This window comes from Struthio camelus, chromosome 1 (genome assembly GCF_040807025.1).
Source record: "Struthio camelus isolate bStrCam1 chromosome 1, bStrCam1.hap1, whole genome shotgun sequence".
In the NCBI taxonomy this organism is placed as follows: Eukaryota; Metazoa; Chordata; class Aves; order Struthioniformes; family Struthionidae; genus Struthio; species Struthio camelus.
Window position 1 is genome coordinate 118,746,680 of NC_090942.1, and position 131,169 is coordinate 118,877,848.

Here is a 131,169-nt window from a genome sequence, read left to right on the forward strand (position 1 = left end):
TGGAGAAAGTGGGTTCAAATCCTATGAGGCAGAAGGGGAGGTCAAACCTGCACGCGCCCTAAGTTATCTAGACTGGATAGATTGGAGATGCTACTACCACAGTCAACTCCATCCCCATTAGTGCAAGCCTGCTCCTTTTTTTCCTTAGTTCCCGTTAGAAATGATCCAGATGGGAACATTTTGCTCCTATTCAGCTGATTTCTCCACAAAAATCTTTCAGGGATTGAAAAGTTCGGAAAATAAATCAAAGAACTAAATATTCAGTGCAACCCAAACTAGGCCTGTTTCTGACTTTTTAGTTTGGATAGCCGAACTGTACATTAAGGTATAATTCTTTTAATGTGGTAAGAAACACGCTTACAACAAGGCTAGTACTCTTTGTTGTGTAGCCATCCGTAGAGGTGAGTTCACACTCCAGCAGAAAGTAAATAGCATTAGCTCTTCTTCACTACTTGGTTCTTTAACTTTGCCTTCTGTCTTATCTGCGCATCTATACTGAGAAGAATGTGGGTTAGCCTTTATCAATGTCTGATGAGAACCTTTTCTTTTAGCAGAAACACAAATCAGCTGTATTTAGAAATATGTGGGATTAATCACTCTAAGGGCTGTATAAACAAAAACATTCTTCCTGCTGATTTGAGGCAGGACAACTCAGTGACATATTTTGGTAGGAATTTAAATCTTTAGCTATTTCGGGAATTCTTACAGTTCTGCCAGTTAAGTCTGCAATTCAATAAATAGTGAATTGCATCTATTAATTAAAGGCTACAGGTCACTCACTTTGTAACCACAATCTAAAGAGCTGCACAAAAAGCATTTGCTTTGGATATCTTTCTGATGCTTGTTTTCCAAGATAAGCCGTCAGCTGTTAATAAATCTGAACTACATGTTTAAACAGAATCTAACGTACAAAATAAACTGTTTTTTAAAAAATAATAGAGGGCCTGAACATAAAGAGTAACGTCCCTACTTGAAGTAAATACAGTAATTACAATAACTAGCATAAATCCTGGCTACGGAGCACTTAGAAAAAGAAGAGGAAAAGCATTATTTCACCACGTCCTTTGGAGCCGGCTGGGTGACAAAATGCTGTATCTATTTTGCAGATGAGGACTGTAATGCACAAGGCAGTTCTGTGCCTTTCCAAAAACCACTTGGAGCTGTCAGAGCTAAGGTGAACATCCAGAGTTGCCTCGCTCCTCATCTCAGGCTGAGCTTGATTGACTTTAAGATTCATGATACTGAGAGAGACCCTTGGGGAAAGAGGCCCTTCCTGCAACCACAAGTAGAGCATTAGCAATTGTGCCGCTGCCCATCAGCAGCCCACTCTTGAGCACATCCTGGCACAGCACTCACTGCACATTCTGCCAGTATGGAGTTTTCCAAAACTGCCACGCGGGATCATAAGCATGAAGGAAAGGTGCTGATGTGAATACATCTTCTAAGAACTAGAGTAACACTGTCAAATTCTTCCCCATAAAACATCTAACAGGTACCAGTAGTAGCTGCTGCGAAATATGCACTAATCTGAGACACAGAAATAAGTTCTCCTAAGTATCAAACCTATCTATACATCAACAACGCATTTCATGTGATTTCAAGACTAGGTGGATGACATTTCTGTCTCTCCCACAAAAGTTATTGTTAGTTTATAGCATTACATGTTGATGGTTATTGAGTAGAAGTCCCAGGATCTGTGCTGACTTTGTTTCAAAGAAAGGTCAAAATATGGCCCCTAGGACCATGAAGTAGACACCTGAGGACTACAAAATATATTTCCAAAACATTCCCCAAAGAGCAGGTACACTTCTGAGTGCCTGCATTCATAAGAATATAGAACATAGAATAACAGTGCTGGGTTCATCTCTTCCAGTACCTGTCTCCCACCATGGCCAAAGCCAGATGTTTAGCAAAGAGCACTAGAACATAGGAACCACAGTGGTGTTCTTCTGCCACACACCCTTCCGACCTGCTGCAATTTCTATCTCAAAAATGTCCTGAGATAGAAACTGTCTTTATTGTCATGAAGCCTCCCAATGGTGTTCTCATCCATGAACTTGTCCAGTATCTCCTTCAGCCTGTGTAAACTTATAGCATATGCTTCGACTAAGCTAAGAAAATTGACGTCAATGAAAGATCTAAGTCAAATATGGTGTTCGCATTATGTACTTGAGGCACGCATATATGGGTAGGTGCAACCCCTGTGACAGATCGTAAGTCAGAAGAACAATTCTGGGCATGTTTCCTTCTCTCTTCTTGCTTCCATTCATTACCACGCTTTAATCCTTAGCACAGCACTGCTGTTCTTCCCACCTCTTTAAATCTCCTGTGACACTCAAGATTCAGGGGAAAAATGGAGAGGGGCTCTGAAAATACAAATGGTGCTAATATCTGCAACGTAGTGGGAAACAGCAGTTTATGGGAGCGGTCAAATATTAATGACCTCTGGATGACCTGTCCTTGTAATGTTGGTACCCTTAAAAAGGTCCTTGCAGGTGTGTATGTTTATCCTTAATCTTTTTCTTTGGTCTTTTGAACTGCATTTAAATAAGATGTCTAAAACACATGGCATGCACAGATGTCAAAATGTCAGAAAAATAATAAAACAACTCAAGCAGGAAGGTAGGTCAGGTGGACTTCACAAATGGTTGGGTTTTGGTGGGGGCGAGGAGCCCAAGGTCAACAAAGGGAAAAATGGTCAAGGTCGTGGCTGCTTGCGTCCTTCTTTGGGTGGGTTCTAATATCGCAAACATGCTGGCCAGGAGAAAGCTGAAAAAAGTGTTAGTTCCAGTTTCACTTCACGGTCTCATAGCTGTAGCTAGAGAGGTTCATTGCACTGAATGAAAGTAGGAGCCAGTGAGGCTTACGTTCATGGTGCTTTGCGGGCCACAGAGACACAAGGCACTAGTTTAAGTGAAAAAGCCCTTAGCTATGGTTGGCTCCTCCAAGGAAAAAGTTTATAGGAGGACCAGCAGGTAGTAGCTTCACTCTCTCGTTGCTCCTCTATTGCTGTCAGGATGTGACAGACTGCAGCACAGCCTCTGCTACCATGAGGTGTTTTCCCCTCCATTTCTACCAGAGAACTTTTATAGTCAAAGTCCATACTAATGCTGCCACTCCTGGGCTCAAGCTCTACCAGGGCCCTCACCTTTGCAGTCTCAGGAAAGCACCAAACCAGAGACCGCTTCCACCCCACAGCAGCTCAGACAAGTCCAAGGGCAAGCTTATATTTCATGCTTAAAATCAAAAGTATGACAGGAACTGTGGCGACACATCCAGTTAGCCTCCTCCTGGAAGGAGGAGGTCCTGAGAGTGGTCTGGCTGTAGCACAAGACATAGGCAACTTCCGGACAGGAGTTTGTAGCCCATACTGAGTCCTACAGAGCCACAGCCAGACTCTTTTAAAGCTAGCTGGAGTTCACAGTGACATAGAAGTCCCCTTAACATAGTCATTAGTAGGAGAAGAAGGGAATCATCTTCAGTCAGGTCTGTCTTTTCATATGGAAACTTTAACAGGGAAGCAGTCCCCATGAGATAGTTCTAGCCTATCTTCCCTTTATAGCATGAAGAGCTGACTTGTAACAAAGAGTTGGAAAGGTTTTTGACAACACATCATTAATTCTTTTCTGACTGTCCTGGTCTACATGTATTCACCACAGAGATATTTTGAAGGCTTTATCATAGTTTGTTAAATGCATGAGTGCGTTATAGATTTTAACTTATGATAACTGCAATTCCGGTTTCAAAAAATTAAAACATAATTTACTAAAAAAGTGAAAATTTTTAAGTTATCCTTTCTGTTTCAACAATACTTTTTTAAGACAAAGAAAAGGAATCAATTAGTTTTAAATGTAGATGATTACTTTAGCTTCTTTATAAGTTCCTGGGTTTTTCTTCTGAGTTTACTGAGCTCAACAGCGCTTTTACAGAGCAAGAGTTTAACATGTGTGGACCATACAACCAGCAGGATGAGTTCCACTGAAGGAACTCCTACTTAAGGAGTTCCTATTTAAGGTTCCATAAATCAGAAGAGAATTTACAGTGTTCTTCCTTAATTTCTGGGAATAGTTTGAATGCAATAGGAGAAGGAAAAATACATTAAAACAAAAGCATATTTTAATATATTACAATCAAAAATCTACTGTATTATTGTGGTGAGGACAATTCACTAAGTCACTGACTATCCAACATCATGGAAATCAGGCATTAAATGTGGTAGATACATGATGTTTGATGTTTTCTGCAAGCTGATTGAGCTGACCGTTTGGGTGAAAAGGGACAGGGAAAAGAGAAAGAGTATCTCACAAAATACCTGAACAGCCCTTAATGCCCAGGTTAGAAATAAAATTACTGGACTTCTTAGAGACTGCTAGACACTTTCCTATAGCAGGGGGAGAAAAATGTACGTCAAACAGGCATATAGAAGGGTCATGAAGAATGTTTCTTGTACTGCCAAGATAAACTGAGACATAAATGCACACATTAAAACTAAAAACCTGCTGAAGCAGCACAGCATAACTGGAGTAGGTGCAACCACTCAGCTTATAATAATTGTTGTTGTTACATTAGCACCTGAAAGCATAATCAGAAGTTAAACTCCAAACTCCAGATAAGCATGTTTACAATATGGGCAGAATATATCTGTGGCTTCAGGCTAGGAGCATGGTGGAGAAATAAATCTCCCTGTGTCTGCAGCTGTTCAGAATCAAACTAACATCCAATTTCCAATACTTTTGTTTGGAAATCTGTCATGAGCTGAGGTTTCACATTTTTACAGGTTAATTTACTATTCATTTTGCAATCACTTGCTGCAAGCTACATGCAGTGTTCTGTGAAGTAAACTAACTAATTACAAAGTCCTGAACTAGATTCATACCCATGTTGAGCATAAAATAAACTTCCTCCTGTTCTGTTCGCTTTAAAGTGAAGTTTGGAAAGGAGAGCTGGGATACAGCGAAACTGGGTTCTTGCAAGACATCAGAGGACTTTCATGCACACATCTAGCACTTCCAGATGTGAAGGTTTACAGCTTGCCCAGTTTTTTAGATAAAGTAATCTTAATGATGTCATCCATGTCCTCAGAGGTCATATTGCACATTACAAAAGCACTGTCCAGTGCAATATGACTGGCAGCTTGTATCAAATCTAGTTGAATGAAATGAAATGAAAAATGAATCAAATGAAATGAAAATGTAATGAAAAGTTGAGTCAAAGCAAATGAAAGTTGAATTCATAGAGGTCTAAGGGGTGCTGGAGATCAGGATCCGACTGTGACATAAACGTGTGTGGGGCTTACACAATGCCTGTATTACTCCTGGCTCTTGTCTGCCTCTGACCAGCGCTATTACTTATGTCTGTTCGTACAAAACTTTGTGCTTAGTTTACAAAGTCTAATGAATCTTCCTTAAAACTCTCTGTCTGGGCCTCCCTCCCCTCTCTGCTGCTGGTGCTAGAACAGGCTGTAGACTCAAAGTGCCAGAACTACACTGGTCGCCCAGATACCAGGATGATGAAAAATCATTTTCCAAAATAGGAGAAGGATGCTGGAAACACAGACAAAAACTAACAGCTACAATATGGCAAAGATGACAGTGTAAGTGGCATGTCTCTTGAGAACAGAGATCATGAGATAACTGCACAAAAACCTCTGTATCAGATGGGTGTGAGAGGAGCAGGATGACCAAGAAAAGAGAAATGCCTTGTGACTTGGCTATTGCACTCCATAACATTTATGTTCTAAACTGTCTGCTCATTTGCCAAAAATCCATCTAAGAACAAAGACCACACTGGCTATTTTCCGTTCATGATGATCTGTCCTCTGACGGATATCTGTTGTGGGAAATGAGATGGCTCATGGAATGTGAGATCCATTTAAGGAGCGAATTGTGCAAAGAATATGCATGGCAAAGAACGAATAGAAGCTGCTGTGAGCTTGGGGGTGCGCTGGTCCCTTTCAGTCCTGTGTCAAAAGCAGGAGAGGCCGATGCACCGTTCATATTGATGTGTATTATCTGCATAAACACAAGTTAATTTAGGCATGGGCATAGTTTCAACCGCTGTAAGATGTTAATGCAAGGACTATACTTGTCACGATTTGGTTGGTCTGTTAGGAGACAGGAATGATTTTTCCAGTGAATTCATCATTTTGCCTGTCATATTTTCTCTGTTCATATGTTCTGCCAAGCAAGCAACCTGAGGATGTCTGATGCTACACAGTGCCATACTCATCGCTACTATGCCATCTTAAAGACTAAAGATACTAATGTTTCTATACTATCCAGCAGTATGTGGTAGTTCACTTAAGAAAATACCCATTAAATCTAGAATTCTGTGCCTTGCAATCTAGCAACCTTTGCTTCAGTTAAGGAACAACTGACTAGACATGTGATTATCTCATTTTAAATTTCCTTTTTTTTAAAAAAAAGTATTCTATGAGGCACATCTTTTCCATCTGTAATACATACCATCGCTAATGAGCACAACTGCAGTAGGCTATAAATAAAGGATCATATTTAGAATATCAATGCAAACGAACGCGCTCTTCCTTCCTCCATCAAAACCATGAAGCTTGACTAGACCCCAAAAGTGCTGTTGTTTCCATTGCTTCATCTGTAAGTGCCTTTGAGGGGTAGGCAATAAATATGGAAGCACTGGATGGGAAAAAAGCATGCAAATTAAAAGAAATGGCCACTCTCAACTCCCCGCAAATAGGAGAGTGGGTACGCTGTTTGGCTCTGGCAATTCTTCTCCCAAGGTATGTTAAAGTCTCTCAGGTTTTTGGAAACCCATATTCAACTGCCATGCTGCTCACCTTCCCCTTAGCTGTGTCTTTTCTGATGCTACAGGGTTCTTTTCTGATCCCAAACAGACATTATGCTAAATTGGCAAAGGGGCTGGTGTTTTGCTCTCCTTTCTTGCAGCTTACAGCAGACAGAACTAGGTTACAGCAAAAGGGTTTTCATAGTGACGTTACGAACATGTTTGCTTGTTACAGCTTGCAAGCAGTGTCCAAAAGGAAAAACATCCAGAGTATCGACACTGTAATAACCTACTATCAGCAAAGGGAATAGATGTCATGGATTCTTGTATAAACTGGCTATAAGAGACAAAAAAAACAAATAAAAGAATAGAGAATAGACTTTAGATTGAGGATTCTTGGATAGAAAATGAGGTGGATCAGCAGAGATGAGCTAAAACGTTGAATGCTGTTTTTATAGATTGTTCTGAGCATCCAAGGTAGAGCCCTGTTTAAAGTAGATGAGGTGAATTTTCTGTTTAAAATAAAGCACTATTGCAAACATAGGGCTTACAGCACTGACTGAGATCAGGCTCTGCTAATATTCTTCCCTGTTAATTCAAAGAGGAATAGTCTTAGGTGTGGCTATCAGGATCCTACTTTTCTCCCTAGAAGGAACAATGGTTTCACTCTATTTCTGTGCTTAATTACATAGTTTTTAGCACGGCACTATTCAGTGCTTCGACAATACAGGTGGTAGTATTTCCTAAAAATATATAATTGAAGAAAATCTGTTTGATGGAAATGGCTGGTTTAGATGTAAGTTATTTAGGAAATGTTTACTTTTATCTTGTACTTATAATGGAAAATCAGTATAGATTACTTCTTTTTAAATATAATTGATGCTATGTTAGTCATTGACAATGACCTCTACATTTTCCATCAGAACCTTCTAAGGTATTCACTTTATGGACTGAGGTTTTTAATATCTATTCCCAGATATTTTTTCCTTATTCCTAAGTCTGAAGATAAATCAATTGTCATACAACTGTACAAAGGTAATTAAAATTTTCTTCTTTGTTAAAACGTTCTTTCACATAAGAGTAACTTCATTAAAAGCTAGCATAATTTCTGTGCTTGGTTTTTGATGCGTGTTTTCTCTGTGCAAAAGATATAGAGCAGGAGTGCACAGGAAGTCTAAAACAGGAGAGAAAACCAGTGAATTTAGAGAGTAAGCATGTTTCCCTGATTATACATTGATCTCTGATTTGAAGTGAGTTTCATTCCTTGCTTTGTCACATTCTTCAGCAAGGCAAACGAAGGCCATTCATCTCTTTGGACCTGAATTTCCCCATCACTATAATTGGGAAATAGTCCTTTCCTGCTTTATGAGTACATTGGGCAATCGTATGCAGTTACAACTGGGAGAGGTCAAGTACTTTGTAAATGAAGACTGTGTAAAGACTTAACAAAATGAAAGTACTTTGTATTCTTAGAATTACCCTCCCCACTCCCCCCACAAAACGAGAAGTATGCCTTGCATATTTTACTCTTTAGTGCAGATAGACAGTACCCCTCAGGATATTTTTTTGATTCCAATAAAAATGTGTTCTATAAGACCTCATTTTTAAATAAAACAGTGACGATACAAAAAGTCAAGTTAATGTTTTCCATTTCATTGTAGATGGTTACACTTATCATTTAACTTTAAATCCCTCAGAAAAATCAAAAAGAAAAGAGATACGTATTCATGCTCTTTCTTTCATTATATACAGAGATGACAGGTGCCATTTATTTTGAGTGGACAAACTGTGACACTTTCAGAAGCGTTTATTAGACAGAACCTGAATACATTGTACATTTAGATTGTCTTGTTGATTATATGCAGAAACTGCAGCTCCAAAGCCACTGATTATTTTTGGAAACTTTGACTTCAAAACATACATTTCTCTTGTGTTTCTAACATGTTATTAACAAGTTCTTATATTTTAATTAATATTTACAATGTTTGGGGGGGTTAGAGTTTTTTAAAGCATGTATCCTTTCAATTTCTCTTGCCGTCAATTGGTGCTTAATTATTCCGGATTTGATCAAAATATTCAAGGTATTTTGATCCCAGCTGTAAGGGACAGCTTTAAGTGCAAAATTATTCCTCAAGACACTTGATCAAGTCACATTGATCAAGTCACATTGATAGATTCTGTGATGGTGCCACTGAAACAGGAAAGAGTATCAATTTTTAAAGTGTAATTGAGTGCAAACTATAATTATTTTACATGGTTCAAAATACATAGTTTTTTAAACTCTGGGAAATAATAGCCCAAGATTTGCTCCTTCAATGATTCTTCTGTCGTTTTTGCCAAGTTTGTAAGACTGCTCTGAAGTCATAAGGAAAGGAAGCTATGTCACTTCGTATTTACTAAGAGACGAAAAGGAAAGAAAGTAAGGTAAGCAAGTGAAATATATTGAGTAACGGTCACATGCAGCCTAGGTGAGAAATAAAGGTCTGCCATAGATTTCTGGGCCAGATTCAGCACCGCAGTTACGTGATGCAAGTCCCTAGTACAATACTATTCCAATTGGCGGTGGCCACTCATTCGGATAAAGTCTGGGATTTCAATACACCAGAAAAAATTTACCTGTTGCTGATCTCCTCATTCAAGTTTTTTCTAACCTTCTTTGACCGATCTGCACTGCTAACTGTGTGATTCTCTTTGGTGGCCCATTTTCAAGTCTACGGCATTCAAGTGCCTTAACTTAGAACTAAGCAAGATAATAAGCCAAAAGAGGATCATGTTGTTAGCACAAGCTTACTTTTACTTACTAATATTACAAGATATTCAGTAGACTTTTTCAATATAAGTGTGTTAAAACGTAATAAGTAGATTATCTTCTTTTTAAAATGGATTTTCTCAGAAAGAAAATTCAGAGGGAGATATTGGTATTATTTAAAACTTCATGCAAATAATTTTCTAACTAAGCTATGTTTCTAATTAATTGCACTAAGAAACTCACCTCAGGCCAGAAATGAAATGTAGCTGCCAAAGTTTTCAGAGGCATCTGCACTCTCCATGAAATGGTCAGGTTTTCAGGCGTACTGACCCCCTGCTGCTTCACATCATTGTAGGTGCTTAACAGCCCTGAAAATGAGGCTGCTTTTATTTAGGTGCTTGAATTCAGATGTAGTTATCCAAACTGGAACATCTTAGTCCTAATACCCTGAGTCCTTTCACTACTTACAAAGCCCACAAATTGCATTTTCCAGTATTTTCTTACTTTTGTTACATAACTGGAAGGATGAATATTCATTTTATCTTGAACTTAATGTGTATCAAACTGACAAACTAAAACCTTCTGACAGACTGAAGCTTCGTAAAATTTCACTGCACTTTCTTCACGCAGGGAAGCATCACGAACTATAAAAATCCATAAAAGGGCCTTATTTACTACAGAGGAATAAGAGAATTAAGCTAATGAAAATGTTTGGTATAATGATACTAAGATGGGACTGAAAGTATAAAAGCATTTCCAGTGCATAGTCAGAATTAAAATAGCAGAGGCATCTTCCTCTGGAAAGTAACAGCTGTAAGTTGTTTTAGATCTTGAAGGGATGAATTGAAATTCATCCATTAATGTCTGAGGAAAATGTTAACATTTTTAAAATGTTCTGGCTAACTTATCATGTGCTACTTATCTCCTTTTCTTCCATAAACCTCATTCGCTGAGGGCCAAGAATCGTGTCCTAACCCCTGGAACCAGAAAGTCTCAACAACTGTTCAGTCACAAGCCCTTTTCACAATTGCACCCTTCATTTTACCTAGAGACATAAAAGGGGATGGAAAGCTCCAGTTTTTTTGTATAACTGAAGCAATGCTCTGATATTTATATGCTCTCAGCTATCAGATACGGTGTTAAACAACAGAAAAATGGTTTTGGTTTCCTCCAACGTTGTTAACTACAAAAAGCGCAGCTCCTATTCCTGAAGTTAGCAGACTTAAATTTCAGAATAGTTTTATCTGGTAATTGTGAGAGAAAAAAATTATTTCACATTCATCTATTCTGATCTCATAGGAAAACAGAGCATAGAAGAAATTAGCTTTTTCACTCTATTTAAAAGAGAAATATTCTGCACCAGTAGAGCTGTTAGAGCTCTCTCCAGCATGTGGGACAAGTCGGTTACTGAAGATACAGGACTTGTGAAAGTGAGCAAGAGCAAACATGAAGCTCTTCTGATGAAGAGTTTATGGGAGGCTTGAATTTGCAAGGGAGTCAAGGTAAGGTGGAAAAGCCAAAAGTGTTCTGGAGCCAGACCTTATGAGGATATTGGACAGTGCTAAAGGGGAAGGGCTTAGCAAGTGATTAAGTCCTATGGAAAGATCTGTGTGAGGTTAAGACCAGGAATAAGCTTATGGAAAACTATTATCCGACAACTTGTTCTCCCAAGCAATATTGAGGAAATATAAAACTTGTCTCTCATATGTACATAGACTGTAGGGGCTATGACAACACTAGTATTGCATGCAACTATGTATATGATATTGACATTTATTTCCTTGTTCCCAGCTAAGCCCCTCGCACCATTTCTTATTTGTAAAAATACATGCAATCCTGACAACAATAGGATATATTTATACAATTTAGAAATGTTTCACTGAAGACTCCCAAGAGATCAACTAAAACTGTTTGACAAGTATAGCTATATATATAATTGGAATGTAATTAAAATTGGCCTTACTTGCTTAAAAGCAATAAGGTTGCACAATCATTTGGCTCCATTGATTCTGAAACACAAGATGCTGGGCTAGATGAGGGGTAGAATGATTTTCTGAGTTCCAACTGGTCAAATGAAGGAACATCTTTTGCTGTTACAAGAGCACCTTCTACTGCCTGGGGAATGACATTGTGTTAGGAGTGCTAAACATTACAAAATGAAGTCCATCAGAACAATAAGTCCTATTAGAGCTTTCTCAATAAATTATAAAGGATGATCTCATTTATATGGCAAAGGAAATTACACATAGATTTCAGACTAAAACTTGCATTTTCAGAAATAAAGATTCTTGGAGCTTCAATTCAAAATGCCATGTATCTCCATGCTTATACTCTCAAGGTGGGGAAAAGCGTCTACATGGATCAGAATGTTTCATGGAGTCTCTCTCTTATGCTAAAATGTTGGTACTGTTTTAGTTCATGAAATATGGCTGTCCTGTTGTACTAGTTGTACTTTTTGCTGAGGGGGAAAAAATCACATAGCTCACAAATCACCTATTAATAAAGCAGTACTTTTGATTACAATATGTTTCCAATATTTACACATATGAATTTTATCTTCTTAAGGGATAACTATGTGCTGCAAATCTGTGCACTAAAGGAACTCTAAATACTGTTTAGCAGTATGCTACTACAACTATTAGATATGTTTTGTCACTACAAACTGATATACCAGTGAATATTGAAGCTCTTTTCCATTTTTTTATTTCCCATTGCAGTAGTAATACAACGTAGTAAGTGATAATGTCCTGTCCTTTTGCAAAACCTGCCCAAGTTAGTGCTAAGGATCCTCACCTGCATGTCTTTTTGAGGGAAAAGTATCCATTCATGAGCTGTACATTAACGTTTAAATGCAATTCAAGTGCAATCTGACACCAGAAAAAAATTCTGACCCTAATAAACCTTAGGGACACCAAAAGGGATGACTCAGCAATTGAAGGCAAAGCAATAGGCTAAAGTAATCATCCATTAAACCATTCGTTGGTGGCAGATCTTTCGTGTCTTGCAAAAGACTTGGGTACACCATGCTATTTCCAGCCTCTCCATGAGTTAGTTACCTGTTTCTGTTAAAATCAGGGATCACTGTCCCAAAAAAACCTACTTTATTGTAAGCACTTGTGCAAGTGCTTAACTCACCCTCACCACTCCTTCAATCACCAAATGAAGGCCACTAGAGAAAGGAGAAGCTATATCGTCTTCAAAATCCGTTTAGGCTTTCTAACGCACCTCTTAATTCCCCTCAATCTCACCCTGACGAGTGTCCTGTTCTGCTCTCGGCACTTCTGCCGCGACAGCACTCACTCACAGAGAGCATCTCCCCAGTTATGCTCCCATTATCCACGTTCATCTGCTCCTTCAGTGTCTCCTTACCAAGTAACGCAGTGTCATATCTTCCCAGGGAAGGCTAGCTCACCCCAAGGGCCCTGAAAGGGAGGCTTCTCCATCTGCACAGCCTGAGCTCCTTTATGAGCAGGTCTGGAGAGAACTGCCAGCACTCAATACTGAGCATGAACTGTAGAAAGAATAAGAAAGAGGATGTAGGCATTTTTAAAAAGGGCCTGACCTCCTGGGTTAGTAGGAGACTTTATGGACCCTCCTGAAGTTAAACACCCAGTTACAGGAAGGAATAGTTTTAAAGACACTGGATGCTAAATATTTCTTCACCAAACACTCATAATTTCCGATTCTCCCCTCTGTCAGTTTGTATGTAGATAACCAATGTTTTTTTTTCAAGGATAAACATAAGGAATCTTGAAAAATCTAGTCCTGAACACCATTCCAGATGCTTCCTATTTCAGATACACTATGCAAAAAATAGCTTACACAAAAAAAAAGGGTCTAAAAACTAATACTGTCTTTCACAGTGTGCATGGCCACCTGCAATCCAATGAAGAAAATAAGAGATTTGTGTTCTTTTAGAATATCGGATTAGGATTAGCACTGCAATAGGACTGCTGGTTTCTGGTTTAATTCTGTCATTTTTGGAGTTCAGGTTCCAGGAGCTGTGCCATGAGTATCCTCTCTAATCATGCGCATAAGCTTTTGGAGCTTGTTGCACTGTTCGGTTAGGATGCAGTAATATGGCCTTGTGTACATGTTAGTGTCATCCCTTTGCACAACAGCCCACCAGTGCACCTGAGCACAAATTGGGAAGATGAATGAAATAGTTTTCAGAGATGAAAATTCAGCAGAACTCTTAGCACTTCGCTTTTGCATGATACTTTCCTTAATCAAAATTCAGTCCAGTTTAGCTTTTTCACCTTTTCTAAGAGCGTCTGGATAATATCAAATGCTTGCAGTTAAGCTAATTCTGCTCTTGTGTGAGTGTATTCATTTTGACATCATGCTAGACTTGGAATCATTTGGGGGTACATACCACTGGGGACAGGTGGAATTTCAACAATAACTCATGTTTCCTTGGTTGCGTTATAAATCTAACCTGTGGAATCCAAGTACAAGAGGCAAAAGTGTGCTGAGGTAAGCTGTCTTTTATAGAGATCAAACTTGTTATTGAACTTTTTTGCTGAGTATATCTTAAATCCTATAGACAACATTATTTTTGCCACACTTTACATAGTGAATTATATGGAACAGCGATTGTTTTAATAACATTTATTTCCTTGGCCAACTTTTAAAATTATTTTGTAAGAGCCCAGATACAACAAGAATTTTATAGAACATTTGTGGAATTAAAAATTTGAGGAATTACTGCAGTTTATTTATTTCTTTAAATAAAGCTGCACTTAAAGAATATTTCCCCGTATGCTCTTAAGAAGTAGTGCTGCTGCACTACACTGGTATGAAATGGATGAGGACGACCATCTGCAGCCACTTCTCACAAAGAGAGAAACGGCCGAATAATTTAATTATTTAACATGACTGCTGTAATTAGCCAAGATGTAGCATGGTCATATAATTAGCCCAAATATAGACTTTTTGAGACTTCAAACAGCTTGGCTGGATGCTTATAGAAATAGTTTTATCCCCCCTCCCACAAGCAGTTCAGCAATAAGGGCTGAGGTCCGTTCCATTCCGTCTATTTTTGCCTCTGCGTGTTTGTGCATTGTGCGTTGGCAACTGTAGCATGTTTGTACTACAAACAGTGCTTTGAATGAGGGCTTAAATCTGGTCGCGTTTTCTAACGTCAAAGGAATGTTGGCAATGCTAGAGAGAAAAAGAAACCCTTTTAAAAATCTTCCTGCATGCAGAAAGAAACTTTTTTTCTCCGCAGTGAATGTGATTTGAATAGAACAGAAAGACTAACTGTTTTTCTCTTGTTCTGGCACATATGTTGTGAATAGGGTGTGACCGTATTTAACTGCAGCATCTATTCAAATTGGTAGCAAATCATTAGGTACTAAAAAATAGTTTACTTGGGCAGGAACTTTTGAGCAGCCCTTGCTGTAGATCTTAACACGTAGTCCTCGAGTGGAACACTATTCAGTGATTCTATCTTAATAGATATTCAATCCTGAGCAGATAATTCAAAGGTAGGCAACCTGAGTGACAGATATGATAACAATCTTTCAGTACAGATTACTACAAGGAGAAATCTTTTTTCTCTATGTTGTTGGTGGAGACAACCACGAGGCACAGGCTTAAACAGAAATGAAAGCTATTTAGGGTAGGCATTTTGAAAAGCACCTTGTAATTTTAAGGAAAATGTAGAAGTGTAACAGATTGCCTAGAAAATTATGGAGTCTACTTCAGAGGTCTTTAAGAGCAGACCACATATATATCTGTCAGGAATGACCAAGCTGTAGCTGATCCTACTGTAGACGTGGGAATGGACTACCTAATTGCCTCACGTTTCAGTTTTCAAAGATGTCTGAGTGGCTTAGAAAATGAAGGCCTTGGAGTGCCGTGGATTGCAGCTCCCAGTTTGGCCGGGCTGAATGAATACTTTCTCCCAGTTCTGTACTTTTTTCACCTAACTTCTGTATTTGCCCTCATATGAGAGGAAGAAATGCTCAACTGCACTCTATATTTGCCTTTACTGACTAACCGCGTTATTTTATGGTGTAAATTTAGAGGTCGCAGCACAAACCTATTAGCTAGAGGGGAGCGGGAGCAATGGTGGATTTAAGCAGTATTTCTATTTCCTCATCAGAGAAAGGACCAGAGAAGACCCTTGGACAGGTGCTAACATTAGAGGCCTCTCCAAGACTAGAAGAGTCTCTAGGCTGTGTCAGGGCCTTCACAGAGCTTTGAACTTCCTCAGCGGGCTGTGTAACCTTCTCTTCATTACACTTCTTCCTCTCTCCTCCACGTCTCCCGTGCGCTAGAATTTGCAGGCAGCCATCCAGAGAGCCCAAAAGCTGTCTTCCCCTGCGACAGGGCAAGGAAGGGTCTTCTCTCACCAAGAGAAGGGGAAGGCTGGTTTCTGCGTTCTGGATGGATGCCGCTCAGAACTGCAGCAGGGCGCGACAGGAGTCAATCAAAAATAGTTATTCCTTTCATCTGTTATATGTACTGAAGAAGACAAGAAGGTATACTAGGAATATTCCAACATATTTGTCTTGTTCTTATACATTTGTCTAGGTGCCTGCTCTTGTCCACAGCTGGAGACAGGAGTTCAACCCAGTGAGCTGACAGTGGATGAAGTGTTTAAGTAAAGCAGGAGCATCTTGTGGTGTTTGCAATGCCATGCTGCTGAGGAATGGGCTGGGCTTATGTGGTCTAGAAGTTGCACTGAGCCCTATGGGCTGCTTCCCCTCACCTCCCAGGCAGATGGCATCCGGGAGCACGGCTACACATGAGCAGCAATGCACCAAAGGCTGGAGGCCACGTAACTCATCATGCTTGTGGGAAGGAGGGCAGCAGAGTGTTATCATGTCTTACTGCTGCCTCCTCAGCCGATAACCGCTTAATATTCGGAAACCCTTCAACCCAGCAACCTGTCCTTGCCATCCATGAGACTGAGGGCAGGGACAGGGTCTGCACTGCATTGCTGCTGGGCATGGCACCATTATCTTCTCCCTAATCCACAGGGTTCAGGGCAAGCAGGAGACCCCAAAGCAAGGTCTGTGCAGAGAGGTCTAACAGAGCTGCATTGGCTCAGTCTTCCAGAATTGAGCCAGGAACCCATGCTGGGTGTCAAATAGATGGGCTGGCTTTGATCTAGCCCTTGGATGCACAGAAAAGCTCTCCTGCAGCTCACATCTCCAGGGAAACTACTTCTAAAGGCAAGGCTGCTTGCTGCCAGACTAGCAATATATATCACTTCTCTGCAGCTATCAGCCGAATGTCCTAATTCCTGCATAACCCTCAAGCACTCCTCTCTCTGCATGTCACCGTGGTAGGTGAAGCATGCAAGATGTACGAAAGCAGCACGCTTACCAGGAGCACTGGCCCAGGACAGTAGAAGGTGCAAGAAGCTGTGGCAGGGAGTGGGCAAAGGAGAGGTCCCTTCCAGTTCCCCCACAAGGATCGCCCTCACAGAGCGATGCAGCCTACACGTTGACTCAAAAGCTAATATCCCCATCCAGTACCAAACCGCAGTTGATGAGGAGCTTCCAGTTTGGTTTCCTCTAAAGGGACTTTAGTTCACACATACCAGAACCACTCCATAAACTGAATCAATGCACAGTAATTGGAGACAAGCAGATCGCTTTAAAGCCACACTGCAGCTCTAAAATGAATTGCTAAAGTTGGCAGCCTTGCTGCACAGAGGTCAGGTAGGATTCTCCTTTATTGCTCTGAATCTTTGAATGCTTCCTATCCTACCGCCACTTTTTCCTCCTGATAGCATAGTGTATTATAATATAACATAATAGCGGGTAATTTACAGAAATGTATCTATGCTGTTTGGAGTAGGCTTTCAGAGGCCTCAAAACATTACCATTAACAATGAAGAGCTAGACAAATTACTGTTAGGGATATGGTGAGTTTTTGGTGATTTTTAAAATATATTGATTTAGTACTCCTTCTCGTTCTTTTACATTTCTTCTTTTACATATAATCTTAATCATATATTTTAACTACATCATTAGCATAAAGTTAAGATTGTAAAGCATTCAAAAGTTAAGGAATATCAAATGTAAATTCACCTAGGCAATTTTATATGTATTATATTTTCATTGTCTGTTTGCATGATCATTTAATAATTTTCTCACAGGAAAATGTGTTTTGTTAACCTATTCAAAGCACAGTTATTCTGTTTTCTGTATCTTCTCCCTTCAGTGTGTTTTTTTTAAATGAAAAAAGTCAATTTCCTGCCATTAATACAAAATTATACACAGTAATCATTTAAACAGGATTTGTACTGACTTTTGAAAATCTCAGCTGGCACTAAATTGCTCTGTAAGTACTAAATGTATGTACATGTATATGTATCTATTAATTTGGGCTCTTCACTAACATATTCCTTATTTGCACTGAAGGAAAGAAAGAAAAGAAAACTGGGGTGAGATACCAAAGCTGTATATCAGATTATCTCTTTCTCTAATTAGCTCTCCATTTCTGGGAGTCTTTTCAAGCTAGCTGGCATTAATCAATGGCTAAATAGTCGAGGGTGTTTGCTTCAGGCATTAGATATTAAGATATAGCTGAAAAAAGGTTGCTAGGGTGAGAAGCCACATACAGTTCTTGTCTTTTCGCTAAATCATTAATGTTTATGTATCTATATCGCTGACACTTCTAAAAATATCAGTCATATATCAATGTCAGTGTGACATTAAAAAGGATTTTTAGAAAAACTTCATATTACTGAAATGCCGTAAGTTCAGAAAATGTATGGAGAATAAACATTTCAGATCATGTTATGGAATGGCAGGAATAACGAAGTACTGTTATTTGAACATTTTCTTATCAACTTCTTTCTTTCTCCCTTAAAAAAAAAGTAAAAATCTGCATTGCGGCTAGTAATCTAATATGGGTATCAAGCTGTCTGGCATATTAAGAGAGTGTTGCAGTCTGTTTAAGATGGAAAATGCATATTCCATCCTTCATTTATTCGTCTACTCACCCCACTCCTCTTTTTTCCACTAACGGGGTTGACTGACCCCTGGAAATCTTCAGCCTCTTGTCCCTCGTTATGTCAACCAGCTGCCACCTAGTTGGCCCTCCATCATCCACCACTATGCATAGCAGAATTCAGCTATTTTCCGCACCTCCTGCCTCTCATTGCAGGTTTTTATCCCTATCTAAATCCAGCCACAGGCTTGAAGGGATAAACTCCCTGCCAGTTCCTGACCTTTTTCCTTCCTTCCTCCTCTCCACCACAGGAAATTACACTTGCACTAAAACTTGACCAATTCCTGGATTTCTTCTCATTTAATCTCAGCAAAATCTACTCAGATCTAGAGAAAAGTCAGATTTTTGCTTTCACTTCTGTATTATAAAAACGGAGTAGCAAAACTTTCATTAAAATGTTAACTTTTAAAAAAGACACTCACGGATTCTTGAATGTAGCTTATGTTGCATGCAAATAACTCAAAGGGAGGGTTTCCAAAGTTATATATAGTGTGTGAAGAAAGATGACTCTTCTCCTTCTCATTAAAAAGTGCTTCTGCCATAACAAAAAGCCTTATAAAGTAACTGCATTTTGATGCTTTTGCTTCTCTTGGGAAAACCACTCCTTTGCTTGCTCAGTCCACATCTGCACAGAGCCAGAAATTACAGATGGAATTAAAACATTTAGTGGCTGTTTTATTTCTATCCCCACTTTTTGCTTCTCAGACTAGCAGACCTGGGAGTGCTAGGAAAACACTGAGATCAATTTTTTGTGGATTAAAAAAAAGAAAGACTTAGATCTTTCATTGGTTATCTTTTTAGTTAGTTAACATACGGCATCTCCAGAGCTTCTCATCCAATTTTCTTTAGCCAGAACACTGCTGGTAGGCAATGCAAGGCCTAACTAGACAGAAAACTGAAACAAGAAAATCGTGAAGAATGGAAGATGGAAGAAGATGTACAGTTCCACATTAAATAAGATCCTATCTCCTTAGAGAAAACTGAAACAAGAAAATTATAAAGAACGGAAGATGGAAGATGTGCAATTCCACATTAAATAAGATCCTGTCTCCTTAGCAAAATTACTTATAAGTATGCCAGCAATGACTGAGGGTTATGAAAACAGTTTTTTTTTTTTTCTTATTCTGAAGGGAATCTCCCTCATTGCCTCTGAGTGAAGAGTAGCCAGCTTCAGACGACCTCCATGAAGTCCATCACTATCCCAAGTGAAATGGGGTGCTCCACAGTGGAGTGACCCTCACCACAGCTGACTTGTGACCGCTACCACCAGTGATGCAGGGCTTGGACATTATTCAGCCAGATGATAATAGGGGAATTAGTCAGATCTTTTCCTACTCCTCCTGCTATGGAGTGCTGGTGATGTTTGCAGCTGAATGGAGAGCAAGCACCACTGCCCAGGTATGACTTCTTGCTGTAACATTATTAGCAGGACAAATTTCCAACTTGTCTTTACACAGTGATCTCTGCTGCACTATGTTGCACATAGTTACCCATCGGTGAGTAGTTTTCGGTAGAGGAACACAGGCCCAGGCCAGCTACCATTATTATTATTGTTGTTATTATTATTGTTGTTATTGTTGTTATTATTATTAATAACAATTCTTACTCTTCTTTTTTAATCCATTTATTTCACTGTGCCTGCAGTAATTCGCATGGCTGGGTAAAGGTCCTGCAAGCACATGGTATGCTTGAGTGTTTAGCCTCTTCAAACGTGGGGCATGGGTTTTACCATTAGATGGCACTGCTGCATACGCTCATCCTTTGCATGACTGCTTTTCAGGGTTAGGTTTGTCACCTTCATCAAGACAGCACAGATGGGTGGCCCTCAGGAGAGAAGTGCTGTGACCTGCATCCAGTGTGCATTAGTAGAATAATAAACCCATGCAGTGAAAAAACACAGCAGACTCCCTCCAAGACAATGGTTTGGCCTTTTTCAAAGAAAAACGCAAAGCTTATGAACATGATCTAGTTATCTGCTCACAGTTTTTCATTATAAAACTTACACTTTGTACCTCGTCACTCTTGAGTTTCACTTGACAGAAGACCCGTTTTCACCCCTTTATGGGGAACTATTATATGTGGTGTTTCTTTGTCGGTACAAAATGCCATGCAGACGACAGTGTAAATCAAGCCTCTTCTCTTTATAAAAGATATTCTATATCCCCTGTTTGAGGTTATAGAGCTTGTTTTCTATAGGAAGTTAGTCTGTATTATAATAATTGGCTTGCTTGGACTTAAAAGCTACGAATTTGCAAAGAAAAATGCCTTTGATTAAATGAATTTTACAGTCATTAACTTATATTGCTAAAGTATTCTAGGATGTCTTTCTACTCACGCTTCCAGTTAGTTGTTTGTTCATTTTTGGAGGGAAAAGGAGGTTTCCCTAGATCCAAGCTTAACTGCAAGACCTTTGACGTCTTTGACCTTTGACCAACATCGTTGTGTCTTTGGTTTCAGTCATAATTTGGGGTTTTGGTTTTGGAGGTTTTTTGCTTGTTTTTTCCAAAATTGTCTGTTCAAACAGATCTAGAAAGAAATATCATATTACTTCTATTTCTCTCTATTTGTTCCTGAGTGTGTAACTCTGGTGATGCTGTTAGTGCTAGAAATGGCAAGTTTTTTGCGTTGTCATAAGCAGCAGGCTCCTTAGCAGAGAGCAAGAAGGGAAAATGGTCTTCAGGAATGAACACTAACATCAGCATTAGCTAGAAAAATCTCATCTTCTAATTCTAACTCTGTCTGTGGCTATTTCTAGAGTCTTAGACAAATCCGTCTCAAAATCTCCATCAATAAACTATAGCTAAGTGCAAGAGCTAACTGTGTGGCAGGTGGATACAGAGAATTAATTGATGAGCAAAATCCTGAATTCCTCCCCACGAATTTTATATCTTTATAAACGCATTGTTCTGATTTGCACCATTTCCAGTGACAGGAGAATGAATGGCGCTTTGAAGAATTACATCAAGACAAAATATTATAGTTGGCATTTAAATTCAGACGTGATAGTTTGTTTATAAATGTCCGAACTAAATAGGCGATGCCAAACACCACGTTTTTCAAATTCTGCAATATTCTTCAATAATTGCTCCAAGATTTACACAGAGAAAACAGTACACAGTGAAAGCGAGGTTGTTGTTACTAATTTTGGACTGCAGTCGTATGATTTGCCTAATTTCTTGAACTTTGCAAACTGTTTTTGCTTTGTTTTCTATTGTAAGAGTTCTCTATGTGAAGTAACCACTTCAATACCTCCCACAATTCCTGCGGTTTATACATGGGCTATGTAAATAACAATAATCAAGGTACAATACATTTCCTGAGGATTAATGACTGGCTGTGAGGAGACGAAGGTCAGCAGCACGGCCAAGGTTCATTAACCCTAGCTGGTCATTAATCTCAAGAACTTACTTTGTGCCAAGGTCAGTATTCTTATTTTAAGCTGCACATAAAAAAAAGACATGGCCATATGGATTTTTATTTGATACATAGTTTTAAATGCAACATCTAGCATATTCTGGAAAAATTAATTAAATTCAGGAGAATTACATTAGCTAATCAAACTTCCAGCCCATTTTTCAGTAGTCTATTCATCTTATTTTCTTTAACTTATGTACTGACTATGACAGGCAGAAAGGACTTACAACATTTTTCTTCCATGTGTAATTGTTATGGACCCATTAATTAATGATCTTGTTTACGTATCTATTTACAAGTTTTGATTTCCATCCCAAATTTTATCTCCTAGTGTTTATTAGCATCTCATAAATTATTTGTTTGACTGAACATCTGTTTAAATTTACTAGGGTTTTTAAAGTGATGTTTCAAAAGCCTGTTGCTTGTAAAGTTAGATATTATTTGTAACTAGAGTTTATACAATGTTAGGGAGCTTTCACCCCAACATGATGTGCAGTACTACCTTTGAAAGAAAATTATAGTAGAGATTTTGAGATCTAACTAATATTCACATTTGCATTTTTGAGTAGTCTAGGGTTTAAATTAACACTGCTAATCAAGCTCCTTTTTGTAGACATTCATTCGATTTCTATGTCTGTACACACCTGCTGGGCTTGAAAGACTTTCAGTTCCAGCTGGTGATGAGGAAGGATCCAGCCAACAGCTCTGATGTTAGTCTCAGTGGCATGCTTAGTGAGTGCAGACTCTCTGCAGTTTCTGGAAATGAGTTTTCAAAAAAACAGGTGCTGTCAGTCCTTGTGCCTAGCTACCAATGGTACCCTAGGAGATCAAACACCCCCAAACATCACTCCTCTGGAACATTGGCTTGTAATTTGTGTGATAGTTGAAGAAAACAGGTAAAGACTCAGTAAGAGGAAAACAAATAGTGTTTATCTTATACAATGCAAGAAATATACAAATCTCTCTACAGCAGGTAAAAGGTGAAGCTTGTTTTGCCTTAGAGGTGGGATTTGGGTCAGTTCTTTCAGGGCTTCAAAATCTCTCCACTGGGCCACAGTCCTCCAGCTCAGGCTTGTCCTCAGGGTCAAGGAACCCCTCTCCCTCTCCCTTCCTTCTCCCTTTCCTTCTCTCTCTCTCTCATCTTTCTGACCTGTTACAGTCACTGTTTCCCATATTTGTCTTGCAGTTATTTCTATATTAATTTTAAAATGTTTCCTCTTGCTCAGGAGATTTGTCCCTGAGAGCTCCTCCTGAACTTTGCAGCCTTTGTGGTTCTAAATCCCTGCTCTTGTATTTCCATCCTTGCACCCAGCTGAGGTTTTGGTGCTGAAAGGGACTAAATCGATCTTTGAGGTCAGTCCTCCAAGTTTAACAAGCAACTGTGCCATAGATATTCAGACCCAAGGATGCGTGGAGCTTTGACTCCATGTGCCCCAATTCACCACAGAGCACAACGTATTTTCCAATATTTCTTACAAACTTCAGTTCTACAATAAAAGACCAAAGCCCCAGTGCAACACAAAGAGAGCAGGACAGGAAAGGATCAATTGCAGCAGTTCTACATGCTTGGCTATATCCTGTTTCCAGCTGAGATCAACGTGCAGTATTTGGAGCATGGCTCACCAACCAGACAACTTTGAAGATTTTCATACAATTCTAAATCACCTCATTTATTCTTACTGGCATATATTATGCCTTTACTTGTAACACATTTTTAGTATTTCCTTTAAAATATATTAACAGGTGTGCATGTGAAAAGATGGAGAGCTTTAAGAGATTGTTGTTGCTGGACAAAGACTCAATCTGAGTGCAGTCCAATGAAAATGTTACATTATACAGCCTTACAGGCCCAAAAAAGTTCCTTCAAATTCAACATTCTGATTCTATGGCAGGCTAACTGATCCAGAAAGAAGCTAATTTTCAGTCCCCTTCCCAAAACATATTTAGTTTCTTCTTCCTGTCATTCTGTTCTGCATCTTCTCTTTTTACTCTTCCTTAAAAAAATAGGAAGCGTGTATTCAAAGAGAAGTCTTGATGCAAGGTTATTTGAAAATCTGTGAAACCCACAAAATACAGGGTTGTTTCATTATTTATTAAGTGGAAGCAGATGCCTGTTGCTATGGAAAGCTATAGCAAATGTGGACTCTCATCTATAGTGGTTAGCCTAGGTTAGAGTATATTGATGACAATCTTGACTTGTACTGTGATAAAGTCTTTCATTATGGGCCTAATTCTGCCACTCTTTATTAGATTGAATAATATATGATTTCACAAATGATTCTACTAAAATGGACTTACATGAATATCTATGACCTGAATTTTTACAATGTATATTAATTAATCATGTTAGGTACAGCTACAGAGACAACACGTATTTTGCATAGCATTAGTGTCCTTTTCCTATCGTCTGTCAAGATGCTTTATTTATACAATCCTCAAGAAAAACTTTCCTCTAATGCTCCTGATAAAATGTTCCATCTAGTACCTACTAAGCTTGCTACATCAGCATCCAATATTGTGGTAGACAGATGCCTAACGTCTCCACTTCTGAAGCATCAGCATATTGGAATATCAGATGTCATTACAAAAGACATCTCAAGGTTGTTTTGAAATGAAAATCCTTTTTAATATCTCTTTATTAGGTTTTCATGCTAAAATACACACAGGGAAAACTGCCGCCCAAAACATAATTATATGCAGGTTTTGCTTCGTTTCCTCATACTCACACTTTCCTTTATTGACTATCTGAACACAAACAATTGTCCAGAAAATACAATGGATAAAAATGTGCTGGCAAAATGTTCATTGTATATCCAAACAAGCAAAAAGCGAAAAAGAGGCATGCCATTAACAAATGCAAGAACCATAGCCTGTCTAATCCAGTATGGCAGTGCCAGCCAGAAGAACGTGCAAGACACCTCGTATGGGTAGGTACTTTCCCTGACATTTTTACAAGTACTTTATATAATAAAGTAGTCTCAGACAGGTTTGCAGAGGACACCAAACTGGGAGAACCAGTCCTGGGGTGGAAAGACGAGAGACAGCGGACACAGGTCGAAATAAGAGAGGTTCAGGCTGGATATAAGGAAAAGTGTTCTCACCCTGAGGACAGGCAGGCAGTAGAGCAGGTTGCCCAGAGGGGCTGTGCAGTCTTCATCCTTGGGAGTTTTCAAGACCCACCAGCACACAGCCCTGAGCAGCCCGGTCTGGTCCCAGAGCTGGCCCTGCTTTGGGCAGGAGGTTGGGCTGGAGCCCTCCCGGGGGCCTTTCCTGCCTGAGGGATTCTGTGGTTCTGTGATTAGAGGGTTTTCAGTAGAAACAAAATAACAGAAAAAATCAGCTCAAACTTTCTCATAATGTTTGGTTGTTCTCAGGCTTCTTCCCTAAAGATGACTCGATGCAAACACTGAGTTACTTTCCTTAGTGAGTTTCTCTCAATATTGCTGGTGTAACCTGCTTCACAGAGTCAACAGAAAACCACTTTTTTTTTTTCTAGCAGCAACTCAATAGTCATTCTTAAAGTAGAGCAACCCCATCAGAATAAAAACCTACTGCATAATGTTGCATTAACCTGACTGTTCAATAAATCTTTCTCTAAATGCCCATTTGAGGGTGGTTGCTTTTTTCTTGACGCATGAGGCTTATCGTCTTTTATTGTCTGTTCCTTAAATTGCACCAGGCTGTTGGCCTCATTTTGAATAGGAATTCTATTACTCAGTTATATACTGTGAAATAAATGCATTTTTTGCTTAGAAGTTTTATGAGTTCCTGAGAGCTCACTTTGGCTCACTTAAAGTTTCAATAAGCTTCTATCATATTTTATTCCTACTCTTCCTTTCTCTAGAGTTCTAATTTACTGTCCAGAAAGCCAGAGTCTCTCTCTGGCTCTAATAATTTTCCGTCACCCATTTATGAGTTTCTCTATGAAAACAGACAATGACCAAAATGATGCTCTTGCTCTATGTATACACGAAGTAATGTAGATTATATATATAAAATAACATTTATGCACACATATATATCAACAGATGCACATATATATAAAATATAAATATATTTATATAATATATAATAATATATTATGAGATGTAATTGTATATATTATGTATATATTATATTTATATTTATATTTATATAATAGGATTATAATATTTCTGATTTTATTTTCTTTCCCATTCTTTATACTGGGTGACCTCTAATTTAAATAACTGACTGTCTATAGTTCTGCCATTTCTCTGTATAATCCTGTACAATGTCAGAACTGTTTCAGATAATTTGGGTAACTGTCAACACGCTTTCATGCTGGAAATTGAGCACATATTCTTTCATTCCTTTCTCTTAAACCTTCTCAGAGCTAAAAAGGAAGGTTTTCTCTCTGGCTAACTCATAAACTTTAATATCCTATGTTTTTCAAATGAGGAGAAAAAGATTTAGTCATCAAAGAGCTTTCTTAAAGAACTGCAGGTAAAATACCGTCCTCCTTTGGTATAACTTCTAAATTTATTCGGTTGCTTCTGCTTAGTTGTTTGGTAAGTTTTGTTTCATTCCAGTCCCAGTAGACTGGCACCTACAGAAATCATCCATTACTCATGTGATGAAAGTATCTGTTCAGTTTGAGCTCTGAAATAGAAGAATTTTTTGATCTTTTTTAGAACGTGTTGGCTGAACATGCAGTCTAAAAGATTTTCTGTCATGTAAAGCCGTGAAAGAAATGCCCTTCTAGCCAGTATGTTTGTCTCCTGTGTCACATTGCTCCCTACAGATGTATACATTTCATTAATCAGGTAATTAAATACAAATATGTTCTCTGTATTATGTGTGTGTACAGTCAAACTAGCTATTTTTTTGGTAAATTCCTTGCCATGATCCTAGGAAGCCTGACTGCATTACAGTTTTGCTATTTGTAAGAGATTCCAGATGAATCTCTTGCATTTTCTGATTAAAAGGTACAAAGAATACAACTACTTTTTAACTATCGTGACTGCTGCTGACAGATCAAGTTTTACGCTTAACCCCTCTCAAATGTAATCCCTGCTATTCCTAACCTTTTTAAAAAGGACTTCTCTTTTATAAATGTCAGGAAGGAATATGAGCATTTTGCCATGTGACTGTACATTATTTTCCTGTTTTATCTCTTTCTCTGTGATCTCTCCCTTCAAAGTTGTTTGACTTTGAGACAGAATAAGAAAGCGGTCTCAGAACTACAAATCAGTACAGAGCGCTCCACTATGCAGCAGGCAGGCTGGGAAGGGAATTTCTTATGCTGCTAGTTTGTTTGTCAGAAACCAATGCTATAAAACTTTTTTTTTTAGTCTCATATACCTTTCAAAATTAGCAGTTGAAAGTGGCAAGGAAAAGGAGACATGCCCCTGGAAATAGTTTAAGGAGCCATTCTGCCTGCAGGCACGTTACTGTAATTTCTTGTGGAAATCAGGCATTATTCAATGTTCGCAATTCAGTTGTAAAATAAAACTCCACCGTGACTCTGCTGCTTGAGGTGTTGTTATTTAAGATGTAATGCAAATCCAAGGACTTGGTCATTTGTGACTTAAAAATCCCAAGTCAATTTTTTTGCATTAGCAGTAGGTTTTTCCTAGGTTTCTGGCCTAAATCCAGTTCCAGCAATTGTATATGACTACTTACCTAACATTCTCTTTCTGTTCAGAAAATTACGGTATTATTCATTTTCTCTCCTGAAGTGTTGAAATACTTCTGTACACTATTAAAAAGTTCCTTGCCTTCTCCCCAAGGTAGCCGCATTTCAATGATGAGCGATGTGGTTTCTTGAATATAATAGTTTGTAACTGGTCTGTAAAGTTTAGCAAGTACTCTGGGATCTTTGGAGGAAGGGCTATAAGGACGTATCAATCATTTTTATTCTCTAATACATCATCTCTGGACCTTTTCTTAGCAGGTTTGGAAATACCACAGCCATGATTAAACATTACCATGCCATGGTGTACTGAAGGAATGTCATGATGAGAGGACAAGTATTTTCATCAGCCAGCAGGGAATCAAGGAAATAAAAAACTATTAATCTATTCACCTTACAGTGAACTAAATATGCTCATTGTCTTACACATACAATAGAGAGCAAAAAAGTAAGAACAGCATGTAAAAACCAGCATATTGTCATGTGACAATTTCTGCAGAGAATGAGGAGGGAAAAATTTCACTGAAGTATAAACGCCACGGTTTGGCTCTCGGTATGGTTACAGAACTCTGTAATATTATTAGATAGACAAATGTAATTGTGAAATGTGACATTTGGAAACAAAATTAATTATCCAAAGACTGGAAATGCTTCTAATGACGCTAAAGCCTAAACATCACTGACATGAACAATAGCAAAATTCTTCACCTAATAGTCAGGGAAAGCAGCAAAAGAGCATACTGCTTTTGAATTTTCTAAGCAATGAAAACGTTATTTCAGGGACATAAACGAAAATAACCTTGGACGAGAGACCATGAAATAATTAAATATAATTAAACAAAAAGATAAACAAAAGTAGGTCTTTAACTAATATACACTATTCTAAAAAGAAAAACTTTGGTAATTAAGAGAGTAAGTGAAAGAAATCAATCAGATAACATATGGGATTTCAGGACATGAAGAGAGGTTTTCAACTGTTTGAAGTCAAAGGTGTTGAAAATATTTAAGAGTGGTCAAAGGGAGAAGAATGGGAGGGAATGTGCAGGGAAAGGCTTCAGACCTGACTGGTGCACTGTTTCAAGCAATATACTAAGAGTAGACAGAATGTCAACAAGTGATAGAAAAAAGGCTGCTCTGTAAAAACTCTATGTCTTAGAAGTCAGAAAACTATAATGTAAAACGACAATTGTTAAAATCAGTTTGAATTAGTCTTTATGAAGATATTAAAACACAAAGCAAAAACTTTTGCACACTTGTCCGAAAAGACAACAAGGAAAGGAGTAGAACCTCTACACGCTTACGCTGAGAAAGCGATTAAAAATAACAGAGGGATGATGATATTGGCCATGATGGCAAAGGCAGTACATCTTGCTAGATTACTACAGTGTTTTTCTCCAATTAGATGCTGATATTTGAACAGAGAAATGAAGCACAGTGAATCTAATTAGACTGTCATTCAGCTTTTGATGTGGTGTTATGTGGAAAACTGCAAACTAAGCTGGAGATGACGAATTGGTGTAGGAAGCATAAGGTGATCAAGGAATTGAATAAAGGCGAGATAGTAATAGATCATATTGAAAAGGAGCAGTATCTAGTTAAAAATAATTCACGAGTGGTGTTCCTAAAAGATTAGTCCCATGACTCTCTTTTTATCAATAACCTTTACACACGTCAGCCTTGGCATCACGGTGATGATAACATGAAGTCACAAGACCTCATGCTAAGGAACAAAATGACCAGAACTTAAGCAATAGAAATGCAAAGTGAACTACTGAAAAAAAAAATACTATAAAATTCTCATTTTATATCAGTTATACGGAAACCACTGAGGAGAAACCGAGTATAAGATTTGATCGCAGAAACCACTCCTATGATGACAATGCAAACACGATCCTGGGATGTACCAGGAAAGTGCCAGAAGGGACAAAGAAGCTAGTGCATTTTGTAAAGCTCCAGTAAGATGTCACCTGGAATATTTTGTACAAGTCATATTCAGGGTGAAGTCAGACTTGATACATACACGGAAGATCTAAAAGAGTGGTAAGAGAAATGAAGAAAATACCTTATGACATTTTTAAAAAGAGCTTGTCTTATTTAGTCAAGCAGAACAAAGGCTGACGAGAGCCTTTCTTTTTCCACAAACGCATCAAGCAAACGCTATAGAAACAATTGCTGAAGTTCAATTACAATGCTGCCAGAAAAGTAAATGAGTATAAAACCTACCAACACATCTAGGCTGGGAAACAGAAGGTTTCTAATTATTAGAGCACTGAGGTTTTATAATAGCCTTTCAGTAGAAATACTGAGGGCAAGAAAGATTACTTTTATGAAGGCATTTGCTCAGTTTAAGAAAGAGATTGTAGTAACGCGGTTGCCTGCCGGCGTCCATAGCTAAGGAGAGTTCTTCGAGATCTCACATACCTTAGCAGCTCTGTCCTTGCAGAGATCCTGGGGGCTCTGCTTCCTCACATGCTCACTTTTCCACTACAGGCCTAGAGCTCCTCTGGGAAGTGGGGGTGCCAAATACACGCAGTGTTTGAGAAGTTTACGATGAAGACCTTTGCGGGCTGAAAGGCAGCTAGGAAGTTACGGGTTAAGTATCTCCGAGATGAACGGCACTGAATTCCAAATGGGATAGGGCCACACAGCTTATTTATTGTAAACAAATGGTTATGATTCCTGTTAAGATCAACTTTTCATTTCTATAAAGCCTATTTTAATAACATGGCCAAGGCATCATTAAAATGGGAATATTAACTTTCCAATATTTTCTAAAATTGAAATAGAATCTGTTTTGGCAAAAACAGTGAGGTTGTCTACCAAGAAAAACATTTTAGGTAGTTATATAAGCAATAAAAATAAACGTTTTAAAAAATTCACCCAGAAGGACTTGTAAGTATTTAAAAAAACAATAATAATTAACCAGATTTCATAAGGTGTAAAATAGCCAAAAATAACAACTAGTACAGCTGAAGATGGTGAAGTCATTTCTTCTACTGCACTCCAAAGCCTGACCACCTGTAGAGATTAAAAAAATATAGCCAAAGAAATAATTCTCCTAATATGGACAGAGTGCAAAATTCTGTCTCTTACATGACTTCATGTTGCCAAAGTAACTGGAATTTTATACAGACTTAATAGGTTTTGCAAGTACTTGTTCCTCTGGCACAGAAGGAAACCACTGGGAAGACAGATGAAATAAAAGAATATCTATCGTATTTTACTTTGCATTAATAAACTGATACTGTTTATTTCCGGGCTCGTGCTCTGTATTGTCCCCTAAGGCAGCCTATCTTTCTCCACTGACCATCAAGAGAATCTGGGAAGAACAGATAAAGTCAACAATTTTTAGTACCTTTCGCTATGACATAGATGTAATAAATTTACTCTGTATTGGGCAAGGTATTTTCAGTAAAGAAAGCAATAGTAAATAGGATAAGATCTCACAGAATATTATATACAGTTTAGGATAGCTAAGTTGAAAGAAAGATTTACTCATATTAGAACAAGTTCATAAAAGAGCATGATTTGGGGATAAATTAGGAGGTGTTAGGAATTTATTTTGTCAGCAAAATGAAGGTTGAGATGGGTTATGATAGTATTTTATAAATACATTTGGGGGAACAAATTAAGAGAAAAGAGCACTTTAAATCAAAAGATAACTTGTACAATCAAAAGCTAGCTAGTATAAGATCAGGTCCACTCAAATCAGTCATGAATAAATTTAGCCTGAAATTTGAAGTTTTCTGAACTCCTGAGGTGCTAGAACTGCTCCGAGCTAGATATTGGAGCAAGGAATCTAAACTGTTTTAAGATAAAACTTGATCTTATTTCCAGGCTTCTATGAGAGGACAAAAATGATCCTTGAGTTAAAATCTAATTTTGGATCTCCCATTACTAATCTTTAGATAACCGATTGCTTTGATATTCCCCCGCAAAGAGTGGATTTGAAGGAGACTCATTTGCTGCTTGTTGATCATATTAGTTTGCATGTATTCCTGATATATTAATCGTGATTCTCCAAAACAGCTGTTGGCTACCTGAAAAAGCATTTGCTTTTACATAAAGGATTAGAGTGTTGATTTTACTTGGAAGCGTTGAAGGTGGGCCACAGCTAAAGGCAGATGTGAGGCAGGGTACACTAATACCGACATCTTAGCTAAGTCTTCCAGATGTCTGGTTGGTGAACTTTGTGTTATACACTTGGATTAGATAACATCAATCTCCCCATCTGTATTAAGAAAGGAATTTTCCTTTGTGCAAAACTCTCAGAGGTTATTCAGATTTTTGCTTGTTTTTTGCCTATAGTATGGTAGTACAGTCCTTTCTCGGCAATTACCTGAGAATTTCTCCTAACAAATTTCCTGTTACTGTAAGGACTGAGTATTCTGATGACACCTTTTTTTTCTCCTGTCGGTATGTGGAATAGGTGTGTTCTCTGAACTTCCAGGACGAAATGCCTATATTGCTATGCAAAGGTGGTTTATAATGTAAATAAGTAAATAAGTAAAACAGACAGCTTCTAAATGAGCTGAATTTATGAACTATGAGTTGCTTAAAAATCACAAGTTATTTTTCTGTAGGAAAGGATGACATCCTCTGTCTTACAGAGGATATTGTGTATCTATTAGAAATACTTACAGGAAATCAAAACTGGGTTCTTAACTTTCACATAGAGGTAGACAGAGTTGCCTTTTTAACAATGAGATTGATTTGTTATCTTCCCCCAGTTCCAGAGCCAAAAAAGGAGGCCAACAAACAAGATACACTTCAGTGTCCTTGAATCAATGCCTTAAGTCAACACATATTAATCTAATGGATTAATAATGTACTTTTTCGCAAAAGCTGATGGGCTTTGAAATGATTATTAAAATAACCTTTTAAGACTGGGCCTATTCACTAGCTTCACGTTTTTCTTTCTTCAGTCTACACACTTACTCCACGCTCAGATTTTGGGTGCCCAGTGCCTTAATAACTAAACACACACGTCCTGGGAACTAGAATTCCTCCCCCTCTTTCTCCTTGTTCTTTGGATCACAATTTGTTTGTTCACTTGTGTTCTGCTACGTAGAGCAAAATATTAATCTTCTGTTCTTCACCTTGGAATTTCCGTTCAGTTCTGTTTTGTCAAGTCTTCATTTTCTTTCAAATGTTGGAGTTCCCTACAGTTGGACCTAAGGTCCTTGTCAAGTGGCCCTGGCAAAGACTGATAGCAAAGAAACACTCTCTTTCATAACTGGAAAAAGTAGTTTATTTACAGATTAAGAAAAAATTGCATTGATGTAAATCATTCCTCTGTGTGCTTCACTGTACAATTTCTGCCTAGAAACTTCGTCAGCCCCTCTTTGGTTTGGCTTCCTGCTAAACTTTCATGAAAAAGTACTTCTCAGTGACGGACAAGGAATAATGTTGGGAGCCGATGCTAAAACAACATAGAAGAGTAAGAAGCTAAGTTAATACTCCTTTCACGTGATTTTTAAGGGATGACTAGGTCAACTGTCGCGTGCACAGCTATGCATTTAAATCGACTTCTCCTCACTAGCTACACGTTTTAACGTGGATTAATTAAACCGGTATGACCAAACCCGAGTATGAAAATTTCACACAAGTATTTACTGAAAGCAGCTATTTGGGTGCCACCCCTCCACACACGCACGCACACACTCTCACTCTCTCTCTCTCACTCTCTCAATCTCTCTCTCTCCGGCAGGCTTCCCATAGCGTGTGCACCCCCAGCTCCCCCGCCTGTTCTCTGCGGCGCCGAAGCTAGGAGACGCGACCCGGCGACGCCGCGGCCATCAACTGTGACCAACAGCCGCCGCGGCCGAGGGAAGTAAAGGGGCGGGGCGCCGCGGAGGCAGCTCCCGTCCGTTGGCGGCGCCGGCGGCGCGCGTCCACCCGCGCGCTCTCCTCCCCGCCTCGGCGGCAGCACCACTGACCCCCGCGCGCGCCAACGCAGGCGCGCACCCGGCACAGAGCCAGCCCCGCCCCCGCCCCGACGCTCTCGCGGCACGAACGCCTGCGCGCAGGCGCGCCACGCCACGCCGTTGGCCCCGCCCGCTTCCTCATCCTCGGGCGGGAGAGGGCCGGGTGGGGGAGGCCTGCGCATGCGCGCGCCGCGCGGGCGCGATGGCGGTACCCGGGTTGCCCACCCCGCGGTACGACCACGTGGGGCCGCACGGGCGGTTCCGGGAGGTGTACGAGCCGGCCGAGGACACCTTCCTGCTGCTGGATGCGCTGGAGCAGGACGCGGCCCAGCTCAAAGAGGCTCGGTGCGCGCAGGGAGGGGGGGAGGAGCCCTTGGGGCAACCAATAGGAGGGGGGGCGGGGCTTCGAGGCGGCCTGAGCACGTGCCGCCAGGGGCGTTGGCTCTAACGGTGGGGGGGTTGGGCGCTAACGGCTGCTCGCGCGGGGGCGGGGGGAGAAAGGAGCTGTCCCGTTCATCGGGTTCAGGGCGTTTTATATGCTGGGGGAGGCGGTGGTAAGGAACCGCTGGGTTTTCTCCACCTAGCGTAGGTTTGCTGAGTGCAAGGTGGCAGGTCGGTCCCTCTGCTGCCAGGAGGGCCGATTTTTACTTTCGTGGCAGCAGCAGCCATCTGAATGTGGTAAAAAACGTTGTTAGTTGTCTGTGTCTTAGCCTCAAAGAAGTGCCAGAGGTAAGGTAGCTGCCCAGTCCTGAGAAACATTACCTGTGTCTTCCTGCTAGAAGCGTATTTTAAAGAACTGGTAGAAATGTTTTAATTTGAGCCCAAATGGTGTGTGATAATTTGGTTGTGTGGTTTTCATCTCTGCTGCTAAAATACTTCTACATAACTGTAATAAATACTATAGGAATCAGGCAAGGAATTAATCTTAGAGGTGCTTACTTTGAAGTAACCTGTTGCTACTCTTCGTCTGGAGTTGGCCTCCTGCACTTGAGTTCCACTTCCAGTGCGTGGTTTCATACTGGTCTTCTATGGCTTCTGTTGGAGTTCAATCTTGCTGCAGTACAAGCAGTTTGCACTGTTGAGATTGTGTAGTTCATGGATGTTTTGATGTTAGGCACAGGGGAGACGTACCAGTTTTCTGAACAGGCTTCTGATAGCCTGGAGTTGTCTTTATTCTATGGGCACAAGTGGAGAGCAGGCAATCATGAACCAGATCACACAATGCAGGCTTTGAGGGGAGTACGATCAGTAAGTATTTCAGCATGTTTAGGTGAAGGTCACTTTAGCAGCAAGTTATGTAGTACTGCCTTGATTAATGCTATGTCTGTTTGTTAGAGATGCTCCTCTGTGTTACCAAAAAAGTATCCACAGCTTCCTCTCTTTAAATTTAGAGTTGAGATCTGCCTTGAAATAGGATCCGGATCTGGTGTGGTTTCAACATTTCTGGCTTCCATTATTGGATCCAGTGCACTCTACCTGTAAGTATAATAGCACTTAAACTGTTGCATGCGATAATAAAGAATATTTAGCACTCGCAATATTTTTTTTTCATTTTCACGTTCTTAAAACTACCTTTTCAACAAAGAAATATTAGCTTGATTTTCCAGGATGTTGAAATCAAAGCGGAAAGACTCTTAACTACTTAATTAAGATTGTGCAATGGTTAAGTAGTGGTGTGACCAGAGTTCAGTTTTCCTGCTTCTTAGACAAATTGCCCAGCTCAGATTATTTGCTGGGTTGAATCCTGAATTTTAGTCAGTGACTAGTCTTACAGAGTTTTGATGGCATGACATTAATTGGTTACTTGGCTGTTGGCAGGAAGTGAGTTTAATGTTATTAGAGACCGTTATGCGGCGCTAGTATTGAGAAGGAAAGCTGATAAATGCTTCACATTTTCACATATTTCAACTTTCAGATAGTCATGTTTAAGCAGAGTTTCTAGTGTGTGGTCTGTTTTGTTTGAAGGCAGAAAAAACCTGTTTTGACCTCATATTCAGGATAAAACACAAATAATTTTGATACAACATTGGATATGTAAAACAAACAACGTATCATTGATTAGATACTTCTGTTATTCGTCTACAGATACAAATACATGCAGAGCTGTATGTGAAACTTAACCATATCAAGCTTAGTGTTCTCTTTTATAATGTTTATATGAGGCTGGTAATATGAATGTGCAGACAACCAGAGGGATGTGTTCTTTTCAGATTTTGGATTTAATATTTAATAAAATTTACTAGTAGGTATTCTAAATTTACAGCTATTATTTTAGAAGGTAGAACTCACTTGTCTGATAACTTGATGTTAGAGTCCATGAGACAGCAGTTTAAACTTCTTTCTTTCAGATTTCACAAAATATTCTCATCTCCGTTTTGAATTGTAGAATTCAGGGAATATTGTTGTGGAAAACATACACATAAACAGGTTATAATAATTTATTCAGGGTTAATGACTGCTCTCTTTCTTACCCTCAGAAATGGATTTAAAGTTTTGTTCAATTTCTGTTGTGTTTGAATTATTTGAATCAAAAGGGGTTCATTAAAAATAAACTTGAGTCCTTGTCTGGTAAATTAGCATTTCCCCTTATTCATACTAAACTTCCCAAAATAGCCACTGCAGGTGGAGTAGGAGTTCATGTAAGTTGTTAGATTTATTATGTTGGGAGTAGAACAGGAAGAGAGAACTTCTTTCATTAAGTACTTTCTATGTATTGTTGAGTGGTTTAGCTGCTGATATACTGTGTTTTTTACAGGATTTTTTTGGTGTTTACTTGCAAATGTTGGAAAACTTGGAAAATGTTAATTGCATTGAGAGTACTCATTAGTTAGCATAAAGTTTGCAGTGTTAACCTTCCAGATACAGCAGTCAAATAATTTTGCTTTCAGATGTACAGATGTCAACCCTATGGCAGCTTACTGCACACTAGAGACAGCTCTGCTGAACAATGTTCACCTTCAGCCAATAATTACTGACTTGGTAAGACAGATGTTTCTGTAATACTATTTTCTCTTGTAATTTTTCTCATACTTACTACAGATTTGCTTGTAATCATTTCAGCTATTTACAGGAGTATGTTAATGAGGCCCAGTAATATTTTGTGTATAATGCAGGTATTTATAAAACATGGCATTCTTCCAGAGGCGGTACTTTAAGTAATCATAAGCATACATACATCAACATCAAAAGTAACCATGAAGCCTAGAAGAACAACAGTTCCTTCAATAAGTGTCAAAGATTCAAATTCAGTCTAAAGCCAGTGTTACTGGACACATGTATCACAGAAAACTGGTTGCTTTCTAGAATGGTAATATAGTTGTATTATAGAAGACTGGTGAATTTATCAAACTCAGTAGTTTATTTTTTTCATACAAGACAATTTAATTATTAATGAATAATTTAAAGTTTATATTTACTTTCTAGTTATCCTTTGTAGGTCTGAATTTTTCATTATTATCTGATTAATCTTTAACAGTTGGTAACTTAATGCCACAGACTGGTTTTTTGGGGAGGGTTGTTTGTTTTTGGTTTTAAGTTGATCTTTGTGGCTGTTTAAGCTCATAAGCAAATATCTAGCACTATATCATTACACTATCATTACAAAATGTTTGTCTTCTGTATGTATCAAATAAAATAACCAAGGAATCATCAATTTCATCTGTAGGTCAAAGGATTGTCACCAAGATTAAATGGGAAGGTTGATCTCCTGCTGTTTAATCCACCGTATGTGGTAACACCTTCTGAAGAGGTAGGAAAAAACTGACTTCAAATACGCAGTAAAATGGGGTTTCTGCTGTTGGAGGATACAGCAAATAAAATAAGCTCTGGTATGAAAACTGAGCTTGCAGTTGTTCAGTTACTTCTCCTTGACTCACAGTGAAGGAGAGTCAAGTCAGTTATTTTCTGAAAGAGAGTAAAGGGTGTTGTGGAGCGAGCAGTTCTAACAGAACTGTTTTCAGTGCAAATGATTTCAGTTGCTTATTAAGACTAAATAGAAACAAGGATCACTAGCTGCTGCTTCTCAAAACATAATTTCTCCATCAAGTGTAAACAGCATAAAACTCTTATCGATAAGACTTGGTAAGGTACTCATATAGAAGACTTTCAATGGAAAATGCAGTTTTTCTGTAAAATAAATAACCTCTGCTTCCACAGATTTCTGATGCCTTTGGAACTTGACCCACAAAACACACAAAGGGTTTACTGGATACCTTCCATTTAGCAAGAGTTCACAACACGTTACAAGAAAATGTATATAAAGCATACGACACTGCAGCTCTTTCAGTTAGAACTCAGAGTAGAAGTAGCATGTTCATCTTGCAGAAAGAAGTTTGGAAGTAATTTTGCTGTATAAACTAATCTTCTGAATCAAAATTGTCAGATTTCTCATATAATCTCCCAAGGATAGAGATGATGGTGATGTTTCTCTTATAATTGCCATTGCCATTGCTATCAATCTGTATTAAGTAAGACAATCTTTGCTTTAACTCTTCCTAGGTGGAAAGCCATGGAATAGAGGCATCCTGGGCTGGTGGCAAAAATGGTAGAGAAGTGATGGACAGGGTTTTGCCATTAGTAGCAGACCTACTTTCAACAGGAGGATTATTCTACTTGGTCACAATTAAAGAAAATAATCCAGGTGATCGTTTTTCTAGAATCCTTAAATATGCCAAATTAGATTTCATCTAGTCTATACATTATCAGACTTTGACTGGTGAACAAAGAAGTATGTAACATCACTTTAATCTAATATGTGGGAATAGCAATGATTTAAGACTGATAGCTAGTGTTTATTGGCATGTTTCATATAAACTAAGCCTCGTGCTTCTCTTTCACGTTAGTATAGGCGACTAATCTACAGGGGGACTTTTGCATAACCTGATGCCTCTTGGAATCCTCTTTCTGAATGTAGAGCCTGTGCATTCAGTGTATGGTGAACTAGATGAAAGAATAAATTTCACTGGCATTAAGAGCTCTCTAATCTGGTTTGGAGAAAACAGTAATAGGTAGGTCCTGAGCCCAAGAGCTCTGCAAGACTAAAGTCTGAAACCTGGCTGTATCTCTTCTGAGCTAGGTAGCTCAGTGAGGGCAGTCGTTCCTCACTAAAGAGGAGTGTTGGGGACGGGGAAAAAGATGTTGTATACTTGAAGGCAAATGCCTTTATTTGGAAATGGATTTCATTTCCTTTTTGACCTGTGTAGAGAAAAAGATTCAGTAAGTGGGTTGCAGACTCACTCCTCCTGATCTAATGCTCGATGGATACACATTGTGAAATAATTTCAAGATTACTCATTCACAGCTGACTAGGCAGCTTTTGGGAGAAGATGTGATGAATTTCAGTTTCTCCTACAAATTAGCTTCATAATTGAACTATTTGCTGCTAGATACTATGTTGAAACACCACCAACGCACAAGTACCAAAATACAGTACTTTAGCAGAAAGTAAAGTTTTTTTTCTTCTTGGTATAAGACTACTTTGCACAAAAATACTGTCTGAAAGAGGGAGCTGACATCATTTGTAATCTTTGCCTTGCAGCTTATGTTTGGCAAATATTTGACCCTGCCTTTTATAGGTGACTCAAATGCAAACTTGGTTGTAACACTGCACTTTCAATTACAGATGAAATTCTGGAAACAATGAAGAAACATGGTTTAGAAGGCACAAGAGTACTTTCCAGGCAAGCGGGAAGAGAGATGCTTACTATTCTCAAATTCAGGAAATCTTGATAACTGTTCTTAATCTTTGACAGAAAGGGTACACAGAAAGCTGAACATAGCATATTAGTTGTCAAACCAACTTTTGAAGCCAGGATTTTCACACTTAAAGTATACCTTCACTTCCCAGCTACTGATCAATCAAACTGATTGGGCTTGGTATTGTATTTTTTTCTGGATATCAGCCAGCTTTTATCTGCTATCAATCAGAGGTACAACTGTCCTCTACCCATCCGTAGGATAGTTGTAGGTCAAACTGAGAAGTACCCTCTCAAGGGGCACTTTGGCATTTGCACTTCATTTCTAAAGTTTTTGGGTTTTTTTTTTGTTTATAAATAAAGTATTTGTATATTTGTCTTTTCAGTAGTTAGTCTCTACCTATGCTGTGTTTAAATAAATATCTGGAAGAAGAGATACTCGTTTTACTCATTAGACACTTCTCTTTCACAAGTCTAAGGCACAGCTACTGAGTTTGTTTTTATAGAGGGGAAACTACATACTTCTGAATGAAAAGGCCCAGTAACTGTGTATCAAGAGTTCTCACACAAATACAAGCTGGTATTCTCCTGAAGGCTTCTGGGTATTATGCATGAGATCACACTACAGATTGTAGAAAGGAGTTGCAGGGACACATACCACAGAAGGGAGAACAATCTGTGAAGCGATGGTTACCTCAAACTCATTATCTGGAAGGGAAAGCTACTTCCTGATAACCAGATCCCTATGAAGAAGCCTTCCTCTGCAGCAGCTTCCTCCCTTTGTAGTGCCCGTAACTGGTTCTAACACAGTGTTACCCCAGTGGCCTTATGGGGCATGCCCTGGGGAGTGGTCATAGTCCTCTCTCAGAAGGCACTCTGCCCTACAGTATGCAGCACAAACCCATCAGCCCAGAGCCAGTTTACATACTCAGCACCAGTAGCACTGTCTTTGAAAGCATTCTCAAAGACCTTTAAAGTCTGCTGTGAACAGCAGCCTGAAATGATGTTCTAATAAACTGGTACCTAGGTCTTTTCATGGTACTAAGGTCACAGAAGTGTTTTTTTTTTTTTTTGGAGGATTGTAAAGACTATTCCATGTAAGACTTCAGAAATAAACATACAACTCTTGTTGTATGACCAGCCTGCAAATGGTAAAAATTCTTCTACAAGCCTACCACAAGCTCATGTAGCAGATCAGGAAAAAAAAGAGGTTCTGGGCACAGAAGAAATTTAACAGGGTAGGTCCTATTAACAGAGACAGGTGACTGCAAACCCTGAGGATTCCAGGAATTTTACTGCAAAGGAATATGAGAAGCTACTTTTGACTTTTATGTCACATACTGCCCTTAAGAAAATAGTAGAAATAGTGGATAGCAGGAAGCCTGGATTGGTGATGGGTTTACATCCTAAGGTCATCATTCCCCGGTCTGGAAGACTACTGAGGAGGAACATAGCTGTGCTTATTTTTTCTTAAATGAGGCTGCAAATACCTTCGTTTCAGTAATTTCCCTGTCAGTTTGTGTTTATACATATATGTCTGTATTTGTGTTCATATTTGTATGTTTATATGCATATATATCACACACACACACACACACACACAGGATGAGAGTCTAGAGGGAAGACGGAAGACTGAGTCATGGCGTATGTTGACCTTAATGTTATATGCAGGAAGAAGTTCTAGTACTTGGATCTAGCAAGTCTGAAAAAACACTTTTGATGGAGGTGAGGCTAGAACTGGGGGCCTCATTGCTTCTTTCCTTAGACAAGCTGTTCAGAAGGTATGTCCAAGACGAGAAACTGAAAGGAAACTGGTCACTTGTGAAATAACTTGTGTTTCTACAGTCTTCACTAGCGAAGAACATGAGGAAATTTCTGTTCTCACAACTTAGCAACGGGTCAGTACTGAGAAATCATATTTAAGTTTGAAAACCTCTGAAGTCTAGAACCTTTTCGACTTGATGGCAGAACCTTTGTTAAAGTCATTCTTCTTTTATTGTTCAGAGGACTGTCTTATGGAGAGTTCTTATGCTCAGTGATTTGCTTTTATGCAGAATTGCTTTTTTGACTGTAGTTGTAATGCTGTCTGAATGAACCACTCTAGAAGTTTTATGCTGTTAACAGCTTTGCCCAACAGAAGGTTAGGTTGCTTTGCAGAAAAGAGTCACAACATCAAAAGACGATTTTTTAAGACGCAGTCAAAGCACATAATAGATTGAAACTGCAAGTTTAACAAAAAGGAGTTTCAGTTAATCTATCTAGTTCTTAGTTATAACTAAAGAACTAGTTTTAAAAGAAGTAATGAAACGAAAAATCAGGCAGTCATCCCACACGATAGATCACAACACTTCAACAGCATGTGTGGTTTTAAAATAAACCATAAAGGGCAGAATAATTAAAATCAGAAGAGAAAATGAAATAAAGTGGAACATGCTAAAAAAACCCCACACCTCACTGTGCTGGACTATCTAGCAACTGGATTTCTGGACAAGGAAATACACCTGTATATACCTTAATAAAACACAAGTCAGTAAGTGTCATGCTGTCAGCTGCAACTTCAGTAGAAGCACTATTCAAAGTGCTATCCAAGTAAGAACACAGATGAGTTCTGTAAGAATTGATTCTGATTATGCTGTCATCATCCAGGTGAAGACTTGGAACTAGTTACAGGCCAAATTGCTTGCTTTAATCCTTGAAATTTTGCTACGTCTACAGGCAGAGGTTTGCATGAACGCTCACCGTTTGCCAGGGCACACCTATTCCTTTCTCCTAGAACATGAGCAAAGAATGCAACACTTACTTACTTACTTCTGCAACTCTGCAGAAGTAACTTCTGCATTCCATACACATGAGAATAAATTGTATGGCAGATACGGACTGTCTGTGTAGGCTTTTTTTCCCCCGAAATACAGCAGCAGCAAGTACCAGTGTCAAAAGACTTAACTGCTGCTTTGCAAGCACCTGGACTTGCATCAACCAGAACCAAGACAAAAATCTCTCTAAAAGGCTGTTTCTCGTAGGCAATTTACAAGTTAAGGTCTGCTAGATGAGTTAAGATAGTTAGCTCTTTTCAAGCAATACCTAGTCAAAACCAATTCTTCATCCTTATATAACTTGCAAAAAAGTCATTTGGAATAACGAGTCTTTTTTGGAACAACTGGTGCAAGAAAAAACGATCTCAAGAGTTTTAGTAACAGCAGTTATGAAAACAATACAGCTTGCTCCTTAGTGTGCGTTTTCAGTTAGACTTTATCACCAGTTTTAATGTTTCCCTCTTTCTTAAAAAACGTAACAGAAATTTCTCTTCTGAAAACCAAGCATTATATGTTAAAAATACAAACTTAAACTACTGACAGCTAAAAATTATTTTTTAAGCTGTCCCTTTAAAAGAGACTAAATTTGAGAAAACATTGAGCATCTAAAGAGCAGCTGTTGAGGTAAAGCTAGTTGCATATGCAAAAAACTCATCTGAAAATTTAAACTATTAATTTCTGAAAGTCTATCACACAGAGAAAGAGACACTAAACCAAAGATTATAAAAACTGAAAAAATTCATTTATTCCTCCCCTTTTATTGACTTTTCCAAGAAGTCTAGCAAAGTGCAATATCATCCAAATTAGAATCTATTCGTATGCTACTGCTGTTAAAAAGGGAGGGCATGGAAAAAAAAAAAAAAAGAATAGTGAAATGCAGACAATATTACATTCCGATACATCTGTCATGTTCAGTTAGCAAACAAGTCCTTATTGGACAGTGGAAGGACAGTGGAAATTCACTGACAGCTTATTTGACAGATGGTGAAGACATTAACTGAAATAATGAAAACAGATGAATTGATCAGTGTGTGTATCTTCTCTCTAAAAACCTATCTATAATAAGTAGGTGGTGTTTTTCCACTGTCAGGCAGGAAGGACTGTGCTCTCTCTGTACTTCCTTGGGCTTCAGAGTTTTCGTGTTTTCAGGTTGCTCGATGGATGAGGTTTTTTGCAAAAACCAGACTGTTAGAGGTGAAAGCTCAATTTATAAACATCTTAATTTAGATCATGCTATGTTTAGGTTTTATTCTTTTAACACAAAGTAAATCACCTTAATTCCATGCCTTAACTTTAATGTATAACAGCAATATCAATTTTTTCCATAGGAGGAACTATTATAAATGTACATTTACTATAATCAAAAATTCAAGTCTTCATATTACCTATGGTAAATTCACGTGTATGTATATTAAGAGGCATGATCTGACTTAAGCGCATAACCTCATGTTAGAATATAGCTAAAGTAAGAGGACTGAATCAACTATGCTGTGGCTTAAACACCACTTTTCAGAGGTAACTACATCGCTTCTGGATTTTTAACATATCTTAACACCTTACAAATATACAAATTAAAATAAATTATTCTTATATATTTCTTTATATCAAAGAAGAATCTTTATACCTTTACAAAAAACAGTCCAGAGGTAAATATGGATCATATCCCACTAGTCAAGAATTCAAAGTAACTTATTTCCAATAAGTAATTAGCTTTTTTCAACATACAGTTTAATGCCTCCTCCTCTTCATTTACGAGTTTGCTCACAGAAAGACCACCGACATTTTTATTTCAAAAAAAGGTCTCTCGACAAAGTGGGCATGTGGATTTGTTGCTAGATGTGAACCATTTGTACTGAAAGAGAAATATGACCATTTAATATATGAACACAATCTAAATATCAAGAACACTTATCACAAATAATAAGGTATTATTTGCCAATGAAAATAATTACGGTCACATTTACTATTCTTAAAAAGGGAACAAAAAAGACCCAAACCCAAAAAGGAGTACTTTTCCATGTGGGAATGTGTGGATGTATACACCATACTAAAGTTTTACTCTTTAAAAAAAAAAAAAAAAAAAAAAACCACACACATGAAGGAATTGCCATCCAGTCTCATTTTAGGAGAATAGAAAAATAATGTCTTTAAACACAACAACAATTTTCCATTGCATGGCAATACAGCCACCAACCCATTCCAGATATACTCAGTAACCATACTGAGTCAATGTTTATGACTACTTGGATATAGTCAACTGTTAAATATCAGGACCAGCTGGGTTTACAGAAGAGCATGCTGCCTAAAATAAACAGAGCCTTTCTCTTTCCCTATCTGAGCAGGTACATCGAGATATTGTTGCTACACCCTACATACATGTAATGGTTTATATCTTGCACAATAACCATCCCTTTTCTGTTCTCTGTGAAGTGTAGAAATACCTCTGTCGCTATATGCTGTTACAGTCTGGTACAAAATCCATGCCAATCATTTACGAGTTCAGTTCATCCCAGAGAACTTCATCAGTATAATGAAGAATTGATGGTATTACAGTAAAGTACCTGTTTTAAATTATAAATAGATATTTTGCCTACTGAGACTAGTAGTCTAGGTACTTACCAAACAGGCTGAATGAAACTTTTTCTTGCATGTTCTGCAAGCTTTTTTGGGAAGAGAATAGTTGGAACCATGAATGACTGAGAAACAGATCATGCAATCTTCAACACCCTCAAAACGTTTATCCACATTATTTTTCCACAAAGACAAGCCTTCCATAATACTTCCATTCTAGCAGAGGGGAAAAAAAGCTGTTAGTATCAAAGAGTCCCTTCAGAATATCCTGTTATTCATAAGCACGTGAAGGGAACAGGGCCCAGTGACATTACATCCCATATACATATTGCCTGAAGACTTTATGATCTGAAATTACCTGCAGTTTCTGCACCGAGTAATTCCCAAAGACAACACATGGAACTACAGACAGGAGTCAGTAGTTTAATCTTTAGCACTAGAACTATGAACAGAAATATGAAACATCCTTCACAATGAAAAGAATACCTTTAAGAACATTTAAAAGGTGATTTTTAAAGTGTCATTTATCATTTTCTTCATTTTTTTCCTAACTACAGAGGATGAAACATCAACACCTACCAATCTTTTAGAGAATTTCACATACTGATTTGTGTTTTTTTCAAATTACAGTTGAGATAGCATTGCCACACATGGCAAACACTGGGCTACGTCTTAGATCTACATTTTCAGCTTTGGCCATGGATTTATCAGGACTTACTAGGCAGCTAATTTTACCTCTGTGCTTCACCATCTGGAGAAAAGCAGATAAGAATGACCAATTCCACAGTGTGTTGAGTTCTACTGATGAGATCTGCTATACAGATCTAAATGATATTACTAGGGTTATTTTCCATCATCAGGACTCATTTAAGTTTTCAAAACTAAGGGCTTTCTCTAAACTCACTTGATGTGTAAGATACGTGCTCAACTGTAGCATCCAATTGCGCCATTGCTGAACAGCAACACCGACCCTCTTTCCGCTCTCAACTGTTATGGATCCCAGTGGGTAATTTGGTGGAAGCTGTATGATTAGTTCAATAAATATATCATCAACTGAATAAGTAGCAATGACTTCCCGTGCAGCAGATCGAGCTTTTACCTGTGAAAAAAATGGAAATATTAAAGTAATAACTCTTAAAATCAATTAAAGAGAGATACAGACCATCTCTAGTCTTTTAATAAGCATGAACCATTTATACTTCACCATACACATAATCTTCTTATTCCAGGAAAACTTTCCTCAAAGCAAATGAAAGCCCACTCATATCTCACCAATCTAACAAGAAATTGATATCCATCTTTCAATCTAGTGGTTGATTATATTTTTCAAATCTCCCGAAAAGGGAGCAGCATACTGATGATACTGGCATCTTCCACTTACCTCCTCAATTTCTCCAACACTCAAGAAAACTACCACTCTTTTCTAGTTTATTCAGAACACAGAATATTAGTAAGTGCCAACATCAACTTAATACACTGATACCAAGCTAAACCATGTTCTCCTCAGTCATTTAGAGTAAGGAAACTACAATCATACAATGCTCTGTATTACAGTCCGGTTCTGAGAAGCAACATTTCTTAAGGGTTTGCAAAATTCTCAAGTGAAACCAAAAAAGGACACAAAGTCTTACTAACCGTCATGCCATTAAATAATTGGGTGCTAGTCTGTACAGAAGCTATTTCCTGTGAAGAAAGCACACTGCTGACGTATTTGCTTGTAAACTTATCTACAACACTGAAGACGCGTTTCTCACAGCTATTCCACCACAGCCTAACCATGGCTGGCAAGTCTTTCAATGTTATATGATATACAGAGCAAGCCAAGTGTGGTATCTGAGATGACAGCAGTCCTGTTCCTGTAGGGGGGGGGGGAAAAAAAAAAAAAAAAAAAAAAGGACATTGAGATACTACACGATTAGTAACAAATGTTGGTTCTTCCACACCACGTACAAAAATGTTGATATCAACCTAACTGTGGTAACTGGAACTTCATTTATATTCTATAACTTCTATATTTGATATCATAACTCCGTATTTGGCTTTGCCTTTCTCCATGGTCTTGCTATTATTCTTCATTTTTCAGACTAACACTTCCAAACTGGAAACTCATCTTGTAATTTAGAGGTGCACTCTAGATGGAGTACCAGAAATCAGTAATTTTTGAGAAATGACAAAAAGCTCACTCTGGAGGGAACAAGCAAGGAGATGTTGGTAGCATATTTGAGGTCTGCAATATTCTATAAGGGTGCACAGATTGGTAAGAGAAATCTTTCTTTTGGGACGTTGCGTCAGTAATTCCCCAAACTACCCCATTTCTCCCTTTCTTCCTGTTACCCAAATAAACTGTTCTGCAACACAGTGCTATTCAAACACAACATTAAGAAATGAAATCTCAGTATCTTTGCTTACATCTCTATAGGTACATAAAATAATTTCAGTGAAGGAACTTTCAGATTTAATTCTTCATGTTTCTCAGCTAGAAAAAACAGGTAGTTAATTTTCTGTCATAATGGTTGATTAACTCAGTTTCTTCTGAGCAGTGTGATGAAAACAGACAATTTAACACATTCTAAATATTTTGAAAAATCTTAATATATTAAAATATATGTATTTTTGTTTTTATTTATATATGAATTTTTTTAAAAAAAATCCACTTTGCATCAAAAAAATCTAGAAGCAAGTGAGAAGTCCCAGGCTAGACCACATATTTTTAGTATTTCAGAATTTTTGCATATGTTCAGGACTCAGGTAACGCAGAAATAATACATTGTCACTAACAGTGATAATATGGGGATTAAGCATTTCCTTCTTTTTCTTTTCCCGATTTTACTGTTAAATAGGTCTACTATGGCTGAGCTTCACTAAGGGGAATGATTGCCAAAGGTTTTCATATGTACAAACATGCTTGTGTGTGTTTTTTTTTTTTTGTATAGAAAAGATCTTTTAAATATGTATTTTTTTAAGCAGAAAAGCATATTTAAGCCCTAGCAATTTCAAAACTCTCTCAAGTGCACAAACATCAAATACATTTTTACTAACCTTTAACATCTAAATGAAGTTCTTCAGTAAAGAAAGTTTTTGTATCCTTATTTGAAGCTTCAGAAGTTGGCCCAGAAAAGATAGGGTTTTCAGGCATTAGCCTGAACAAGTGATAAAGCAATCTATTCAAGCTTTTAGTTCTTCTAAGGTATTGTGAGTAGAGAACTCGCAGCTGATGGGGTAAAAACAAAAAATAGATGAGACTTAATAAAATTAGTTTGTCCTGTAAATGATACAAATATGTTTGTGTAGGGAGGAAAAGCAATCCTGTGATTTGAAATGAGTGTTTGGGAGAGTAAGTTAGTTCTCTGCAGCCTTTTAGTGATTATATGATTAGAAAAATGCAGCAAGGTTGCTTGAAAAAGTAATTAAGAATCATCTATTAACAAATCTTGAATCATTATTACTGTGATATTACCATCTCGAACTACTGCAGTGCAAACATCTAGTTCTGTTGATGCTTTTAGAATACCACTAATTCCACAAGACAAATAATTCATTAAAAAGAAAAAACTCTGAGCATATACCTGAGAGGAAGCGGCTTTGAAAAAAGTTAATGTTAACTTCCAAGTGAGAAGATATCCCAGAACAAGGCAGAACTCATCACTCAGTGGCTGGACAACTGCAAATTCTCCAACTGGAATGCATTCTAGGATGTTTTCTAGCAAGAGTTCTTGAGTGGCCAGGACAGACATAAGAGCCGCAGGAGGTGATCTATGGAAAAATGTTATCTGGCACAGTAAGCACAAAACTTCAGCAGGTGATTAACTGAATTTACATTCACAGTGTACCCAGCATCCTACTAGTACAAACATATATGTACATCTTCAAAGGGGTCTTTTGCTACAGGAAAACTTACTTCCAGATTTGCACAGTGGTGCTGGATTTAGTCTTTTTTCCTCAAGTGGGCAGTTGGTCTCTTTACCCCTGGCAGGAAGAATATCAACTGAACGCTCATCATTTAATCTGAATGGATGAATTCGGTCTATGTCTGAGCTGCTTTAACCTATTTTATGGAGCGCTAGACTGCTTTCTTCTGCATTTGTCAAGTCACACCAGCAAAGCAGCTAGTGAACAATCAATCGCCTAATCACTGGATGCGTCTGGTTTGCGTTTTGCATTGGATTAAAAAGCCTTTTCAACTCCATAGTAAAACATACTTTTAGTCTCTGAGCTAAGATTAAAAACAAAACAAAACAATTAGAGTATTCCCCTCTTCAAACTGTAGACTTTATCTGATTCAAGCTGTATAAAACACCCAGGTCTATTTCAATTCATGGGATAGATTCATCTAAGAGGAATAATCCATGAAACAAAAGCTATCTGTACAGCTGGGCACATTCGAAATACAGCAGTCCAGTAAAAGTCTCTCAAGATTTTACAATATAGAGGACATATGCTGCAGTTACTCTAGTAACTCTAACCTAGAAAACCATTGCAAACATTGCTCCTAGTGTTAGCACAAAAGGAGATATAGGCAATTATGTTGTATAATTTCAGTGTTTATGTCCCTTTTGTCATTACCAGGTCATTTTTATTCTTAACATCTCCTGACATTTACACCTACTACTCCTCTGCAAATCTCAACTCATATAACAGATATTCAAAACAGGGAAAAGAGAATGAAAAACAGGACAGAAAAATTCATACAATGCTGACTCTTCTTCTTCATCACCGTAAGATTTGAGATCTTCATCATCAAATTTAGGCAATTCAGGCATTAATCTATAGAGATATGGAAAAAAATAGATTTAATTTTTACTGACCCCGTATTTTGACACAAGTAATGCATAGGTCATTGCTTATCAGTGTCTACGTTACTGGTAAGAAGTAACTGCCATTATTTTATTGCTTAACGAGAACACAGACCCCCTTAAGAGACATGTTACCATTGCAGAGCTGTTTCTTAAATGAGAGTGGCCAAAGAGCACATAACGTTATTGGTTCTCTCAACGTTTTAAACTTTCTGAATCATGCTAAAATAAACTTCTTTATCTCAGTACAAGGCTATTACCAATTACATCTTTATACTTCAGTACAAGTAAAAGATAATGCTAGCTTTGAAATCTTACCCTCAAGTCAGTTGCCTTACAATCTGCATTTTCAGCAGTCAATTGTACACACTATTTTTTCAAATTCTGTATTATATCTTCTGGTACTAGAGATATCCAAAAAGTTCCCTTCACTTCATTTTCTTTGACAGACTAGTGGAAATGAAGAGATCATACTCTTTAACAGTACTTATGGTACCGGATCAATACTGGAACTTTTCAGTTTATATTTCAGGATTTCACATGAGTGTTGAAATAGGGGCTATAAATTAAGTAGATTTATAATTATAATACAGATATCTAGGTAACTATAGTACACGTTCACCAGAAAACAAAATCATATTTTCATGTACTGAAGTAGAACTTCTCAGTATATATTTAGTCCATTTTTATAAGTGAGCTTAGTATTCATAGCTTTAGATAATGTGCTCTGATACAGAACACAAGTCACCCAGTTAACCATTTTCTCCCTTAATGGAGCATCACTTTGCTAGACACACAACTATAAGTGCATATTCTAAAGCATATTTAAAAAAAAAAAAGAGAGCGCGAGAGAGAGCGCGAGAGAGAGCGCGAGAGAGAGCGGGAATAGTGAGAAATTTGTTGATTCTTACTTATACAACATGTGGTAGACAGAAATCTGTACAGGTCTAGCCCGAAAGAGCAATAATGGAGATAACGTATTTAACAGAGTCTGGAGTTTATCCGGAAGATTTGTTTTCTGGCCTGCAACAAACTTTGCTGGCAGTTTATGGTTTAACAACTGGTCCTTTGATATGTACGTTAAAGCTTCACCCAACGACGTTAATACAGAGTTTTGAAAAGTGCTTTCAGATGCATTTTTGGTTTCTCCTATTTAAAATGGAAAAAGACAAGCTGTGATGCACAATGCATGGATAACAGCATAAACAAGCTTAACTAGAAACAACTCAGACTGCACTTAGACTATACCTAATCTTAAGAGTCACAGAATGTTAAGTGCAATTATTGATTAGCATATTATAAATGTTCCAAAAAGTGAGTTTTATAAGCTACATTAATATAATGTTTCTATAAATAAAAATATGGCCGATCAAGTTCTATTTCAGACTGATCTACCTTGTATTATATATTCACTATTACTGTCCTTGCCAGTTACCATATACTTGCCTGTGACTTTCACCAACAAGGGTAATAGCAAATTGTGAATTCCTTCAGAAAAGAATTCTTTCCATTCACTGATCAAGTTCACAGGAAGGTTTTCAATAGTGTCAGGAGCTGCAGCTTCGAAGTAAGCACTAAGGGCAGATGCCAAGTCACAACTGGCACAAGCAAAAATTTGCACAAGTGGGACATGATAAAGCGAATGGTTTTCGCTGGTTGTCTAGGAGAGGGAGGGAAAAAAAAAAAAAAAGAATTTCCACACCATAAATTTGTTTTTACAACAGTTGCTTCACATTCACTTTTTACACAGAAAAAAATAAAACAACCAGAAAGTGTAATGTCACACAAGATTCAGTTGCAAAGACCATTTTAAAACTATTTGGGTTGAAAAGAAAAAAAAAAGTTTAAAACAATCTGTATTTTTATTGAAATTGTCACAACGAATTTACAAATCTCACCAAAGTTTAGAACACTAGACTGTTTTCTTTATATGCCCCTCTTTATGATAGAAGGAAGCTGCCACCAAGTGGATTCAAATAGAAATGTATGTATCTGCAGCTTGTCAAGTGAGCCAAAATTGCAATATGAAGTGCTCTCATTTTTCCCCTCTCAAACATAAGAAATGTATCAATATCATGGTTATATTTTCAAATCACACAAAGAAACTGACAACACCTTATTGTAACATAGAATTACTCAAGTGGCTGTCTGTAGATTCCTTCTTATTATTCACCACAGATTAAAGTAAATAAATAAATAAATACTCCCAAGCATATAAACTATGCAAAAAGTTTTTCCACAGAAGTTCATTGCTGCTGTTTTCTAAAAAGAGAACAAAGTTTACAGGCACATATACAGCACCAGTAAGATTAATCCTGACACCAAGAAAGGCCACATGGAAATTTCTAGCCCTGGTGATATTTTCCATTTTATTATTGATTTGCTCTCCGGTAAGAAAAGATTGTGCTCCCTTGCAATTACAGACCTATCTCACCTTTGTCTATAGAGGCAAAGCCTCAGACTTAAAAAAAAAAAAAATACCTTTTGCCAAGAGACGTAAGTCTGTCCTTCTACCCTAGTGACAGAGGGCACTGTAATTTAACTACAGAGGCCAGATAGCCAGAGATTCTGTATCTTTGTTCGATTTCTAAAGAAGTAGTCAGCTGCTCACCCTGATTTTTTTTTGACAGTTTCAGAATATAAATTTTGAAGTTTGGCGTAATTACTTGGCTACTGAAAGACTGATGACGGTTTTGTTCAATTTTAATATATCATGTTAGACTTCAGCCTTAGAGAATATTATCACAGAATCACAGAATCACAGAATCGTTTAGGTTGGAAGGGACCTCTGGAGATCATCTCGTCCAACCTCCCTGCTCAAGCAGGGTCACCTAGAGCATATTGCCCAGGATCACATCCAGACGGGTTTTGAATATCTCCAGCGAAGGAGACTCCACCACCCCTCTGGGCAACCTGTTCCAATGCTCTGTCACCCTCACAGTGAAGAAGTTTTTTCTCAGGTTCAGATGGAACTTCCTGTGGTTCAGTTTCTGCCCGTTGCCTCTTGTCCTGTTGCTGGGCACCACGGAGAAGAGGCTGGCCTCATCCTCTTGACACTCCCCCTTCAGATACTTGTACACGTATCTTATCTTCTAGCATAGAGATCCACAGCAGAAATATTTCAAAATTATTCTCCAATTATCAATGCCACTAATAAACTTCACATTAGTGCATGAGGGAGGTAACTTCAGGGGGAGGGGGATTGCCAAAACTCATTGGAAAAAAAAAAAAAAAAAAGGGATTTTGTGCAATCCTTTTTAACCTTGCGTTAAACATTTCCTAAGCTGAAATGACTACATCCCTGCCGCATCCAGAGCATAATCTAAAAAGGTAAGCACATCGAAACTGCAGGTGATGCAACACTGATGTATGTAAAATCTAGTTTTAGTTCCATATTTTGTTGAGATACTTTTTTAAAAGTTATCTTTGAATGCTAAGCTGTTAGCATAGTTCGTTCTTCCAAAGCACCAGAAAGTTAACATATGAGATGAAAAAAGTTAAAACAGTTAAGACTTTCATGTTCTAAACGCTGTCTGAATGATTAGGATCACTCTGATTTCCATTCTTCTTGGTAATCCATGTGCATCTTTGTCCAAATGTACTTGCTATCTAAAATGTTTTCTACAATGTTTTTATTGTATTATTATGATATCCACCTTTCCATTTTGTAAAGATGCTCATATAAATAGACAGGTGAACTTTTAACATACAGCATTCTAAGATTTTGTACAAAAGGTCCAGCAAGAGAGCACACTAAGATAATAACAACTAATTTTTTTCCTAGCCTGCTTTTCATTTTAATCCCCTCCCCCCCAAAAAATCAGTCTAGTAGGCTCAGAAGGCAGTAGGAGAACGCTATAATAAGATGAAATGCGATGTTAGCAATAATCTCTTTCGTTTTACCTCTAACCAAGCCAGCATGGAGCACATGATAAAATCCCACTCATTGTCAGCCAAAGGAGTTGTAGAATACCTCAGCAACAAAGGGAGGTAACGAATCATCTCTATGTTGAAACCAAGCAACTGAGCACTTGTTTCTTTCAGATTGCTGCAATAAAAATACAACTAAAGTTTATATATCTTCCTGTTGTAGATGCAACATATTTGTGTTCTTACCTTTGCTTCTTCTCTTAGGACAAATTAGCCTTGTACCAGGCTCTGCTCTATGTACTTTTCATACGCCTACTCTGACTGTCAGGGTTTGAATCCTGCATTAATTACCAATTCTACAGATGTAAGTCAACAGAGAGAAAACAGACCATCAAAACTACCTGCTCATTTGCATGTTACTTTAATGGGTTCCTAAAACTGTAAAAGGTACTTATGAACGTAATATCTCAAAGAACATACTTACATAAACTGTGAAATTTAGCAATTTTACCTAAATTAGTGCAACAAAAATATTATGTTTCTAATTAATAAAATTGACTGCTTTCAAATATAAGACCTCGAATGTCCCGATCCTGTACATTATTTCAGGACCATGTTGTGAGGATTCTTCTCACCATGCTCAAGATAAATAATCTGAAGTTTGTTTTCACTTCTTGATGGAAGCTAAATTTTCTAAGCTACCTTTTCAGGTCCAGAATTCCAAAAAAAAAAAAAAAAAAAGAAAAAAAGAAAAAAGACGCTAAGTTTGGCACCCAAGTTTTCTTCATGCTACCTACATAAGCAATATGAAGTCTGACAACCGAATAGCCAACAAAACATACAAAAGCTGGTCAGTTCTGAGTGCTTTTTAAAACATAGCCGTTATCTAGGTGCATAAAAAACCTCTTAGCCTCCGAGCCTTACTTTCATATACCCACCTTCAAGCACCAGAGCAACTGTCTCCAGTATGACTTACTACCTACTTAAAGACAAGTATGTCAAACTGAGGGATCCAGTTTTACAAAGGCTTAATAATTTAGTATTAATGCAGCAGATGGCATGTATAATTTACAAAAAAACTGCTGATTTTGCTTGAGTTAGTGAACCACTTGGTCTGTTTAAATTCTTATTTTAGGGGAACAAAAAAGTCAAATTATCTCAAATTTGCACCCACCAGCTAAAAAGAAAGCTGTCTTCATTATCATTTTTCCAAGATATCATGATTTTTAGTATTCCAGGTAGTAAATGATCACAATTAATACTTCTGTCATTCAAACAGGAGTTCAAAATGGAAAGACACCCAAATGCTCCTACAACATAATAAAAATATAACGTGAAAAAAAAAATGCAGATGCAATAGGTTTTAATTTATCAAGACAAGACGAACATTAGAATGTGTGTTAATGGACTGATCTTTTAATCTGAATTTAACATTAATATCTTAACATAGCTTGGATAATACTCAAGTTTTTTTTTTCTTTCAACAGTTCATCCAGAGCTGCTATCACTAAATCAAAAAGATTACATCCAACCGAAATTAAAACAAACCAAAAAAACAACACAACACTGTAAGATCCATTGCTGGTTTAAACAATTGACAAAGCAGGAAAATACCCGGTAAAATTTAAATCTATTTGTGCTACTAAAAAATGTAGTATGCTAAACAATAATTTGCACAAGTAATTAAACAAATGTAACTGCAAGCTGTGACTGTCAATACGGTTCTGAGAGCATTAGTTTTTATTTTCATGATTAAGAATGCATTAAATTAACAGTTGCATTAATACTGTTTGCCATTTTTAGGGAAAACTGCATGCATCTCTGTTTCCTGGAGAACAAGGACGTTTCTTACAAGCACGATTACAAGGAACTGAACGCTGTAAATTGAAGTACTATATGTGCATGGCTAAAAGCTCACTTCAGAACCTCAGCAGCAATGCAATGATTTACCAGAACTTTACTAGTACTTTCATGATCTGAACAAAAATTAAAACCTGAATGGTCAGTCCACATTCTAAATCACACTTAGTAGGAAAATTTGGGTATATATTTTCCGATCAACAATCCCTGGAGTAACAAGGAACAGCAGAAAGGAAAATAAAGACCTGAGGTACAGACTGAGTGAGTACTCCATAGCTAAGGAGCAGTGAAAATTCATTTTCTTATTTTCTGCTTTAAATTTCACAGCCACGTTTGGCTGGTTCAGCGGTTCACTCAAAAAGCCAGAAAAGGTTAATAAACTAAATCTCAAGAACAAGTGTTAGGGAAATTGCTGCAGTAGAACAAATCAAGATTTCTCTCAACTGCTGCATGAAACCAATATTTAGAAGTTCACACTTCAAAGACATCCATTTGTAAGAACTAATCTGAAAATGTGAGGATACGGCCTATGGCAAACAGCCACAGTTTCAAATTAATAAGGATAGTTTTTTTCAGTTTAACTTCAGAATGCTCCTGTTAAAAACACAAATCACCTTTCAAGTTTTATACAGCCTGATCAACAAGGGTATCTGTAAGAAAGCATGCAAGCAATACTAAGAGTGGAGAGAGGGCTGTGTGTTTTAAACTTGCATCCAGTTCAAACATACGGAAGGACTTTGGGTTAAGTAATTCTGAAGATTTTTCTTGAGAAGAAACAATTTGTGAAAGTATCAGGTTTTCTAAAGGACACTTGAAGCAGTATTGTAACACATCCCAACCACCTCTTTAAATAATTTCTCAAAAGCTGTTACAAGTGCATGTACAGCAGCTTTGACTCAGCATGCGGTACCACATCCACTGGAAGATTTACTCAAAAATTATTTGTAAACACTGAAAGAGCTCCTACTAAAACATCTAAACACAAGCATGCCATGACCAGCTGACAACAGTTATATTTTTGCAAGCACCATAAAGCCTAAATGTTTAATTGAAATTTCAATATCTACAGATATAGGTGTCTAAATCATGAAAAGCAAACAACAAGTAGGGCAATACTAAAATTCTTTAACAAGCCTAAATCCTTCCGTTCTAATTTTGGACCAGGCAGTATAGCTTAAGCTTCTTTAATAACACAGCAAACCACTGTGCCAAACACTTTAGAAGAAATATGTGAATAACTGCAAAGACTTTTCTTTCTAGGAAAAATGGTATGATTACAGTCAAGACATAAAGGAAAGCATTATTACAGAATAATGTTCTTAAATTCTAATGCAGTGCGATGAGTTAAAAACATACTGACCATCAGTATTAGAGAGCTCTGTCTGCATGCAAGTCATGAGTTTGGCCACACAGTCGAAGACAAGTTCTTTCTTTTCTTCCTCAGTTAAAAACGATGAGAGACACTGAAGCGTATGCAATCTGCCCTCTGTTAATGGAGGAAACCTGTTCACACAAACACAACACCAAGAATGAAACAAACCCAAAAGTTAATTAGTAAGCAAAATGTCAGTTGGTTCACAATGGTCACAGAAGGTCTACTTAATATCCCGTGATTTAGCTAAACCCAAACACTAAGCTGAACGTCACTTTTACATACTATGCGTATACATCCACACTACAAAATTTCCAGTCTTCAAATGTCATTCATTAGAATCAATACCATTTAACATCATCAACAGTTGCAACGCAAACAACAAGATTCTATACGCTGTAGTAATTATTAAGATACCCTTTGCTTGTCTTAAAAAGTTGCTTCATCCCACACGATCCAATGTTTTCTTCATGGATCACTTTAGCCATGGTTAAGGACCACAGTCTTCCACGTTCCTCCGATCTTCAAAGGAAGAATAAAGACCCTGGTTAATATATGCAGATGCACAATTCACCACAAAAGCATTTGTATGAAGTTAGAATCAACACATATAGGGAAATGTGGTGGCGCTAGACACTCCATACAGTGCAAAATTTGAAGCCACAGTCAAGGGCTGTATTTCAATAGACGTTTTACTTGTTCTTACATACCTATCAAATATTATTTGCTGAAGGTTAGTTGTATTACTAAGCGTACTGAACTTCTCATATGTGATGTGCATTTCTTCTAACATACGAAGATATTCCAGAAGTAGATAAGGAGGATTCTCCAATTCTTCAATCCATTGTAAGGAGTACAGCAGTTCTGCAACTAATTGAACAACAAAAGTAACTGCTGAATATATTCAGTGCGTACGCAAAAAGTTTCAAAAGTTTCAACCCATTAAGAAGTTGACATTTACATACAATGTCAGGGGCTTCAGAGCATGAACTGCGTGCTTGCTACTACATCATAAAAGAGTCAACAAAAAAGTCAGAATAATCAATCCTAGACGTTCAGGAAATTTTAAAACAAAACATGCATGGCAAGGACTAACTTCTCCATTCTCCTTTTTATTTCTTGAAAACAAGTGAATCAAGATCTAAATTCAGAAAAACAAAACAAATCTGATGTTAATAGCTAACACGTGGCTTCCTCATCAGCTCACAAAGACCTACACAAAACACACACTTCTTTGCATAGTGAGATTTTGGAGGTGAATACCTAATTTGTAACACTTGGTCCGATTTAAAAATTTGAATATAATATAAGCATTTTATAAATAAGTAAGTTCTACCCAGTAGATCTAAGAAAAAATCCTGCCTGAAAATATCTTCGTGTTACGACAAAACTCTCAAGACATTTATTTGATGGCATGGGTATAGTTCCTACTGCCCACTGATGCCAATGCACTGCAAATATTTTGGCAAAGAACAACTTTTAATTCAGCAAAAATTCAAACTCTAAATTCAAAGTTCTGTTGAGACAGCCTGCATGTAACCACAAAAGGACCTAGAAATACAAACATTATACTTACACAGACTTATACTTTTAAAGGCAAACTAAAGCAAAAAAAAAAAAAAAAAAAAAGGTAAAAGATGAAAGGATGATTTGTGATGTTTATATGCCAAACCTTTCCTGTCATTTCTAATTATCAATTCTGGTTAGGTTATAACTATTACACAATCAAATTCCTTTAAGTTTTACCATTATAACTTACTTATATTGTCAATTTTCTTTCTTTCCGCATCATCATTTCCATGGACTATGCCATTTTCCAACATGAACAGCACCATTTTACTTAATAAGGCTGAAGTACACAGATGGCCTGGAAGTTTAGTTGTGCCACAGAGCTTAACATATGATCCCAAACGCTCACAATTCATACTCAGCCTTCCTTCCAAAAGAGGTTTGTGCATCCACTGTAATATGCGCATAAAAAGAGTATGAACAAGTGCTATTTAATGATATGTGGAAGAGTTATAATCCGTTGAAAATTCAGAGTTACTGAAAAATAACCAAGAAAGAGCCGAACCACCACCAAAAACGTAACGGTGAAGATGAGCCATTCCTAATTAAATTCAAATTGTGTCAAATTTCAGCAGTTAAAAAAATTAAATGCAGAGAAGTAATTTGGAACTGCATTGCTGCCTTATAAATAAATATCTATCTTTAGATCTCTAAATATCTTACACCAGATACAAGAAATACTAGAGCTATTGAAGCTTTGGGGTTGGACAGGAAATTATTTCCTTCCTCCTTCTCCACGTATGTCAGCATTTTATTTACAGTCAGCAATTCATATTCTCCAGCAGCTATTGGAGTCTTCTCACAAAACTAATCTTGTAGAAGACTTGACTTAAACGTAAGAACATCCTCACGAGGTATATTCTGTTAGACACTAGATGTCTGAATTATGAAGCAAGTTGTTGGTGTTCCATGCAGAAAAGGACAATATCACAAATTCTGATTTTTCTTCAGTTGTACTTGATGGGGCCACAAATATACAGATCTTCTCTTCCAGCAAGGCAAGTGGCAGAAAAGAACCTCTGGCCAGATGTGTGTATTCAAAATAGGCAATAGTGCTATGTCAAAATAGGCATGTTCGTTACTCTAAAAGCCAAAGCCTTAGGGACAGGTAAGATTAACTACAGCATGACAGTCAATTACCATTTGCATACCTCAGTGGATAGAGACTCATGCAATTTCTCCCATTCAATTTTGTTTGGTGTGACATGCTCAACATAAGCTCCCACAAGATATCCAGACAGTCCTTCAGCTTCCAGAAGCTTAGACAACAAATCACTAACTGCAGAGATCAAAACCTGCAGGCTGAGAAAAGGGCAAAACATTGCAAATAAGTCTAGCACTATCCAGTAAAACCAAGCTGCCTGGTTTTACCCTGATACAATGCTGTACCAAAGGCTTTTAAAGTAGCGCTCTAAGCGACAGTTCTCATCTCTGACAGGCTGAAAAAAACCTGAACAATGAAGATGCTACGTAAATAAATAGCAGCACCGCTTCGGACTGTTTAGGAGAGCAACATATTATGAAATGGACATGTACATCCCAATTACCTTTTGACATCCAAAGAGGAAGACTCAATTTGATTCTTGACCCACAGCGCAGATTTATGCAAAAAGGTGCTCTGTTTCTGCATACTCCGAAGTTGATGCACAAGCGAATTTACACCAGACATCCAAGTGTGCTTTAATTTACATACAAGTAAATCTATTGTAGGGAAAAAATAAAAACAAACAAAAAAAACCCCACACACAAACAGGTAAACTTCCAGGTTACATTTTACAGTGTACAGCAACGATCACAGGTCTAAAACTAAGGTCCTAGAGCAGGAACAGAATCCTCTTTTGTTTATGGTTACATCTAACAGCTATCAAGAGCAGATACACAGGTTTGCTGTTGTACAGTAATTTTAAATAAATTCTGATATACAAGTAGTCTTTTATTTGACAAAAGAGTGAGCTTCCTGTTATCTACTACAATATCTCCATAAGGTCTTTGAAATTCCAAATCTATTTGAAACACTAAACATTCACAACATCAGCACTCTTTTGGAAAGCAACACTGGTTTTCAGGTTAATATTCTTCTGCTTCAATTCTGATGTAATACTGCAACGTTTCCTCTTTTGCATCTATACCAGTAAATATATGTACCCAATGCACTACTCTCAAATTCTGCATTCAAAGAACATAAATCAGCATCTCAGCTGGAAAATGAAACACTGCTGGAGAGAGGAATGGACTCAATTTGCCATAGGAACCTGATCTGATATAATTGGTTTCAGAATAAATACATGCATCTTTACCGCAGTGACTGCACACATTTTTTTCCGATGGAACCTCTGCACGACTGAGAAAACAACAAAACGTTCACTCTTTGTATTCCATAGATCTCAATTAATTTGTTTCTACAACACTTTAGAAAGCGTGGAATAGCACAGTTTCAAAACTACCAGAAGCACAGGGATACTAACATCAATAAAGTCTGAAATCCCGGTCAAGATGCACTAGACCTGATGCTTAGAAGTAACCGCTGGCACTGTAAGTCGTAACACAAATTGTAACGTCAGCTACAGCTACAAGTGCTCAATGCTACATTCTTCAATCTGTCGCACAAAAAAGAAGAATTTAGATTTAATCATCAACTATAAAGAGTTAAGTTGAAGCAAGAGTTTAATTCCCGCACTCCACACGGGGGAAGCTCAGCGCAGGCTGCATAGCAGCACGTGTAGAGTATTTAGTGTCTGTGCGTTTTAGCCAGAGAATTCTAGGAGGCCAAGCAGCCTCTTTTTTTCAAAGATTATGACTTGACCAACTTGGGTGGATTCTCACAGCAATCAAAAAAGGCATATTCAGATAAAGCCATTTCCCCTCTCTGAAATGTTGCATCCCTGATCTAGAACGGGTAAGAGAAGAACTTCTCCACACAAAAAAAGCAAAATCCCACATTTTTAATACGAAAAGTGGCATATCTGGCAAAAAGCGTAAAAGCTGCATATCAGATAAAGCCCACTATACCACTGCCTGGGCTTTATTAAAACCGATAGAGAACAACTAGTCATGAACTGTATGGGTGTTTAGGGAAACTAATACTTTCAAGGCTTGCAGTTTCACAATATGGTTTTCACCTCTTCTTGATTCTAGCGAACTGTCTTCTGTGACCTTCTGGGAGAAGGTAATTAGGAATTCTGCCTCACACAATTATTTTTTTTTTAAATATAATAGATAAAAACTCTACAAAATCAAAAATAGCTCCCTTCAGACTTGTAGGCATTTTCCTCATCCTACTACTCAGCTGATGTTCCACCACAGGACAAATCTTAAGAGATCAATAAAATAACTGAAAAAAATTAAACATCCCAACATCAAACGTGGTCTGGAACACAATTCTTTTTCCACATTACCTGTCAGGTGTGTAGTATCCTGTCTCTGAGCACACAATTGGAAGATGGTAAACAGCAAGTCTTCTGAGGATGGCATGAGTAAGCACCCTTTAACTGAGCTGAAAAAGCTTGAGGCCACATCGCAGATGAAAGACACCGAGGGTTCTGTATTCCCAGCTTCAGAAAGATCCCTAGCTTTAGATAACGCTGCCTGAAGTTTATCGATAATCCTTTCCACAAAAGTCTCACCAATCAAAGATTCTATTGAGGAGGGGAAAAAGAAGGCAGGCTTTGATTATTTGACAAGTGTGATTGCTCAGAGTCACCACGTTTACTTCTGCATACTTGCTTTTTTGAAAAATTCCTGGTATTGAATGCAAAACCAAGGCCAAAGCAGTTTCATTCTATCACAAACCTCAGTTGAATTTCTTATTCAACAGCTATTTAGAATCTTCTAGTCAAAGGTTCACAAAAGCCAAATATCGTTCTCTAAAACAGCTAAATCAGTTTAAATTAAAGGTATATAAACGGAGCAACAGCAGAACGATTGATTTCCTTCAAGTATTTTCCTAATTTCAGTCAATCAACTGTGAGCCAGAGTTTGCATCTAGACCACGGCACCTAACTATCCCAATCAGATACATCTTCCATAAATATGTTTAGTCCCTTTCTGACTGGGCTAAGTCCCATTTATACTCAAATGCCACAGCATCCTGTGACAATGAGCTCTACTATTTATTTATGAACTAACTATATGAAAAAGGGCATCTTTTTCTTTTCTCAGGTTTGCTATGGGAACATCAGTAGACAACCTCTGGCTCTCGTGTTTTCAGAAATAATGAGAAAACTCTTCCTATTTGCTTTCTCGAAACAAATTATGATTGTATAGCTCTTTATCATAACCCCATCCCCAATCACTTCCTTTGCAAGCCTAAAAGTTCTATTCTATATTATTCCCTATACAAATAGAACCTACTGCATTTCTCTTAACTATCCCTGCCATCTTTCTTTGGACATTTTCTAATTCTATTTAATCCTTTTTCAGAAACGTAGAGATGACTTGCGATATTGCACTGACCAAAGCTATAGCCAATAATCAAGATATTGACACATCAGGAGCATAATGATTTTTCATTTGCCCTCACAGAATCACGGAATGGTTGAGGTTGGAAGGGACCTCTGCAGATCATCTAGTCCAACCCCACTGCTCAAGCAGGGTCACCTAGAGCACATTGCCCAGCGTTGCGTCCAGGCAAGTTCTGAATATCTCCAGCGAAGGAGACTCCACAACCTCTCTCGGCAGCCTGCACCAGTGCTCTGTCACCCTCACAGGAAAGTTTTTCCTCCTGTTAGAGGAAATTTCCCGTGTTTCAGTTTGTGCCCGTTGCCTCTTGTCCTGTCACCGGGCACCGTGGAGAAGAGTCTGGCCCCATCCTCTTGACACCCTCCCTTCAGATGCTTGTAGACAGTGATCAGATCTCCTCTCAGTCTTCTCTTCTCCAGGCTGAACAGGCCCAGCTCTCTCAGCCTTTCCTCAGAGGAGAGATCATCTGCTCCCCTAATCATCTTAGTAGCCCTTCACTGGATTGGATTCACTCCAACAGCTCCATGTCTCAATTTTTTTTCCAGCAGTTCCTAATAACCTATATTCCTTCTAATTGTTAAAGAGCAAGCTGCTACTTTCAGGGAACCAACAGAATGACTGAAGATCTCTCTGAGTTGTAAAAGCTCAGAGCCCGTTGTTGAATAAATAGTTACAACTATGGTCTTCCAAGGTACACCTCTTTATATTTACTGTAACTGAATTTCATTTGTAGTTTTACCAACTGATCATTCAGTATTGCATGACACTGCTACAATTCCCTGCAGTTTTAGATCTGACTGCTTCAAATAATCTCTTATCCGAAACAATTATCATCCTTTCATTATTTATCCTTTTTCCCCTTTCATTCCTATCTTCTGATCAGTTATTAACCCATGAAAGGCCCTTCCATTTATTCCATGACAATTTACCTTGAGAAGCTTAGATGAGACATCTCAGCAAAAATTGTTTTTTGTTTTTAAAGTCCATGTACTCCATTTTGGCCTAAATTTTTAAGTTGAGAAGAATCACAGCTCTTGAAAGTGTCTCAGACGTCATTCAACACACATTAAAATTGCGTTATACAGCACTCAGCAAAAAACGAGTGGCTTGAGTGCAATACCTTCAGCTCCAGAGCTAAGCAACTAAGTCACTGGACAATCAGCCTCTGACTCACAAGCAAGTTTGTTGAATTCACCTGGAGTCATGAATAGGCTTTCCTGATACTTCTTTGCATCAAAAGTTCCAAAGTTTCAGTAACAAAAACAGCAATACTGCAGCACCACCCAGGATGCACTGCTTACAAATTCCCATTACAGTCATATTATCGTGTATATCTTTAAAACTTAAAAACAGCACAAACATGCCCAGCATTCAGAAAAATTGAAGTATATATATTACTTCAGGGACCAAAACAAATGCTGAGTTTGACATAATGCAGATAAAAAGCTTACATGCAAAACATCAAGCAAATTCAATTCCAGTAGAGAAGTCTGTATCACAGATGCCACAAAACACAAGGAAAAAAAATGAAACAGGTTGTTATTTAAAACAACAACAACAAATAGAGTAGGCGTATGACGGGGGGGGGGGGGGAAGTGTGTGCGCTCAATATATAAATCTAACTAAAAATGATTCAAAACAATTTTTAACTGCTGTAGCAAGACATTGCCACTGCATACATGGGCCTATAACCATTGATTCTTGATACGTTATTTCAAAGGTAAACTTCAGATGGTATGGTTTAAAAGCTAACAATGTTATTTTATAGCAGCTTAGCTAATAAATCCAACTCTTATTTACATTTTCTTCACGTTTTCCAGATTTACAAATTTGATTGTTTTCCTTAAATACTGACATGCTAACTACACAGACAAGAAAATACGTGATGCCACCACCGCAGGTTTACGTTTATGAAATTAAACCAGATATGCTTAATTGGCTCAGATAAAAATAGGAAAAATAGAAAAAAAAAGATATTACAAATTAAGTACTCTGGAAGATCTCAAGGAGTTCCTCCCAACCCTCTGTAAAGTATAAATGCAGTATCTATACTTTGCAAAGTCCAAAGAATAAACGTGCTTACCATTTTTAACATGCTGTGACAGCACTAAGCTCAGGAGGGTCCACCTTTCTGAAGATGATTCTGATGAGGCCATGACGGGTTTCAAACCCAGATGACATAGATCATCTGCCAGCATTACAAGTCTTTCTCCAAGTGTGTCTCCTTTCAGCCACTCAGACACTAAGGAAAGTTTTGTTGTGCTTGAGCACGCCTGAATCACAAGAAAATAGTTCTAGTAGCCTTCTGAGGTTATTAACTTTTATTTTTACCTAAACGTAAGATTAGTATTTGGTCCTTAGAAATAAATAATATTTCAAGTCTACACAGGCAGGGTAAGACTCATACCTGTCACAAACAGTAAGTCTGCAAGGACATATGTCCGCAATAATCCCCCCAATTTTCTCTTTGGGCAGAGAAGAGATAGCAACTTACTATGGCTACATCAGACCTCAGGGTGAAATGATTCACTTCAAAGAATGCTCTTATTTTTTCTTTTCTCTAACTATAGAGCCCAGAGAATAACTAACTCAAAGTTAGAAAACTAACTTTCAGATGACCAAGTTAGGAGAAATAAAATCTATTTACAGTATCTGAACGTCTGTAAAAACAAATAGCAGGTCACAAATCAAAAAAAAAAGTTTGGTGACAAGCCATTATAAGTAACAAAATCATAAAGACTGAGGATTCATAAAGTATACAACATCTGTGAGGAAAGATGCTGTGGTTGACACAATGGATTATAAATCAAGTGCTATGAATTCTTATTCAAAAATTGTAACACACTTCATATTTCTTTCCAGGCAATCACTTACCTGTCAGTCCCTCAGTTTCACATGTGCAAAAATGGGATACTATGTTTTCCTCGTAAGCGTGATGCGAGGGTGATGGTACAAATAATCCTTTAAAGTGTTCTGAATAGACTCCTAATCCACCAGTGTTTTAGGGGCTTCTATAAACCACGTTTCAGCTTACATATCAATTTTTAAAGCAAACGTGCACAGAGTTAATCAGTGGAGAGTGATGGCACAAATGTAGATGATTAACCTAAAATCACTGGTCTAAAACCAAACTCCATTCTCTCTAGCTTAGATGAGTAGAAATGAATCAGGAATCCCTCTAGCTCAGAGGAAAAAGAAATAAATTACCAAAAATAGAAGGGATAAAGATAAATGGTTGGTTTTTTTCAATATTGTCATTTCACATGTAAGACAGTTCCTACATCTAAATGGGGTTAAAAACAAACGGCACTCAAACTATTACTACAAGATTTTCAAAGTATGGAAATTAGCATTATTTAAGAAAAAGTCAGCCTTGAGAATTACATGCGCTAGGGTAAAACCAGGGAAATATTCAAAACTACAAAAAACAAGAACAAGAACAGTTGGAGAAGGTACCTTTTGAATTATCTGGAGAAGAATAATCCATTTCACATCCATCTGGAAGGAAAACAAAATCCCACAAAGTTGATCAGAAATTCTTTGATGAATTGGAAGTATTTAATACCATTTTAACTGTTTGTTTAACAACTTTAATTTCTGCAGGGAAGAAGCAGAAGTTGCTAAGTTTCAATAACCAAGCTACAGTTACTTTTATTACATCACAGTCTTTGCCTCCCAAGTCTCCTCTCTTCTTGAGGAGAAAGGTCACCCGTGGCTAGTATCAGCAGTTCTCTGCTATTTTATGATTTATGCCATATAAGAAGGGACATATATTGATGTCATAATCCTTTACTGGAATAGTCTAATGTCAACATTTTCTCATTCTACCTTCTTTATGCTGAAGTTCATGCAGAACATCTTCCACAACCCCAAAATAAAAACTAACAATCACAGCCCACAAAAAAGCCAGTCACTCTGATAAGTTAACCTATCAGCAAAATGAGTCATACCTTTGTTATATCATCAAGAATGATTTTCCTTTCATCGCTACTGTTACAACAATTAAGCACACTGTACAGAATGTCAACAAGAAAATGGGTGTCTTTCCTCCAGTCTTCTTTCAGCCAAGTTATTAAATTCAGATGCAGAAATTGTACAGATGGATTTTCATGATGAGCTTTCATCTTTTCTTGGGATTTAGCATGAGCACAACTTGCATCATTTCCCTGCTCTAAGAGTACTTGAAAAACTCTTTTTGAAGAGAAAGAGTTGAGCAGGGCAGAGAGGAATTTCAAATGCTGTTCTGACTTCTGTTCATTGACATACACAATACTTAGTTCAGCAAGACTGCAGACTAAATTTTCTAAAGGTTCCTTCCTTAAAGGCGAATTATGTTGTTGTTCAGTCTGTATTTCGGAGTCACTATTATTTTTCACTTCTGAGAGTTTTCCATTCTCTGTGTTCCTTTCAGATTCATCCTCATCTGTAAATCTGATTTTTAGAGATTTCCTATTGTTTGCTTTTGTAGCACTCTTTGGATTCTGGAGAATTTCTAGCATACCAGATACAGCAAGCAATGATTTCTCATCAGCGTTCAAAGTATCCACATGAAGCACACACATTTTTAAAAGGCAGTCCCAAAAATTTGCTAACAGTTTCTGGAAAACTTCATCTGTGCCATCATCACTGGAGAGTTCTGCTTTAGCTTCCCAAGAGCTCAGCGTTTCTGCTATTTGATAAAACAATGGTCCATTTTGTAACCTGGGTTCCTTAAGTACAGCATCGGTAAGAGGAATTAGCTATAAAGACAAGAAATAATTAAAGAACATAGACCCAAATAGATAACCTATCTATTCTTTTGTCATCCCAGGAAATTCTGTGATTTTGAAAAGCATCTGGAAGCAATTCCAAACAACTCAGGACTTTTCACACTTGTACATGTAATAAAAATATGAGAAAGAGGTACAAGATGCTCTTTTTTATGCATTTAATTTAAACTTCACACTGTAAAGGCTGATTTTATAGCACGGAAAAATTTGAGTAACTTCACTAACATACTTTTTTTTATAATATCTAATGAGACTTTCAATAGATGAACAAATTGTCAAAGAAACTTAGTCTTCTTTAACTTCGAATTATTAAATATACAGCAACACAAACTGTTTCTAGTCAATACCTGGTCATCTATAAGCATTCGATGAATTTGTCTTTGTTCATCATCTTCATCTACTTTCTGTAGCATGACAAAGCGCAGACACTCCATAAACGCAGTTATAATCGCTGAACTTTCTGAATGGCTACTCATTGCTCGCTCACTTGACAACCTATTGAAAGGCAACATGAGGAAAACAAACCAATCATTTATGCTGCCGAGAAACCCAGTTACAATGCTTGCACGTAACCCTGCAGATGTTGCTTTTACCAGGAAAGCACTACGAGACATCAGATTGAAACAAATTCAATAGGACTTGTTCAAGACTTTAATAAACAAATACAGGTACTGAGTATGACTTATATTAAAATAACTTTTTCATCAACTTTTAGGATTTATAGATATCTGTATAAACACAGAAAATACATATCCAGGCAAGTACACTGACTGCTCTTTCACCTCTTTGTCAATCTCCTCTGCAATATTCTATACGCACAAGAGAGGTTTGAAAGTGCCACTACGTTATGCCTGCGCCACATGAACGAAACTGCAGACAGATGGGAACCAAGCATTACAAAAATAAAAGGAGAAAAACAGATTGTTTCACCATAACCAGTTTGAGTCAAAGTAAGAGATTTTTTCTGTGTGTGGTCTAATTTTCATTAAATTACCATGCAGATATTATGAAAATTTTACTACTTGTAATTAAATTTAACGTGCTCTTCAAAAAATCAGTCCTTACATAGCTCTTGTTTCCAAGAACTCTACTAATGACCGTGCCAACATCAATCAAGAATTGATTTTAAATAAGCTATATTTTAGTCATTAAATAATTTATATACGTTTTTGAGTACATAACGCACATAAATGTGTTTGTTCCTTTTGAGAGAAAGTTAGCTTTGAAGTATTTTAAAAGTAAAGCAAAAATAAAGTTCAAATCCTTTAAAAAAATCAATTAGAGAACCGAGAATGAGAATTATCATGCTCCTGCATACATTAAATTTCACAACTAAAATGCTAATCTTCAATAAGCTCTGTAATAATTATGCACTGCTGAGAAGAGTCTGGTATCTTCAAAGTTATTTTTAACACTAAATTCATTTCCCATTTTAAAACTTACCATGGAATAAACATGAAGTTTGACAGAAAAAATAAGAATGTTTTAGATAAGAAAGATACAAAATCGAAAAGAAGGTTAAAGGTCTAAGAAGACAGTGACAGCTGCAAAGGATTGACTCTAGCTTTGAGCATTTTAAAGTATTTAAAAGAATTCTGGAAACATTAATTTTCAGATATTTTAGTGGAGATAGTCTTTCCCCAAAATAAACAATCGATGCACATTTAAATAATCTCCAGCCAAAGGATATGCAACTACCTATTTTAAAATGCTTAAAAACAAAACAAAACAGTATTTCCTATTGTTTTTAAGGAAAAGAGAAAAATGGAAGTCCTACTTCAAAATGTAAATGAGAGAGATTTCCAAAAAAAATTTAAAAAATTGTGATTCATACCCTTGAATTATAGAGCTGAAAAAAGTTCTGAAATAGTCCAGCTTTGGTTCTGCAACACCAGGTGGTACCTTGCTAATAAACGGCAAGAGATTCGGGTATATGACAGTAGCTAATCCTCGTCCACCTTCTCGAAGCACTGTCCACAGCTTTGGTAGAACTCCTTTTCTGGCATTTACATGACTCCAACAGTCCTTCAGAAAGAAACAGTTATTCTGAATTACATTAGACTCTGCTGCCTTGGAAGAACTTAGCCAGTCCTTCAAGCTACCTCCCCACACTGTAACCGAAGCAAATTGAGTTGCCAGTGTTTTCAAAAAATCACTGTCTCCCTATTTCAGTTCATGAATTCTAAGAATTTAATGTGATAAAACCATTTCAATATTGTTTAAGGACAACGCAGTTTCCTTGTTAGCCTACCTCAGTTAAAGGTTTCTCCTTAATGATCCGGCATTTAAGGATGCTTCATAAAAATGAGGGTGACACTTGGTGCCGTATTTAATCCTCAACTCTTTTTCTACCGAGAATATACAACGATTTCTAAATCCTAACTGTACAAGCCTTACAAACTTAAACTCACTGCAAAAGGTTGATATTCGCAAAATATCTAAGCACTTTTTTCCCCTTGAACATTTTTGACACCTGATTTATCATGGTTCCAGGTATCTACAGTTGTAACAAATGCCATAAACAAAAAACTAATTGTTTTTTTCATGAAGTGTTACACTTTATACCAGCAACTGCAAAATATACCTGCAACATTAAACTCTGAATCCATCCCAGTGTATGGAAGCACTGCTTGGCCTGCTACTAAATTCAGTGAAGCTGGTATTCACTTTGAAAACAAAAATGGTTATCAGGCTAAGCATTAAGTTAGAAGGAGAAACAAGCAAACCAAAAATGCACTGAAAGCCATTTTTGTAACTTTTTTTTAACCAAAAAAAAGGTTTTAAATATTATTTTACTTCTTAGTAACTATTTTTAATCCAAGGCATTCAGATTAAATTAATCAGACAAAACCACCCTGATTTTCAGAGACAGAGGATACAGGATGTTTGAAAATTAAAATGAGTACCCCAAGGAAGAAGAAGGGGTGTGCACCATTGCAAAGTTCACGTTGTTAATTATAACGACAAACCAGTCAAACTCTTCATCCTAATTCTACACGAAGAACACTGGCATTCTGTAAGGAATTAAGTGCGACATTTAAATAAAACATCTGCCTTTTATATTTCCCACGTTACCTCAATTGTGGCAAGAGTATAAAGTGCAGCTTCCCAAAGAGCTGGGCACACCACTGCATCACTGTCATCGAGGCTAAGAAGAACAGCAGGACAAACTCTTGGCGCTTCAGCTTTCACCAGCTCAGGCAGATACTGGCAAAAAGCAGAAGCCAGCTCAAAGAAAGCTGAGCGAACCTGATGAGAGCCACAGAAAAATAAAAATTTTAGGTAGATGACAATACTTTTTCACTGTCTGTAGTTTTATTATGTTTCGAAGTCACACAAACTTGCAATATGCACTCACAGTAGCACTGTTGGCAGCTACTTCTCGGCAGAGAAAAGGCCAACAAAATACTTCAAATCATGAAACCTGAACGTGCAGTAAAATGACAATTTGTTTCTTTCACATGTATTTGAAACAACTCCAAATTAACAAGTAGAAGATCATGGTGGCATCAAAACAGTCAATTAGCCTATTAGGAATACTTTAGAGTAATACTGTCTATAATCCTAGCTATTTAAGGCCTAGAAATTTGAAGACTACTTCAAACAATTCAGCAAAGCACACAAGCTCATTCTTTCTCATAGAATACAAGAAATGTAGCGTTTCCTCAGATTCAGCATCTTATCTTTAACTAAAACACACCAAAATAGAGAACTAAAAAAAAAAAATAATAATAATAATAATTTACCTGTGGTATGTTGTGTTTACCATATTTCCAAAACTTATTTTGAGACAGAAGTGACATTAACTTTTCCTCTAGTGAATGCACCTCTTTTTCTGGTAACATGCTAAGCAGCTTCTTTAAAGCTAACAAGGAACAGGTCAGAATCCGGAAAAATTTAGCTTCTCTTTCTTCCTCTGGTACAGTTCTTAGAAAAACAAAACAAAACAAAACGAAAATTAACTGTGAATTCATCAGTGGACTTCTAAAGCTCTTTAAACTATCTTCAACTCTTTTGTCTTTTTTTTTTTTTTTTGGATTTCAAATGGTAGCAATATAGATACATAAACATTTCATAGCTTCTAATACAACTATATTACGTTATAAAAGTTAGAAATAGTTTGGAGTCATCTTGTCTTCCAAGTATGAATGCTACATCTAAAAAAGCTGAAATGAGCTAGGCAACTGATAACATTATTAATAGCAATTTCAGATACTTGTACTTAAGTCCCAAAGAAAGTTGGGATCCGGACTCTTAAATGACTATTCTCCCCCTTGGAGCAACTAAATCCACTGTGTCCTGAGACAAGAGAACACCCAATACAGACCAAGACTTAAACGATATACTTTAAAGCAGGCCAACATACTGTGGGTCACTGAGTGTATCGGCTGTTTCTTTCAAAAGATTATCTTGAAGTACCTAAGCCAAAAAAAAAAAAAAAAAAAAAAGAGAGAGTGAGAAGAGAGAACGAATTTACTATTTATAAGTTAATCATACAGTCTACGCATTATTCAGAAACATCTTTGCACCTCAGTCAAGTCATTACTGAGCACATTTGAAATAAGCTAACAAGCAAGAACAGAATTGAACTGACCCATGTTAAACATAGTGGTGGTACTGTTCTAACTCAGACTTTACCAGACTTCATAAGCTGCAGTCCTGTGCTGACATGCTTCTGATAAAAAGACGATGAGCTGAGACAAAACAGAACAGTTATGTTTCCATGCGATGGGACATCAACGCAGACTTTCACCTTCCAAAATTCAGACAATTAGGTTCCATACACGATGGCAGAAGAACATGAACCTTGGTCAGCACACATCTCAGAGGCTTTCTGAAACAGTGCTCAGCATTCTTTAATCCTCTATCACTGCAGCTAAACCATATCAGCACCATTACTCCAACCATACCAGCATCATTACTCCATCTGTGCGCAACAACATCTGATGACTGAGCATCGTTACATCAAAATGCATACAAGAATATTTCCTTCATATTCATTCCTATAGTTGTACGGTTCCAGTCAGTATAACTGCATGTAAAAAATAAAGAGGAGGTATATTTGTCTCAGTCTTCTCTTGACCTTAGTAGCAGCAAAGTTTCAGGCAAGGAAAAACAAAAAAAAAAATCTTCTTGAAGTTGAACTATTAGGAAAGGGATGGGGACAGAATGAATCTTTAAACGTGTATTAAAAGGTGACGTATACTCACACAAAGCCTTATAAAACTACTACGGTATAAACTCACATTAAGAATTTCATCTTCACAGAACGCTAAAGCTTCAGGTTGCTTGGTTGAAGGAAAAGCTTTTTCAAAAGCTACTTTTGCTGCAGAAGCGGCAGGGGAGTAAGTGTCACACTGAGCAATCAGCCAGTATCCCATGATACTTTTTAAGTAAGGAGCCAAGTGTTTCTTTACTTTAAGAATCAGTTGCTCAAAAGATTGCTGAGTTGCTTCTCTAACACGGCGATCGTGATCCTGTTTAAAAAAAAAAGGTTTTATTGTTTTAAGAAGTGTATTTTTTGATGCCAAGTACTTCAAAGCAAAAATTCTTCTAGTATAATCTTATGTCCCAATTTCTTCCACCTAAGAGAGAGCTTTTCTCTTTAGGGCAGGCATTTTTGCAATGAATTAGGCTATGCAGATTTGAAAATACGCAGAAAAATAAAAACAAGTCTTTTTCAGTGGCATCCCCAGATACAGGGGAGGGTCCTAAACTAGCACCAGCATACTCCAGATGTGTTGTACATCCAAAATTGTAACCCTTTCCCAATACCCCTAACTACAATTGTTATGTCCATTTTATACAAACATTGAAAAGACAGGAGAAAAGAGAGAAAGGGAGAGAGGTAGCCTTCAGGTAAGACATTTTTTGCATTAAGATATCCAGAAGCCCACACAAATCGTGCATTATTTATTTGCAACTTTCAATTATTTGTGTACAAATTTACAGCGTCATGACTTTCTGCGCTCCTGGCTCCTAAAAAATGTTTTGGGAATTGCTCTAATGGATCAGAATAGTGATTCATTTTGTCCAATATCCTGTTTTCAGCAGTAGCCTGTTGAGACACTTTGGGTATGTGTTAAAATACTGTATCAGAATACTATGGATTAGCTGGCTACATATGCTTTTTTTTTTTTTTTTTAAATAGTCAGGCTGGTCCGTTATTAGTCCTAGTTCAAGAAGACTTATAGTTATCTTGACTAAACAGCACATTCTCTTTTTCTCTTCTGCTCTCTACAGTAAAAAGGAAAAAAAAAAAAAAAGAGAGAGAGATTTATTCTGTTGAAGGAGTTCTATCGTCCTTTTAACAGAGTTCCAACAAACAGCTATCCCCATCCCAAAAATACAGCTCAGGCCATCAACAATTGAGGGTTTTACCCACGGCAAATACTGAAATATATCAACCACAAGGAACACTATCTTCTGTCAACATAATCCTAGAACGAGCCAGGAAATTCAAAAAAAACACAGAGTTAAATATATCAATATGACTGCCTTAACAATTTTCACAGAGAGTATCCAGAGAAGCTTTGAACTTAGACATTTTAATACTTACTAGTGATATTTTACAATAAATTCTTGGCCAGTAAGGAAGAACACCTTTAACAACTTCTGCTTCTCTTTCCTTGCACATCATCCCAAACTCTTGCATAGCCTAAAACCAAAAAACAACAACATAGTTAAGAAACATCAGGTAGATACTTTCTTTAACTTACCATCTGCTACTAGATCCTGTAATTCTCATTTTCAACAAATGAATTCATTGCTTCCAGGTGAGCAAGAAGCAACACATGATTTGAGATATTTTTATGAACACCTTGCCTGAGGGAACTTTTTAGAAGTCCTCCAAGATACCCTCTGGATTGCATACATCCAAACGTAGTTTACGTGACATGTAAAAGAGTACGGGGAAAAAACGATGGTATGGTCTCGGAAATTTATGGAAATGAACTGGCTACCTTGGCAGATTCCTCTCTCACCCTTAAGAAAAGGGTACTGCTCTTCCCATAAAAAAATTCTGCAGGGGATAAAGGATAAACATACTTTTAATTTTGTTATGATATCCCTTTTAGAGAGTTTTCGCAACACCATTCGAAAATCAGCATCCACAAGGCTGTCTATTTCCTCAGCCCCTTGAACTGCAGGAACGTATCCTAGATCACTCTGAGAGGTTCCAAAGCCAATAAAGCCAGGCACCGTTCCACGTTCTTTGGCAAGGAGCTCCGCAGCTCGGCCACTGCTAGAAGGCTGAGTGAAAAACAGAGACAGTAGTCAGTTATCTATTTTGGTCACTTTAAACTATTTTATTTCTGATCAAAATGATCTTATAAACCTTTTTCATGCATCATGCATTTGAAAAAAATGAATTTATTTATCCTGTATAATTAACATTCTATTTAAAACAAAACCTCACAAAAAAGGCCACCCACACTTTAAACATGGAAGTTTGACCTGAAAATTTTTTTTTTAGAATTAGCATTCCATTTTCTCATAATGATTTCAATCCATGAACACTTATGGAAAACAACGTTATTCTTATGTACGTATGAAAGAGTATAGTAAGGACATACTTCTGTACGTGAAGTTTATTAAGAAACCATTTACCCTCCTTCAATACTTTTCTTCCTTCTAGTTCTTTTCGTGTCATTACACACAAACCGATAGAGCTTCCAAGGAATGCTCTTAACGTTGGGAGGGGGATCAGAAAACCCATCACACAAAAAGCTGCTACCGGCAACAGTTAGGGGGCCCCCAAAGGATACAGAAGAACGGAGTAAGACAGTACATATTTAACATAACGTAACACTATCCCACTTGTATTAATTAAAGTAAGCGTTTTGGAGCTCAGCATCTCACGCAGCTTTCCCAGTTAAGTCAACAGTGTGCTCACTGCATCAGTGGCTTCACGTTTATTTCAAGCACGCTCCTTAAAAGAGGATGTCCCAAAACTGGCTGATGCTTCTAGGTTCTCTGTAATATTTCATAGCTTCTAAATACTTCAAAAAATTCAGAAGAGTACAACGAACTTTAGCAAATTATTACTACTAACAAAAAAAAAAAAAATCCACAGAACTGCAACTGTCACTAGGAATGAAAGGTAAGTAAGCCAGAATTTATGTGACTACTATATTTATGAACTGACTAGTTTTCGTGCCTATGAAACCTTAACCATATGGACATGTTTCTTTGTGCTCCCTAGTCATCTCTACATATATGAGAGGAAAAAGATTTGTGAGACCGAAACAAATTAAAGCCATGCTTCACAGGCAGTTCTCCCATACTGAGAGCGTGCCACATACGACAGACGCCACACCACTCGGAAGGCATACAAGACAGAAGCACCACAAGAGGCGTACTGTAAGCCTAGCGACAGAAAAATCACCCTAACTGTAGTTACACCAGCCCAGTTAAACCTGCACCCCCCCAGCTCCGTGGAAAGCTTGTACAAGCATCGCTGGAAGTGAAGCTGCCATCTCCTTTTTATTCGGAGCACAGGCCCAGGCCCAGCTGCGAGCATCCACCCGAAGCCTGACAACCACCCTCGCTCTAATCACCAGGCAGCCGAAAGAGGGCCAGGGCCCCCCCTCCCCCGGGCAGGGGGCGCGCAGGGCCGACGGAGCCGTCGGCGCGGTGGTGATTGGGGGAGGGGGGGGCTCAACCTCCGCGCCGACGTGGGAGGCCGCAGCGCCGGGGCCCCCGGCTGCCCCTCACGGCCCGGCCGGCACCGCGCCCGCACGCCCGTTGCGCAGCTCAGGGCGGGGCCCGCCGGTACCGGCCGGGGCAGAGGGCAAGGGGCCCTGCCCCCGCCGAGCCTAACGGCGGCGCACGGCCGCTCCGCAGCCGGGGCGCGCGCTCACCCGCACGTTGCCCTTGGTCCGCTGCTTGTTCTTGCCGCCCATGATGGCGGCGGCGGGGCCCAGCAGCGCCTCGACAGCCGCTCGCTCACCCGCGGCCGGAGCACGAGAGCGCGGCACTTCCGGGCGGGGGGGGCGGGGGGGGAACCCTGCGTCACAGCGAAGGGGGCGGGGCGCGGCGCCTTGCCCACGTGGGGAGCCCGCGCCCGCGCCGCTCGCCGCGCAGGGCGGCGCTGGGTCCCCGCGGTGAACGCCGAGGGGGGTCGGTCATTCCCGGGCCTGCGGTCGGGCCTCGCAGCTGCACCAGGAGCGGAGCGAAGGCTTCTGGCAGGCGGGGAGAAAACACAGAATTGCCTGAAGCGACAGGGCATCGTACTTCAATGGCATCAGGGCAAAGTTCTCTCTCTGCAAATCGGGCCGTTGATATCCAAGAACGGTAGTTCTGAGGTAGGAACCTTCCCGTGCTGCCAGGTCGGTTTATAATGCTAAAGGCATGGGCGTATTTGCATTAAGAAGGAACAGGCATAGCTGGTTTTATTGTGAGCATGTTTTTCCATGCCTGTTCTGTTCCTTTAAAAAAATGACACTCCTGTAAAAAAAGGATCAATTGCTGACAGAAAAAATACACTAAAAAAATGACCATGCACAATAAACACTTTTGTGAGAATTACAGCATTAAAATAATCTATCTGAAAGATCCTTGGTTTCTGTCAGTATGCCTTAAAATGTCCTTTTGATTAAGCTGCGCTATTCCTGTAAAATTACAAGGATCAACAATTTGGCAAGGTTTCAAACAGAGCAATACTGCACTTGTTAAAAGAAACCACTACAAAATACCACTATAAAAGGTGTCTAACAAAAGTCCGTATGTGAGATCCGAATGGTAAATTTAGTGGATTTACACAGCAGCAACCAGTGTCTGGTTTTTATGACATGTACATGATTTAGATAAACAAAAAAAGATTAGGCTTCGTATCTTGGGTAGGAAGTTGTCGAAATCAGACTCAAAACATTTGTAACGTTATGCACTTCAAATGAGAGTGCTGCAAACTTGTACACGCAGTAGGTAAGGAATGTTTTTCTATTTTGGAGTGTGCTGTAAGGGAGTCCAGTACTACATAAGCTTCTACTGTAACTTGAGTAATCAACAGACTAGACTCCTCAGCTGCAAACGTAGTGGAGCCACCACAGTATCTTTCCTACCTGTACACATTTTTTATCTACGGAAAATTCTTACTCCTGTTAGTAGGTATCCTAGCTTCAGAGAAACTAGTCACATGAATAAGGCTTTTGTGAAGCTGCCCTCCCCTTTTCTTTTTTTATAAAACACATTAATCTCATGACAGAATATCCTTTCAGACAGAAAGAAAAAAAAAGACTGCTACCAAAAAGTCTTTATGTAGTGTACATAAACAGAGTAATAAATAATGTAAACATCAGTATTCCTTTCCTGAGATGTCTACGCTTCTTTTTTGTCTCCTCCACATGTAATTCCATGTTCTGGAACTCTGCCCAGGAGGTTAATCAAACATTTTTTCTGTCTTTGTAATCAGGTACATGTACTAACAGTCTTAAAATCCAACACTTTAGTAAAGCATTCCTTTAGTCATTTTCATTATTCAAGATTTCACTAAATATTCGTTTTCATGGAAAACTGGAATCATCGTATAAAGTAAAAATTATCAATCCCTTCTCTGATTAACTCTTGCAGAAAAGCTATGTAATCTCTTTAAAGGATTAATTTACAAACATGGGCATCTGGACCTGTAGCAATCTAATGTCCTTCAACTCCGAAGTACATTTGAAAAATGTCAGCACATCCTTTTTCTTCTAAAAAATGATACAGCTGCCCCAAATCCATATGATTTCCTCTGGAACCATGTGCATCAAAACATTTTTCTTCCAAAGTGGAGAACTTTCTCTGTTTCTGAATCTCATCATGTCCTCCGCCTTCCAAAGAAACATCTTCTCTGTGACGAATTAAAATTCTCTTCCACGTTAATCTTCTAATTCTGAAAGCAATTGGAGAAATATGAATCTATGTAAAATGCAGAGTTTAGAAGATGCTAAGAAATAATCACTCAAGTCAATAAATTTAATTTGTACATGCATCTTTGCAGAGAGAACGTCTCCCTAGCTCATCATACAAATACTATGCAAACTACTCAAATGCACACATTCCCATAAGCAGGAGCTTGTTTCTTTATATTTTATCTTCTGAGGATTAAAAAATCTTAATGGTATTACTCACAGAATAATTGGTGAAGATGTGGTTTAAATTTAAGTGCTCACTTTCGCCTTGTCTATACTAAGAATTCTGACGTCTGCATCCTGTACATCCTAGGAGTTTTCATACTCTCTTAGCTGTTAAATTCAAATACTATTGTTTGTTTTGGCTGCACTATACAGAAATATAAATGATGAGGGCAGAATAAAATATGAACTTAAAACAATATACATATGGAACAGCAACATACATATGTAACAAGATTGGGGTACTGCAGTCCACTGCTACACAACTGAAATACAGAGAAAACAGAAAAGTGCACTGTGTACAGCAGCTTTCGTCATTGCAACCGGCAGTAGAGGGCACGTTCAGAGTTGTAAATACACTGTGATAGAGACAAACACTCCACAGACAGGAGGTTAGAAGGTGGGATGAACTTCCCACCTTCTGGCCACATATACAACGTAAAAAAAAATAACATTCTAAGCATTAACGGCACTTAAGTACAAAGAAAAGCTCACCTGGACCAGAACTCTTCACAAGCGCTCTGCAGACCTTCTACACAAACAACACCTGGTTTCCCAGGCATGCAAAACCCTGACAGAGAGAGCTCCTTGGCCCAATCAATAATATTCTTTCTTTTTTGCTTGTTGTAGATGTGATGACTATAGATCCACAGTCTAGTGAAAATGGTGTCTTCTGACTGCATAGCATCTGATGTCGTGACTGAGGAAGACGAAAGCTCTTTGTCAATGTAAGCAACTGCATGATCTTTAATCCATTCTCTTGCACTCAACATGCAAGGCTCACCACTGCAGTTTTGCATCAAATATGTTTTTAGATCAGAGTTCAGGTGAATCTGCTGAGAGCGGCTTAACAGTGGTGACCTAGAGAAAAGTATAAATGGTTGTACTACACTTACAATTCAGCATGTTTTTCAAACAGTTTTACTTCAAGTTGCTAAGAAAAAAAAAAACAGGCATGTTTAGATGGTTTGCACTTACTGTTGATACTTAAGTCATGGTAGCTATGAAAAGGTCGTAAGTAGTATTTAATCAACTGCTAATTCTTGAGTCCACATTCTTGAGTCTGTAATTTTCTAAAATATACAGTGCCACAGAACACTTCACTAAACAGAAATGTTCCAATAAAAGTTAAGTCAAGGAATAACAGTATTGTGACAAGGGAAGAACTGAGTAGAGTAACCTTTCACTCCTTCAGCAAGCGTTAAGCCTTGTCAAAACAAATGACAGTCTCTGAGCATCAGACCCATGAATGGTATCTACATGTGACCACTCTGTACAGAATCTGGCACTCCTCCATTCTTTTCCCATTTTTCTCACTTGTCTGTTGAGGACACTGGAGAAATCATATCCTTGCAAGTTTGTTTTTCTTCTGACATCATTGTCCATCTGGCTCAATTTGACTGTAAACTATGAAAAAGGACTGCTTTTTGCTATTATATCTGTATTCATGTAGTACAGGGTAGCTTTCAAACGTTTTTATTAACTGTGTATTTAATGCCATACCTCACAGTAATTTCTGGTAGAATAGCTGGATATTTAAATGGTAAAGCACAGGACATGGAAAACTCCACCTAAAAACAAATGATCAAACGTTAAGTTGAAGGAAGCCCAAAATCGGACTTGAAGTCCCACTATTTTTTTTTTTTTTAAGAAAAATATTTACTGTACCGTAGAGGCATCAGGGACCTCTGGCTTTACATTCAGTATAAATTGAACTTTTGAAGATGGCATCTCTGCAGACTGATTTTCAACATAGTGTTTCAGTTCTGCTATAGCTAGCTGGTCAGTCACCATGAACTCTTCTTCATAAGGAAACATGCTGGAGAGTAAGTCTAATTCAGAAATTTGTATCTCAGCTTCTTCTCGGTTAGTCATGTCTATTTCCTGTGAAAAGGAGAAATTAGTAAAGAAAAACATGAATATGTGAACAAGTTGTCTACCTCAACGTAAACCGTATTATTCCTTATAACTGAACCTATTAATAAGTTGGGCATTCAGAGGCTTAAACGGTATTCTGTGAGTTCACGTTGTTTCCGTTAATCTGAGATGGAGCAGGAGTTGACATTTTTTCAGAAAATAAATGTTTTTTTTCAACCCAACGCATTCAGCCCAATTGTTTGCGTTTGGTGACTGTAACGCTGGACAGAAGCATACTGAGGGACGTTCCATTCCAAAAACGCCTGCAAAAAGCCAACTATACTAGGCCAATTTTAGGATTAACCCACCAATTTAGACCTGCTTCGACTACCCAGCCTTAGTTCTGCCCAAGTGGCAGAGCTGCCATCGCCCATTAACGCAACGTACAGCTCTTATTTTCAAAAGTAACGCTACACGCGCGGACACCCGAGCGGCCTCACGCAGGAAGCAGGACAAGGCAACGAGTGCGTGGTCGCCCCTGGCCCCCCTAGCTGTAGGGGGAGGCCGCGGCCGCGCCGCCCCGCCGCAGGCCGGGCCCACACAGCCCCATCGGCCGCCCCGTCGTCCAGCGAGCGGACCGCGCATGCCCAAGGGGGAGGGGCGGGGAAGAGGCGCCGCGCATGCGCCTACAGCCACAACCCATCCCCTTCGTTCCGTCCTGCCGCGGCCTCATGGCACTGCCTCCCCACAATGCAACGCGCCGGAAGCACGTAAAGCAGCCGGTGGCCGCTGCTCAAGGGATGAGGTGAAGCTGCCAGGTTGCTCCGAGGCAGAGCCATGTGGCGCGAAGCCGTTCGCCCCGCAGCAGCGGCAGGTGAGGGGCTGAAAGCCGCCGGTCCCGCTGCCGCGTTCCTACCGCCCCGGCCGCCTTCCTTGCCCCGCTTGGGGACTCGCTTCTCGGGCGCTGCGCAGGCTCTGCTCCGGCCGGGGCACCCACCTTTTCCTATTGGCTGCGGCGCGTATCAGTAAAGGCGCGGGGGGGGAGGGGGGGCGGGCTCAGGTGAGCGGTGCTGGCCTATCGGAAGGAGGCGGGGCGGTGCAGCGGGGTAGGGTGCGCTGCGCTGCGGACGGGGTTAGCGTGCGCGGCGGGGTCCCCGGCGGGGCGGGACCCACGTGGGCGGCGCGTCCCGCGCGACGAGGTGAGTGGGACGGGGAGAGTGAGGGCGTGGGACTGGGGCCTACCCACTTCCCCCGGCAGCGCTGCCTGCCCGCTCGGTGTGGGGGAGCGGCTTCCCGGCCGGCGGCAAGTGTCCGGCGGGGGGCGCGGCCCGGCCTGGTGCGCAGCGCGGTGGTTCTGACGGTTGGGCCGTTGCGGGCGTTAGCGCCCGGTTTCCCTGTCAGCCGTTAGCAGGCCGCTCGTCGCCCCAAGCCGGCGTCTCGCGTGGGCTGCTCCATGGAGAGGAGCCCTTCGGACGAGTCTGTTCAGGCACGGTGCGGCGTAGAGCAGTTGCGGCGTCCGTTCGTGCTCTCGTGTTCTCCTGGCAGAAGAGAAGTCAATTCGTGCAGGCTTTTAGTGGTCCGTAGTTAGTCATAAAAGACAAAGCGTGGTAGTTTTCTGAGGAAAAATGTGTTGTAGAGGGAATTTATTAGTCAGAAAAGGACCTACCGCTTTGTCCAGCCTGAGTGCTCGGTTGTGAAAGGTGATCCTTCCAGTTAGGTAGGCAACTGCTTCCTCCTATCACTTACTAACTGGGCAGCCAGTTCTGAAAGCATGCCCCTGAAACGGCTTCTCATACAGAAGATCCTCTCTGTATGTGATGTCAGAAGTCCCCCAGTCTTAGTTTCCTGGCGATTCCCTTGGGCTGGCTTCTTTTCTTGGCGGTGATAGCTCCATGCAGGAGCCCGTGCTGCTGTGCTTGGTGTGCTGCTGAGTCCGAGCTCGGAAACAGTTCTGAAAGGATGGGTGTTGCAAGGCAGAGGTAGTGCTGTGCTGACAGGTTTATGTGGCTTGGAGGGTGGACAGCAGGGTCAGGCCTGTCTGCAGAGATCTGTGGTTTTGAACCTTTTTACTTTACGTGTTTTCAGTGTATAGCAAAAACAAATTTTGAAATGAGCCTGACCCTTTTTAAGGATCTCTTGTGAGATAAGCAATAGAGCTTTAAAGGAGCTGCACTCCAGAGGCTAAAAATCTCTTACCGTACATGCAGTGGCTGATGCTTCAGAGGGAAGTGCTTAACTTAGGGCTCTGTTGCAATCGATCACCCTTCTAATTCACGTTGTTTCATGTTAAAACATAATCTGTTTTCTTTTAAAAATGCCAAATTAAAACAGGTTAATTCACTTCAAGAGACAACTCGGTGATAGAAATAACCTAGCATTTAACTACTGTCAAGTAAAACTGAAAACGAATTTCTAATTTGGTATTTTTCTTTGCTAGGTCCCAGTCCTTTGTAAGGAAAGCTATAGACCATAAATATGGGAAAGAAACGCACCAAAGGCAAAACCACACAGGCTGATGAGTCTCTGGATATGCTGGGTATGTTTCTTCAGAGAAGCTTATAGTCCTAGGAAGAAAAACGTTTCTTTTCTCTTCAGACAGAGAAGGCTTAAACTCATTAATATCAGAAGAACTTTACGGTAGTTACTGACTTTGAGGACTCAGTTACAAAGAGTGAGTTTATATAAGGGAAACTTAAATCTTCAAGAAGCATTGGTGTTGACACTTTTCTAAATTTGCTGTAAATTATGCTGCAGTTTATTATTTAATAAACCTGATTTGAAAACCATTATTTACACAAACAGTTCTTTGCTGACACATTTATTGAGTCCTCTAAGACTTCTCAATGTATAAAGGATTCATAGAGTCAGATGCTAAACTTGTCATGACAAGTTTAAGTTGCATATTCCTGATGAAGAGTCCATACTTTTAGAAGATTCATGTTTCAACAATAGAAGACTTTGATTGGCCTATCTCTGAGAAACCACTTGTCTTTACAGTATCAACTAACTCTGGTCTAGGCCCTGTCATTGATTCCTCCCCCCCCCCCCCCCCCCCAAACTCTAGTGCGCGCTGTGTGTGTGTGTTTTTTGTTTTTTTTTTTTTTAAGGGAAAAAAACCAACTCAATCCAACTTTCTCTTCCTTTCCATCTGTTCTTTTAGAGAAAATCCCAAATAGATAATACTATCCGTCTAGCTGTACTGGATCTCACCTTTGCATTGAAGTTCTGTTATCTTGTTTATTCAGGTTATTCTAGCTGTTGCTTGTTTTTGTGCTGTTTAACATTCTCTTCTACAGCCCTTTTCTACCAGGTCACGTATTTTGCCACCCATTTGCCTGCTGCCCATCTTGTGTGCTGCATGCCATGGGGGAAACAATTTTAAGCAGGCTAACTTAGCTGGGAGAGAGGATGGGAGGGAGGAGGAGTACTTGCATCGGGCCTTTTGGCTAAAACTGGGATGGCCCATCTATTTTAAATTCTTATTTGCTCTGTTTTGGTTTCCTGGTTGTCCTTGTCTCATGGTAGTTTTTCTGTCCTGTGGTGTTTTAGCTCTTTTTGTCTCTTTCCTGGAGTTGAGACCACTGTCTGCTTTGCTATTTCTCATCTTTTTCCCAGCAAAAGATCAGCTACACTGCAGTTGCTGATGGCCTCTCACATCTCCAACGGCTGAATAGGTCAGCTCGCTCTGAGAAAGTCCTGTAAAGCCACAAATGGAACCTACTCACAATGACCAGTCTTAGTTAATCCCACTGTATAATAGCAGCCAATATCCAAGAGCTTTATTAAAAAATAAATAGTTTTGAAGTTGCAGATGAAGCTTATGCCTTTAAAAAAGGTTTAAAGAATGCGTCTAAACTCTAGATGCACTACTAAGCTTTTATCAGCTGCCATTTGTACTGTAGTAAAATCCTGTAGTCTTGGACAGAATCAGAAGTCTAGGTACAAAACTTCTACTGGTTTCGGTTCGTGCCAAGAAAAATTTGCCATCTTGAGGCTGTAATCTTACCTGTGGTCCATGACGAAGATAAATCCAGAGCTGTTAGTCTCTCTGATCTGAGCTGTAAGAGTACTTCTGCAGCAAAAAACTTACGACAGTTAAATTATATGGAGAGCTGTGTAACTCTTCTGGGTTGAAGTTTCATGGAAGAATATGTTTTTTTAACATATTAAGTATATATGTTATTTTTCCTTTTAGTGTGGGTTACTCTGTGCTTTTTTAACTTGAATGTGAGTATTCATGCAGTCAGGTGTTTGACCTTGTATTGGCAAATTTAGGCATTTGTAACTGAAAATAGCGAAGAATCATAGGTTGACGATGCCACATGTCTTAAATACGCTGCATAAAAAGACATCAAAAAATTCTTTATATTTTCACTGGTTATTTGGAAGAAATTGGATCAGTTCGTGTATGCATCATCTGTCAATCAGGAATTCTCCATACGTGACTTAAGCTTTCAAGCAGCTTCTCCATACCTTCAAATGACAGTGTAACCAACAAAAAAAGGAAAAAAAAAATGGAACTCAAGAGTAATTCTCACCAAGGTATGATTGCAGTTCTCAGTCTAACCATTCCTAGCAAAAGTTAAATAGGTGGGGTTCATCCCAGGCCCAGAAGATGCAGCTCCATGTCGAGTATAGTATTGTAAGATGACAAAGATGTAGATGTGATGACTCTGCCACAGGTCTTTAGCATAGTCTGCTGGATAACCTCACTGAGGCTACTCAGCTGGAAGCATAATCTTATCTCCACTTTTATAGGCCAGCCAGGTGCTGCCTTGGTGACTAGGAAGTGTGGCAGTGGGTTGCGGCTGCTCCCTGGGAGGCTGTGGGAATCATAATGCCGCAATAATAGAAGTCCACAGCTGGAGCAGATCTGGCACGTAGGTAGGTCCGCATACAGAAGTGGTGCAAGCTTCTCTGGCTAGATGTAGATTTGAGTGATACTTTTCTAGTAGTGCAGTAGTTTAGGATGCAGCAATATCCCCAGACTGTGAATGGATAACAAAGAGTTTCTTTCTGATACAGTTTTCTGATATGTCTGCTAAATTTTCAGCCTGCCTTTGACTCTAGAAAGGTCATCTTCGCTTCTGGATTGCTCCCTGTGCTTTTGAAGCCTAGAGACTTTTACACTTGTTAAAGTATCTACATCCTTCTTGTGCTATCTCTTTTGTAGAACCTGTGTGCAAGCATATTCGTAAAGGATTGGAACAAAGCCATCTGAAAAAAGCACTGCTGGACGTGGAATGGCATATTTGTCAGGACTGCAAGACAGACGATAAGGCACAAGAGAAATCTGAGGAGACTGATGAAAGCCCTTCGATATGGTTATGTTTAAAATGTGGCCATAGGGTATCTCTTGTTTTGTTGTTGTTTTGATTTATTATGAGGCACTGAAAGATACTGTAGTTGAGCAAGAAAGCTTCTGATTAAAGCCTTATATTCTACACTATTTTTTAATCTGGAGGTGGTGCTGCATAAATAACTTGATGCACTTCAATGTGGTGAGATATGTCTGCTCTGAATTGCATATTAAATCTTTGGAAGCTTGGCACAAAGGCATTTAGCAGACTTAAGGCTAAAACACCATCCTGAGGGCTTAATTTTCCTCTTATAAAGTCCTAATTCTTTTGCCACAAAAATAAATATTTCTATTAATGCTCCTAATTCAGGATTTTCATGATAGTGTTTTGTGCTAACATTGGTTTATTAAACTTAGAACTGTGCCTGCTGAAGAGGTTTTTGGTTTTGTTCTGTTTCATTCTTCAGGTTATTCAAATTGGAGTTGGTAAAGTGAGTTAGATGTCCAGTCTCCATCCAACTTGATAGCTATGCTGCACCTAATAAGTTACTTTTCCCTTTTAGAAATGCATCTTGAGATAGTGACCTAACTGTTCATCCTAGTTGGTTTAACACCGTTGTCAAATTAAAACTGATTAACTATGTTTATATTCTGACTTTGTATATGTTTCATTAATAGTCAACTGGATTTTGTGACACTTCTGGTTGTCAATATTATAGGGCTGTGGCAGAAATTCTCAAGAACAGCATGCTTTAAAGCATTATACAACGCCAAGATCAGACCCCCATTGTTTGGTTCTCAGTTTGGACAACTGGAGTGTGTGGTGAGTTTGTCAGGCAACAGTTATAAGACAAAACTAGAAGACAATGGAAGCTGGGATATAATTTGTGTTTCTTTGTGTTTTGTAGGAGTTATGAACATTTGCGCGCATAATCTCGCAGTCTTTAAGATTTGCTGAATAATCATTACCTTTTTGTAAAATTTATAACTATAAAATTTTCATAGTTCAAGTTGAAATGGACCATCGAGTGAATATTACTGATTTCATATTTTACTACTTTTGCTAAATCAAAATACTGGCACATGGAAATGTATGTTATTATGCAGCTCTAAATCTTAACTTTGGGGGAAGCTCCTCTCTGATGCACATGTAGTGAACAGTTTGTTGATTACTTTTATTTTCTCAATAAATATGACTTCTTAATTCCATATTTACAATTAAGCTTAATTCCATATATATAATTATAATTATTTATAAAAACTGGTCCAGTAGCATCACTTAATTTTACAATCAATACAAATTCTATTGTTATGATAAATATTTCCTTCTATTAGAAGGAATAGCTGCTTATTATAGATGGAGAACCTTCATGTTTTAAGCTGTGCCGTACAGAAGTATTGTGCCTAACAGAGTTTTCATTCTACTTAGTCACCTTACTAAAAACCTACCCTTTATCATTAGGTTTTACTCTATATAGCATTGTCTTTTTACTTAATCATATCTGGCACATTATATATTTATATAATTAGTATTTTTGTTGACTTCTAGAATGGAAATGGACATTATTAATAACATGTTATTAATGAACAATTGAATCTCCCGTTGTTTTTTAAATTGGTGCTAAAAATACCGTTTCAAAATGATTTGTTTTCTCTATTTTAAAATATATACGATTGTAAAATCCAAATACTTGTGAATGAGAGGAGGTTGACTAAGCGGGATATTTTGCTTCCTTCTGAAGAGAATAACTTTTTAGTTGTGCGAAATTGTACAAGAAATTCTTCAGAAGATCGTACAACATTGGTTGTAAAATATTGCTATAAAACCAAACCTTCAAGAACTGTATTCCATAGTGGGACTACTAAATAGAAGCAAAAGTAGTTTCAATCAGAACGTATTGATGCAATGGATATATGAATAAAGTTGAAGATTTTTAGACTCTCCATAGTGTGTGATTGAACTTAAATAGTATTTTAAAAGTTAAATACTTCTGAGCATGGAGACAAAGAGGACAGTCCTAGTAAGTCATTATATTCTGCTGGGTAGGAGTTACAGCAGTGATACTGTGTGTATTTGCAGTACTGTTATGACATACCAGTCGTATGTGCTCACGTTTTTTTTCTCCACGGGTCAAACACATCACTGGAAAAAATCTTCCTCCCAATTCTTGATTTCTTCAAAAATTCCTATAACCTTTTGTTTGTCAAAAATTTTTATTCTGCTAAAAATGGCTTGTGGAGTTAATTATAATTTGTTATTCCAAGAGTGTGGATGCCGTTTTTAAAAATTAAACAGATTGACCATAAATAAATACACAGGGATTCCGAAAGTAGAGCAAATTTTTCAATGAGACAAAGAAATGTGAAAATTACAATGAATGCTGAGGATTGTAGAGATTAGGGAAGCAGTTTACTGCTTTAAGATCAGAGAATATAGTCTGATTTTTGGTAATCCTGAAATCTGCTAAATGCATTTGTGCCTAACAACTATAATTGGTATGTTTGAAAATGCAGAAGCATTTGCATTCTCTTCTATTCCTTTTGTGAGCTCTTCAAAGAGCTGATTGGGCAGAACTACAAGCCTGGTCCAGATAGCTCTCCTGATGCCAAACGTGATCTGGAAGAATTTCAGTTTTACTTGAGCCTTTATCACTGCGGCTTTTCTTGCAGTTTTGTTTAAAAGAGCTTAGTGGTCTAACCATGCTCTTAATTTGCTTGTAAAGAGAGAAATAGATTTGTATCAGCAACAAAAGAGCAAAGAAAAGTATATACAATTGATAGAGCACACAGATTTGTTTCTTGTCCAGTTCAAATGTAATAAAGTACTTGGCTGGCTAGAATACTCCAAATTTGTTTTCATACCATAAAATTGGTAAGTCATTTCCTTTTAGGGTGTGATGCTTTAGTTTCTTTATTTTAGCAAAATTTCCCCAGTGCTTGTTTTGCCTGCAGCCTAGGTATCTAAGCATATCTCTCAAGAGTCTAATTCATGTTTGTAGATTGCATCCTCCAATTACTGAAATCATTTAATAAAGACAATGTTGTTAACTTTTTATTCTTGTAATCAGCAATAGTTTTCTTTAAGACTTTTAAATTTAAAAAAATGTAACTTTGTAACTTTGTTATGACATTCATCAAACTAGCAAATAATTTAGGAATATTAAACATTTTAAAGTTAGAATTAATTTTTTTTTTCTTTTTTGGGTTGGGGTGGAGACAGGTGCTACATATGTGATAATGAAGTTCTATATAATACTTCAACCCGATTGGGCCAGACTGTGGATTATGTTAGAAAACAAGTTTGTGCTGACACATCACAGGCAGGTACGTAACTGTAGTCTACACGCAGTAGACTAGAAAGCACCTTAAATGTAGCAGATAGTTTTGTAAATCAGGAATATACACTAAATGAGACTTAACTTCTGGAGCATCTTATGGTAAAATAAAAGGCTAATCTTTACGTTTGTCTTTGTTATCGTTCTGAAAGCGTAAGTAGTATCCTAGCCCGCTAATTTAATTGGGCCAGGATTTTGCTGTGTCACCTGAACAGGACAAAAATACAGGAATAGGAATTAAATACAATCTTACTTTGACATTTGCAGTGGCGAGGGAGAGAATGTGGGAATGTGGTATTGGACTGTTGTGTGAGTAAGGAATTCACTCTAAGTACTCAGTAGTGTCATGTTTATTCATTAGCAAGGCTCGGTCTGACTTAAGAATTGAGGGAAAACTTAGAATTGTCATTGCTTAAGGATAGCTTATTTTTGTTGCTGTTATTTTTGTTTTGTATTGTTGAGGTTTTTTTCTCTTTTTTTTTCCTAAGTAGTTCTACAGTCGTTCACGAATGAATCAGCTGAAGTGACTGCGTTCCCAGCTGTCACCACCCCCTAGCCCATTTCCTTATGAAAGGATTAAAAGAGGATTTGTCTTCTGAAGGTGTACATTTAATATATGTAGCACCTGTGCATTGAGCACTATGAAACGGTGTTTTCAGCCTGCAGTCTGCCTGCCAAAAGTGGATTTAAAAAAAATCTTTTTTTAAGTTTCCACAATAGGCTATTCCCTGCAAAAGTGATTTTCTATGAGGCATTTCTATTGCAAGGCTTGGAAGAATTTGCGTATCAGAATGCTGTAACTTGTAGTTACCAAAAATTCCAGCACCATCCTACAGTTGCATCAAATCACAGACCTTTTGGGAAACGGCAGCCATCTAGCAATCTCCAGTAGCTGCGTTTGAGTATTTGTGGGAACACCTCAGCTTTTTCTTGAACAAGAGACCACGCTCTTCAGTGTCTTTTGCTCAGTGTTTCCCTGTTGCTACACTTAATACTTGAACTTCATATTGCCAGAATTTTTCCTTAGGTTGGAACTGGAACTGGTTGAGTACCTGGATGCGGAAGTTGCTTGTTTCAGGTGTTCCATCTGTGGACCTTCCTTTCTTGTTCATCAGCGAAGATTATATTGTCCCGTTTTTATCCTGCTTCTGAGTTGGTGTTCCTTTGTTTCAAAGTTAATATTGGCCTACAGTTTGTGAGACCCTTGTCAGGAGAAGACTGGCAAACTGTACAGAACCAGTACGGGAGTTGCTCGGAAAATTCCCTGATGCTCCCATGTGGTTTTGTTAAACTAGTCATTGAAACTTTGAGCTGAACACCAAGGCAACTTTGGAGAGAATAACTTGGTGATTCTTGAAGAACATAAACTTCAGTTTCAGCTTTTTAGGTTAATGAAATGAACATGAGAACGCTTTGGGAGTGAAGACCTGTGCATGTCCTTCCAGGCAGTAGTGCTGTGTCACATGGGATATTATCCCAGATGCCACCCTGATGGATGTTGTAGAAAGCCCTAATGTTGATGGTGTTGTAACAGGAATGAAATTTCAGATAACATGTGCTGGGTTTCAAGGATTGTTGGCATGAATGGCTTGTTGGCTAAATAGCCTATTTCAATCATATGCTGGTCTGCAATGGCATTTCAGGGTTTTTTGAGTGTTTTTTTTCCTTAATCTCTTGACAGTTTTAAGAACCTAAACTAAACATTTATAATAATTCTGTAATTGTGTATTTAAAACTTCAAGGACTTCTGCTGTCTATAACTTTTTTCCTAGCCTTTTTCCTGTTACTGGGTTAATATATGGTATGTTTTTTTTATTGCAGTAAAAAAACAACAGGAAAACAAAGAACTTGAAAATAAAAAAGTAATAAAAGACAATAGAAATGAACAAGAAAAAGAAGTCTCGCTCAAAGAAGAGAATTCTCACTCAAGTACCAATTCAGAAGTGGCTGTGAAAGGACTTAGTAACTTGGGGAATACATGTTTCTTTAATGCAGTTATGCAGGTACAATAGTTATTACTGGTTTTTAAAATGGAAAAAGTGAAGCAGTAGCAAAAAAAAAAAGTTTTGGATTTGCCATGCTGTACAGCCACACAACTAGAATGTGTTTTTTATCTGCCAAGAATGACAGGTTCATGCTAAAAATACAGAGTTAGCCCAGAGGAATGTGAGGCAGTGGAGCTGCAGGTTCAGACTTGTACTAAGAAAAGATGCAACCCATTGCATTATCTCTGAGAGACAGTGTCTTTTACTGATAGAGGCTGAGCACGCCAACTTCCTAATTTAGTAACTATAAATATGGTCTGGTACATCGCCCTTGCTGACCTCTTAGAATATGAGAGATTCGTACCCAAAGACCACTGGTGTTTGTTGAAACAAAAATACCTTTCTCGGCAACAAGAAATCACGTAGAGCTAAATATTAACTGGAGGAGTATAATGCATTGCCATCTTGTGTGTCTTCCTCAGCTAATAAGTATTCAGATAGAATGAACTTACCCCTTCATATGTATTAAAACTTGCGTGGGATCTTATGCTCTTTGGATCCTAACACTGAAGTTCTATTCAAGCAAAACTCCCAGTGTACTCAAAGGTTTTAATCAACTGTTTGATATTTGTTACGAGCTTTAAACAAAGGAAATATATGCACTGTATTTTACTTCTTGATTTAGAAGCAGGCGCTAATAAATAGACTGGATCAAAATGTACTATCCTTCTGCAGGATAGTACATGTAGGGCTTCTGCAATCTAAACTAATCTATAGAGGACACTCATAAATCCCCTTAGCTCTATGAAATTTACCTTCACATTAACTATTGAACCTTATTATACTTGTGTTTGGAATAACTAATTTTATGCTAATTTAATTGCCGCAAAGCCTATAACAAGTGGAATTACTCTGACCTTCTGCTTGTTCTCCAATTGCCAGTCTTTTTCTTTCTTTATCTTCTACAGAATTTGTCACAAACTCCAGTCCTGAGGGAGCTGCTTAAAGAAGCTAAAATGTCTGGTGCAACAGTTAAAATAGAGCTGTCTGAGTTCTCCATGTTCTCCATGGTATATATGCTTCAACTGCCATAGTGATTTTTTTTTTCCTCAAGTCTGTTAAAGAAACAGCAATATTTTCCTCTCTGGATTTTGAAGCTGCCTCAGTTAAATGCTAACAAAATTAAGATGTGAAGTCAGCGGGAACTTCATCATTGACCTCAGTAGAGCCATGGCCTCCTTAGAAGTGAGAGAGCACAGATTCAGTGCTATTAGTTGTCATCCAAGAAGTAATTACATTGTAATTATGTATTTAAAGGATGAAAACATGTAACTTTTGGCATAGTGTGATTTGCCTAAATGCAAAATAGGAAACTAGAGAGCGTGTCTCCAGTGTTTTTAGACTATGTATCATTACAATCGGGATCTGGCTGGGAAATAAGGGTTGTTCATTTTAAGAAGCTGTATTTTTTTTTTTTCCTAATTTAAAAAAAGAAGTCCAGGAAATTCAGAGTTGCAGCTATATAAGCAATATATACAAGCAATATAATAAATATAAGCAGTAAATAATTAAATGATCTTTAGCTCAGTGTTTTGATACCATCTTGTGAGAAACCATTCTTTGTTTTTGTCAGGTTAACTTACTGCCATTAGGGGATATCCTGTTTTACAATAATATTTTCAAGAATTGAAGAGTTCAATTTTAGGAAAAGCTTACTTCAAAAAAAATTCTGTCACCAAATTAAAGTACAACAATGTTCTTTTGTTTAAAACAGGAACCTCAACTGATAAAACTAGATCAGCCGGGTCCTTTGACATTAGCCATGTATCAATTCCTGACAGAAATGCAGGAGACAAAAAAAGGGGTAGTCACTCCTAAGGAACTTTTTGCTCAGGTTTGTAAAAAGTGAGTATCAAAAGAATTTTTTAGGTTTTTCCAAAAAGAAGGGCAGCTTTCTTCTTAATTTTATTGAGTTTACATCACAGCACATAAACTTGTATAATTCTTATTAAGTTTTGAAAGAAGAGGGTGAGGGATAAAATATAAATGAATAGAAGTAAAATGAAAGAAGCCTGGTGCGAAATTCTGATTAGCTAGCTTCGCATTTTCAGAAAGTTCTGTAGGCTCAAACTTGTTGCTTTGATAGAAAAATTAAAAACAACTCAGTTCTTAATGCACTGAGTTAAAACTCAGTACAATTATTTTTCACTTAACAGAGCAATACGATTTAAAGGTTATCAACAGCAAGACAGTCAGGAATTGCTTCGTTACTTACTTGATGGAATGAGAGCAGAAGAAATCCAAGTGAGTGCTTATTTCAGAGTTTTGTGAGTTAAACACAGTATATTTCGGAGTGTATGCATCTGTTCTTTTAAAGGGTTTTTTTCTTTGTTTTGTTTTGTGGTGGATATTTGGACTTTGGGTCATAAACTTTTCACCTCTGCTGGAGGGAAAAAGTGCATTCCTTAACTTTCTGAGAGAAGTCAATCCCTTAGAGTGGGTTGTGTTGCATGAGCACTTACCTGAGGGTAAGTCTCTTGCTGATCTGGTAAATCTCTGTGGCTGCTTCAGGTAAGTGAAATGAAAAGGTAAATGAAAATGGTACTACCTGTGCTTGCTCTTGGGTACCCCACTACTTTGAGATTGCCTTTACAGGCAGTTACGTTGTTTGTATCGATTCTCTTAATTGGTAAAGATTACTTTTTTTCCTTCCTCTGTCTAAAGCGTTTTGTAAAACTGACTGAATTAGTTTTGGGAATTGTACAGTGAGTATTTGTTTTTAAACTTTCAGCGAGTAAGTGCTGGAATACTGAGGGCGCTGACTGACTCCAACAAACAAAACGAAGAAGAACTTAAAAAGAAAATTAAAGGTAAAATACAACTTATTCATATTGTGATAATTCGTACTTTTTTGGTTCATCGAAGTACACAAAGTAATGTTACTAGTATCAACTAAAAGACGTGTATTTAAGAAAGCAACTTAATGCTACGTCTTGAACGTGTGTGCATCTAGAATGTATGGCTTGGATATCATGAAGAGTCTATTTATTTAAAGATCTTATTGACCTCAGTGGGGTTCCTTTCTTGAACAGAGTAAGACAGAATTCTGTAGTTGCTATCTATTAAAAGATGTTTGGGCACTTTTTATCGTCCAAATACTAGGAAGAAACTAACACATGAACGAAGTGATTTACTCACTTAGCCCATTATTACTTAAAAGTGGCTTGAAAAAAAACTGAACAGAAGAACTTTTAAACTTCTCGATGTAAATTGAGTTAGATGAAGAACGAACTTAAGTTCAGAGTATCTGCTATGCTGGAAGTATTACTTGAGGGAACTTTGTTCATAGAGCACCCATCTTGACAAATACTGATAATTCATTTTTTAGCCTCAGTCAGTTGTTTGACTGACTTAAATTCTGAAAGGGAAAAGGAAAGGTTTGTGTGTTTTTTTTGTGTATTTTTTTGTTCTGAGAAAATAGAGAAATGTATTTGAGTTGAGAAATTGGTAAAGGTGTTGGTTCGGTCAAACTGCCTTCTCCTGCAAATGTGTTTTCACCTCTATACCCTTGACATACAAAAGGAACTTAAGGAACTTAAGGCACTTGCTGTGCTTCCTGGGGAAACTAAAATGGTCTAACATATTCCATCATGTGTCTTATATACTATATCCTCTGTGTTTATATCTGGCATGCCATAACTAAATAGCTCACCAGAATATTACATACAGTATTAACTTTATATTTTATTGTCAATTCTCAGAATACGAAAAGAAAAAGGGAATACAAAGCTTTGTAGATCGAATTTTTGGTGGAGAATTAACGAGTACAATTATGTGTGAGGAATGCAGAACCGTAAGTAGACTGCTTGCCTTGAATAGTCTATAATATAATTTTTATATGTAATCAGCAGAAGAACCCCAAAGTAACTATATGTAGAAATAAGTGGAATTTTAAAAGGTTGACTTTGATAAATACATTTCTAAGAGTTGGCTAGCTGCATACTTTTCAAAGAGGGGCATGGTTTGGCTGGAATCTTTCTTCTTTTATACTGTAAAACTAATCTTCTAGTCCCTTCCAAAAGGCCCCCAGAAAAAGAGGGCAGCAGGAGCAAGCTGACTCTGCTGGAATAATTCGCTCTTGGATTCTTGGCGATCCCCGTCCAGTGGTGCGATTTGTAGAGTGGATGAATTTTCAGCTGCAGGCGTTATGCTGCCTGGGGCCCTCGTTCCTTTTCCATCCGATGATTAGGTCTACCCCTTTCCCACGCTGGAAGCTGGAACGACTATAGTCGTTCAGGGAACGTTACAGGGAATGTGACGGTGGTCATGTGACTGGTAGATTTTTGGATCACGGATAGCTGTTTGTGAATGTAGATTAAAACTGTGTTTTATATTTGTATGTGCAAGTAAAAGCATGCATTGAATGCAGACAAGGATACATTTTAAAAAAAAAAAACACTATCGACAGAAAGGCAGCCACTTCAAAAAAAAAAAAAAAAGTCAAACTCTTTAATATTCGTTTAAGGTATCCTTGGTCCATGAGTCTTTCCTTGATTTGTCGCTTCCAGTACTGGATGATCAGGTAAGAAACTATACGTGCTTGGTTTTTGGCTTTCTTAGTTTTAGTTTGCATACACAAAAACACCTCTATTACATGGTCATTAGGAAATGAATTTGTGTCATTCGAAAGTCTCTCTTAAAAGTCAACATAATAAATTTGCACAAAAAGGTAGAGTGAGATTTTCTTTAGTCATTCCTGTAAGTTGTGGGTCATAAATAGTCTTTCGAAAAATACTGATTCTATATGGATGACTTTGCTGCTTTGTCAGTTTGTTCTCTAAGGCAAACTAGAAGGGTTATCTAGTATGTCCAAACCTTGTCTTACTACTGTAGAAAACTGAGTTGCAAAGAATAATGTTTTAAAATTCATCTTCACTGTTGTGAATCTGAACTAAATTGGATGACAGTGATGGGTTCCCAGTTATATATTTGAATGCTTTATATTTTAATTGCTGCTCTCGGTGCAGAAAAACTGAATGAAAGTAATACTTTCACAGTCTTCAGAATATTGAATGAAGTTAAGAAACGTTGTTAGAATAAATAGTGTGAAAATTACTTGATCAATCTCTAGACACTCAAAACAGACTTGTTTCCTGTGTTTCCTTTTGATAATCTGCGTGTGTAAGATTTTTAGATTTGTCATTAGCACTACTCATGCAAACAGTAGTGACTAAATATTAAAATGAAATCTCCTCAGCCACGGGGATCATGTCTTCTGCAATGAATGAATTTCATTTAGCAGAAGCAAATAAGGAGCAATGCTGCAACATCTGTGGCAGGTAGTTGAACTGAAAATGTCTCCAGTTGTGTAAAGCGTTAGTCTTCAATGAATTTAATTAGGTTTACATTTGTTAGAGGCAAAGGTAATGTTGCCCCTTTTCACGTTCATAATTTGGCCCTGATAGCCTTACTTCTTGACAGTGTTTCATTCTGCAATTTGTCATTTCACATGGGACTCCCTCTGGAGTGAGATACCTCTTTGGTATGGTTGGCATTAGGTTACCATAAATGAGTTAACTTTGTGCTCTAGTCCCTAAAATTTCATCTCTTGGGTCGGGAAACTCCTTGAAAAACATGCTCATCCCTGCAGTTTTCTTTGGACTACTGTTAACGTTATTCGGCAGAGTAACATATCTAATCTTGTGCTTGTTCTGTGTGTGTCGGGGGGCTGTCTCTTGTTGTGTTTTTGTTATTTTTGGTAGAAATTAAAACATACAAATGAGAAAAATGCTAAGAAGAGCAAAGAAAAGGAGTCTGAGGATGATGAAGAAGATAAAAACAATGACCGTTATGTTAAACGGAGAGATGAGCCCCCTGGTACGAGTAAACACCTTCAGAAAAAAGCAAAGAAACAGGCCAAAAAGCAAGCCAAGGTTGGTTTTGATAAGTATGTAAAACAACAATTTTGCTCCTCACTTTAGAAGCAGGAGAGCCACTGAGAAGAGGACAAGTTAGAATTTCTCTTCATGCAAATTCATAGCTGAAAAGAGCAATTGCATATGCATCAAAGCTATTAGGAAGTTGCATGTTCTGTTCAAAGCTGCTGTGCGAAGAATAAGTTAAATTCCACCTTGTTCTGGACATTATGTTACCTGTCTGCAGTAGCATTCATTTTTATTGAATAGCTGTTCTGTCTTTGATTGCAAGAATAATCACACAACTTCAGATTACAGGTGTAAAAAGGGTCAGGAAGATGTAAGGGGAATTGCTAGCTGTATTTTAAAGAGACTATGGAAGGAGGTAGAGTGGGGAACTATATGGAAGGAGGTAGAGTGGGGAACTATATGGAAGGAGGTAGAGTGGGGAACTATATGGAAGGAGGTAGAGTGGGGAACTATATGGAAGGAGGTAGAGTGGGGAACTATATGGAAGGAGGTAGAGTGGGGAACTATATGGAAGGAGGTAGAGTGGGGAACTATATGGAAGGAGGTAGAGTGGGGAACTATATGGAAGGAGGTAGAGTGGGGAACTATATGGAAGGAGGTAGAGTGGGGAACTATATGGAAGGAGGTAGAGTGGGGAACTATATGGAAGGAGGTAGAGTGGGGAACTATATGGAAGGAGGTAAGGATGAATTTAGTATTAGTTGCTTTGAATTCATGAGCTCACATCACTAACTCAGATTTTTTCCTCCCTCTTTGACACACCTATTGCGTGCTCTAAAGATTTTGATAAGGAAATGGTCTGAAATGCTAAGCACCCTTTAAACTTTCTACTCTTTTTACATTCTTACCTATCGTGTATTCCGATTTTTAGAACCAGCGCCGTCAGCAAAAACTTCAAGGAAAGGTACTTCACTTGACAGATATCTGTGCTATTGAACAGCCAGAAGAAGATCTAGAGTATAACCAGGAAATAAAGGCAGAAACTTATTCTGAAAAACCTGACCTAAAGCAAGAAGAAGGATCAGCAAATGACTGCAGAGATGACTGCATAATGCAAAAAGACTTAAGTATACAGGGAATCAGTATGGATGTTCAGAGCATGCATAAAAACACAGGAAAGCCAGAACAGGAGCATGTGGAACACGAATCTCCAACAGATCTCCCTATGGAAAACTTAGGATCTCCTATAAAGTTTGTCAATGGCTTCGACAACCTGTCCTTGAAAGAAGATGATGATAATGAAGAGGAGGAGGAGCTTGCTACTGACTTTTCAAAACTACACTTGTGTGCCAATACTGAATCTGATCTAAATAGTTTAGATGACCTTCAAACTGTTCCAACAAAGATTCATGAAGTGGTGACTGAAGATCCAGAAACAGCATTTGGTACTCTTGCAAACAGGGAAGACCTGAACCTAGAAGAAGGTTCAATCCATCACTGTTTATATCACTTTACCCGTAATGAAAAACTTAGTGAGACCAATAAAATACTCTGTGATGTATGTACACAAAGACATTGTGGACCAAAGAACAACATAAAAAGTATGATAAATTATCTTTTAAAAGAAAACTTTAAAACTGTCCCTATCTGCTGCATGGGTCAGTGGGTGGGTGGGTGAATGGGGTGTTCCTGAAGCAGCAGTTGTGTAACTTGCATCCTAATCTTAGGTCAGCAGAACTAGTATTTAAAGGACAGACTGTGAGAACCTCTTACTTTTCCACAGTTTAATTCGAGTAAGCACTTGAGCAGAACAGGGGGTTCACAAGCTTGGGTCCAGAATACTGCAGCATAGAAGGAGGGAGGAGGAGTCAGTTTGGTTTAGGGTTTTTTGAGCAGGGAGGAAGGAGGGCATTTCAGTCTAAAACATTAGGTGGATGAATGTAGGGAGCAGTTACTTAGCAGATGACTTCTTGTTCTTTAATGCGAATGTTCTGCTATAACAGTCGCAGGGAAATCGCGTTGGCATTTGCTCGAAAGACCAATAAAAGCCCCATGCAGTTTCTGATTAGGGGAGCTGCTGAGAACCTGGAAGAATTCATCCTGCTCATGCTGATGTTGCTCAGATATGGTGTGAGCTAGTTGCTTCTGTGACACAGGATCTGCAAGAAGGCAGCTGTTGTACAGCTGACCCTGTTGAAGGGAAGCCTTCATTTTCTTAGTCACTGTAGTAGATGAGTAGATGACATTGCAACTGTTAAAATAGTGAAAATTTCTTGCTGTAACACTTGTTTAGATGTTAATCACTGGTACTTTCTGTTTTCTGTAGGTGAAAAGAAGTATGTTTATACCAATGCTAAAAAACAAATGCTTATTTCTCTTGCTCCTCCAATTTTAACTCTTCACTTAAAGAGATTTCAACAGGTAACTTGCAGGCTGGTGTTGCAAAAATATGTATGTATATAGTACCAGCTTAATATGTATATAGCTGTATAGTAGTAACGTAACATTGAAAGCATGCTAACACTGGCTCTTTTGTAAGGCTGTTTTTTTCCAGGTTTGGGAGGCATTGGTGGGTTTTCCTGTTTGTGGCGGTGTGTTTGTTTTCAGCTGAAAGAACATTCTGCTAGCTTTCTGGGAAACACTATTTTGGGAACACTTGCAGTGTATTCATTTGCTGTTACTGTTGCTTACTGTATGAAGTAGTGCCGTACGTAGTATTAACTGCTTGCTGCTATTACAGCAGTTCTTGGACTCACACTTTTGAGTACGGACACAATAGGATCCCCTACAGAATGAATGCAACAAACAGGCCAGTAGAGTTGGAAAAGAGGAAAAACTGGAGCCTTACTGAGAGGGGGGGTGGGAAGGGTGAACAGAAAGCAAGGCAACTTAAGCCTTATCTATAGACACCAAAGTAAAGGTGGCTTACCCTTTTTTCCAAGTTACAGGAAAATTCTTAATTTAGGGCTTTAGCTTTTCAAGAAAGCAACCCAAAAGGAACGGGGATGTGAGACAGTATCGCCTTTTCTAAATTTAAAGCTGTTAAGTGATTTAGTCAAAATGCTTGAAAAATAACGGGTGTAGCTCTTAAGTAGATGAAAATCAATTCTACAAGAGACTGGAATATGATTAAGGAAATAGATGTTGTCTTTTCCTGGTTTTCTAATTTTGATACTGGAATATTATTTGACTAGGGTAGGAGCAGAAGTTCCTTCACTTCTGGCAATCCAGAACTGGATTGTCATGCATGCTAGAGGAGTTCTACAATATCTGAGAAGGAAGAGATGCCTTCAAAGTAGTTAGTTAATATAAGTGTGTAGAGCTGATTCCTCTCCCTTTCTGCTACCATTGTTAAGATACCAAAAGAGTGAGTTAGAGAGCTGTCTTAACTTGTGCTCCAGTGCAGCATGTAGAGGCAAAGAGGCAATGCCAAAAAAGCTTGGGTATTTTTGGGGGGGGGGGGGGGGGGGGAACAGCAGAAGGGGAAGAGGCAGGGATAGAGGGGAAGAAGCAGTTTTGTCCATCTTATTGTAAACCTTATTTTTTATGTCTTGTTTCACATTAAAGCTAACAATCCTAATATCTATAGTAACTGATGATAAGCATGGTTTTATTATGTTATATTCTAACACTGGCATTTTTTTCATGTCCTATTAAGGCTGGATTTAATCTGCGGAAAGTTAACAGGCATATCAAGTTTCCAGAAGTGCTAGACTTGGCTCCTTTCTGTTCTGTTAAATGTAAAGTAAGTGGTGATGATGGAGGGGAATGGATTCTCCCTGTCCGTACTCTAACATGTTTTCAAAATTAAGCTGCTCAGCAGAATCCTTTTGTGCAATGCTTATCAAGTTTCAGTTGTTTTGCATGATAGTACAGGATATCTTGTAAGTTTAAGTTGCATGTGTGTCTATCATTGTACTTCTGCTGGTCATAGTTGTGGTAGTATGCATGAAGCTGTGGTGACCAATTTTCTGTTCATCGGTCAACAAAACAGCAGACTGCAGAGATGACATTCTAGCCTTCTTAAAATTCAGTGACATACCTAAGCTTTTGCTCTTATAGAACGTGGCTGAAAGGAATACAAAAGTATTGTATTCTCTCTATGGAGTTGTTGAACATAGCGGCACAATGAGATCTGGACACTACACAGCTTATGCCAAAATGAGAAATATGAACAATCGCCTTTCTGACCTTGTCCTTCGAGGAGAATCTAGTCAAGGTGAACATTAGGAATATTTTTTTAATTAGTTCTTGCTGCAGAACAGTAACATGTCTACTTCAGTGCTTTTTAATAACTTTTGCCTCCTAAATTTTCTTTTACAGCTTTAGAAACTGAACCAGTAAAAGGACAGTGGTTCCACATTAGCGATACCCATGTACAAGCTGTGTCTGCATCAAAAGTGCTGAGCTCGCAAGCATACCTCCTGTTCTATGAGCGACTGCTGTAACTCATCTGAGAAGCCTTCTTATGTGTTGCAACCATGTTTAACCTGGCTGAAAGAAGGAATGGACTTGCAAATCATGTTGCTGGGGCTACTGTATACAACTGCAGGAATATGCTTTATGCTTCTTAGATACACTGACAAATGAAATGACTTAACTTATACTTTTTCCAAAGTTTTCATTACTTTTAAATAAAAGTCTTTTTTTCAAAAGTACAGCTTTGACTTTCTCATGACTAGCTTGTATGACAAAGCAACCACTGCTCTTAGTTTCTACTAACTGCTAATAGATTTGCTAACCAAAATGTCTCTTTAAAGCAACTGGCTCTAATCTTGAACTGTAGTTGTCTCAGTTACCTACATAGCTGTAGGTAGTTCCAAGTATAAGAAGCTATCTATCTCCTTAATCTTAACTGAGACAAATTCAGCACCAGCTATCTTTCCCCTGACGACTTATTTCTAGTACAGGACCACTCAGGTTGCCAACTCTCTAGGAATTCTTTGACATGGGAACCTTATTCTGGTATTTTTGACAAGCTTAAGGACTCAAGCCCTCTTTTCCTTTCACTACAGAAAGGCCAAGCCAAGATGTCTATACTGCAGTGGTAAGAAGAGCTAGTCCTAAAGTGGTGCATAGTTTTTATTTAAAGTTGTCTTCCTTGCAGGCTGGACTGCACACAGCATTTTATACAAATAAAGTCCTGGCTGCTGCATGCTAGAACAGCTGCTCCTTTCTGACTGACTGCTTACATTTAGTGTATTTTTCACAAAAAATCTGCTTAGAAAACAGGTTGTTAAGGGTAACAGGAATACATATAACTGTGCCAGCTGTAGCACTGGTGTAGCTGAGTCAGTATGCCAATCCCCCTGGAAAAATTGCTGAGTTTAATTTTCAGCCATACCAGCAACTGCATATAAAGCAAGCAGTAGAGTAGCTGTTGTATGGCAGCCTTATTTAGGCATAAGACAGTTCCAGACTTGATTTAGCCTTCCACTCCCTTCTGGCTGTGAAACAAAATAGTGCTGGCAAGAGTAATGAAAGACTTAATTTTAAGTAAGTAAGTGGCTTGAATTTCAAATGCAGTTCTTGCCTAAAGAAGTTAAGGCATATAACCTGTTTACTTATCCATGAAAAGTCAACACAGGACTCCAAATTTTCCCCTTATGCTCATTTAAGAGATTCTGCTGCGCTGCATGATGTGCCTGACACTTCTGAATAGCTAATTTTTCCCTACATCATATTTTTTTTTTTGGCAGCTTAACTGTGGATGGCAGAATGAGATACATTTAACCACTATCACATTTTGAGAGCCATGGAAGTTCCAGAAGGGTGAAGATTAAATAGATGCATGTAACAAAACTGAACATAGGCATGGACCTGTTGCCACGCTTAGTTCTTTCAACACATCTGACTTAATACTTACATGTACAAAGCAGCATAGTGTCAGAGCACCTTGAGGTACAGAATAATAGATAACAATTTCCAGAAGTTACAAGCTCTCAGCACCAGGCTTACATTCCTCCTCCTCCTCCCTCAGCCCCACCTACTTTCATCCCCATAGAAAAACCCACACATTTCACATACTTAGTAACAATCACATCAGGCTTAGTTTAAAGAAACTGACAGTTAACATATTTATAATGACAAGTGCATTTATTGAAGTAATCAAAGTTCTGCACTCTACTGGACATAGTCTCATAACTTAAAGGTAAGGGAGAAAATCATCTGACAGGCCCCAACTGGAATATCACAAAACTCATACAACCATGTCACTTTAGAAGTACAGTTAAGCTATTCAGTCGTTTTGGTCTTCATCCCAGTCTTTCTTTCCCGATGGAGGCTTAGGACCACCAGCTGGTTTTGCCATGATGATCTTGAAAGTAACAGAGAGACAGAAAAGGTAGAGTTAGAATCAGATTTTTCCCCCATATGATGCTGTCCACACTCACTAAATTCATGCAGTTTCCCTGCTCTAAATTTATACCACTGAATATTATCCAACTAATTGATTCATGAAGCAATTTATCTTGAAAATAGCAGCGGCTGAGCCCTGGTGTAGAGTAAAGAGACAACTTTTACCTCATTTTTGCATGCAATTAGACTTCAGTTAGTCTAGGGAAAGTGTAATGCTCATGTAAGCTAACCAGTGACTGGTTTACAGGACGCATACTAGAGAAAGCATGAGAAAAATTAGTAGCACTGTTGCTTTGAATTCCTGAGTCTGTAAACATCGTGCTTTTAAAGCAGCACCCACTAGTCGTACCTTGTTAAAGGTACATTTGCTGCACTTGCTGTAGTGACATTACAAGTAAGCTATCGATAAAACTGTGCATGGCCGCCTTTCAGTGACAGCTTGGTTTTAGGAATAGGATTCATTTGCGATGGCACAAATAAGTATGCTTATTGTTACGTTTGTTAAGACAGTAATGTTGCACATGTGCTCTTAACAAATACAGATCAGCCATGTGATTGTCAATACTATTCATGCATGCATTCACACACAAGATACTTCTCTGCTGGAGAAACAGAGCTTACTGCATACTATTTTTCAGGTTCATCTTTCCAGTCATCTTTATCCCAATGTCCTTGTTGTTTAGGGGTTTTTGGACCGCCTGCTGTTTTTGCCATAATAATCTACAGAAATTTTACATGCAAACATATTTGTGCTAAAATTCCACAAAAATACCATAAAAGTGTAAGTTTTTCTCAACAAGGTTATAACCTCCATTAAATGGAATTTTCTTGTGATAAATCTAAATCCTACAAAAGTTTGGGTAACTTTTCGAATGTGGTATCAAGCGCTATCAACTTCGAAATCTTAAAAACGCAGCAGTGATAGTGCTTCTGTGGAAGTGGCAACATTGCACCATTCCAAAATACAAGTTTTTGAATAGAGTGCTACCATTTTTTAGAAATAAAACATCTGAGTTCTCAAACATCATGTTTTATGCCTTGTATTTCCAATACACTCAAGTCTTTTTGCATCAGTGTTCTGCATATCAAGTTAAAGCAGAGGTTTCGATTTAGCATCCATATTACTTCTAAGCTTACCTGATCCACCCTTAGAACAGTCACTGCAGCATTTGTAGCCAGCTTGATCCCCCAAGATTTTCCAAGGTATGTGTCTAATACACCAGCTTCCAGCATATCCTTCACAGCAGCAGCTTCAGCCTGTCAGACGGGAGAAAAAGTGGTTTTCGAAGTTTTCTCATGCTTCTGCCCAGTAACTTACTGGGTTTTCAAAGTTACGTGTTTAGAACAAAACGCAACTTTTCTGATTTTGTCTTCTCCTTTCAAAAAAAAAAAAAAAAAGGAAAAAACCCTTCATTCCTAATCCATTGCAGAAAAACAAAACAAGTAACTACTAAAAACTTACTCTTCAACATATTAGTTCAATCTCTCATTTCAGCTCTCTCCTATGTAACGCTGCTATACTACAGTGATTTTAACCGCCTACTGATGAAACAATTTTTAATACTAATGTTTTTCAAGTTGTTCTTCTAGACTGTGCAAGATAGAGCTCCTGATACTGATAAATTGATCTAGAATACTTCATACTGAGAGAAGTACTTTTAAATATAATCCTTTGTTTCTGAGCACCAAGTATTTACCTCAATATCAAATCCAACATTTTTGTTGCCTTCTTGATGCACTGCATAAAGTTTGGAGATGACTTCATTAGCCTTTACTCCAGAGTTTTCTGCCAATGCTCGAGGAATGGCTTCAAATGCCTCAGCAAACTTCTTGATGGCATATTGGTCGAGCCCAGGACATGTCTAAAGTGAAGATGAAAACCATTTAGCTTTTTAAAACAAACACAGAGAAGACCAGGCAGGTAGGGAGATGTGTGCATGTTTGCTCTTTTTATATCTATCTAAGAATATATTAATACGTATGTATATCACTTAATATATTTCATATATACATAAATAAAAAAAGAGGTACCTCTCCATAAGATGTGATCTGTTTGGCTAACTCGATCTCTGTTGCACCACCTCCAGGAACAAGACGCTTATCCTGTGAACAGAATGTCCCATGTATTTCTTAAAGCAGCACACTATTTTTTTTTTACTTTTTAGAACTTAAATACTCTAGCAAGAATAAAACTTTACCCCATGCAGACTTGTTAAGCACCACTTCAGAAGAAAGAAGCATTAAGTGTACTGTCACCAGAATTTACTCTTTCATTCCAAATGTCTTTGAAGAAAAATAGCTTCTTTCATAAAAAGAAAACAGAAATGCTTTTTTTTTTTTTTTAAGTTATTTTAACACACAGCTTACTAGGAATAAAATTTCTAGACTTTCTCGTGTTTTCTTTTAACTGTTAAAAGAGTCAGGAAACAAAATGCAGGAGAACAATCTACTCTGCACTGTTTTAAGTTTAATGTGTCAACAGGTATCATAAATTTATTTTTAAAAAAATCTAAGTACTTCATGTATCTTTTGAAAGCAAGCACTCATTCAAAAACTTCCAGACTTTTTAAACAGAATTCATCATCGTCAATCAGGACAGCCACAAGAGCACAACCTACGTCTGCTTCTGTACTTTAAATCAATACTCATGTATTGGTATGTACCAAGTACTAAGTGTCATACGCTAACTTTTATGTCAGCTAAGTACAAACCACCTTTTCCTTTCTACCAAAAAACAAAGGCTAAAAAAAGCTTAAGTACACAAAAGCTGATTAGAAAACACTGAAGAATTAAATTATTCCATTTATAAAACCTATCAATGGTATGCAGAGGAAGTATGTCTTGTCACCCATGAAATACAGTCTGCAACTACTCAGCTCCTCCTGATCCCCAACAAAACAAAAACAAACCACGCTCCTAGCTTTTCTTCTGTCTGGTTTCCAAGGAACATTACAGAGGGTTTGGGGAAGTGGTCAAAGACCTGACTGCCATTCGAAAACGGTGAAACAAACTTATCTTCAAAGACTCACCTCAAACTGAAAAACTAAGTTCAATACATGCTGAGCACAACCTTTTATGTACACTGTATTCACAGGGATGCCAACATCATACTACACAATCTTCCCTGTGCCTCAAAGAGCCTCCTAAACTGACAGTGTAAGTACCTGCTTACAGCCTTTGTGCCAAGTGATGAGCACAAAGCAAGCGGGAGACTTACCTCAAACAAATGGATTCATAGCTTGGTTTTGGCAACTGAACTGTTCAGTTTACTTACCCTTGTGAGTACTTTGAAAGTATTTACACCATCATCCACTGCTCTCTCTATATCATCCATCAGATTGTCTGTAGATCCACGAATGAGTATGGTAGATATGGCACCATCCTCCTTTTCTGTCAAGTAGGACATGCTCGTTACTGAATTAAGTTTGTTACCCGTAAAACATTTATGAGTACCGTACTTGTAAAACGGTAGCATTAGGACGTTATTGAACATACATACCATGCTTAAACACAACAACTTGCGTATCCCCAACCTCTGATAAATATACGCTATCACAGCGACCCATTTCTTCTAGAGTAGGGGGAGTCTGAAAAGAAAAAAAAGAAAGACTCAAAAGAAGAACCTGCTTACAGCTCTCTCTATTCCTTTTCTCATTTGAAAACTCCATACCAGTCTGGGTAGGGCTGTTGCACCAACAGTTTTACATAGTCTCCTCAGATCCCATTTTGAGTTCAACCTTTAAAAACAAACAAACAAACAAAAAAACACAACACTAACAACAAGTTTCCAGAACAAATGTTAAAACATTCCAATTAGTACTCTCTCTGTAACTTCAAAACATTTTGTAAATTCATGATACCAAAATTTACGGCATCAAGTAACAGAATCCACCCCGGTATTTTTTCCGGTTATAAGAACACATTTTTCAGGAATTCTACAGAACTTTTTTTCTAGCTGTTTCAAGTAGTAGTTAAAATATACAGAAATAATCAAAAGCTCACCTTACACTACACTACACAACACTTGAATTTATCCTTACAACCACCTCTGTATTAGATTTCTAATCCTTCTCTGTTTTGCATGAAATCACAGTACCACGTTCCCTCAGCAGAGGTTCAAATTTTTCAGACGCCACCAATCACATACAGGTTCCAACAGAAAAGGACCACTTCTCTGCATAAGATGGAAGAGATGCCACAGAAATTTAACTCTGACGTTTTGCAGAATCTTACCTTTGTGGCCACATAGCCCCCCTCTCTCCTAAATTCACAAATCTAATATATTTGACTACAGCGTAGTTGGAAAGGCATTTAAACCATTTTAACAGTACTATCTACACAAGTTACTCTCCAACTAGTTATCATATAAAGACGAAGTGCTGTCGAGAAACATAAGCTATGAACACAAAGAAATTGCTGCTAAGATTTTGTTCCACTAGAAAATCAAAAGGTTACCAATACTTTGCATTCCAAGTAGATTGAGAGGCAACAATCAATACAGTAGGCACATTTCATAAACCTCACAGATAAAATGTTTTATGCTATTTTAGTACTTACCTGACTAACATAAGATTGTATTTGTTGGCATAATGAAGTGCCATGTCTGCCACTTTGCCACCTGTTACTATTACATTTGCACCGGTATCAGCAATAGCTTTGACTTGCAAGTCCATCAGATTTTCTTCTCCCTTACTGAAATTCATCAGTTCTTCAGCATTTTTTATAAGTACAGTGCCCTAGCAAAACAAATACACTATTATCAATTCAGTGTTAACTACGTACATACTTAAAAGATAACTTATATGACAAACCACAGTGTCAACCTATTCGTAACCTCAACTCATCTGTTTTATCAAATTGCCACCTTTGCCAGCCAAGGCAGTAGCAAAAGTGAAAGAAAGGCAGGCAGTTCTAGCACTCCTAAAGAAACCCTAAGCTTCACAAATTTTAGCATGTAATTTGATTCACACATAAACTATAAAGCAAAATTCAGTTCCGAGGATTTCTATGTTAAACTTTTTTACACTAATGAACTGATTAACGGAAATAATTCAACTGTAAATATTACTGACATAGGGTGATTAAGTCTAAAAATAAGAGATTTATAGCTGCACATGATCATAAATAGACACAAAACTTATTTGGGGCTTCTACATACCTTAGTTTCAGTTATCATACCATCAAAAGGGCAAGAATACACAGCTATCTTTGCGTCTTTAACAGAGGTAACATCTCCTTCCGTTTCTTTTTTAAAAACCATGCCATGCAGTACGGATGAAGCAGAGATGCCAGCCCCCTGAAAGAAGAGAGGCGGAATGCAGTAAAGTCACGTTACTGACCACTTACCATCAGAAAGCTGCACTGTCCTTAACAATTGCTCCATTCAAATGAATTTAAGGACTGCTTCTTAAGTTTTCGTTATAGCAGATGAGACTTGTGCTGATTCAACAACGTTAAACATTGTATTACAGGTTCACATCTTAAAACAAGCTCTCCGAGAGCAGCGATTACAGTATGTAATACACACTTTCTGTGCTCAACTTTTTACATATTTATTAGTAGGGAATAAAAACCGTCAGGGGAAATTCTTATTAGATGTATTTTTATTAGATGTAATTTTGGTCCAATTCTACAGGCCACATTAAGGCCTAACAGCCTATTGACAAAAACAGTGTAAGATTACCCCACTGCTGTTCTTCTAGCCGGCCCTTAGCCTGATCATGTGAATTCTTCTAAATCAAAGGTGCAATCAACATCCCAGCGTATAATTAACAGATCTGATTTAGTTTAAATCCTCAATGCTCATGATTTCTGTTCCTGAAACTAACTACTGGACCCTGAAGCATTCTAAAACAAGGATCGATTTCCAGAACTTAACTGTACATGCTACAACTGAACAGAGATTAGAATAGAAAAGAGCGTTTCAAAGTTCAAAGGTCTAAAAATCAACTCCCTTCACTAAACTTTTGAGTTTAACTCTACAGTAAAGCTAGCTATGCCCAACTTACCACAATTTTGCACACTCTGATATTGTCAACGTTGAAATGACCAGAATCAGGGAGAATAGAAACTGTTTGGAGGGGGGGGAGGGAAAAAAAAAAAAAAAAAAGTTGTTTACTGAAGTAAAACTGTGACACCACAAATAACGCACAAAATTTTTTCAGAGTATTAGCATTCAAAGATTTGAACTACCTATTTAAATTTAAGGCAACTATAATCCATTAAAAGCTTCCATCAAGAGATGAGCAGAAATTTTGTTTTTACAATGTAACAATCAGAAAGCCACCTTTATTCAACCTAGCCAGTTAAATTAAGTCTGAACGCCCGTTTAAATAAGGGTTGACTCTGACCCAGAATATTTTGAGGAAACACTTAAAACAGACATGAAAGTTGTTTCTTGAGATATAAAAGGATAAATCCACTACTCGTTACAACTACACATTCTTGCTTTTGTTGTTCCGCGGCTGACACTAACGAATAGCTACTCTGAAGTGTAATGCATCTTACTAATGACAAAAAAGATGAAAAATCTGTTTCTACTTGAAAGATAAATCTAGCCGTAAGCTATTTCTATAAAAAGTTACTAGAAAACATAGACCTTATGTGAGCCACAACGAACATAAGAAAAAAGGTTACGCTCATTTCAGAGACTAATTTAACGTGATAAACTAACCATACCTTTCATCTTATGTGAAGATATTAGTAATGAATAAAGTCCAAAATACACCATTTTCTAGATACATGCACACCATCAGTCTTGCCCACTTACCACAGGCCTGCGCAATAAGCTTTGCCAGAAAATTTTCATTGCCATACTGTTTACTCATCACTGAAGTATGCAACAAAGAAGCTACTTCTTCAACATCTCGAAGGTTCTTTGCAGAACAGCACACCAAGTCAGGAAGAATTTCTAGCGCTTTCTTGCAAGCTTTTTCATATCCTTCAATCACCTGCGCAGCAAGCAACAGAAGTTCACTACACCACATCACTCTACATTCATACTATGCACATCTCCTCCTCACCACATCACTCTACATACATACTATGCACATCTCCTCCTCAAAGGCCTATAAAACATTTAAAACGTGAAAAAGCTTGTAAGCGATGCACTCACAAGCAGCCAAACATATACTATTATTCTTCATAGAGCTTTATCTAAAAATCAGCTTGGAAGGAAAAACAGTGTTATACTGATCAATAACTGCCTGTATTCAGGCTACATCAATCATAATAACAAAATGAACTTGCCTCCGAGACTGATAATCCCATTCTCAGAAGGTCCTCTGCTAACTCCAGAAGGACTCCAGCAAAAACAAGGACAAAGTTTGTACCATCTCCAACTTCTTGCTCTTGCATGTGGGAAGCCATCACAATCATTTTTGCAGCAGGATGCTGAACCTTTAAAAGAAGTTACGTGCGTGCCTTAAATTAACTGCTAACATCCCACTTGGACTACAGCTCTAGATTTTTCCATGCTTCAAGTACAAGCTCTTTGATTTCAAGTTATATCTAAACATACCAAGAATGCACAAAAAGAGAGCAGTACAGATTAACTGGGTAATTTCCGTAATAAACAAAAGTACTGCAGCTTTAACAATTCCTCTACAACATAAATTACATACCCTTATTAATTGTTTTTGCTATTCTGACAAGACACAGTGGCCTCACAACCAAGTTTTGCAACAGGAAGCTGCCTGATGTTTTGACCTTCAAACTGAGCTCATGTATGCATGACTTTAGAGATCTACATTGTGTCTTAATTCTAATGCTTTGCCATCCGCACAGAGAACAAATTGTTTTCTCCTTCAGAGAAGTGTAATAAAAATACTTTGTTCTTCAACACCTTTAGAGCACCTATCATCTTATCCCAGAAAGTGGCATGCAACATTATTAGATTAACTCGCCTGCAGATATTTTTTATAAAAACTGGAAACTGCACTGAATACAAACACATTAAGGAAATGTACTTAACACCCCTTTGAAAACAGTTTCACATTTGCATTGCTTTCTTGCTATTATTCTAGAATGCTGTTTCTACCAACAGACACAGAATTTTGAGTAAAATATTTTTGTGCAGTGAGACAGGTATTATGATAGTAAGAGAAAAGTCAGGACAGGTCAGTTTCTCCATAGATCTTGTATCACTTAATTCACAAAAGGACGCTGCTACAGCTCCATGCCATACTACCATATACCATACTCCTCCTGTCAGCTTAGAACATGGTAGTTGAATATGGCAAGTACCAGTATAAGGCAATTAACAGCTACTTCATCCAGCGTTTTCAAAACCTTGTATTGTTTAGATATAGCCTTCTCTAAATCTAGGGTGGTTTGAGAGAATAAAGGAGGCAATTACTAAGCATCTGCAACTGCTTAGTGCTGCTTTACAGAAGAAGCCCGTTTCTCACCTGGAGATAGCCCAATTACTTTACACCCTCAAATCCAGTGAAAACTTAAATGATTTACAAAGTGACAGACATCATCAGGCAGGCTGACACAAATTTCCTTAACAACATTCAGAACTGTAGTGGCCCATGCTAAGAGAAATACTAGTTCAGCATGACCGAAATCTTCCAAAAAGAGAAAACTTACCTCCAGCTCTCTCAAGATAGTGGCAGCATCATTTGTAACAAAAAGCTTCTCCAGGTGGTTGATAACCATTTTGTTCATTCCTAAGAGAGAGGAAAACAAAAATCATTTGTAAGCTGTGTGTGGTTTTTACAGATACTGTTTCTTAAGCAGAAGATTTTAGGTATATTTTATGCATTAAAATGTTATAACTTTGTAGGAACACCTAAAAGATATTTAGGTTTGGGAGTGTTACATGAGGAAGAAATCATTTTCATGCCTGAATGAACAGTTCTCTCTTCAGAAATGCTCGTACGTTATGTAATTAAATAATATTGGGACTATCTTTTGTTTAGGTACGCTTGTCAGAACACGGTACGGTTATGTTCATTATAACTATCTACCTAGTTACTGTCTTTCCTTTAATTTTGTAGGTCTTCAGCAGAGCAGTAAGACAACAAAAAGGATACAGTAACTGTACAAAAACAGAGAAAAGTAAATATACTACAAAAAAAACTTAAGAGTTAACTAAACAAAATCTGTAATCTTTATATCCAAAAAAGCTGCATTTTGAACTCAGCAGTGAGTTCGATGTGTTTCTTCAGGAAACTAATAAACAGCTGCTTCTTCATCCAAGTAAGATTAGCCTTTGAACATTATCATTTTTCACCAAAACATTACAGTGACGTTTGGATTTATTTACCATTTGGTCCATAAGCTGTACGGGTGGTTTGAGCAAGTTCTTTGCATGCCTGGATGTTCCTGTAAACAGCTTCTTCAAGTCCTGAATAATGCTAAAAAGGAAAACGTTACCAGCTTGGAAAGGGGCAAGGTTTTGTGAACGTAGTGTTTCATCATATGCTTTTTATTCACACCTCTGCATTCCACAGAGATAAAACTGTGCTCTGTATTCAAACATACATGCATGACTTGAAAAATCACAATGATTCAGAAAATATCTGTGATTGCTCAGCTTCCATTTGGAAGCCTTTTGAAAAGGAGGGATGCCTAGAAGACCTTCAGAAGACCTACAAAGCTCGGAACACTCTTCTCTGTGCCCTCCTTCAGAGGGCACAGAAAAGTATAGGCAGGTATTCTGCAAATGCAAAGCATCTCAGGGGGCCAAGTGCTTCCTTGTTTTGTGAAATACAGCTCCTGTTGTTCTGCCCTTGTACCTTACATCAAAGGACCAGCATTGGCGCTATTCTGCTTCCCTGCCCCGACCCCCACCCCTCTGAAATATGCTACTCCCTGTCTCCAGAAAAGATCTTGGAAAACAAATATAGGGCTTCCTGAGTTGCCTAATCTCCCCTTCCATGCGTTTAAACGTCTGCAGTCGTAAGTTTCTTTCCCCTCCTCCCGAAAAAATAAGTTTTGGGTGTTTTTTCTTTTTCTACCAGCTTTCTCAAACTAGGCTTCTGCTCTATCAGGCACGGTCCTTGATGACTGTCAAAATCTGTGTTTATTAAATTCGTTCAGTATTAAGTGTAACTATACAGAAAACACTTGGTTATTTCGCAGTACCTGCTTAGAGCTAAAGCAACAGAAAACAATCAAAGAATATATACGGTAAGCAGTCAGGCCACTTCGGAACTGCTCCAGCTATAGGGCCCGGCTGCACTGCACTGCCCACCGTCCGCAAACACTCTCCGTAACAAAACGCCCTCCCGCACTCATTCTCAAAACGAAGGCAGGCCGCGAGCGCTTCGCCGGGAAGAGTCAGCGCCGCTGGCGAGCCGAGAGTAGGGGCGGCCAGGAAGCGGCCCCGGGCGCCCCACGCGTGAGGCGGGAGGGCGCGGACGGAGCGGCCCCGCGGGCGGCGAGAGGCAGCGCCCGCGCCACCCCGGGCACGGAGGGCCCCCCCCCCCACCGCGGGCGAGGCGGCCTCGGCGAAGGGGGCGATCACGTCCAGTCCCCCGTTCCCCACCCCCCCCCGCCCCGGGCAGAGCCTTCTGGAAGCCCGCGTGCGCCAGGCACCGCCCCCCTGCCCCCTTCTCCCTCCAGGCCCCGCGCAGAGCGGCGCAGCGGGGCCGGGGCCGGCAGCGGCAAGGCGGGCAGCGGCAGGCCGCCCCGCCCGCCGAGCGCGTGGGCCGCCAGGCCCGGATGGCCTTCCAGAAGCTTCCCCGCGCCACCTCACCGCCGCGAAAGGGGTGCCGGGGCGGGCGGCAGCAGCGTCCGCCCGGCGCCGCTCTCACCTTCGCCCCTTCCTTGAGCATCTGGGCGAAGCCCGGGGCCTTGGGGACGTGCAGCGCCATCTCGCACCGCTTAACGCTCCGCTCCGTTCCGCTCCGGCCGGCCACCCACCACCGCGCGCCAGGGACGACGGGAGAGCGGGCCGCCGTGCGCGTGCGCGCGCACGCGCGCGAGGGGGGGGGAAGTGGGGCGGGGCGGGGCGGGGCGGGGCGTGGTGGCGCGCGGGTAGCCGTTGGGTCCCCTAACGGCCGCGGCAGGCGTTGGCAGGCGGCGGCCGGTTGCCGCTTTGCCGGGTGGAGGCCTTCGGGCGTGCGGACGCTGTGGCGGAGCCCGTGCCTCTCGGCCGGGAGGGCCTCCTCCAATCCGGGTCTCGGAAACCAGCAGCTAGTCCGAGCCCTTTCATTCCTCACGGTGCAGCCTAAGCAAGTCAGAAGCCCGCTTCGCTGAAAGCCTTACGCTCAGATAAGACCTCTGAGTTTCCAAGAGAGGATATAGCATTATGGAAGGGGTAACGTTTAGATACTTCTATATTATGAGATGGCGGGCTTTTCCTATGGCTTTGTATTTTGCTTTATGTAAATGAAACCAAACAGGATGGCACATCTGACTTCTACAGTGTTTAAACTGACTTACACTTATGTCATTTTATTTAAAAAGAAAAGACCTCCAAATCATACCTTTCTGAAGCAGGTCAGATACACTTTCTTCATTCATTGTACTGTTGGTACACTCACTACCTCTGTTTATAAAAGGCCCCGAGTAATGGTGTTTTTTCCCTAAGGAACATTGTCCATGTAGTGAAGTGATAGTACTGTTGTGGTGGTGGCGGCTCGTGTTGGCTCCTTCAGAACCTTTCTCTCACTGTCTAGTTTAGCATCTTGCCTCTTGGGCGTGTCTCTGAGTACATTTAGTGATACACAGTCCAGAAAGGGAGTTAAGCGCCATCATAACCACTGATGGCAATAGCCAGTCATAAAACTTTGCACACTCCAATCTAGTATTTGGCCTAATGCATACGTGACTTGTTTCAAAAGGGCAACAAATGTTCTGATAGGAAGAGCGAGTGCAGTCAGCTCTCCATTATCCAGGGTAATGCCAAGTAATTATGTACTACAGGACAAGCTGAAGAGTAGTTTGGAGGCACACCTCAACATCTCTACAGGCAGCTTAGGTCCAAGCAAGATTAGCTGTAGTCTAGCGCTGGAATAGCTCTTTACGTTGCTTCCTGATGCCTTTATTTCTGAGGCAGGGGAGCTGCTTCTGTAGGGAGTTGCTTTAGGTTCGATAAACCTTTTGGTTCTGTGGCACACAAAATCAAATACGCTTTTTCAAGATGAGAGCTTCCAAAGCTCTAGAAGTGATACCGCTGTGCTTAGGCCACGCTATATCTGAGCCTGTAACCCAACAGAGACTGAGTTGCTCCACATCTGCAGCATTGATAGACCACCTAAAGATCAAGGAACTGCTTGATAAGCATGTATGTTATTGATTAAGCGACCTCCAGAGGAAACACTCGATTTAGTTTTGCATCCTATAATGCTTAGAATTCAGCCAGCTTTAACCTGTAACATATCATGGCAGTGTGAAAAAAAAGTGATGTTGGAAAGCAAACTATACATAAAGCACCCAGGATTATACATTGACAAATCTGTACGCAGTTCTGCCACAAGCACACAGGGGCAGATGACATTTGAAGCAGAGGTGGGAACCTCTTCAGCCCTGACTACTGTGACTACAAAGTCTGGGCACTGCAAAAGGAGGTGCTCGGGCTTGGGATAAGGGGCATAACACCGTTTATTACTCTGCACCACAGTGCAGATGAGGAACAAGAAAATGCCTGTCCTATTCTAGAGCCAAGGAGTAGTTTCTTGTAAAGCAAGTTCTGGAATCTGTTCTTAGCCATGGAGCTCAGAGAATGGACTCCTAAGTCGATGCAGAAGACTTTTCATAGTCAGGAGCATGGGGCCCGGGTGCTACATCAGTAACCGAGTGCATTCTGGTTACAGGCATTCATTGTAGGGGAGAGAGAGGAAACATGGTTCAGTGGTTAAACTGCTGATCATTACCTGCAGGATGGGTTTCAGTTCTCTCCTTTATGACTAATAGCCTGCATGATGTCAGGCAAGTTTCTAGGGATTCATCAACACTTAAAAGTTTTGTCATTTTTTTGCCATACATTTCTCATTCTCTGTGCTGTTACTGGATGTAGCTGCCTCATTATTGTGGAACTTACATGAGTACATTTTTTTTTCCAGATAGGAAACAGAATGGTTAAGTGATAAAATAGTTCTTAGAAATTTTGCCAACTTCAGCCAGGAAGTCCATGGCTCTTTCCCTTTAGGATCCTATCTACACACGACATCATTTGTAGGTGGAATGCCAAACTGGGCTTCAGCTGTGATGCCCAAAATAGTATTGTTTTGTATTAAAAAAAATTCTGAGCTCGTTCGTATACACGGGTGTTATTTTCCTGACTTGGTTTTCACCAAGCCAAAAAACAGAAGAATCAAGGCAATGGTATGTAGGTTGTTAAAGAAATAGGCTTTTACTGTTAAAAAACATTTCTCAATTTTGGGTCCGTTATAATGTCTCTGTAACAAGAGAGGCTGAGTATTTATCTTTTAAGAATTTCTGAAATCTGTTTTTAGATTTTTCAGGGAAAGCTTCTCCAAAGCACTCATTTTCAGTACCTTAGTACTGAAAGTAGTACAGGCCATAGTCAGTAGCTTAGTAAATGTTAGCTTACCAATTAAACCCAACGTTATTACTGCTTGGCAGTGTGGAATTTTAACCTTGTGAGCATTCATCCTTACTCAAAAGGTGACCATCCCTTTCTAATTCATCAGTAATTTAAATGATGTTTTTCCATTAGTCTCTCAAGTGATTATATATGGTGAATGTAGCTTGTCTAGTGTTGGAACTAGAGCAAAAAACAAAGTCAGCTCATGCAAGCCAATAATAGCATTGCAGCATTGCATGATGTTTCTTCTAGGTCATCAGTGACTTTAGCACCACTAAAGTAAGCAACTTGAGGGTGAAAGACTTATTCAGCGCTTCAGTTATCCAGTTCACTCCAATTTAGACATCTTTTGTTTGGAGGAGTTAAATGACCCGGTGTTTGTGTAACTCATAATATTGCAGATTCATAAAGGAAGTGAGTGGTTTTCAATAATTCCACACTCCAGTTCCAGTATTGTAAGCCAGGACAGCTTCCAGAAAAGCAGTCCCATCTCTGGCTGCTCATTCTCACCTCTGCATTCCCCTTCCTCTCCCCTCAGATCCTCTTGTGCTAAACAGCTGCGCACCCATACAGTAAACCAGATTAGGGAATTGATCTTACATTAAAACTGAGCCAAAAGAGGCCTGGTCACCTTTCAGCTTCCTCACCGCATGGCTGTGCAAAGACTTGTGCCGGCACAAGGACGGATGAAGAGAGGCAGGGAAGCAACCTCTTTCTGTGGCAGTGCTGTCTTATGCTATCTTAAAATATTTTTGGAACTGCCTGTATATACAATACCTTCAGTGAAGCTTATGCCAGCTACGTTTTTTTTAAGCCAGAAGCTCACTGAAGCTAGAGTGTATATGTTTGTCTGTGCATGATTATAAATACATGCATACATACATATCTATATGAATATATCACTAAAAACATCTCTGTTTCTGTTCTAATCAGGAGCTATTTGGGAGTGGATGTCTAATCATGACTTTGTCTTGGCCTTGATCTTTTTTTAGCTACTCATCTACTCTGTTTATATTCTGTACAGATATTGCCATGCTAAAGGACCATCCAAAGGTCAGAGGTTTGGCTGTTGGCAGTTGGCTGCCCTTTCACCAGCCAAAATCTATTACTGTACAAATGGAAATCCCCAGCTTATCTTTAGGCACATGTTTGTCAAATTCTGGGATGGTAAAATTTAAACAATTTTGAGACGTTTATGCAGAGGATAGAATGTTAAAGGGCTTAGTTTCTAGTTGGTTATTTAGCAGTGGGAACCTGAGCAATTGAAAAATAAGAGATAAAACGTGTCCGGTGAAAGTATAATATCTAACTGTGCTCGTCAAACAATACTGGTATTTGGCCAATGAAAAATGTGAGTGGCATATTGAGAGAAGCCTGAGGATCACACCTGGTTTGCATAGAATGCTATTAATACCAGAAACACAGAAGTGTGAACCTCATAGGGTTCACAGGGCTTAGAATTCAAGATGAACATAAATCTCTTAGTAACAGCAGAAGTAGTTGCATCTGCCTGTCCCAAATTGTGCTTATCTCCCTTGTGACATAATGAGAAGGAGAAATCTAGTCAACCTATGAGTACTTCTTAGGTCATTGGTCCACAGCGCCTGGCTAAAATGTTGCTCATGTCCTGGACTTAGCTTGCTTGATAGTGCAGATGATTCCAAGCTAGACAGGAACGCTAGATTTTGATACTATGTGTGTATTCCTACCTCAGTACATGTATTTTCTGCTATAGCTAATCCAGTTAGCTTAGGTCACTGGAAAGCACTTCAGGAGTTTTTAGAGGAGTATTACTCTTGCATGGGATCAATAGATGAAATCGTTTGAAAATGTCGACTTAAATTAAAACAGTATTGATAGTCTCCAGCTGATCTACTTCACAAGTGCCAACAGTTCAGAGGTTACTCTGAACAGACAAGATTGGAAAGGATGATAGGCTCGGAATGGAAGTGATGCCTTTTTGCTTTTGTGTTGCAGGTCCAATCAAGATACAAAATCATGCTGTGACAACAGGGCAATACATGCCAAAATACAATTGAAGCGCATCTGTGTCGTGAGAGAAAGCAAAATTATTGAGATCTTTCTGGTTTCATCTCATAAGAAGGCAAGCTTAACTGGGTAAAAATGACAATATGTCTTCTAGATTGTGGGTTCTGTTTTGCATGAGGAGTTCAAATTCCATGGTCAGATAAGGCCTAGAAAAACATCTCTCTTTAGTATCCAGTGTGCTCCTATGGGAACTTTTTCCAGTGGCGTACACAGCAGCCTGGAAATGCAAGCCAGCTGCTGTTATAAATTTGGATATTCTTATTGGAGTTGGGAAGAATTTATCAGGACTTCATGGATGTGTGGAAACTCAGAGAACATCAAGCTGAGGAGTGGGGAAAATGTTCAGACACTTTAGGCTGCACTTGCAAAAGAAAGGAAATACTGGAATAGGATGGCATGCTGGGGACTGAATAGCTAAAGACTTCTGCAGAAATGGCACCAAGCTGAAGTCATAAGGAGCAAAGGAAATGACAGCTATCTGCAGTCTCCTGGAAGTAAGCTGCTACTCACCTGATTAGGATTTCTTTCAGTTCTGCAGACACTAGGCAGAAGTACTGTAGCTAAGATATAGGATTCTTGAGTTCAAGACCACAACTCATGTTGGTTGGAACTAGGGACACTGAGGTGTGTGATCTTCTAAGTTTATCTTCACTATGTCATGCCTTGACTTGTCCTGCCTTGGATTGGAAAATTCCAATTTGGAATTTTCTAAGGATGGTCCAAAACAGGAGTAGATCTTCAGGACAAAGATGGAGATTTTTCTTAACTTTTAGAACTTTGCTTCTCTACCTAAATAGTTCTAAAGACTTTGTCCGAGTAGATCCACATTTTTCAACACTGTCTCCCATCACATCCTCATAGATAAGCTCAGGAAGCGTGGGTTGGATGAGTGGACAGTGAAGTGGAATGAGAAGTGGCTGGATGGCAGAGCTCAGAGGGTTGTGATCAGCGGCGCAGAGTCTAGTTGGAGGCCTGTAGCTAGCGGTGTCCCCCAGGGGTCAGTCCTGGGTCCAGTGTTGTTTAACATATTCCTCGATGACCTGGATGAAGGGACAGAGTGCACCCTCAGCAAGTTTGCTGATGATACTAAACTGGGAGGAGTGGCTGGCACACCAGAAGGCTGTGCTGCCATTCAGAGGGAGCTGGACAGGCTGGAGAGATGGTGTGGAGAGGAACCTCATGGAATTCAACAAAGGCAAGTGCAGGGTCCTGCTCCTGGGGAGGAATAACCGCATGCACCAGGACAGGCTGGGGGTTGACCTGCTGGAGAGCAGCTCTGCGGAGAAGGCCCTGGGAGTCCTTGGTGGACAACAGGTTGCCCATGAGCCAGCAACGTGCCCTGGTGGCCAAGAAGGCCAATGGGATCCTGGAGTTGCATGAGGCAGAGTGTTGCCAGCAGGTGGAGGGAGGGGATCCTGCCCCTCTACTCAGCCATGATGTGGTCTCACCTGGAGTACTGTGTCCAGTTCTGAGCTCCCCAATACTAAAGAGACATGGAGCTCCTGGAGCGAGTCCAGCAAAGGGCCACTAAGATGATGAAGGGAGTGGATGATCTCTCCTATGAGGAAAGGCTGAGGGAGCTGGGCCTCTTCAGCCTGGAGAAGAGAAGACTCAGGGGGGGATCTGATCAAGGTGTACAAGCATCTGAAGGGAGGGTGTCGAGAGGATGGGGCCAGACTCTTCTCCGTGGTGCCCAGCGGCAGGACGAGAGGCAACGGGCACAAACTGAAACACGGGAAATTTCCTCTGAACCTGAGGAAAAACTTCTTTCCTGTGAGGCTGACAGAGTACTGGAGCAGGCTGCCGAGAAAGGTTGTGGAGTCTCCTTCGCTGGAGATATTCAGAACTTGCCTGGACGCAACGCTGGGCAATGTGCTCTAGGTGACCCTGCTTGAGCAGTGGGGTTGGACTAGATGATCTGCAGAGGTCCCTTCCAACCTCAACCATTCTGCGATTCTGTGAAATTTTGATTTTCATATTGTTTCCATGCTTATTTTGGGATTAATTTTATAATTCTTAATTATATGTGATATGAATATACCTGTTGAGAAATCCATAAAGTGTCTGGGACCAGTTGGAGTCTCCTGGCTCAATTCTTTTTCAGTCAGGCCCAGGATGCATAGAGCACTTTTCTTCTTGCTGCCAGCCTAGAGTGTAACCGTCAGCATGACCTGGGGAACTTCCGTGTATCCCGTTGTTTCCTGGCTACTTCATCAGCCCCATATATCTGCCAGCAGCTAGTAAATTGGCCTGACTTGTACTTGATTGTGAATCAAAAGTATTCCAAGGACACCTTTGCAGCCCTTGTTCCTGTGCTGAATAACCTTCTTAACTGTAATTAAGAGTCATGGCTTGCGCAGTAGGGTACAGTCTTTCATACATGTTTCTTGTGGTTTTTAAAAAATTATCAATGAATAAATGCTGTGCACTTCTGCAAAGGAGGAGATACTATTACCACATGTTACAAATCAGGAAATCGTGTCCTAGAGATAGCAAATGATATTGCAAAGGCCACAGAACGGATCCATGCCAAATTTTGGGACTGCAGCACAAGATTTGTTCCAGTATTGCATGCTAACTCCCAAAACTGTGATTCTTAAACATTGTCTGAACAGTAGAGGCATATCATTTACTGCCTAAAAAACTTCTAAGTTGAAGAGTGTGCTGTTGTTATTTAAGTTGTGTAGCAGAGAAAAATAATGTAACATTTCTATATTTATATCAGCTATAAAATTATGGGCAGTTGCCTAAGCAGCACACAGTTTACATGTAAAGAATAAGCAGTGAACATTTTTTAATAAACAACTTTGAAACAGTTACTTATGAGTGTACCAGTGCTGTAGTATGGGTACAACACCAGAAAATAGTAGTTTAGACAGTTAATGTCTTAGAGGTTTATTTAATAAATAAATTACTCTAGTGTACACCTGAACAGTAGCAACTAGTGTTTATACAGTGCTATGACAATATCTTAAGCTACGTAAGTACTGCATTACTTTATTCACTCAGACTCCAGTGTATTTGCTAAGTATTGGATCTGTAGCAGTTTTACATACTACATAATGAACGGGTTAAATGAGAACTGGAAAGCTTAGAGAAGCGAAAGGTGTTACAACGCACTGAAGTACCTTGGAACTGGAGCTTGCAATGGGCAGGGATTGAACGTGACAACAACAGATCCCTGACTCAGGAGTATCAGCAGTTTTTATTGTTGGATATCAGCCAGATTTTATTCTGAGCCCTGTATTGGGGTTAAGATTCTTCAAACAGTACCGAGCAATAAAGAAATCTCTACCTTTTTGCTTTTGAAGGATAATTATCGTAACTGCTCTTTATCATCAGTATTTCTTATGTTACCAGTTCTGTAGACTAGCTGTTCAACTGTTAGTGAGGAACAGATTTTATCTATGATACATTGAGCTTTTCCTTTTTTTAAAAAACATAATACGGCAAAATGAATGCCTGAATGTTTGTTTTGTGTATTTTTATGGTCCAGGTCCTGAATTCTGTTGACTGAAATTTAGGCATCAGTGAGCCATATAAGGGATTCATGACAGATTCTCTGTTAAATCATTCTCCTGTGTGAAAATGGTCCAAAACACATACTAAAAATTCATGTAAGTTATTTTGACCCACTAACAGCTGTCTTTTTTATCAGCCAGCTGGCAAGGAGACAGTAGAATGCGTTAAACCAGTGCTTGAAGTGGGACAGTATGTGGCAGCCTGCCATACCACTGCTCTCTTACACTGAACGTCAGCATGCCATAGCTTTAGGAGGGAGTCATCTGTGTTCCCAAAACCTGCAAAAGCTCTGAGAGAGCAATTGCCTCATTTGATCACCTGCAAGGATTTTGGATAGGCTGGTCCGAAAGACTGCTTCCACAGGAAGGAGTGGTGGAAGGCAGAGTCTACAGGACACAGAACCATACTGCTATGTTTTCTTAGCTTCATTTGAACTCTGGGTTTTATAAAGGAAGATATTTGACAATTAGACTTGCTTTGTGCATGAACTCAAAAAAATCCCAAAACCAAACAGTGGAATAGAGTTCAGAAAGAAATCTTTGGGAAAGGTGGGAAACCCAAAGGAGTCATTCAGCAGTGTATGATTCCATTTACCACACTTCGGAAAACAAAAATGTAACTCCCTTTGCTGTCATTGGCAGTTTGATGCCTGCCTTTCAAGCCTTCAGAGTCCCTGATGTTTGGACTCTCATAGCTTGGGGTTATATTGTTGTGCCTCCATCACTGCTCTGTGATACAGTTTAACCAGCAATTTGTTTTCCATCTTGAATTTCTTATAGTGGTGGCATGTACAGGAGAACTGAAAAAGAAAATGTTCCACTTTAAGTTGACACTTAAAAAGGGTAATGAAGTCATTTGTTACATAATGGAGTCACAGTCCAAGCTGATCCAGGTAAACACAGAGTATATGTTTTAAGGGTGCCACATGCAGTATTTTTACTATTAAAAAAATCCAAATAAATTCTTACAATTTTACACACTGAGGATTCGTGTAGGTTAGGTTACTGGTATTCATGAGGTTTGTTCAGTTATTCGATAGTCAGATTTAATAGTTAAAATAAAGAAATTATCCGAGGACCACCAACAGCATAAAAATAAGGGAACTCGTAGAAAAAACAGGATTACAGTCTTTTCACTATTGTATAATGTGTGATCTGAAAAGATTCTAAATGCCCTCATCACCGTCTTGCAGGATTCCAGATAAATATTTTTGTTTCTCCCTGAAATCTTGGAAAAAAGAATGAATCCTCTGTATTATAGTCTCTTAGGAACTTGTTAACTTTTCTGTATATTTCTTCATTTTAGGAGGATTATGTGAGGTTAAGGACACAACTGTGAGTAGCACTGTGAAGATAAATAGTGAAAAACTCCTAATATGTGGACGTTTAGAACTTTAATTAAAAAACAGGGTTTTTCATCAGCAAGTGAGCTTAGGCAATATGTTTTTCAAATTTTCACTATTTTGTAGTTGTGATGGTAAATTATGACATGTAAAATGCACTGTTAAAACAACAAATATTTAAAAGTTTTCTGTTTCTCACTCTTTTGCACTTTTAAAATTCCAGAGCAGTCTGTCATATCTTGTGCAAGTAGGCAGGAGTTTTACATGCCACGCTGTATTTTTTGTAACTCTAGAAAGCAATGATTTAAAATTGAAATCTCATCAACCATTTGGCTGTGCTAATACAAGCTATCCCATTCTAGTAAACCGCACTCTGTTACTGATTTAACATTTTAAGGATTGTGAGCCTTATTGGTGACTGGTTTTGCTTATTTTTAAACTGACGTCATTTTATTTATGGCGGTAAAACTGTAGGAACTAAGTGAATGCAAAGGAAGTAAATTTCATTTTAGGTATTTCAATAGTAATTTTGTAATTTTGCACTGAATTTGGGGGCCTGTAATACCCAAATGACAAGCAAGTTGATGGTGCAAACTGCAGCCAGGAACATACAGTATATATACTCTTTTGTTCCGTTTTCCCCCTCAAACGTATATGCTACCCCACAGACATTACAGCTTTACTTAGGATGCCATGGAAGGCCATTTGAGAATGCCGCCTTGTGTTTTGTAATGTTTCCTTTGAAATGGACAGTTACAAGACAAAAACATCTAACCTTGCTCATCTACAGCACTCTTAAGCGTGATGAGGCTTCACACAGGGGCACAGAGATCCTGAACAAGGTGAGAATCTTATTTTGTCGGGAGCCCACAGTTCACCTAGGTTAGAGATCAATATTCCCTGCCACCTCCTTGCAAACGCAGAAAGCTACAATTGCAGGATCAAGGTTAAGGTACCATTCCTGACACTTTTACATGTAAATTAGGATGTACGGATACCAAGCAGGAGTTACTGCAGCCTGCTTACAGTTCATGGTGTGATACTGGTTTGTTGGTATGGCTAGCAGTGCTTACAAAAAAAAAAAAAAAGAACAGAAAAGAAAAAAGGAAAAAAAAGCCTTGGTACAGGTTTAGTTTGGAGATTTAATTTTGTTCTTAGATTATTGTGGGTGACCACAGGAAGAAAAACATTACATCAAAACTAGGATGCCGTTAAGGGGCTCAGGTAAAAGTAGTATGGGGAACCAAGCTCATTTTTTGACAAAAATTGCTGTAGCAAATACAATTTCTTAAAGTAATTAAGGAATTTTACGTGTCAGTATGACATATTGGTGAATGGTTAGTATCGGAATAGGCAATAGGCTTCAAGGGGCCCAAAGTCACACTGTCTTGATCCAGTTCGCTTTGTATTATTTTCAAAGGATCTTTGTCCCGAGATGGATGAATTTCTTGCATTTGTCCTCTAGGGGGCAGCATTGAAGAACAGATACCTCTGGAAACGGCTGTTTCTGTTCATAATACGGGTACATGTAAGTAAGGGACTAACACGTTAGCGCTTATTCTCTGTTATCTGAAATGATCGGTTTTCAGATATAGCCAATATATTTGGGAGTCGTTATTGTGAAAAGTCCTGTAGCAGACATATTTCAGCTAAAGTTCTAAAATCATTGGCATTCCCGCTTGTGGAGTATTCAAAATAGTACAGGAAAGTTGGATATTTTGTGAATCTCTCTCTCTCCCTTTTTTTTTTTTTTAGTGAAAAATTGATGGCAGAGCCTATTTTCGTTTCCTTCCTGTGAGAAATATCAATATTACATCATTTCTAGAATAAATATGTCATCTTTGTGACTAATACTAATTAGATAATGCCAAGTCTGACAGTATTGCACCTAAGAAACAGTATTGCATTAGTTACTTACTAAGCAAATAATCTGGAGTATTAGTATCTCTGAGTTAGTCCTGCACGTTGGATCACAAAAATATCTGTTTTTCCATTATTCTGTGGTAATAAGAAGGGATATGGCATTTTAATAACGAGAAAATAGTAGTATTTGGCCCATCACTTACAATCAATCTCAAGGGCACAGCCAACCATTTAGGCAAGACAAAGTTCAAGTGCCCTCCCCACCTGCAAAAAAAGAGGCAGTTTTACCTTCCTTATCCCGCTTTGTCTTGTCAGCATCCCAGTAGAAGACTGGGTAGGGACTCATTTCCTGAGCAAGAGCCATCCATGGGTAAGCCGGCCTTTGAATGTATCTTGTGGTAATTCATCTGCCAGAGGAAAGCCATTTTTTTCCTAACGTACCTGTATAAAGACATAACATCTTTGAATTTATAAGGCTGATCTATTTTTTCCTCTCTCATTTGAACAAGTGGGTTTGTCTGAATTTGGGTTCCTGGGGGAAAATAGCATGAGCACCCATCATTAAAGAGTGTATCATAGATGCACAAAGGTTCAGAACCACACGTAAGTCGACAGGCTGTTCTTAAGTTTGAAAATATTTGACTTTGTAACCATAATGATATCTTTTTAGTGTAATTAATTCTATTGAACAATATAAATGCATGCACACACATAATATTCTGTCATGTTGTGATACCTATGTGCCTGATACATCCACTGCGCTGCTAAACTGTCTGCCCTGCTCTGTTCTTGCTAGTTATAATACTGTATTTTATCTCTTTGGGTGAAAGAAGATATATATAGAGAGAGAAGGTGTGAGGACTTCCTGGACTGTTATCAGCTGTGTTTACTGGTGACAATTTTTTTGCTAATAAAGAGTCCAGCGTTTATCTTTACTAAACTTTCCCTCCATGTTTGCAGCTGGCACTATAACAGAGGCAGTTTCAGTGCTGAATCAGCAGTGGGTGTCCAACTATGGACAGAATCCCAGCTGCTGCTGGGAATTTTACCACAGGTTCTGCTGCATGCTGATTTCTTCCTGAGAGTAGCAAAGCTCAGTGAAAATATGGTGGGTCAAGAGTCTTGTGCATTTATCCACAAGAGCGTGTTGACCTCAGCTATTCGACCAGTGAGCCTGTAATGTCTTGTAGTATGCCTTTAAGGTAAGTTCTTAGGGTAAGCTAAGTACTACCTTAAGGAAGAGCAGATCCAGTTCAGAGTGACTGCTCCAATTGCACATGGATATAACAGAATTATTTTCCTGCCCTAGGACAATTGGATGTGGATTAGTGGACGTAATCAGTAAGCAAAACCTAATTATTTGTTTTTAAGCGTTTGTGACATTCTACTCGTATTTCCAGAAGTCTACTCAAGCCAATGCTAGCTTTGAACTTTCAGAGGCTGACCTCGTAGCAAACTGCTGCATACTCTCCATCCATATCCTCCCTGGCTATCCGCTGTTGAGATGACCTGCCACCATTCTTCCCAAAATTAGTTTCTGAAGGTTATTTCCATCTCCATGCTGATGCAAGTGAAGTATATCGGTTTGCACCTGTTGATTTCTGACAACAGAGTGAGCCTTTCCCAATAGTATTTCTAAACTGAGCTTTCATCTTATTTTCCACCCAAGAGATATGCAAGGATCTTTGGCAGCATCATATCTCAAAGGCTTCAGTTTTATTCCTGTCAGCAGCGTTAGCTTCCCACAATTTCTAAAGGGTGCTGTGGAAGAGATGAAGCTTTTCATCAGTCAGGCTTTCAAATGCTTCAGGATGCACTCTTTTTTCCAGATGGTCATAGGACAGGCATAAAAGTTGCTGAGTCAGGTCTTGTAATTGCACATTACCTTGAACGAGCCAATTCTTAATTTCTCTGGAAAAGCTTTTTTCATTAGATGTACATGATCCTATATAAATGAATTCAGACATTGTATCAATTTGTCATAAATTGTAAGGTTTTTACGTGCTATTTTTTGACTCATCAAGTCAGTGCTCACATTCATGGATACTGTTCATATGACTGTGAAAAAAATTTTCATGCCTGTTCCAAGGTATTTTTAATTAATTAATTTCATGAATTAATTAAATTGAATTCACTGTCAAGTGTTCAGTCATTTATGAGCTTGGGGGAAAGCATATGATTTAAAGTGCTCTGTAGGTGGCTCCAGTTCTTAGGACCTGGGATGCTCAGTTGTGAGTGAAGTACCGCAAAACTTAAGTAATGTATGTTTGATACATGCTTTTCTGTTGCCCAGAAGACGAGAGAGCAGTATGCGTGCTGATTCTGGATGTCTCTCTGGCAAGACTGTGGCTGTCATGCTTGATTACGTTGTATTGGATGTTCTGATCTCACCAAACAGAGCTGCTGTCATAGAAAAAAACCACTCCTCTACCCAGTTCTGTGCAGACTTGAAACGGTTATTCTCGTGGACTGCAAGAAGAGATCAGATCAACAAAGAGCTTTTATTTTAATGGCTGGTGTGAAGGCGTTTATGTTGGAATATACCATCTAGCTTTTAATATTTAGCAAATTCTGAGCTTTTGCAATCAAATTAGAATCAGAAATTCAGCAGGTAATGTGGAATTACGGGAGGTGACGCAACAATGTTTATGCCTTCAAAACTGATTATATACAGCATGGAGCAGCTTCACCCTATCAGCCCCAATGAGAGTCAAGGGAAACAAATGCCTCCCACAGTGGGATTTTTAATAGATTTTGCTGGGGAAACGTGTTTGTCAGAAATTCCCCAAAATATCATTCGTTTCTACTCAGAGCTGTAAAATGAAAATTTCACTCCGTGTTAGTTTTTAGGCAAAGTGTTTTTTTAAAAAATTCTCCTTGGGACATCTTCCATATGCTAGAATATTGTAAGCGTTATTTTTAAACAGTGACTGACAATCTCTGAAACACCATTTTAGCGTGAATGAGGTCATATGTTACTAAAATACTACTTATACTAGGAAATTGAAATGAATTGAAAGTAGCACAGCTAAAAAAAGGGAAGGCAACAGGTGTTTTATTAGATAGCAGATACCGGCCTTTTTTACATCTGTAGCATAACTGATACTTCCTCCTAAAAATTTTTACCAGTTTGCATGTTTCTTATGCTGGATATCAATAAGTTGCAGTGTTCCTGATTTACGGTATGTTTCTTTAAGGTGTTTTGAGGAATAAAACATGATGTCCTGTGTGTCGCTCTTCTAGCTTTTCACCAGTTTCATAATGTGATACAGTATTGAAAGAATTCTGCTTGGGTACCAGGCGTTTGATGACTAAGAGTATGCTGGCAAGAAAACAGGGTAGGTTGTGCTCCTGCACAAAAAACTGGAGGAGGTATCAGCACTCTGTGATTTTCACAGAGATTACTGTAAGCTCTGTGTGTAGCCTGTTATAAGACATATTTATTGTACTGCAATAAAGGATAATTTTCTTAGATGTACTGATTTCAATCAGCCTCCTTAAGTGAATAAGAGAAGTGGGATAAACTTTTTAAATGCCCCGTTTAAATCCATGTTGTTGAGTTTTTTAGAAGCATAACCCCAGTAATAAATAGATGATAAAATAGTTACAGTTTGATCATTTATCCTGATGTTTCAGATTTAATGTTGCGTATACAGAGTGCCATAATGTGCTCAGATTTTTAAAATATGCTGTCTTCTGCTCAGTAGTAGTTCCAGGTGACTAATCATTTTGCAAAACACAGAACTGACATTTAAATACAAATCAGGGGCTTTTTGGTTTGTGCAGTTTTGGTATCTTAGCACATGATTCACAGCCTTCAGAAGCAATATACTCACTAGAAGAGGAATGTGTGTATTAAGGAAAGCACGGGTGATCCCACCTTGTTTTGCAAAGTGTATATAACAGTATGAGGTTTAACGAGAAGCACTGACATTTAAGAAGTATGTATGCGTGGACACAGAACACAAAATGATTATGCACTCAATTTGCAAATGCAGATACTGTTTAAACTGAGTGCAACTGAGGTGTCAGTCTGGAACTGTGGAGTGTCAGAGCCCTGTAGAAAAACGACCCCTGTGCTATTCAGCCATCATTTCAGCCCAATTTTTTAGTATTTTAAAGGAGCTGCATATGTAAGAGCTAGGTCAATGAGCTACCATCCCCCTTGCAGTGATGGCTATTGAAGATTTTGCAAGACTTAGCATTTTATGTAGAGGTTCTTTTTTAGGCTTTCCTTTATTTTACGGCATGTAATGAAGCCACTCGTACCATATGAATACCATCTGTCCGCACAAGGCAGAGGAGAATCTTATGATTTGGGGGAAACCCTGGCTCCACGGAAACTGAAGCAGAGAATTTTTCACTGAATTCAACGGAGCCAGGATTGTCTGCATCTTTAAATAAATACTTTGAAAATAATTACCCGTGGAGCTGGAGATCGATATCCTGATGGTATTGAGCTGTAGAATGTTATAGCAGGGATGGTTGTGAGCAAAGACAAATCTCGTTCCCTGCCCTTTCAAAGGAGACATATAGGGAGGGATCCTCAGTCTTTTCAGAACCACATTAAGAGAAGAAAATGGTGAGTGTAGTCGGGCATGTTGCTGCTGCTTTTGACTACCTCTTTGGGCCAGAGCCTATAGTCTGCCCTGGAAGCACGGTGCAGTTACAGAAAAGACCTCACTGGATGCCTAAGTAAGGCAGCTGCTGTCTGATACCCTCCGGGGTCAGTACTGGAGGAAGGAAGTGTAGGTAGAATACCTTTGCAGTTCAGTCATTGCAAAGCCTGAAAAAGGTCCTTTGAGGCCACAAGGGCAACTCCTGGGTTACCGAGATTTGCGCTGATTGGACCGATCCTGGGCTAAGAAAGTGAGGTGAGATGAGGAGGTGAGGAAAGATGAAAATTGGATTTAAGACACCCTTCACATCTCCATTTGTCCTGCAGCCTCTGCATTTCTCAGCTGAACCCAGAGAATCCAGCAATGTGCCTATACAGGAGATTTCTGTTAGATCAACCTTTTCTATTTGGAATTTTAAAATATAAAATATAAAAGAACAAGCACAGAACAGTAAATATAATTAGATTATATATAATTGTTCTGTAATTGGTCTGCGTTATCCTCCATTTGTTTTAATCACTGTGATAGCAGTCAATCAAAAAAGCTTATGTAGGCAGGATATGTGTTTGATACAGCTCCAGAAAATAAAAATTGAAGCTGGAGAAATGCTTTTCTGTTGTGATCTTTTAAGGTTTATCTGTTAATTACTTGCCTGTGGTTTTAAAATTGACAAATGCTGTCAGAAATCACACCAGTAAATCCTTTGAACTTCAGTCAAACGTCTGGTTTAGCCAGCTTCAGTTATCTTCATCATCGCCAGTTCGTCTATAAATACATGTGCTTTCACAGCATACGCATTCTGAAATTTGCTCGTTGTCCCTTTCATATTGTAAGTCTATCATCTGTTATGAGACAAGCCTCCCTTTACCGAAGCCAATATGAACCCAGCCTAAAACACGAAGCCCATCCCGTGTTGTTAACTTTGATAGCTGCTGCTATCATTTGATAGTTTGCTTGTAGCCAGTCCAAGTTGGCAATGTCACCCCAAGCTGATTGGAGCCGCAGACATTTTTGCTGACTGGAGTCATGCTATCTTTGCCAGTTTGCTGGAATAGACACAGACACTGATTGGGTCATGCTGAAAACATTCCTGTCCTATGAAGCAAGTCTGTTTGTATTTTAGGTTTGCCAGGACTAATGAATTAAAAATCTTGGGCTCACTGCAGTTTGCTGCTTAATAATGCCTGTGACAGAAGGATTT

The 131,169-nt window shown here is 38.7% G+C and overlaps 5 protein-coding genes across 21 annotated transcripts; 2 read left to right on the plus strand and 3 right to left on the minus strand.

Annotated features, from left to right (window-relative positions):
- The first annotated feature begins 33,560 nt into the window (after nucleotides 1–33,560).
- N6AMT1 (N-6 adenine-specific DNA methyltransferase 1) lies at nucleotides 33,561–39,604 on the plus strand. The gene is made up of 6 exons (XM_068911792.1): nucleotides 33,561–33,820; nucleotides 34,867–34,953; nucleotides 36,364–36,454; nucleotides 37,140–37,223; nucleotides 37,973–38,114; nucleotides 39,096–39,604. Exons 1-6 carry the CDS (start codon nucleotides 33,678–33,680, stop codon nucleotides 39,200–39,202), a joined length of 654 nt encoding a protein of 217 aa, XP_068767893.1. The 5' UTR covers nucleotides 33,561–33,677; the 3' UTR covers nucleotides 39,203–39,604.
- On the minus strand, nucleotides 34,812–76,253 carry LTN1 (listerin E3 ubiquitin protein ligase 1). 5 transcript variants are annotated; one of them, XR_011135179.1, is made up of 32 exons: nucleotides 76,105–76,238; nucleotides 74,291–74,494; nucleotides 73,803–73,901; nucleotides 72,490–72,720; nucleotides 71,610–71,662; nucleotides 70,990–71,170; nucleotides 70,319–70,492; nucleotides 69,078–69,268; nucleotides 67,591–67,738; nucleotides 66,425–67,213; nucleotides 65,931–65,972; nucleotides 64,558–64,747; nucleotides 61,412–61,651; nucleotides 59,564–59,717; nucleotides 59,168–59,318; nucleotides 58,207–58,408; nucleotides 57,158–57,317; nucleotides 56,865–56,969; nucleotides 56,436–56,578; nucleotides 54,390–54,525; nucleotides 53,249–53,393; nucleotides 50,792–51,005; nucleotides 50,257–50,494; nucleotides 49,242–49,316; nucleotides 48,119–48,305; nucleotides 47,592–47,763; nucleotides 46,188–46,408; nucleotides 45,457–45,651; nucleotides 44,601–44,768; nucleotides 43,707–43,833; nucleotides 35,765–35,843; nucleotides 34,812–34,951 (listed from the first exon to the last, which is right to left on the minus strand). XR_011135179.1 is itself a non-coding variant. In XM_068911638.1 (30 exons), the coding sequence occupies exons 1-30, from the start codon at nucleotides 76,144–76,146 to the stop codon at nucleotides 43,771–43,773; spliced, it is 5,313 nt and encodes a 1,770-aa protein (XP_068767739.1). In that variant the 5' UTR covers nucleotides 76,147–76,253; the 3' UTR covers nucleotides 42,702–43,770. The 5 variants fall into 5 exon arrangements, 2 of the variants coding, with proteins under 2 accessions (XP_068767739.1, XP_068767757.1); XR_011135183.1 differs by lacking the exon at nucleotides 35,765–35,843 and having other exon boundaries at nucleotides 34,816–34,951; XR_011135184.1 differs by lacking the exons at nucleotides 34,812–34,951; nucleotides 35,765–35,843 and adding an exon at nucleotides 43,053–43,166.
- Nucleotides 76,254–76,286: 33 nt separating this feature from the next.
- Nucleotides 76,287–101,375, plus strand: USP16 (ubiquitin specific peptidase 16). Of its 6 annotated transcripts, none has more exons than XM_009667632.2 (19): nucleotides 76,287–76,548; nucleotides 78,985–79,082; nucleotides 82,649–82,747; nucleotides 85,385–85,560; nucleotides 86,230–86,333; nucleotides 88,731–88,834; nucleotides 90,667–90,848; nucleotides 91,799–91,900; nucleotides 92,605–92,735; nucleotides 93,047–93,134; nucleotides 93,622–93,700; nucleotides 94,592–94,683; nucleotides 95,356–95,412; nucleotides 96,593–96,763; nucleotides 97,647–98,316; nucleotides 99,042–99,136; nucleotides 100,374–100,460; nucleotides 100,778–100,934; nucleotides 101,039–101,375. In XM_009667632.2, the coding sequence occupies exons 3-19, from the start codon at nucleotides 82,687–82,689 to the stop codon at nucleotides 101,161–101,163; spliced, it is 2,481 nt and encodes an 826-aa protein (XP_009665927.2). In that variant the 5' UTR covers nucleotides 76,287–76,548; nucleotides 78,985–79,082; nucleotides 82,649–82,686; the 3' UTR covers nucleotides 101,164–101,375. The 6 variants fall into 6 exon arrangements, with proteins under 6 accessions (XP_009665927.2, XP_068767809.1, XP_068767766.1 ...); XM_068911708.1 differs by having other exon boundaries at nucleotides 85,385–85,535; XM_068911665.1 differs by lacking the exons at nucleotides 76,287–76,548; nucleotides 78,985–79,082 and adding an exon at nucleotides 80,949–81,085.
- Nucleotides 77,478–81,238, minus strand: RWDD2B (RWD domain containing 2B). 6 transcript variants are annotated; one of them, XM_068911781.1, is made up of 5 exons: nucleotides 81,209–81,238; nucleotides 80,023–80,238; nucleotides 79,858–79,925; nucleotides 78,850–79,215; nucleotides 77,478–78,113 (listed from the first exon to the last, which is right to left on the minus strand). In XM_068911781.1, the coding sequence occupies exons 2-5, from the start codon at nucleotides 80,227–80,229 to the stop codon at nucleotides 77,876–77,878; spliced, it is 879 nt and encodes a 292-aa protein (XP_068767882.1). In that variant the 5' UTR covers nucleotides 80,230–80,238; nucleotides 81,209–81,238; the 3' UTR covers nucleotides 77,478–77,875. The 6 variants fall into 6 exon arrangements, with proteins under 6 accessions (XP_068767882.1, XP_068767867.1, XP_009665926.2 ...); XM_068911766.1 differs by having other exon boundaries at nucleotides 81,128–81,222; XM_009667631.2 differs by lacking the exon at nucleotides 81,209–81,238 and adding an exon at nucleotides 80,659–80,882.
- A 1,415-nt stretch (nucleotides 101,376–102,790) lies between the features above and the next one.
- On the minus strand, nucleotides 102,791–114,139 carry CCT8 (chaperonin containing TCP1 subunit 8). Of its 3 annotated transcripts, none has more exons than XM_068911735.1 (16): nucleotides 113,836–114,139; nucleotides 112,344–112,434; nucleotides 111,665–111,744; nucleotides 110,321–110,470; nucleotides 109,842–110,022; nucleotides 109,081–109,142; nucleotides 108,231–108,368; nucleotides 107,630–107,808; nucleotides 106,743–106,809; nucleotides 106,572–106,659; nucleotides 106,347–106,462; nucleotides 105,104–105,175; nucleotides 104,770–104,934; nucleotides 104,210–104,329; nucleotides 103,701–103,792; nucleotides 102,791–103,031 (listed from the first exon to the last, which is right to left on the minus strand). In XM_068911735.1, coding segments are annotated over exons 1-16 (1,662 nt in total). In that variant the 5' UTR covers nucleotides 113,896–114,139; the 3' UTR covers nucleotides 102,791–103,030. The 3 variants fall into 3 exon arrangements, with proteins under 3 accessions (XP_068767836.1, XP_068767818.1, XP_068767828.1); XM_068911717.1 differs by having other exon boundaries at nucleotides 103,694–103,792; nucleotides 113,836–114,004; XM_068911727.1 differs by lacking the exon at nucleotides 103,701–103,792 and having other exon boundaries at nucleotides 113,836–114,013.
- Nucleotides 114,140–131,169: the final 17,030 nt, after the last annotated feature.

Bases quoted from the DNA above. Each gene is read 5' to 3' on its own strand.
- N6AMT1 (XM_068911792.1), top strand. From the start codon at position 33,678: ATGGCGGTACCCGGGTTGCCCACCCCGCGGTACGACCACGTGGGGCCG. The intron at 34,954-36,363 runs GTAAGTATAATA...TTTTGCTTTCAG, and splicing joins GGATCCAGTGCACTCTACCT to ATGTACAGATGTCAACCCTA. The intron at 38,115-39,095 runs GTGATCGTTTTT...TTTCAATTACAG, and splicing joins AATTAAAGAAAATAATCCAG to ATGAAATTCTGGAAACAATG.
- LTN1 (XM_068911638.1), bottom strand. From the start codon at position 76,146: ATGGGCGGCAAGAACAAGCAGCGGACCAAGGGCAACGTGCGG. The intron at 51,006-53,248 runs GTAAAACGAAAG...TCCCTCTCCTAG, and splicing joins CCATGCTGGCTTGGTTAGAG to ACAACCAGCGAAAACCATTC. The intron at 45,652-46,187 runs GTTAGTAAGACT...TTTTTTTCACAG, and splicing joins AATTATTTAATGGCATGACG to GTAAAAGCTCGATCTGCTGC.
- RWDD2B (XM_009667631.2), bottom strand. From the start codon at position 80,856: ATGCGCGGTCCGCTCGCTGGACGACGGGGCGGCCGATGGGGCTGTGTG. The intron at 80,239-80,658 runs GTACGTTGCGTT...TCCTTTTCACAG, and splicing joins TACTTTTGAAAATAAGAGCT to GAAATAGACATGACTAACCG. The intron at 79,216-79,857 runs GTATGGCATTAA...ACTTTTCTCTAG, and splicing joins CTACCAGAAATTACTGTGAG to GTCACCACTGTTAAGCCGCT.
- USP16 (XM_009667632.2), top strand. From the start codon at position 82,687: ATGGGAAAGAAACGCACCAAAGGCAAAACCACACAGGCTGATGAGTCT. The intron at 82,748-85,384 runs GTATGTTTCTTC...TCTCTTTTGTAG, and splicing joins TGAGTCTCTGGATATGCTGG to AACCTGTGTGCAAGCATATT. The intron at 100,461-100,777 runs GTAAGTGGTGAT...TTGCTCTTATAG, and splicing joins TCTGTTCTGTTAAATGTAAA to AACGTGGCTGAAAGGAATAC.
- CCT8 (XM_068911735.1), bottom strand. From the start codon at position 113,895: ATGGCGCTGCACGTCCCCAAGGCCCCGGGCTTCGCCCAGATGCTCAAG. The intron at 111,745-112,343 runs GTAAATAAATCC...CCTCTCTCTTAG, and splicing joins TACAGCTTATGGACCAAATG to GAATGAACAAAATGGTTATC. The intron at 109,143-109,841 runs GTAAGTGGGCAA...CCCTCCAAACAG, and splicing joins GCTTATTGCGCAGGCCTGTG to TTTCTATTCTCCCTGATTCT.